Source organism: Corvus moneduloides, chromosome 2 (assembly GCF_009650955.1).
Source record: "Corvus moneduloides isolate bCorMon1 chromosome 2, bCorMon1.pri, whole genome shotgun sequence".
NCBI lineage: Eukaryota > Metazoa > Chordata > Aves > Passeriformes > Corvidae > Corvus > Corvus moneduloides.
The window spans coordinates 44,933,656-45,077,834 of NC_045477.1; the positions used below are offsets into that span (position 1 = coordinate 44,933,656).

Consider the following 144,179-nt stretch of genomic DNA (forward strand, 5'->3'; position numbering starts at 1 on the left):
ATTATATCTGAATATTTAGTAAGACTAGGGCAGGCTGTGGCAATGAGGTACAGGGCTTGGTCAGAGGGTTGTGTTCTGACCAGCCAGCTGTCACCCACACCTGCCCCTTTAATCCCCTTTCCCTTCTATTTTCTCATGCTGGTTCCTCCCCAGTCCATCTTAATCCCTCCCTGTCCCTGCCTTTGATCCTTGCCCTAAACATCCCAGGACAAGCCTTGCACAGTGCTGTAGCCCCCTTGGAACACCTCCTAAGGGGTGTCCATCCCACAGCCTCAGACACTTTTCCCCCACAGCCCCCCATGAGTTCTTGTGGGGTCCCACTAATGCCTTGGTGAGGTTCACCCAGGAACCCTGAGCTGACCACTCTCCTCTGACAGTCCAAGAGAATGGGATGGGGCTCCCTTGGTGCGAGTGGGGGTGATTGGGATCCTGCAACCAGCATTGCCCTTTGATTCCTGTAGGGATCCTCTTGAGTCCAAGCTTCAGTCACCAGTGGGTCACTCTCCACAGGTCACTCTGTCTTCATCAGCCCTTACTGTCAGGGCTCATTGTCTAAACGCTCATCTGGGATGGTGTAGCCTCAGCTGTGCGCACTGGCAGCACATTCCCATCCCTTCCCTCCCTGGCCAGCAGACTACCCAGCCCCCCTGCCCGTGCCAGCCTCCAGGGCAGCAGGGAACCCTGTGGAAACTCTTCCAAGCCAGGGGGAGGAGAAGGAGGAGGAGGAGGAGAGCCTTGCCTTCAATGGTCATATCAGAAATACTGCTGAGCCTGAGAGCAGATTTGTAGCATATTGATGGAAATAGTTTGTGACATGAGAATCAAGTGCAGAGAAATAATTTCTGTTCTGAAAACACCTCTCCCATGCAGGGTCACAGAATGGCTAAATTCTGAAATATTTAACTTAATGCAACTGGCAGCAGCTACCGAGTACTTGTCCTCGAGGAACTGCTGACATTTGCAGTGAAGCCGCAATGAAACCGACAAAATAGGGCCTCTAGCAAAGCTACTATCAAGGAAAAATCATTACAGACTGCATTGTACATATTTATAAAACACAAATGATGTCCAAAACCTTTAGGTCTTGTGTGGCAACCATGCCCTAACAGAAATATTCAACACCTTTAACCAAAGAATCTTCCCCTTTGGGCACCAGTGGGTCAATTAGTTTAGCTTGACAGTGGCCTCAATACAGAGACGTCGGCAACTAATCTTGGGAGCAAGTGAAATCATGCAAGCATGTCTGTGAAAGAGAGAGCTGGCTCCCTTCCCCTGATGTTGATGTGGGTCTCTGCTCAGCCAGCAGACATCATGCTCCAGCGCCTCTTACACTTGGCAGGAGCGAAGGACTCTTCCATGGGGAAGTGGCCTCGCACAAATGCCAAAGGTGAGGCTTGATGCAGCCGCAGCCCCTTGCTCAGCCACTTCCCACATCAGACCCTGGAGAGGGAAAAGCCCCCAGTGCAGCTGGTGCCTTGGGTCTTCCTCCAGATGCGAGTGCTTGAGGATGTCCAGTGGTGTCTGGACTGAGGCTATCTCCTTAGGCATGTTCAGGTATTCTGAACACAGGATATGGGGAGATGCTAAATACTGAGGGAAAATGTGGCATAGTCTCTGCTCCTGATACGTAAGTTTTTTGGGATAATGTGAAGATTGGGTGTAAGACTACAGCTTTTGCTGGTTTCTTAGACATTTTCTGGGTTATTTAAGAAATTGTCATCAATATTCTTGGGCACATGGTGTGACTCTGGGGGATGGTGCTGTGCAGGGCCAAGAATTGGACTCTTGGTTCTTGTGGGTCTCTTCCAACTTAGTATATTCTGTGATCATAATCTGTTCCAAAACAGATTATTTAACAGATTTATTTATTTGTCTGAGTCAGCTGCTCTTAACTAAATGTCTCCAGCTGTGATGAACATTGCTGTCCCTCATCTGGACATGAGCTGCATGTCTTTGATACAAGCCTTCAACACTGTCTCCTGAAGCATTCTCCTGGAGCAAACAGTCTGCTCATGGCTTGGACAGGTGAACTCTTTGCTGAGTGAAAAACTGGCTGGATGTGTGGGCCCAGAGAGTGGAGGGGAATAGAGATAAAGCCAGGTGGTGACCAGTCACAAGTGGTGTTCCCAAGGGATCAGTTTTACAGCCAGCTCTGTTTAATATCTTTATCAATGATCTGGGTGAGGGAATCGAGAGCCCCCTCAGTCAATTCGCAGATGACACCAAGCTGAGTGGGAGTGTTGATCTGCTGGAGGGCAGGAAGGCTCTGCAGAGGGATCTGGACAGGCTGGATCAAAGGGCCAGGGCCAATTGTGTGAGGTTCAACAAGGCCAAGTGCCAGGTCCTGCACTGGGGTCACAACAACCCCAGGCAGTGCTACAGGCTGGGGAGGCAGTGGCTGGAAAGCTGCCTGGTGGAAAAGGACCTGGGGGTGCTGGTCAACAGCAGCTGAACATGATCCAGCTGTGCCCAGGTGGGCACGAAGGCCAATGGCATCCTGGCCTGGATCAGCAGTGGTGTGGCCAGCAGGACCAGGGCAGTGACCGTCCCCCTGTACTCGGCACTGCTGAGGCCACACCTCCAATCCTGTGTTCAGTTCTGGGCCCCTCACTGCCAGAAAGACATTGAGGGGCTGGAGCGTGTCCAGAGAAGGGCACCGGAGCTGGGGAAGGGTCTGGAGCACAAGTCCTGTGAGGAGCAGCTGAGGGAGCTGGGGGTGTTTAGCCTGGAGAAAAGGAGGCTTGGAGAGACCTTATCCCTCTCTACAGCTGCCTGAAAGGAGGCTGTAGCCAGGTGGGGGTTGGCCTCTCCCCTCGAATAAAAATAGGACAAGAGGAAATAGCCTCAAGTTGCACCAGGGGAGTTTTAGACTGGGTGTTAGGAAAACATACGGGGTTGTCCAGCACTGAAACAGGCTGTCCAGGGAAGTGTTGGTGTCACCATCCCTGGAAGTACATAAAAGATGTGTAGATGTAGTGCTTGGTTTAGTGGTGGACTTGATGATCTTAGAGGTCTTTTCCAACCTAAACAATTCTGTGATTCTATGATTCTACATAAATGTGCAAGCCCATGGCAAGAGGTTGAACCAGAGAACTCCTGAGGCCCCTTCCAGCCTGAATTACCCCATTCCCCAGTGCTTTTATGGACAAAAATGAGAGGAAGTTGATAGGCCCAACTCAGTGAGACTGTTTTGGATGTTTTGTAGATGCACAGGCTGATCTACAATACGTGAAGCAAGTCTGTCTGCATGGGTTATGGCAGCCTCACCATGTGTACGTGTGTGATTGCACTTCTGCATGTGGGCCCCAAAAGCAGCAGCCACCTCCCAGTCCCCCATGTCTGGCTGTGCGTGGGTGGACAGCTATGTTTAGGATGGGAGGAAACACCAGCCACCACCCTGACCCAGCAAACCAGGATACTTAGAGAAAAGACAAATGGCGCAAAACAGGCAGCAGAGGAGGCAAATAAATTTGCCAAATGTCATAGAGCACATCAGGAGCAGAGCTGGAAATGAGATGTCAACCACCAGGTCCTGGCACCACATATGTCCCAGAACAAAAAAGGGTGTGAAACAGCAGCTATTAACAGAAATCCAGTGATCTGGAGTTTTGGATAGAGAGACACCTTCAGTTTAAAGGTCATGCTTCATTTCCTGGACCTTTAATCTATTTTGCTTGAACTCTACAAACTTGTTTAAACAAGGATTAGATGGTACATGTCTTCCCACTTCCTGAATTGGGCTATGCTGTGCTGGAGAGATGAAACTTGCAGGGATGAAGCAATAGCATTTATGAGATTGATGAAGAAGAATGGAAAAGTCCCAAAAAACCCCCAAACCAAAACAACCCAACAAACTCAAAAAAACAAGTAATGACATTTCAGGCACAGGGGACCTTTATTAGGGCTCAAAAAATACAAAATCTTTCAATGCAAGCTGAGAACAAATTGCTCTAAATTTACATTATATTAATCTCTGAAGGGAATGATGGTTAGCACTTGTGAAACAGAGGCAGGATGCTCATTAACAAGGAGAACAGTGGGACAGAAAGTCCAAGTAGTGAGGCAATTTGTCAGTTTGTTTCATTTTGTGTCCTTGGCAGCAGTGGATGAGAAGCCACAGCCACTGTTTTTTCCCTAACTCAGTCATCCTTTTATTGTATGGTTTTTCTGGGAGGTTTTGGGGCTTCACGAAAGAAGTAGGCATTTGGGGAACATCTCACCTACCATTTGTCACAGAAACTTGAGCAGCTCCTCCAAGGCAGCCACCCTAGTTTATGGAGACAGGCAGCTGGTGACCCACAGTGAGTGGACATGTGGGGGACGTGCAGCTGCAGCCAGGGCAGAAGAGGGGGCTCAGCACTTGGCGCCACTCCTACTCCACCACCTTCTCACAGAATGTATTGGGTTTGTGTGGCAGGGTTTTGGTAGCATGGGGCTACGAAGAGTGTGTGTGTCAGTGGGTGTGTGTGAAATGCTGCCAGAAGCTTCCCTGTGTCCAACAGAGCCAATGCCAGCCCGCTCCAAGATGGTCCCAGTGCTGGTCACAGCTGAGCCCAGCAGCTGGGATAACAGGGTTAAGAAGGGTGAAAAAATGCACAATGGCAGTTGGAGAGAGGAGTGAAAATGTGAGAGGGAGAGCCCTGCAGACACCCAGGTGGGTGCAGAGGAGGAGCAGGAGGTGCTCCAGGCGCTGGAGCTGAGATTCCTCTGCAGCCCCTGGTGCAGACCATGGTGAGGCAGCTGTGCCCCTGCAGCCCCTGGAGGTCCAGGGGGAGGCAGAGATCCACCTGCAGCCATGGAAGAGCCCATGCCAGAGCCGGGGGATGCTTACTAGAGCGTTCAGAGTTGCATCTGGCACTCTGAAAAGGTGCAGTACAATCCACTTTGGATCTTACCAGCATTTAATTCTTTCACTGAGGCATTGCAGACAGTGATCTTCCCCATTAGCCCTCTTTTTTATGATTGTCACAGACCATGCCTTGTGCAGCAGCAGGGTGTGTATCTTGTAAGACAGAAGTGCATTTCAAATTGTGCTGGGTCTACATCCCGCTTGTTTGCCACACATTTAAAGCTGAAAGCATTCTAGCATTAGCTACAGCTCAAAAGCAGACACATAACTCACTTCACATCGAAGCACACTTTGATACACTCTTTCTTCAGACAGCAGAGATAAATGACTTGTTGGAAGATACCATTTGCAGGACAGAAAATTTATATTGCAGAGACTAGCGATTTTCTAAAGCTTTATTATTGATGCAATGAATCAGTATTTGCTGCTCAATGTAATCTTGGCAGCATGGCAATATGCTTTTTACCATTTTGAAAAGAAATGGAAATGCAGAGTAGCTGTTTTATTTCAAAATAGCATCATGTCAATCAGTCTTTTTCTGTTTGTTTTGAAGGAGGTGTATATGTAGAGCTGTTAGATGACAGGTCTCAAAACGCACACAAAGTATTTACCTTTGGAAGGTGACTTACAGATCAGATTCTGCATACCACTCTTTTCATTAAAATAGCTGAATACAAGAAGGAAGAACAAATTGCAGTCAAATCAGAGCCTGCATACATTATACATTCGAGTATTGTTCTAAGTGCATGATGGTTTACTGCATTACATGGGTCTCCACAAACGCAGCTCTGCTTACAGATACATTTGCAGGATTAGAGCCCAAAATAGTAACTCCTTGATTCTGTATTTTCAAGTAAGGTTATTTATAACTTTGTTAACAGACTTTCCCCCCTCCTCCAAATCTGCTTTATGAATGGATATTCTGTTTCATAAAGAGCTAAAAGCCTGTTGTGCTGATAACACTTGGAAACAGCCGGGTGCACTGGACGCTGTTTACGTGTTTCAGAAATGAGAGTGACTTAGGAGCAGCAGCACCTTTAGGAGAGCAGAGTTAAGCAGAGCAGGACCTGAAACTCCAGTACTGGCCACTATTAACTGCAGTGGGGCAGGGCTCTTGGAAACAGAAAGCTAAGGAATGAATCAATGACATTTCAGAAGCATTGCATGCATGCACACACACACTCAGATGTGTTTAGTGTAGCCATGTCGTTCTTGCTTTCTCTATACCCCTGCTAATAATAAAGAATAAATCTTTCTCTCATTCATTGGTTTACTCCCCTCCTTTCCTTGCTCCCAATCCTAATATGTATTATCCCACGAGGTCTCTCTTCACCTCCATATTGTTGACTGAATCCCATTAGCTGAAAACATCCTCCTACCACTAGATGAAGAGAAAAAGGGTACAAATTCTTGCTTGAGAATTACGAGAATTTACAAAAGTCAACAGGATGATGGCATGCAGTAGGAATGATGCCACCCCAAGTGGAGGAAAAATGCTTCAGTTCTTTCTCACACAGGATTTGCAGTGGCATCATTGGGACTTTTGCTTCAGCAATAGCTTGTAGAACTGACACAAAAAAAATTACACAGAATATAAACTGAATTTATGACATAACAAATAATATTTAATATATAGCATTGAATGCATACACATCAATACCAGTGCCGTAACAACAAAACAGAACTTGTAAAATTAGCAGCAGTTTTTTGCAAGTACAAAAATACACATTTTTTTCAGAACATATATAATAGCAAAATTTAGCAGGATATATTATACAAAGCATTTAGATAATGCATTACTCTAATATATTATATGATGTATGACACAGCGAGACCGAGCGCACCCTCAGCAGGTTTGTAGGTGACAGGTTGCTGAGAGGTGCAGTTGACACAACAGAATGATGGGATGCCACCCACAGGGACCTGGACAAACTCGAGAAGTGGGCCCATGAGAACCTCAGGAGGTTCAACAGGTCTAAGTGCAAGGTGCTGCACCTTGCCCTGGGCCAGGACAATCCCAGATACAGGTACAGACTGGGAGAAGAACTCTTTGAGAGCAGCCATGTGCAGAAGGACTTGTAGTACTGCTGGGGGAGAGGCTGGACATGACCCAGCCATGTGCCCTCACAGCCCAGAAAGCCAGAGGTGTCCTGGGCAGCAGGGCCAGGGAGAGGATTCTGCCCCTCTGCTCTGCTCTGGTGAGACCCCACCTGCAGTGCTGCATCCAGCTCTGGGGTCCCAGCACAGGGAGGACATGGAGCTGTTGGAGCGAATCCAGAGAAGGACCATAAAGAACATTAGAGGAATGGAAAAACTCTTCTGTGAGGGAATGCTGAGAGAGTTGGGATTGTTAAGCCTGGAGAAGAAGAGGCTTCAGGAAGACCTCACTTTGGCCTTCCAGTACCTTAAGGGGGCTTATAAAAAGAAGGGAGATGACTTTTTATATGGGCAGGTAGCGGCAGGACAAGGGGCAAGTTTTTAAACTGAGAGCAGGTTAGATTAGAGATTAGGAAGAAATTCTTTACTCAGAGAGTGGTAAAGCACTAAAACAGGTTGCCCCAAGAAGTTACGGATGCCCCATCCCTGGAATCGTTCAAGGCCAGGTTGAATGGGGCTCTGAGCAACCTGGTCTAGTATCCCTGCCCTGGTAGGGGGGTTGGAAATGGATGATCTTTAAGGTCCTTTCCAACCCAATCCATTCTGTGATTCTATGTTTTAGATGTTGCATAATAAAATTTCTTGTGTTCTGCTTGCAATAATACATAATGCCATTTACAGCAATGTTAAGAAACTATTCACAACTTAAACATGAACAGAACAGCCAACAAAGCACAATAAATGAAACACAGAGTTGCAAGGTGTAAGTTACAAGATTCAGCATTTCCCTTTACATATTTTCGGGCTTACTTTTGCTTTCTTTTGCAGTGTGAAAGAAATAACTACACCTATCGAACATACTGTATAAACATACAGAAAACAACACACTCCCTGGAGGACAATGAAGGTAATATTTATCAGTTCAGAACAGTAGTATAATACCACAGTTATGGAAGCTATGCTGACTTTGCACGCTACATCAAAAGCACAAAGGACTGGGACTCACATCTGCAAGGCTCAACACTCGAGTGGTCAAGGAGAGAGGCCCAGCAGGCAGCCCGCTGCCCTGGCAGGGTCAGGGAACAGGACACTGGCCTTAGCTACCTCCTGGTCCTTTCCAAATTTTCAGGAGATTTCTATTTGCTTGCTTTTCAGCAATTTTTATTATTCTTACAATATTCTTGCAAAGCTTTATATTGGAACATTACTCAGACGGTTTCCTAAAAGAAAGAAAACCTGTGAGTCCAGGGACTGCTCAATTAAATTTGAACAACCTGGATGTTAAACTTAAAATGAACACACATCAACACCAAAGGCATTTTCTTTATGGTGTTTATTTTAAGCATTAAGATTCCTCTGCAAAAAGCTTTGGTCGGTCTCTTCAAACTTTGGATTGCTGTAATGCTTTTCTAGACCTCCTCTTTGATCATGAAGTCTGTCTCTTCCAGTGACTTTCAGAGGCAATGGCTGAAGGTCAGGCTTAATGAAACTGCCATCGACTCCATCAGTAGGTTTCAGGGGTGCTGACCTGGTGCTGGCCCCCACCAAGCCCCCCTCAGCCCCAGTGTCAGTAGGTTGTGGAGATGGTGGCACCTTGGTGGCTGTAAGCAAACAGTCATCAGCCACAGGAGCAGCAGCGTCTTCGTGTGTCTTTAGCAACTGAAAAGTGCTATCGAAAGGGCAGGAGGTTTCACTTAGGGTAAACAGAGCCTGGTCTGAAAACTGGGAGAAAGCACTGTCCAGGGAGCAAATTGATGACACAGATGGAGATGTCCCAGAAGAAGACTGACTAAAAGAGCTAAATCCTGAGCAAAGATTTAATCCTTCAGGCGTTGGAGGCAGAAGACAATGGGACAGGTCTTTCCTTTCAACATTTTGGTTTGTGTTGTCACTTTTACCAACATTAATCCCTACAACCAAGCTCTGATTGCTGAGCTTTTGCCTTTCCACCTGCAATGAGCGGCGTTGGCAGAGACACTCTTCGTCTTCGTGAGAAAGGACAAAGTCACAGCTGGCTTTGCGCGCTGCCTTCTCACGCCCGGCATCGGTGCGCGCGGAACTGCAGGTCTGGAGGCCAACTGCAGGCTCGGAGGAGCGCCGGTGCCTCCTCACAGTCTTGGGAGCATCCGAGGTAGCTGCTGAGGGGAAACCACTGGAGTAGTGAGACTCGTTGGAGTTTTCTTGCGAGGAAAACTTCAGATGCATGTCAGCAGAAATTGCCAACTGCTTCAGTTTGGTTCGGCTTTGGATTTCATCCACCTCTGTCTGCTCCGAATCGCCATCGCTCAGAGTGAAGACAGACTCCCTGCTCCTGTTATCCTGATCACGGGTTTTAATCCAGTCACTGGAGGAAGAGTCAGCTTCATCATTCGCCTCATTTTCCAGGCTGTCATAGGAAGAGTCATTCTGATGGAGAGAAGCAACATCTACAAAGACAAATCAAGTGTTAACACATCAGTGACTGAACCACACTCTTGAAAAGCAGCTTTTTTTTCTTTTTTTCTGGCAAGTATCCTTTACTTTCAGGAGCATTTGCCCTTTAAAGATTCTTCAAGCAGAAATACTAATAATTTCATAAAAAATTACTGTCTTAATTTTGAACTAGAGAAGCTGAAGTGAGTACTAAGCTATAGCTCAGTCAAGAAATACAGGATAATGGCACAAATAAGGGTTAGGGGGTTTTTGTTGTGTTTTTGGTTTGTTTTGGTTTTTTTAAGTGGATAGTAGATAATCCAGCTGTAACCAATAATTTACATACATACATATACTGAGTTGGTAATTTATTTTATTTTTCTTTTCATTATTGGATATTGAAAGCAACATTTAACCTTTCTTTCCTTCTTTCAGACAAATGAAGAAAACAGGGCATACTTCTTACCTCTGCTTTTTGCAGAAAATACAATATTTTTAAGAGCAACACTGTGAAGTTTTAGTCTCAGTTTAAACAGACACCTCATTTGCACTGAGCAGTGTACACCTGGGCCCTATCCTGTATCTGCATTAATTGGAATTACGTTAAATCTCTTTTGCTCTGGCTTAGGCTAAGCTGTCTTATCTCACATTTGCAGCAGACACAGTTCATGCATGGGCAGCCACCACGCCTCAGTGCCTGCCTGAAAACTCATTCAGCTGCTGTAACCTGTCATGGGTCTGAGCTCTCACTGCCAGCACATCCCAGCACAGCAGATCCCATGTGCTTCACTCCTGAGGAGGGGCAGGCCAAATTTCACTGGATTTCACCCAATCTCACTGGAAGCAGAGCACGAGGAGTTTGAAACAGCCACACTGAGTCAGTCAGACATGCCGACACAAGTGCCATTACCACTTTCAGTACAGGCCACCTGTGACAAAATTTATTTTACAAAAATTCTGCTTTAGAAATACTTTAAGGAGAGACACAAAACTCCTTACAAAGTCAAAATCAGAGGGTTGGAGAGAAAAAAAGCATTAATGATAATCTGGAAAGCTCTGTAAACTAGTCTGCCAAACACTTTCAGTTACTAGTTCCACAATTTTTCTGTGCTAGCAGCAAAATCTGGATGCCCCATTGAAACTCTGGAGATCTCTCTCTTTTGGTAGTGAAGAATAGACACTTTCAACCCAAATATAATGGGATGACAGCTGTATTATGACCATTGTTGATCACCGACTTCCTGATATTTTGGGAAAACACAGGCTAATGCAAAAATTCTAGTTTTGAGAGGAAACCTTCTCTAGATTTTTTCTTTTTTTATTTTCTTTGTTTCCCCTCCCTCCTTTTTCAACCATAGTGGTTCAGATGACTTGTGAAAGCATTTTGTGATATGGTCGAGGTCTATGGTAAGCTGAATCAGTGATTATGAGCAATTCTTTGGGCAGAGGAAAGAGAACAGCAGTATCTGGGAACACCACATGAAGAATGAACAGCATGCTTCCATGGAATATACCAATCTTTTGCCTGCCTGAGTTTAGCTGTCTTAAAGGGATCAAAACATCAATCTGTATTACCTGAGCTGTTCTCTCTCTTGCATGTCATCAGTATTTCTCCAAAGAGGGAGGTAATTTCATCTCCAAAAATCCTGCAGCAATTCTCAATGAGGAACTGTACCAGACTAGAAATCTGCAACCAAGCAATGGGAGAGAGATGTCAGATCTTCTATTATTCAACTCAGAGCAAGCTCACCATACAGATGAGGAACAGGAGCACAGTGTCATCCATGAGGGCAGCCAGGAACTTCTCTCTCAGTCTCCTGGGCCCAGATAAAACTGTCCTGGTCTACATCCTTGTGTACATCTTTTCCATTCTACTCTGTCCTGTTCTGAGGTCACCACAACCAGAGATCTTGATGAGAGAGGCATTTTGCTGATACACTGGGCATTGCTTTATGACCTCTCTTCCCTTCTTCCAGACAGAAAATGAGAATGGATTGATGAATGTTGCTGGAGCCCTGACAAGAGGACAAGTCCTGATCTGAAGAGGTACTGACTGTTCTCATGTTTGTAACCAACAGCCTGGTTGAGTGGGATGAAAGTTGGTATGGTTTTCTACTACACCAAAGTGTTTCTTACCTTTTTAATAAATTCACTTTCTATATCAGGAGTGGAGGATACAGGAGGCCAGAGCAGACTAGGTGCAATGCACACAGCCAGATTAAAGGCATTCATCTGGTTCTCTTCAGATCGCATTTCTATTCCATGCAGTACTCCAAAGATGTAACGTAAGAGAAAAACATTAGCTCTGGGGAGATGCTCTATTAACCTGAAAACATATAAAACCAGAATTCTTCACATTAGTGACCACTTTCCATAGATACACACAAGTCAAGATAATGGAAATGCAGCAACAGGGTAACACTGTCCACTAATTAAACCAGGGAGGATGTAAAAGAGGTGTTCTTGTTCAGCTGTTTCCCTCACTGTGTCTCTAAACAGTGTTCTGGAACAGCAGAAAACACTGTAACACAAAATTATGCTCTGCCCAGTAAAATGTATGACATGAAACTGTACTTCATCTAAGTTGCCTGATAATTCACCACTCACTTCCCCAAACACTTCAGTAGTCTGTCCATGCCACCTAGTTGCCTTAAGTATGTGTGTAAATACTCCTGGAGTCAGCTACTGCACAAAGCTCCATTTCCTGTGACACGGACTTTGCCTACTTTCTGTTTGGTATCACCTGCAAGGCTGGAGGCTTCCCTTGTCACTATGCTCCAGCATTTCATTCACAATTCCATCTTGGCTTCAAAATGGTCACTAAAATTTGAGATGAATGAGGGAAAATACGTGAAGAACTGATTTCAGCTTCCCTTTCACCCAGGACTCCAAAGTTCCCCACAGGTAGTTTTGGATCTTGTATCAGACAGAAATTCAGGTTTTGGACATCATATTTACAAATAATACAAGTTGCTTTTGTTCTTTTCATGAAAGGATATTTAATGTATGTATTTACTGGTGTCCACAAAAGGCAGAAAAGCAGGACAAAAGAGAGTCAGAAAATTGTCTCATACAGACAACCACTTAAGTACATATGTAAGCTTCAATGTTCTGTCATACACAAATATATTTTTAGCATCTATTTTAAAAAATTGTAAGTTGAATATTTATGATTCTGCATTCTGGGATATACATTTATAGGAAAAGAATGTAGAGAATATAAGTAACTACCTTTGGATGCTCTTTATCTTCTCTTCATTATTTCCTTGATCCAGCACAGAGACCCACTTATCACACAGCTGGGATGATAAAATACTGCCTGGAATGTTGCGAAGAAAATCCTTATCAAGAGAAAAGAAGAACAAAACACATGAGCAGCTGTTCTGGGGCATGTGAGGGAGCAGGAATAAGATACACAGATACAAGAGGATGTGCCCATGGGACAGCACTCACTGGCAACCATATCATTACACACAGCAACCAAAACCAGAAGAATATCATCTGAGATAGAGACACTTTAGATTATGCTTAAAGTGAATCTTTTCCTGCCTTTCCCTACCCTTTTTTGACAAAACAGAGGTATTTCTATGCTTCATCTGAGTTGCTGAACTAAAAAATCTGCAGTGAGACCAGTTATTTTGATGTTGCATAACGTTTGTCTTTACTTATCGCTTAATTTCATCTGTAGTCCCTGTTTCTTCTCCTTAGCTGACAAGCTCAAATACCTCCAGACCATAAGCACTCCAAGGCATCCCTTCCTTCCCTCCCCTAATCAACGGAGTACCTAAACTAGTCACTGATAGTCTTGCTAGTCCTCTTTCCTAACACAATTGGCAGGGAAACTGTTGCAGTTTAGGAAGAAGACCAAATCCTAGCTTCCCAAAAACCTAGGATGAGGGAAGCTATGATGCTTTTTTTGCACAAGGAACATTGGTTTTGACATGCAAGACTGTAACAAAAGATAATGCATGAAAAAAATAATCCAAATATTGATGGCAACACTATAAACTCACTAGGCTCTGCAGCATAGGGTAATACTGATGTGTAAGGAGATAGGTCTGCAAACATGCCCTTTAGTATTGCATATGCAGAGATAAAGAGAGTAACAGGACCAGGCTGTAGCAGAGACCTCAGGAAAGCTGTCAGCAAAACAAGCTGGCTACTCCTCTTCCTCATCCTAATTCAGTGGTAGCCTCCTTTGGAGATCCTCACAAGGTTAATGTGCCAGCACATTCTTGTTAATTCGGTCCACCAATTCCTCTTTGGGCCCGTTGCTGGAGAAAAGCCCTCCTTGGCTGTGCACAGGATCTGTGCTGCTCTCACCCAAAATGGGAGACAGAAACATTCTTCACATACCTTAAACAAAGATGCTGTCACAAATATGGATTCACAGGCCAGGTCCACTTCAGCACCTGAATCAAGCTTCTCCTTTAGCTCTTTGAAGGTTTTTGCACTTCCAGAGCGTCTGAAAATACCCTTGGTGGAAGGCCCCTCTTGGTAAAGGAGGGAAAGCATGTCCTAAAAAAATTTAAAAGGCAAAAAGGATTTCTCATAAATATATTTTATTGTCCAGTGCCACTAAAATGTAGTTTTGCCATTTTTGCCACAGCTGAAAACCTTTAGTCCTAAAAAACACCAGAAATCAAACACAAGTCAAGGCTCACCCCCCCAGATCACGCCAAACTGCACAGCAAAGCTGTGATCTGGGGCTCTCATTTTGGAAAACATCCCCTCAGAAATACTGTGCTGCCACTGCTAAGCACTAACTTTCTGCATGACCTTCCAGGACCTGTGCAAGTTTCAGCCAAGTCATTTAAATGTGTAAACACTGTGGTGTGGGAAAAGGAGAGTGGTCTATCTAATTCAAAGCTTTGCATCTGACAGTGCCCTCAGCCAGACACTACTTTGCAGACACTACTTTGCAGGAAGCTATGAGACCCTTGCTGCTCATCATTGTGGTCAATATTATCACCAACCAGAGACAGACTTCTGTTCCATTGCTGATGTCTGAAAAAAATGAGATTTTTGTCTAAACTAGAAAGTGCTTTGTTTGTTCATATTTATCTGCACTTCTACAGCAGATCAGAGTCAGGTTTTCACCCTGTTTGCTGCTTGTGAGTGGTATCAGACTCTGCAAGCAGCTCAGGGCTGTCGGCAGGACCAACTCTGGGGCAAGGTGCTCCCGCATGCGAGGTCACTCCAAGGGGGATAAAGCTCAGCTTATGGCTCCCCTGAAGCAAATGAGACTGCACGGGATTAAACAAGTTGGCAGCTTATTATAGGAAAGGGAAAAGAGGCAGATTCCTTCCTAGCTTGTACAATAACAGGAGGGACTGATTTCTTCTGTTACATAAGAGAGGAAAACAAGCAGAAAAGGAAATGCTGAAACTTCTCCTGAGATAATACGTTCATGACATTTGCCAGATGCTTAGCTCTCTGCGGTCTCCTGCGGGCCATCTCTCAGACAAGCAGGTCACCTCTTGCAGGCCCACTCCAAGCAATGTAGAATTTGTCATGTTTATCTCTTCGAAAGGGGAACCACGTGCAGATTATGTGTATGCACACACTGGCCTGAGGACCAAGTTATCAAAAATGATGGCAAGAAAAGGGACACTGGGGGGGTGGTCCTGGGACACTGGCCCATCATCATTAAACTGAATTAGTGAACAGCAATGGCTAAGGAATGGAGTCTGGGAACTTTCCTAGTCTGGGCTGTAAGGTAGGTCTTCCTGCCACACAGCAGTGCATGTAAGTCTAATGGAAGCTATTACTTCTACTTTTATTCTTTAATGTTTCTTTCTCACTCTTGCAGAAGTCCAAGATCAAGAATTCACGTAAGTGAGGATGCTTTGGAGGAGCACCTTCATGGCAGCGGGACTCATGTCAGCATTTTCATTTTCTTTGCAGAAATTTAGAGCCATCAAAACAGGCTGAGTCCCACAGCACAGGATGTTAGCACAAAGCACAAATGCTTTGAAAATATATTTTGAACAAAAATATTCACAAGGTAAAAATGGGAAGCCCCTATTAAACTAACAAACCCAGACAAAATTACAGGAATGAAATTAAGGTGCAAGACAATTCACTGTGGCACTGGCCAAAAGAGAGCCCTTCAGCTGTGAAAGCAAGCTGGAAGCTCTGAAGCAGTTAGCCAGCCAGGCCTGTAGCATTCATCCCCAATATTTTCTTTCTCTTGCAGGTAAATCCCATTCAGTCCCCCAGTATTCTATTCTCCAGAGATGCTGCATGAATTCAGAAGTAAGTTATATTTTGTAGCATAAACACAATGTTTAAAATTCAAAGCATGAATTCTATCAAGCTGTGATTCTATGCTGAGTAACTCTGGGGATTTTTTCAGATAAAAATTTACTAATATTTATGTTTTGGAAAAATTTCTGAAATGCAGCATTGGCTCATCTCTTAAACAGAGAGACTGAGGGATCAGGTGATCATAGTCATACAGAGTCCATCTCTGGAGGGCTTATTTAAATAACCTAAATGATGAAAATGCACACTGCTCCTTCAAAACAAAATAACAACCTTGCATTATTAAAAGACCTGAAAAGTCCTGGTATGATTCACTATTCAGACAGTGATAAAGCTGCATATCAAGCACCGGCTTAAGAGACAAAACATCTCTTCCTATAAACTGGTGTGACCCCACTGATTTCAGTGGGGTTCTGGCAACTTCTTCCAGACAGAAGTTGGGCTGTTAGGACAAAGGGCCCGATCCTGCAGGGCTCATTCCCACTCTGTAAATACTTCATCTGCTGCACTGACAACAGGGCAGCCCTCCAATGACCAAAAATGCCACATATATGCCTTAATTATACCTAGGAATGGGCTCTAGGACCTTTTTCATGTTCCTAGGCTAGTTTTGAGAGCATCCACAGCACCAGAGCTCCCTCAAGAGAGGATGAAAAGATGCTACAGTAGCCTCCCCATTCCCATCTGTTTTTTGCAGTGGTGCTGTCAGACCAAAAATGAGGACTCAGAGTGCTTGCCTGCCCTGGAATGACTTCAAGAAAGGCTCTGAAATTGCCTAGTTAAGGGCAGGTGGAATTTTTATGCATGCGTGGGCTGCCTATATGGGACAGTAGATGGGACATTTATGGATGTGGGGATTTTACAGAGATCTTGGGAGTGGTTTAAAAAGTGTGTGTGAATGCGGCATTTATTTACACTGTGTAAGTGAGGATTAGGAAACCAGCCTTATAGCATGGGCTATAAAGAAGAAATAGCCCAGAGCAGCAGACTGATCACATACATTTCTCAAGCTGTTATTAACTGGGCCTGACCACAGCATATGTTAAAAAACAAAGTTCTTGCTGAGAACCACAAACGAGGTTTCCCTTTGGAAACCTTTCTGGTTTCTTTGCTTGGGTAATTTCAATACCCCATTTACAAACATATCTTCATTTACTACACAGAGAAATTCCACCACTGTAAGACCCAACCCTGAGCCTGGGACTCACCAAGAGGGGTTTGGGCAGGTTGTCATCCTCACAGATGGTTGTTAGTAAGAGGCCAAAGAGCTTCCCAGGAGCAGCAGATGTTGAGGAGAGGGGTGCATTGTCCAAGTGAGTGCCTGGGCCACGCCAAAAAGCCCAATTTATGATAGATCTTTTCCTTTTAAATGACTTTTGGCTTAAGTCTGGGAAAAGAGAAAGGTGTTTATTACGAGAAATGCATTTCAATTCTAGTTCCAGTATTTGGGTTTTGGTGGTTGCTATGGTTTCAAAGGAAAAACTGTCATGAACTCAACCAACTCCTTGCATCCAGCTAAGCCTAATCCACCATGCACATACCTCTGTGTGCGTGTGTGTGTGTGTGTGTGTGTGTGTGTGTGTGTGTGTGTAGAATGTGTTGCCTTACTCATGCCCTGAAGAGGATCACCAGGATCGAGGATCACCAGGATCTGCTCTGCACTGCACTGGGGGAGCAGTGTCAGCACTCACCACCAAGTGCAGGATAGCAAACCTCAGCCTGCTGACTTCACACAGGGCTGGACTCTGCTAAATAACTCATTTTCCACCCACAGGTGCAAAACCATTGCCCTCACCTTGGCATGCTGTCCAGAGGCTTCCTAGTTCTCCTGGAAATGTGGGAGACTCTCCCCACAGCTGACACCAGAAAATCAACTAATGGGGTGAGGCATTTTCTGACCAGGAAAAGCCACTGCCCTTGCCCTCTTCTCCACAGTGCAAGAGTAGCATCAGTGTCCTCACACCAAGCATTTGCTGACCATGGCCCAGGGACGGTGCCTGCCCTTTAATCAGTGCCTTCCAGATGGCATTTCAGCATGCTGCCAGCACACTGATGGGCTCAGTTTGTCTCCATTTTAACATACTTCATGAGATATCGATGGAGCTATACTAACTGAAGCTCCTGTTTGCAGTGTATAGAGAAGGAAATACCGGTATTGGTACGTTAAAAGGGGTTTTTTTATATGACTTTTCTCAACATCGGCCAGTGTGAGGTCTTAACAGCATGGGCTACTGCTAAGGGGAAAAGGAGTGTGGACTGTTTATGACAGAAGTGCTAATGGGGAAAAACTTATTCTGAGATATTTTTTCTTTTCAAGGTGTTTTCAAAGCCAATCAGCACTGATTTAGTTGCTTGCCTATCCCATACACATTTTAATTAGCTGGTTCTTCCAAACATTTTACTTTCTCGTGTTGTGGAGGCCAGAAGCAAGGCTTGCAGAATTAAGGACTGTGGTACAATACCAGATTTTTCTCTCCAATACTTTATTCTTTCCTATACTTTATTAGAATTGGGGTTTTAGCTCAAAGAGTGATTTTCATTATACATCATTCCGTTCCAGATCATGCTCCCTTTGGGAATGGGTGGAAGTCTTTTCATTAGATGCTTACAGGATGAAAAGTTAACAGTTTAACTCAAAATGTGAACATATGAATGTGAAAGCCTGAAGAAAAATTATTTTCATAAAAAATAATGAGGATATAAATTTTAAGCAGTCCAAAAGTTCAAGAAATATAAGTCTGGCTTTACTGTGTGTCTAAGGCTTTACCTGACACATCATGTTTTGGGAGAACAGAACTGTCCTGTAACTTTCAAAATGACTTTTTTTTCCTTTAGATGAGCTGGATATAAGCACCAGAATAAGGTCTACTTCACAAACTAAGGTTTGCCAGTGTTCTAGTGACACAATGGCAAGTACGTACTGGTGGTTTTTTCTGTAAACCCTGTAGATCTCAGTGGAAGCAAAAATCAGGACGCTATTTTGGAGAACAAGGAATAGCAGAAGTGAATAAAAAAAAGGTCTTAAAATTAGGAACTCCTCTTAGTCTCTTACTGATTGTTCCCCTCTTAACAGCCATGTCTCAAACTGAGAATGAGAGCAAAGGGTCATTGTAACTAACTGCAGCTCTCTCCTGGGACAGGAAGGAAATCTTAGCCAGTGTTCTTCAGCAGACCAGGGCAGAAACCAACAGCTGATGGAGGGCAACAAAATGCCCTGCCACTTAAAAACTAACATTCACTGAAAAACAGGAAAACTCATCCTTTTCATACCCCCTTTTTAAGGGGGTTGAGAAGTCTTAAGCTGAAGAGGAGATGAGAAGGGGTGGATGTACACTTTCTTTCCTTGAACCTGTGCAAAGTTATAACACTAGGAGAAGCCCAGGCTCCTCTCAGCCAAGACAGATGCAAATTATTGCTCTGCAGAAGTACTTCCGTAGAAAAACCTCATGGCCTTGCTCTGGTAGATTACCCTAAGCCACAATCAGAAAAAAAGTAATACCAGTTTGTTGGAAAATTTTGGTCAGAGCTCACAGCAGCCACCTCTTCTGCTCATATTTTACATGAAGTGAAAGTCTATTCATAGTTAGTGTCCTAGCCATGGAAATGGCATTTCCTCTCCTTAAAACTAATCAGAAACTTCTAAATAAATCTTCAGCCCTATTTAAGAATGTGCTCGTGAGCATTATTTAATGGCTATGTTTAACTGGTAAGTGGCCATTCCTGTTACATGCGGAAAGGCTACAGCAGAGGCAACAGAAACACTTCACTTCTTCCACAAAGAAAATTCTCCTGTACTTTTTTTAACCATCCTGCCAGGACAGTTGATGCAATTACACCACCACATTTGGTGTCCACACAGCTACTTACTTGACATGAGGGCCAGCTGTCAGTCCTGCCTGCCTGTCAACACCTACACTGCTGTCTAACTGTGGTGCACCCTGGTAGAGCTGGGCAGCTGCTCCTTGCTGCCTCCAGAAGGGACAGCATGTCCAGCACAGAGGGATCCCTGATGCAGGGAAGTGATGGGAGGGAGGACAGCACAGCATGTGGCAGTGAAGTATGGGGTTACAGATACTGCTCTCTGTAAATTCACCCTGTATGTGGTAGTGTGCCCAGTGAGTACCCAACAACAGCAACACAGATTTTGGCTTACTGACCTGAAGATGAGCCCAAAGCCAGATCACAGCCTTGGCTTGCATGCAGGTAATTTTTGCCATTTTCCAAACCCAAAAGAGTTAGGAAAAACGCAACTAACAGTGCTGTATGTGAGATAACCTCCTTTGCAAGCAGTCACACCTACACATCACTTTAACAGGTTTTGTCTGATCAAAGAAGGAAAGGTGGACTATAAGCCTTTCTCCCATTTAGTGCAGTCCCTGTGCATGACCTGCAGGCTGCCCCAAGCTTCTGCTGCCCCAAGCCAGGCTCCCTCCATTCCTGCAGCTTGCACAGCACTGATGATAACACATCTGCATTAGAACTCTACAGGCCTGATTTGCATTTCTATTTTCTTTTGCCAGTCAACATCAGCTGCCAAAGCGGGGCCTGTAAACCTAATTACACCCCTTTGCTAGATTGCCTCATTCTTAAAATATGCCATGAAGTCATATATGATACAAATCACTGGGAAGGGGGTGGATGAATGCATGTGGAAAGGAAATTAATTTATATAAAATGTAATCAATTTCCAGAATAATTTGTAATGGACCCTGCTGTAGCTTCACTGTACTTAATTTCTGAAAACATTACAAATGGATTCTATTCATATTCATATACTGTGGGAGATCTTAGGTATTGGGGAGTGCCCAAGACAACAGTGTGGATGGCTTTTTTTTATGATATGGTCATTAATGTTGAAGTAAGGCAGGGTTCCTAACTGAGCTGAGTATGCTAGCATGTTAAGAACAACAAAAACACACCATGGGATGTGTCCTTGCCCTAAGTCTAATGCCCCAATCCTGTTACGATCTCCTTATTTGTTTTATCATGAGCAGAGCACAGTCATTGACAACAGAGTGAAAAACAGAGAGCAGGTGCTCGTATTTTTGCAGCATCAAGGCCAAAGCCAGAAGAAAATATTACTTTCTTTATTTTACTCAAGAGTACCGAAATAAAGTTCTGTCCGCTCACCTCATCTAGGTACTCAAGTACCTGCCTAGACTTTGCCACTTGAGGGTCCCAGTGAGGCAGGTGTGTAGTTCCAAGTACCTTGCTGAGATAAAGGATGCTGCCAAATGTTGCATGGGAATTCTGTGCCCAAGTCAAGCCTTGACTCTTCAACCGTAAAACCATCCTGCCTTGTTACAGAGCGCAGCAAGGGCTGCAGAGAGAAGCTCAGCTAACAGACGCACAAAAATTGCAGGGGAGAGATTTTGTCTTTCTTTTCTCCTGATTTTAGAACAATCACTTGACAGGCAGCTTGTCAAAATGTAACTTACGAAGATGACACATATACAACAGCACGCTCAAATCAGGGGGAGCTACACTGCAAACTCCCCCGAGTAGCTGGAAGATACACCTGCACGCTCCTCTGTGCTTCCCACTGCACCCCCAGCCTGGCACATTTGCCTTCTGCAGCAGAGCCAGGGAGGTGGCCTGGCTGTGGGGAGAGATGCTGGGGTGAGAGGACAACGTACCGTTCAGCTGCTGGCACGCGGCCACCTGGCTGGGCTTCAGCACAAACTGGCACTGCAGCTCCTGGGGCAGCTGCTCCGTCAAGAAAGGGCCCTGAAGCTGCCTGGGGCAGGCACAGTGCTTTGATCCGTGGGGCATAGCATCACGAATGTGGCTCATTTTAATTCCAAAGGGATATTCATGTCCTGTTCAAAGAGAAATCATAATAATCTCTGTTGGATTGACTGGAGACTTGCAAAACTCCATCTGCCCTGGAGGAAAAGCAGATTTTGCTTGCTGGCCCGCAGCACTTTCTCACTAACCTAAGAATTGTTGCTTTTCTCCATATTTGCACGGGCATAAATCATACTCTGGCAGATAGGGAGTTACTGTGTTTGGTGTAGTTAAACAGATGTAAAAGTAAAATCAGATCTATTACAGCTGTATCACATAAAAGCCTGCCAGAAAAAAATACAAGTGACTATTTCTGAATTCAGTGTTTACTCTTTCTACTGCTTTTATTGTGGCACTGAAAGTTTAGGTACTGATTGCTCATATCATTCTGGAGAGAAATGAGATTTTGGGATCAGTCACGTCAAATTTTTGCTGAGCATGCAAAACCAAAAAAGTCCAGTGTGGAAGTGATCTTCCCCTCCCTTAGCATGTTAAGTGCAACAGCTATCAAATTAGTCAAATGCAACACAATTATGGTTCCTGTCTGAGGCTGAAACAGGAAGGAAACGTTAATCACAGGGCTGATGCAAATGAGCTGTGCTTGGCTTTAACCAGCATCTTTGGGGACTACACTGAGGCAATTCATTTCTGGAGGAGCTTTCAGAAATGCCACCGGAAAGATGCTTTTCAGACTTGTCTAAAGACCTGGCGGATGAAATATATTAAATGTGGATGCAATGCTAAGATGTTTTAGCTAGCTTGCACTTAGACTTGAACACTAAGAGAGTGGAAGAGATGTTATTTGAGATTATAGATAGTATGAGGCTATGGCACAGTCAAACTCTGCTTCTGATGTGCACCTATGATAAAATTTGGCTTTATCTAATAAACCTTTGCATAAGTATCAAGAACAGCATTCCTTTCATGTCAGATTCTTTTTTTCCAAGGATTGCAACTTGAATTTGCAGTGAGAGTCAGTCAACTAGAAAGGTCTTTCCCATTTCTGAATTCTCTGGTTCTATATGTAAAGGCATGGATGTGATTTGATCTGAAGAAGACACACAATAATGGTCAGAAGCCTGAAGTCTGGTATGTTTCAATGGCAAAACAGTTTGCACTCTCTATAAGGTGCACAAGATAAACATTTTATAAATATTAATGTTGTCTGACTCCAGTGAAGCATTTGTAGCTAAGGCTGCTTTGAGAAGAAATGGTAAGATTTACTGGAATTAGATTTGCAGGTGAAAAAAACAGAAAATCCACAAGTTTTTCTTGTTGTAATTATCTGCAAACTCATATAGCACAAGTAATGCTGGGCTTCTACAGGGAAATGTTCTTACTGATGGGAAGGGATTTGTGAATCATGGGCCAAAATCAAATCACTCCATCCAATCACTTCTGAGATTTGTGTTGATTCCTGGTCCTGAAATGTTTTGAAAATCATTTTAGAAAGTGAATAAGCACTAATTTGCTCCTAATCAGAGGGGGGCTGTCAGCCAGAATGAGAAATACAGGATTGGAAAGGACCTCTTGAATCAGTTAATTCGAGTTGTGGAAGGAAAGAACATTTCTCAACACTGTGCTGAGTTTTGCTGAGGAGGGCAGTAAACAATGCTATGGAGGTGTAGGAAGACATGTGGTAAAGCTGGACAACCTCCAGAAGAGGAGGTGACTGGAGAGGACAACTCTGTAGAAAGACTGGGGCTCATGCAGCAAAATTGGGGCAGAAATAAATTAACTTCTTCAAGCTCTTAGTGACACAAGCAGACAGTTGCTTTTCAAAACAAAGGATCAGCATTTCACTGGCTCCCCAAACAGGCAAACTTGCGTGACAGGGAACTAAGAGAAAAAACAGGAAAAATAAAACAAAAGAGGAAACTGAATTTCAGTCTTCTCTTTATTTCTCACTTCCTACAGCAGTAGTAACTGAGTGAATACAAAACAATGTCAACAACTTACCAATAAGAGGGTAAGGAGCATGTTCTCTTCCTGAAATCACCCATAGCTTGTAGTCTTTTTCAGAGCCCTTTAAAACCAAAATTAAGAATAAGGGACAGGTTCACATAAGGTTTCTCACAATATAAGGATAATCTGCACCTTGCCAGCAGGGTCAAAGGAATCCCCTTTACTTTTGCAGTGTCCAAGTCTGCCACCAGCAAAATTCCTGCAGTGTGTCTGTCATGTGCAATGTGGTTTATGTGACCTGGGTTCAGTTCTGAGCAGCAAGAGGTGCTGGAGTCCATCATTTCTGAAGGAAAAGGGGGAGATTTGCCCCAAGTCTCTCCCTCAGACTGGAGTGCCTCCTGGCAGCAGAGGGATGGATGTCAGAGCCCACCTCACCCTGGCAGCACTGAGCAACACCCAGCACAGAGGAGAGGCAGGTCTGATCCCCAGAGGGAGGGCAGCTAAGCAGCACAAGGAGAAGAACCTCCTGCAGAGCCTGTGGCAGACAGCGGGCAGGATGTGTGAGCTAAGGTGACCCTTCAGCTCCCTCCTGAGTACCAGGGTAATCACAAACCCTGGGATGTGCTCTGGCACACAGACACCCCAGGCCTCACATCTGAGAACTCTGCTCCACCCTCTCCCCAGCTTTTTTACATCTCCAGTAAGCAGGACGAGCTCAGGCTCGTGAGCCAACAGCATCCTGTGACTGACACTGGAGTGTAGGGCAGGAGCACCTTTACCTGAGACCTGAGCCCACCCTAATGATGCCAAGGCACGGAAGGCAGCCCCAGGTTCCTGGCACTCAGTGCTGCCCCAAAATCTCGCTGTACGGCTGCTGTCAGCCTTTTTGTGCAGTCCTTACGTGTGGAAGGGTTTGGGACTGATGGATGGTGTTTTAAGACTACTGAGCCCTCTTTAAAATGTACAGCAGAGAGGATAAATTTACATCAAAAGAGACAATTTTCAAAAGACTGGGGAATATGATAATTTTTGGAAAAAGCTGTGAAAACCTCTGATTTAAATCAAATTGAATTAAAACAAATTCTAAATATTGCCTTTAGCAGAAATGTACAATGTTGCAGTTTAATTGAAGACAGAGAGTAGTACTTATTTCAGATACGATGGTGCGACAACAGAAATAAAAGGAATGACATTTAATATAAACCACTCTCAGGACAAAGGAAAATAGAAAGTGGATAAATACACTGCATTGAAAGTGATCTGTTTTACCTTAAGCCCCTTTTCAGTGACATTACTAAATTAGGATAATTAAAAGTCTAGAAGTTTTCTGGCTACAAAAAGTGAACAATACCTCATGACAGCATTTATTAGATCTAAAGTTAAATCCTACCTCCTTTTAAACAGACTTGCCAACTATCCTGCATTATCTGGACCTTCATCCAGTGTTCCTAAGGCTTTTGAGACTCTTCCTACTTGCTGCAGGCACCTGATGTAATGCTGATACACCCAATGAAGCCTTTGCAGTTTGCTCTCTTACTGACAGAGCTTTCTGGCCCATATTAGCACTGCTGTTAAGTCAGCTAGCAGGGGGCAGAAGGAAAATAAATAGGCTTTAGAGACATCTCTGATGCCTCAGGGCAAGCAGCCAGGAGCAAATAAATACAGCTGAAGAGCACAAGAAAGGGTATTTGCTTTTCCTTTCACATACATATATGAAAAGGTTCATTGCTGTGAAGGGGAAGCAGGGGAAGGGAAGAGCCAGTAAGCGCGGTTCCAGGAGGCAGACTGTTCATCTCCGACTGCAAATGCTGTCCTTTATGGCTTTATGAGGCCATTTGTCAGGATAAATGTGACTGTCCCAGAAAAGTCAGCAAGTGTATTTACAAAGCTGGGAAACCCAAGGCCCTTCCTTCTGCCCCACTTGATAATTTGGAACAGATGATCAATGCCATTTTGCACGAGCTAGCTGTCATTTTACCAGAGAAACCACAGAGGAAAAAACCCTGATGTATTAAACCAGAGTGAACTCAGCCAAAGTAATAGCCCCATTAATCACACAATATGTGAAATGTAGTTTTTATAATTGCCATTGAAAAGTCATGGAGCTCCTTTCAAGTGGTTCTCTGTGGACAGAAATAAAAAAACTTGATAGAGCACATAAGGCAGAGCTTCCTTACAGTCAGAACAATCCTACCGGGGGTTGGGTGTTTGATTGATATGCTGGCTACAGCTTAATTTATTCAGTTTGTTTGATTTTATTGCTAATCTTATGATATGCCTCTAATGAAAAAAAGGCTTCCTGCTATAAAGAAGCAGTGAAAAAATGTTTATTACTTGGGCAAATAATTCTGCAGGCAAGATTTTACATTTTTCAGATGGCTTTCATTCTTTTTCCACTTGAAATAAAAATGTAAAGAGGAGGAAAAGGTTGATTGTGATACATACAAAAGAACACAATGCTGAAACTCAACCAGCTCCTCCTCCTGCTAATCTCAAACAAAGTATTCTCTTCAAACACTACCAGTTTCCTGGTTTTTTCTGTACACAAAGTGAGGAAGTGCAAATGACACCCATCAAGTGGGTAAAAATGAAGCACATCACAATAAAGACTTGCAGTTGTAATAGCATTCAGTCTCCTGATTTTTGGTCCAGACCAGGGGAGACAATCTGCAATTAAAATCCTAATTTTAACTCACCTTTTATCCTTTTCACCTTGCAATCCCTCTACCAACTCCAGAGATTCCTTAATTAAATGGACTACTGGATTCTGGGCCAGAGGCCCAGCCCTGGTGTAAATGGGATGTCTGAGCCATAATAAGATGGGTAGACATAAATTGCTGTGCCTGGAAAATGCCAAGCTAGCAGAATAGACCCCTGCACTAAAAGCCTGTATAAAATAGCGATAATGGATGCTGGGGAAGGCAAATTCTGAAGTTACTCCAACTTTTGCTGCGAGTCTCCAGAAGCCCAAGGGAAGCCTAACAGTGGCATTTTGCTCATCATATTTGACTGTTCACACTCAGGGCTGTTGTAAGGAAAGACTTGTCAGATTCCATACAATGAGATCAATACATGCATCAAAACATTTCAAAGAAACCTGTTACCCAAACAGCAGGCTGATAGACCAGTTAATAAGCTGTCATCCAGGAGCTTCTATATGATCATCAGTGTTGGTTGGAGCCACGTTGTGAAACACAGTGAGAGAGCCAGAATTCTTGTCCCTGGCACTGATTCTCTACTACACCTGAGGCACTACCTGGTTTAGAGCAAAGGAAGCCAGCTGAGGCAGTACTTGATCTAGTAGGGATCACTGCATCTATCTGGTACACTACCCTGCATTATCATAAGTTCTGTAAAAACCTTTTTCCAAAACAGTTTCAGGACACTGCTTAAATTGGGTGCATTCAGAACCCACGCAATCACTTAGTTACATTTGCATCTCATGTAACTCCAAAGGTCCATGGGTATTTAGAGTACCTGACTGGGACACTTGAGAGCAGTGCAATCTGGGGACACAGCTGATCATGCATGTTTGCACATTTTGAAACCAACTAACAGGCAGACCAGTAGGCTCCTTGTTCACACTGAAGCATTCAAAAGGAGTTCTATCAAACTCTCACTTCTTGTGTCAAGATATCTCCTTTTAGGCATCAGCAAAAGATATTTAAAAGCAACTTGAAACATGACTGATCCCTTACAGGCATGAGAGGCTTACTCAAAACTTTTAAGGCACTTGATAATCTCCAGAGGTCTATACGTTAACAAGGCACTTCTGCTGCATTTCAACAACTCTGAACTGCTGTGTTAAAGGATTTAATTAATGTTCATATCCTAAGACTTGGAAAAAGTGCAAGGGAAGATCTGATTGTTAAAAGTACAAAAAAAGACTCATTAAAACTGGTGCAAAGACTTACATTAATTCCCAGCTGCTGCAGGGCCATCAGAATTACATCATTTGCTGTATCAACATTGGTTACATTTAGGGTTTTTGACTGTGAACAGAAAAAAGGAGAAGGGGAAAGTGGCATTAAAAGTCTGGATTTGCAAAGAGTATCTGAAGTGCAGTAGCTCTGCATAATTCATTGTTAGAAAAAGTGAGAATATCTTGTTAAAATTTTACTTGATAAATAAATTATATTACATAGATGAAAGTCCAGCTGTCTGATTTGGTTTGATTCCTCTGCTTTGTCACACACTTTCTGTATTTGCTTCTGCTTCCCCAACAGCTCAATCAAAAGAAAGAGTGTTACAATTACTGGGGACATGACTTCGACATTAAAATATGCTAAAAATCGGAACCACTAACTGCACTTTTGAACATTGCATAAGGGAAACATAATGGTTTGATTAATTTACAAGCATGCAAGTTTCCTTTGAAAAAATGAAACATTTCGGGGAGTTTTTTTCAGTGAAGTATCAATTGTTAATTTCTGTCCTTTTCAACTCAAGATCTCTGTGGTAAGAAAGTACTGTACACAGGCTGTTCATTCTCATAACCCTTCCTACATTCTATACAGATTTCTCAAAGCTAGATTTGGCTTAGTACCAGAAGCACTTCCTCTTGGGTAATGTTCCATCCAGTTAAGACACTATCTCTCCAGCATCCTCCAGAATCTGCTGATAGGCAGTTTGGAAAAGCATGGAGCAGCAGAGACACCACTTCTTAACCAGCTACGGCGACCAGCACAAAGTGCCAAGCTTTATGTCAGCCAAAGTGCCACTTTCCACAGGCAGTCTTTCCAGAGTGAGATTTCAGCACCAGCTGCCTGGCACCAGTGTTGCTCCTGTACTGCTGGGCAGTGCTCTGTACCTCAGCTCCATGGGTTGCTCTAATGCTTGCAGCATCACACCCACCCTGGCCTCACTTCCCAGCCAACTCCACACACCAAGCACAAGTCATTAAGCCCTCATTAGAGGTTGGCTTGGCTCTGCCAATAGGACTACACAGCTTTGGATTGCAGCTGGTTCATGGCCAGACTAAAGCCTTGGCAGAACACAGGCAAGCCAACTGCAACAAACCACCCAGGCATACCTGATGGCCCAAAGAAGGGAAGGTAGCAGAGCTGGGATGTAGATGTTTACCGCCAGTCTCAAGACAGTTTGCAATGCCCTGACACCTTGTGTAACATGTCAATTTTATGCTGGCCATAAGATGTTCAGGTGAAACAAACCCCCTGACATCTTGCATTTAAAAAAGATCTGAGCTGTACATTTGTGTAAGTCCCTGACAGTAACAAGCTGTCATGGTAATGAAAGGAAAGTAGTGAGAATACTGTATATCTTGCTTCAGGACAGATCTGAATGCTCATACCATAAAAAATTTAACATTTGCCTGAAGCAATGACATCTGGCTCTCAGGAGTAGGTCAGCACATTTGCATAAGTTTTCCTCTTGGCTAGAATATAGTTTGTGCCTTGTGTTCAGCCTTCCCTACTGTCCAAAAATGAAATAATTCTTGGGCATCTCCAGCTGCTGTAGCACAGGAACCACAGCACCATAAGAACTATGTGCATCACAAAATTTCCATCTGTTCCTCCTCTGTTTTATTACTGATAATATCTAGACTACAGTGTGTCATTCCTAGGACTGTCAGTATCAAGAGACCATATATGGCACGAGAGCTAATTATAGCTAAGGAGAAAAGACATTGAAAAAAACCCCAACAAACCCTGGTACAAGACTGCAACGCCTGAGTGCATGTATGATTTATAGACTTTTACACCAGAGCAGACCTTGATCTGCAGTCCTGCATTTGAACTGTCACAATTATCAGTATTGTTTATTAACTTTTGTATTAGCAACCTGGCAATTCTATCACTGTTTACCTTAATAATGATTTTCTGGGGGAAAAAAAAAAAAAGAAAAAGGCAGACTCCTTTATGCTTACATTTATGCAAATATAGAATTCTAAGTGGAGATTCATTGTTGGGCAAAGACTTACAGTGAAATCTAACTTCTGTGAAAATTTCTTATGCCCTTGCCCATGCTCCTTAGGATTCTGAGCTTGAAATACAGATGTCACAAGCATAGTTAGAAAGAAATGACAAAAAGCAGAGGAAGAATGGATGGATTATCACTGAATGCTAGGGTATCTCTATGGAACTCACCACATATGAGAATTTAGCTTAAATTGGTTAAAAATTATGTAGTCAGAAAGGTACAAATCACCCTATGGATGACCTTCCTTTACCATCTACTCTTTGGCTATAAATTTACCAACATCAATTATTTGATGAATAATATGCTTAAGGCAATTTCAGGGTGTTCTTATATACTGCTTTACTGACTTAAAATCATTATAAACAATAAAACAACTGCAACTTTGCAGAATTTAATGAAGGCAGTTGTGGATTAAGTTTACAAGCAAAAAAACAAAAAAAGGAAACATTGTACTGACATTTCTGGAGATGCTTATGCGTAAATTCTGCTAGAGGTGTTTCTTGGGACTTCACTTAGTTCATGTGCCAGAACCAGTATTTCTTACCAAGCACACTGTCTTCAAAATGGAAATCATGTATTATACACCGGGAAAAAACATTTCAGGGCTGTCTATACCGAGCCTTTTCAAGGGGTTGAATCCTTAAAGGAGATTGCAAACCAAAGGAACCCTCTCAATATCCAAAGGACTTGCAGGTGAATAGCACTCATAGGTGATGTGGATTTAGACCCCTGTTTAGCTCAAGAACACTTACATATGCACAAGTTCCCACATCCTTTGCAATTATCGTCAGAGGAATGCTTTTAGGATTGTCTTTTTCCTTCTCTTCTCTTATTCGACTGACAAAGCAAGTACAAAACAAGTAAATTTTTAACATTGCAAACATAAATAGCAAGATGTAAATTTATACAGCAATCCAGCAGTAACTTGGTAAGAAGGAGATTGTTTGCAGATGTACTGCAGTAGAAACATCTCTGAGGACAAGAAAGCTTCCAGCAGTATCTGGAAGGGATGCTGACTGTGGCCCCCAGTAATGCCCTTTTGTACTGAAGTTTACTGTAGAAAGCAGAGACAGTGAAAACAAAAACTACCCATCATTGTGATGCCTCAGTCTGCACTAAAGACTCCTACAGGAATCAGTTACATCAGTACAGACTAGTTCTAAGGACTGAACAGTGAACTGGAAATCATCGCGGTAAGGATGATTTAAACAACCCAGGTACTCTGAAGAATCAGACAAAGACACAAGCCTCAACCAGAAGACCTGGGTGACCAGAAAACAGAACCATCACTAGTAGTTTTCCATCCAAACACTGAATGAAATAAGACAGCTCTATTAATGCAAACCCTCCCACCTTATCCTCCAGCTTGGGGCATGTTTTTTAAGAACTAAATACAGCCGGCCTTGAGCAGCATATAAGTTAGAGGAGAGGTTCCTCAGCTGGGCTTGATTAAATACTATCAGCGTGGAAAGAGCTCCAGGCTCAACTAGAGCCATAGTGGCAGAGCTCCTGCTGCTGTGTTGAGAAGCAGCAATGTGTGATAGGAATTGCTCCAGCTTTCTGCTGAGCACAGGGAAGCAATTCCCTCCTTGCACAGTGATTTTTGCATGAAAGCAGACAAGATCTTCTGAGGGAGAAGACATGAGATTTTTTATTCTTAATGTCACTTTGAAAGAGCTTATCTATCATGATGGCATAGGCACCACAGCTTGGAAATCACTCGTCTAGACCGGGACTCTTTGCAGTGTCTTTAAAGACCATATAATAAAGTACCTTTGCAAAAAAGACAGCCATGTTTCCTTTTGTTCTGCAGACCTGAAAGAATTAAAGAAAACCAGGACAAATCAGCCACCATTCTAATACCAAAATAATCCTTGTACAAACCACAAATGAATAGACTGTTTCTTGGTTGCAATTTCATAAATACCTACAAAACCTAAAAGGTTTATCCAGATTTGAATGAAAAGTCTGCTTCCCTGTTAAGTCAACTGAAAAGCCTGCCATGGAGATCAAAAGCCCCAGTTATCAGTTTTGCCACAGAAGGTAAAGCCTTACCAGTTAATTCAGTAGGAAATGTGTTGAGTTCTTAAAGTAATGTCCAAATAGAAGAGGAGGGCACTTTAAAAAAAGAGCTTAATTCAAAAGTTTAAAGGTTATTTCCTCAGGTACGCAGACTTATTTCCACTTTCACTATTCTAATTATTTTCTTATTTATTAGTTGTTTTATCAGCACATCACAAAGCACATATCAGCCCATTGAACTTAGTAGGGTTTAACTTTGGACATTTCAAAGCTTATCTCATTTATCTTTATCTCATGTGTATACTTTGAAGGATACAAAGCTGTCCAGTTAAATGTAGCCAATAATATGACAGTTCAAGAAGTCTAACCTAATTTTGCTTCAACTTTCTTGATTTAAATCCTGTCCCAGATGTAACTGCTATTCCCAGTGCTGCTTTTGCAAATGACATTCTTCAAATTTCCAGAGCAGGCATTTGGGGAACTACAAACCTACTCAGTGACACTGCGATGGAAATGCACTTTATAAATGTTACAAATGTGATTCTGATTTGGTTGTTTCAGTTCTGCTGGACAGTCATCTATGGACTCACACATGGCACTTTAGATTTTTCTGTGTACCTCCAGACATAAAAGAATTTCACTTCTGTAAAATCTCTTACTCTTTTTTTGACTGAAGCTATTGCTTTCCTATTCAGCTACTTTCATATATCTATAAAGGATCACATGCTGTCTTTAGATCAAAGCTCCCGTTTATTGGCAAGATTTCAGTTGAAAATCAATAGAAAATTCCATCTTTGTTTCAGGACTATTAAGTGTAAAAAACATAAACAGCACAACCAGCTCAAGAGAGTGCACTTTGTAGACAACATTGTCCTAAGGTATGGACAATGTGACACAGAAATTAAGCCGGTTACTTCAGCTTTTGCTCTCTGTTGATAAAGAAGAAAACGCATTTTCCAAGACCCAGGCAAATTACTGTGGCTAAGCAGCTGGGATTTCAGGGGGATGGTGCCCTCCCTCATCCAAAGTGACGAAAGAGCCCTCCTGCTGCGACTAAAATTATCCTAATCACTGAAATTACCTCTACAGCCCGTATGTATCTTACAGTCAATGCTGCAAAGACAGACCAAAAATTTTTCTCTTTATTAAAATGCAGAGATTCCGCTTTAAGAGGGGTTTTGACATTTTCTCTGGCACAATTAAATCGAAAAGAGAAATAGGACAAGGTCAGTATTTCACTGTTTGTTTCCTGCTATTTCTAATACATGGCCTTCTGTTTAAAGCTGTCTTATGAGACTTTGATCCTTTCATTAGCTTGGCTGTTTAATATTTGTCGTTCATCTTATTAATTAGCCAAGGTGTTTGTCAAGTTATACAAAAAAAGGTAATTTCCACTGAGCAAGTTTGCATCACAGAAAGTGCTTTGCCAAATCACGCATTTTCTCAACTTCTAAAATGGTAAGCGAAATGGAAGATGAGGTATGGAGGGCAACTTGCTCGAAGCAGTAGAAGGAATTGGTTAGAGAATCAGCAAGTTGCTGCTCCCCACAGTCACTGGTGCTGAAATGAATCTATGATAGTCTCGTTACCTGTCAGCCTAAAAACATTTATGTAACTTGTTAAATAAAATATATCTCAATTCTTACCTGAAATTTGCCACACAGTTTGTAGTGGGCCAGCCCAAAACAAAGGACCGGTCTGGGTCTGTGCTGCCTTCACAGACTTCTTCTGTACAAAATGCTGTCCACATCTCACAGAGACGTGCTTGGCACTTAAGTTTGAAATGAGAGTGTGACCTGCAGGCAGAAATTCACAGGTGTGTCACACACATGAAAACACAGATGGCAGATTAAACAACTAGAGGTTTTTTCCTTCAGGCACATGTGAGGCTTGCACTGGAGCTGATAGAAGAAGCACCTCTGCTTCAGTTTAAAAAAAAAAGTTTTATCGGGTTGCATATAAAAACATACCACTTTTTCATTTAAATGGGATCAACAAATCTCTTATTTGTGGGATAAACAGATTGCTTGTGGCATCCCTGGACATCCCCCTTCTCAGGGGAATCTGTCCATGTCTAGAGTCCCCCTCCAAATCTCACCAGGAGGCAAAGATTGCCACTTGTATTTGACTCTTCTTTCAGTGACTTTAATGCCATTGAGGAGTTCACAATACAGTTCTATTGCTTAGCCCCAGGGTCAAAAAATTATGATGAGTTTAAGTAGTGACAACTGGGCCAGAGCAAATGAAGCAAACCTGAACAAAGAACAAGCAGAAAATTGCCATTTGTGTTAACTACTGCACAGGTCACCACACAGCCTTCACAAACTTTCAACATGGTAGGTTTAGGACCACATCACTTGCAGAATAAGCCAGGACCTTGTGCATTCTCAAAATATTTACTCATCTACAAGAAAGATACATAATTTTCCCAGTTTTTAAAAATTTGGCCCTTCCTGTGTTTTATGCTCCTAAACAATTGAGTAAAGCTCAAATGTACAGAATTTCACATTTTAACTTCAACTCTTTTCTTCTAATAGATTTCTCTTTATAAGTCTCCTTCCTTTGTAGGATTAGTGAGTGCTAGTGCTACATGAGAAACAAGTAAAAACTCCCAAAGTCAATCCAGCTCTGTAGCACTGCAACAGCGACTTGCTTCAAGCCTTGCAGACTGAATTACCTGAGCTATGGTTCTCCTGGGCCAAAAGGGAAAGGCTGGAGGAAAAGTGTCCCCTCCCTGAAACCAAAATCATGTCAGCTCACCAGCGTATTGCAAATGGGGATGGGGACAGTGCTGGGCACTATGATTAGTGCTCCATGAATAAACATGCCAGGTAAGCTGTTTCTTAGAGCTTTGGTACACATGGACTACTTTCTCTGAGATTAGTCTCATTTAAAAGATATTTGATTTAGGACAGACTGAACTAATACAGTCTGAAACATGAAAGCACTTGAACCTTGTGGCTTTAAAGAGGACATAGATGAACCTGGCTGGCCTGAGGTTTCCAGCTGACATTGTGCTAACAGCTGTGGTGGGATAGTGCAGCAAATTCAGAGGAAGGTCAAGAAAGAACCATCAGTGCATATCAAACCTAAGACTACATGGTCTCCTGATCAGCTGAACATTTCACCTCTCTTTATTACGTTTTGCTACCCAGTCAAAGAGAAACTTAAAATACAGGAGCACATTTCAACATGCTTGTTAGCAAATCAGTTTATGATGCAACAAGTAAGATCTGTCAAGAATACAAAAATAACTGTATTCTGACTGACCATGGAATGAATTGTGAAAAATGTAGATTTACAAAAAAATACAGCTGTGAATAATAATGTAGATGTTAATAAGTGGATGTCTGGTATGACTCCACCAATCAATCTGTTGACCCTCCCTTTCTCCTCAACTTCTTTTTGCCATTACCCAGTACAGTGAATATTCTACATGCTGTTTCATTTTTTAAACATTTACAGTCCATAAAGCCAGACCCCTACAGTGCCAGTAGCGGGTGTCAGCAGGGTGTTGGCAGAAACACAAGGATGTTCTCCAGTCATGCTTGATGTATATTCTTACCCTGTTTGCCATGCCTGGCCACAGCTTTCAGCTATTATCAGTATTCAAGTGGCCTGGTTTCCAGAGGCGCTGAAACAGTAGCCTCCATTAACATCTAGAGAGCTTGAAGTATAATTTTATCCCTATCTGCCACGTCCTTCATGCAATCCATGTCTTCTCAGCATTTGTGAAACGTAGGTCTTCTATCTAAGTGCCAAAGCATTACCTTTAGAAACTAATATATCATTGCTGACTAAGGAAGCAGCATGACATAACATTTAAAAAATGGGTACAGTAACAATCTAATGAGTATTATACATTTTTTAAGGAAGTCCCCTAGCAAAAGTTACTGTAAATATCAGGCAGATCCCAAAACCACTGAAATGAACAGAAAAATCATGAACACCAATGCTGTATATATTGACACAGCCCAAGTTATGCCACCACTGCAGAGTACACAGAGTTCCTTTTGCTTACAATTGGATACCTTGCAGGCAATAATAAATGGAAGATTAATTTCTTTCTAGATTTGCTAATCTCCTTAACTGAACCCTCTGACAAAAGCATTTATGGATCTACTGTGAGACTGCTACCGTAATTCCATGTATGCACTCAACCCTTAATTTCTATGTCACTTTGGGAAAATACCCTTAAAAGGCTCGTGTATGTACACAGCTGCACATCTCAAAGGAGAAAAAGGAGACCATTTCTCTGTGTCCCCCACACAAAAACTTACGAGACACCTTCATCATTAAACTGACAGATCCTTGAAATGTTTACTCTGCCAAATAAAAACATACACTCTCTGTAAGAAACCTAATCAATATATAAAAAAGAGTATAACATTTTACATAATTAGCTTTGGTTTAGTGAGAAAAACTCTTTCAATCAATACATTTTTGACTTAATCCTCACATAAAGGTAGTGAAGGACAGGGTAGCAGAGGAGCACAGCATGTGAGTATCATTCTTATTTTTTATGAACTGGTATAATGCATCATAGGAAACCATAAGAGTTTGTATTGCAGAAATTATTAGAAAGTAGCAAAAAAATGAACCTACAGGCCCCTTGTCCAAAGCCATAGATGGACCAGTTGTGGAGACAACTCACCCTCGCAAATTTCAATGGGAGCAATGCCAATTTTTTGCCTTTAAGCAGGAGTTCGGTGCTGCACAAGCAGTTTACTCAGCAAGCTCAGAGGACACAAGACACTTGTTCTCTTTAGGAAAAACTTGTACCCATTTGCTGATCATACAAAGCCTGATTGTACATGAGCTCCATTTGTACAGTGACTGGTCACCTGCAGCTGAGCTCACACCCGCACGGGGCCCAGCTGTACCGAAGATACCTTAGGGGTTCACATGCCCAAAACAAAAAAACTACTTAAGACAGAATTATTCACAAGGAATAATTCTGAAGTTAAGTAAGATTCAACCGTATCATTAATTCTGTCCTAGTCTTACTGCTTTGACTCTGTACCTGCTATTAAAAAGTCAATAGCAATCCACAGTCACGGCCACATAGCAATACACACACTCGGGTTTTCCTTCTAGGAATTGGCATTGGCATTTTAGTGTGAGACAGCTTTAAAAATGCTGATTTTTAAGTAGTATTCATTAGTGACAGCTCTGATGCTTTAATTGCTGACAGGGCAGCTGTAGAGAGAACATCCCAATTAGTTCTTCAAAATACATGAAGTAAAATCACTCAAAATACTATTTTTACCATTTCTAGCAAAGACTTGCTCCCCCCCCCACCTTTTTCACATGCAAAAGCACAAATTGTCCTCTAGCACCTTTTTTAAACATTGCATCTCTTCCCCACATTAAATCACATGCTGTAAGAGCTGTTATTACTCCCTGGGGACCAGAGTTTTGTGTGGTTACACCAACTAGTGCTTTCCTATGCAAATAGTCCCGCTGGGACCCAGCCAAACCTGCAGTAATGTGCAGCTCAGCCTGGGTCTGTAACACAGCTTCTGCTCAGCAGGCTGACCAGGGAGGGGGGGCTGTATCCCTCCTGACTGTACTCTTCTACAATTTAGGAGCTGAGCTAGTGGACCATGCCCACTGGAAAGCTAATGGACAGAGTGAGAGACCCCCAAGAGTATGACTCCCCTCACCCACTATCAACGCTCTTTCAGCACAGGTGAGTTTGCCACAGTAAGGAGCTGGTTTTGCCTCACTGACTGTAAGAGCAATCTAGAAACCTAGGTAAGTTACAAATATTTCACTTTACAGCTGAAATTAGGTGAGGTGAATTCCACCCTCAACAAGCAACAAACAAAAATCAACACAGTAACAATGCTGTTTCTGCTACTGCTGGTAGAATACCAAGATTTCCCCTAAATATCCTTATGCTCACCACCCACCCATAGCAGAACATGTTTTGTGTAAAATATCCTCTGTGTTGTCACACCACATCAAGTGAGGGAGTTCAGCTGGGGGGGTTATGTTTACTATGTGTGATTCAAACAGACACAGCTCAGATTTCTACAGAAAACACAGATTTCTTCTGGCTTTTCCCAGAAGCCCCTGAAACAATTGCTTAAGCGAAACAACACATTGGAAAAGCCCAGGACTTCCGCTGAGATTGCCCACCCTGTAAAACCACAACACAGTGCCTAACAGAGAGTGAAGCTACATCAGGATTTTTTATTATTACTTCTCCACAAGCCATAACAACAAGTGAAAGCACCCTCTAAAATTGCCTTAAACCACAAATGCCGCATGAAGCTGGCATGCCAGACACAGCTTGTAAATGTGATTTAATTGTGAATGGTACAGTGAATAATCAGAGCTCAACAGCAAGCCTGATTACACATGAACACTACCCAGACTGCTCAGCATTGCTTCCCCTTCCCCGTGCTCCTTCTGGCACAGGACAACCTACAGAGACAGACATTGCAGTGCCGCCTGCAATCTCTATTTTTATACGGCTGCTCATCCTTGGTGTGTATCAAAGCAGCTTCCAGGTAAGGATTAAGACCTCTAACCCCCCTACAGCACAAGCACTGGTGTTATCCAAACTCCACGGGACTGAAGAGGACCTGTCTAAAACAAGAAGTTGAAGGTAGCACATTGGACACAGTTGAGTGCCAGTGAGTCTTTTGTGACACTGCGCTCCCAAAGTGGAGAAGATGACACAAAACATGAAATATATCAAAGATTATCTGATATTTCCATAAAATTCTGCATCCTGAAATTCCTCTATGGCTATGAGGCTTTCAAAGATGCCTGGAGAGGTGAAAATAAAACGTTTCCTTATGATTTAGGGAAGATTTGCTACTTAAAAAGTATTCTGAAAATCCATTATATGTTCCACTGAAGAAAAGGTCTGCTCTGCAGGAGCAGCGCCTGAGGGGCCATACTCACTTGGACTTGGCAACAACCAGAAGGTCTGTGAAGAGGAAAAGGTGTCGCTCCTGGGTTTGCAGACTCGTCTTCAGCTGCACGTGGCCGTCCAGGATGAACGTTCGGTTGTGGCATATGAAAGACTGCACAAGGGGCCATGCCTCTGGGCTGATGGGGGACAAGCAGCCTTCCCTGCAGAGACATAAAATAAACAGAGTAAAGGAAAGCAAATCAGCTACTCGCCTGGGAGTGAGAACCAGGCAGTGACTTCCCACAGCTGCTGCCAAAAAGTAATTCATTTGACCACATTTCAGTGAAAGGTGAGAGGGACTTACAGGGTAATTCAGCAGTCAGATTCTGACACAAAATCTGTTAGGGACTATCCTCACTGAATTTTTTACAGCCCAAGCTGTAGCATTTGGCATGGGTCGCATTTAGCAAAGGACAATAATTTAGACACAGCCCTCCCCATTTTAGCTATTTGTATTTGCTTCCCTTTGTATTGAAGTCTTAGAGAAAATATTTCATCTCCTGTAGGCTCTCCAAAAAGAGAGAGGACACATATGCATGATGAATAGATAACTGCACAACCACCTCCATCAGAATAGGACTCATACTCAGGGTTAAAAGCCATTTATAGAAATTATTCAGAACCAAGGACAAATATAAGGTGTAACTGAACCTTGCTAGAGACACACCATGCACTAGACGCAACCTGAGAAGGCTGCTCAGCCTTTCTCTCTCCCAGTACACAACCCACAAGCAATGAATTAAGCTCCTGCTGCAGGGTTTGGTTGTGTGGCTGGAGCACAACTATGCTCATCTGACGCTGCTGGGTAATCCAAACCCAACTCTGTGGGGGAAATATCAGGCTTTCTCCTAGAAGACACTTTTCTAAGTGATCTTTTCTAAGGAGGTATTGCAGCCCAAGGTGGAGACATGGTTCTTGCAAACTCTCCTGATCGACCTGTTCTACATAAAGTAGCTGAATAGTTATTGAAGCAGAAATAGGTTTTCTCTAGCATGATGGTCAGCTTACTCACCCAGACAGGATATCCCTACTTTCTGAGCCTTGCTCTAACAAACGACCATTTATATGAAGCCAAATCAAAAGAATGTGAGTGTCTGAGAGGACAACACTCCTTCTTTAGGGTTCCCTGGAAGCTTGTAGCAGGTGAGGCTCTCCCTTGGAAAGCCAGAGGCATGGCCTCAAGTTCTCACACAAAGCTGAGAGAACTGAACCTAGGTCTCCTATACCCTGGTGTACCTTAAATAATGAATTTCTGGATTAAATCCAGGAACCATCAGTATCTTTACTCATGATTTTAAAATCCAACTTTTCAATTACTGGCTTTCCCAAGAGATGCCTCCAAATGCATCATTTCCCTCTGGCCAAATGAATCAGTTCAATTTTTATTCAAATGTATTTACTTATTTTCTTCTTGTTAAAAAAAATTAAGCTAGCACTTGGCAGGATCAGCCTGGCAAGGGCAGGCTGAAGTGAACAGCTTTGCAACTCCCGTTTATTCCTGGTCCCACTGGAATGGATGACAAACACTTTTTTGGGAGAAGAAATGGAGCTTATACAGTGAAAGTCACAAAACAAATGGGAGGGAAATGAAAGAAAACAAGAGCAAGCAGAGGAACCTTCAAAGGTCATACACCTTCTTCTACCTCTCTTAGAGCATGGACGACTCATGACCCTCCCCTCCTGGATACTTGTGGCTGGATTATGCCGGAAATTATTTAGGAAATCCTGACAGCTGGGAGAGAAAGGATAAGCTCTAAGATTGGCCTACATTAGCAGGACACACTTTCACTGATGTGTAAGGAGCTGGCGAGGATCTCTATCTGCTGGGGAGAGCCTTGTTTGGCCTTGGATTCCCCTTTCTGGCTGAGAGTCTTGAGTTTTTAAAAGAATTCCTCAACTTATTTTGTCTTAAACTGTGTCTTAATCTTGTCGTTCATTACCTACCCCTTCAGGTAAGAGAGAAAGAAGAGGAATGACTTGGAGAATGAATAATGCAAACCTAAGTCATTTGATCATTCCTAAGCGGAAGGGGTGTCCAGGAGTGTGGAGGTTAAAGCAGAGGGAGGAGTTTTGTCCAGCATAACAGGGATACACACTGTGTGGCCAGCAACAGGAGCCAGGGGAACAACAAGCACCTCTCCTGTCCTGTCACTCAACTAGAAATTGCCACCTCACCAGTTCATTAACGAGTGCTAGGTAACCGGGACTCCATTTCATTAACTCCCTAGCAGCACTTGGCACAGAGACTTAAACAGAATTCAGGAATGCTGATGAGTCCACCTGTGTGAAAGCCATGCATGGTCTTTACCTCAAAGATTAAATCAGGGATATGGTCACCTGTATTTGAACCCAGTAACAACAATTGTGAAGAAAACCCTTTTCACGTTACGCTGCTGTAATCAAATCGGCAGAAGCATTCTTACAATTACAGGCTCTGGCTTCTGTGTCTCCATATAGGCAATTCTGTTTGATTATTCCTATTTGTACATTTTCTACATCATGATTCATAAGCCCAGGAGCCTCTCAAATTAAACTAAGCAAAATCTTTGTCATGTTGGCACACAAATGAAGGTGCAGTAGATTTAGTAATGCCAGCAGGGTCAAGCAAATTGAACTGCCTTTTGAGCCAGTGCCTTTCAAGCACATCTGTCATCTGAACTCTAATAAGCACCCTTACATATGCTAATATTAGACCTTACCTGATAAGCCTTATTAAAAAAAAAAAAAAGTGCCAATGTTTTCTTCAAAGTGGAAAAAAAATCAAAGCCATTAATTCAGCCAGAATCTTCTAACGCCCCAGGAACAAGGAACATGGAGGAAATTCATGTCAGCAGTGACAAAAAACGTCTTTTGGAAAGCAGGCGTTTGATCCTCTCAATTAATGTTCCATTGTTACAAGACATGAATGAAACCAAAGTGTTGTTACATTGAAGAAAATGCAGATCAGCAATATTCTCAGGCACAGGGATTTATATGAGAGAGGTATTTTTGCAGTTCAGTTTTTAATGGCTCAATGATTTTTCTGGCCATTAGATGGGTCTAATTTTGAAAAAGTGCTAAGTATGTAAATACTGATTCTTTGAAAATTCTTTTCAATAAAATTAGGCAAAACTCAGGTCAACATGGTTTCTGCTACAAATAAAAAATAAAAGTCAGTGATGTAGGGCTCTCTGCCTTCCCTGTGTTTCCCTAAACATCACTTTATGATTTATAATTTAAGACATGTAAAAATCCCACACAGTAACATCCTTCCATTCTGGCAGAAAAAAAGGCTGTCATCAAGCTTTGTTAAGAAGGAACTGTGAACTGATTCCTGAAAGATGGGGTTAGATGGGGATCCTGTAGAGCCAACAATCAGTCATGTTCCACTTTGTGAGGAAGCAAGGCTGACAATGATGTTTTGATGTCATTGCCATTCTAAAACTCTAGTCTTAAGTGGACATTTTTTTTCTAAAAGTACTATTTTGGGGGTCAGAAATTTTCATGTGGGATTTTAACTAAGGAGAACATCTTGTAATTTGAGGATATCTACAGAGATATTCTTGAGCTATTCAGGAAAAGACTAAAATCACTGTGCTGGATGAAATTATTAGAAAGTTAATTGAAGACTTTTCTCTGGGTGTTTCCAGAATATAAATTTTTATACCTCTTATTTTTCAAATTAATCAAAATAGGCATTTTGTGCCTATTCAAAAGACACTATGATTTAAAAAAAACCACTTCAATTTTGTAAGTGAAACATATGAGGGCAAAATCTACAGTAGTCAGCCAAATACTGAAAAACGTATCTCAGCTGCATTCAGTGTGAAAGGAAATGTCAGAGCTCACTTCATTGATCCTGTATTTACCAAAAACCACAGAAACACAAAAAATACTTCTTCCCCCTGAAGAGCTTCCTTGGGGTTTCCAATAAAACCGATACCTGAATGGCATTACCCACTAAATGTTTATTCTTGGTGTTAATGGAGATGTCAGCTTTATTCTCTGTTTGTAGTGAAAACAATGAAAGAAATTATACTTTTTGAAGGAGATCTTAACAGTCCATGTTAAGTGGTTACTAAATCCATGATCCAGATGTCATTTATACCAATAGGAAGCTTCCCCTGATTTCAGTTGATGCTGACTTCAGCCTTTCATTGATTTAGATTAAGCTCTAAGATGCCTCAGGGGAACAACCTGTTCCTAGGTAGCTAAGCTGGAATGAGCTGCTGCAGGTATCTCAGCTACATGACATCCCTCTCACAGACTGCTCATGCTCCATCCTAAACCTCACTCCATTGTTTTGGCTGTTGTTCTCTGCCAGAACTTCTCTTCACTGACGCGCTCTCTGCAGCCACAGAAGTCCACTTCCTTTTATGATGCCGCACCAGTGCTCTCTGCACAACTGATACCTATTGAAATAAAATGCCATTTCTCTTTTTAACCTCTGAAGTCCTTCTAAAGAGGTAGGTGAGAAATTCCCCTTTTCATTACAGAGCAGTGAAATGACAACTATTCAAAAGGCTGAAAGCTGAACCAGCCCAGCCAAGTGTGAGGCTGCACTTGGTCTGTCAAACACGTACGTAATACCTTTCCAAATTCCTCTTACAGCGAACAACCTGGCCTACACTCATTTCACAAATATGTACTGTAGGTATAAATCCTGCATGCCTCCACTGGTGCTGAAGCTCTTTCCAGTTTTCATACAATCAAGCATAGAAACATAGAATATCCTGAGGTGGAAGGGACCCACGAGAATCATTCAACCATAGACCCACAGAATAGCTTGAGTCAGAAGGGACCTTTAAAGGTCATCTAGTCCAACACCCCTGCAATGAGCAGGGACACCTTCCACTACATCAGGCTGCTCAGAGCCCTGACCAACCTGACCTTGAATCTTCCTAGGCATGGGGTATCTTAACACCTCTCAAGGAAACCTTTCTTAGAGGCCACCTTTAGGTACTGGAAGGCTGTTCTAAGGTCTCTCCAGAGCTCTTCTTCAGGCTGAACAGTTCCAATTCTCTCAGCCCTTCCTCTTAGGAGAGATATTCCATCCTAGTAATCTTTCCTCTCCCTGCTCCAATAGGTTCATGTCCTTTCTGTGCTGGAGACCCCAGAACACAGAACTCCAGGTGGGGTCTCACCAGAGTGGAGTTGAGGGAGACAATCCCCTTCGTCGACCACACTGCTTTTGATGCACCCCAGGACACACTGGGCCCTCCTGGCTGCCAGGGCACTGCTGACTCATATTCAACTTGTCATTGATCAGGACCCCCAGATCCCCTTCCCCAGGGCTGCTTTCCAGCCTCTCACTCCCCAGTCAGTCCACACATCCAGGGCTGCCCCATCCCAGGTGCAGAATCCAGCACTTGCCCTTGTTATTAAACTTCATACAGTTGGTGATTGACCATGTCTCTAATTTGCCTAAGTCTCTCTGCAGGGCCTCTCTGCCTTCCAGGGAGTCAACAGCTCCTCCCAATTTGGTGTCATTGGCAAACTGATGTAAGGGTACCTTCGAGTCCTGTGTCCAAGTCATTTATGAAGACATTGAAGAGGATCTGCCTGCATGTGCAGAGCTTGCAGCTTGCAGCATAAATCTAACCTTGTTTTGGCTACAGGCTAGAGAGGCCACCAAGCAGAGCACCTGCTAACCCTCCTCGCAGTGTTCAGAGACAACAGACTGCTTTTGTATATCTCAAAGGCCAGTTTTGGATGGCTCTAAGGAATAAGTAATTTATCTTTTAGGAATAATAAAGCCAATGAACTTTCAACTTCAGCATCTCTCAGTAAAGCATTTACTTTACCATCACTGAGTCACAGCTTTGGGCTAGAGCAGCCCACTGAGAGAAGCAGGAGCTACTCACATCCTTTCAAGGCTAGTGAAAACAGCAGCTATCTGCACCATAAGAAACGTCTACAGTTCAGCCCACATTATGGATTTTTGCCAAAATGGATTATCAGTCAGGGAAAACATGTCATTTGTGACCAGCAGAGATACCCCCAAAAGCAAGCCTGATCTAGCAGGTATGTTCCTCCACTTTCTTAATAGAGCTTATATTGGAAATCAGGTAACAATGCTTGTACTTTTTTTCTGTGCCTCCTACTCAGACCCTTAAGCTCCTAAAAAGTCCTGTGAGAAGGAACTTCAGTGCCAGCTTAATAGATGCTTTCTTGTATTTTTGGTAATGAGGCAGGACCTGCTAACTGGAGCTTGGAAGCCACGATGGTTTACTGCTGGAAATCCTTTAAGACATCAGACATATTACCCATATTGTGTGGCTAGAGGGTGTTTTGCACTCAGGATACTTAACTTAATAAGGTAGTGAGAACAATTCTTTAACTAACCAAAAGCAGAGCTCCAATTTGGTGTGCAAGAGGTCGCCAAATAAGGTGAAATAAGGTGGAACAAAAAACCCAACCAAATCTGTAACTCAGCAGTGAGTACTGACTCACCTTGCAGCGCTCCTTATAGTGCACCAAAGGGCAATGTTAAGATTTCAGGACTTCAACACAAATTGAATTTCATCATAAATGATAATCTGGATGTGACTTGAACTGTATTCTAGCCAACCTGACACAATCACCCCAGACTTTGTCAAAATAATCACACAAAACAGATCAATGCATTCTGTACACTTAAAATGAGGAGTGAAAAACTGAAAGAAAGAAGAGCTTTTCCTGTACACTGAAAACAACTGCCCGTGCTTGGGCCTGAACCCAGGAAAATGGAGATAGTCCTGTTCATGCTCCTGATTAATTCAGTTTCTATCATGCTGGCAGCTTATTAAAGCATATGGCTTGAGGAGTCACTCCTCAGGCTAGAACAGCCAGGAAGAGAAAGGAGGCTACAACTGCTCTACACCCATTTGTGTAGACCTACATCCAAAATTTGTCAGCAAGGGGCTTTGTCTTTGAACAACAGCTGAGGAACAAGCAAAGCCCTGTGTAGGTGCTTAATCACTTCCTCAAACCAGCTGCAGATGGAAAAGGGAAGAAACAGGGAGATACAACACAGTACTGCACAATAACACTATCAATCTGGAGATGTCCTTGTGATGGCTTCTGGCTTGACACAAACTTACAAGCTGTCTATAGATGGAGTAAGGAGCTGAAAACAGGGATGCCAACAGCCATGCCCATTTCCCATTACTTGCTCAGTCCAGCCTGCTCCATCCCCACTGCCTGTTCAGCACAACCATGCAAAGCCCTGCTGGCCTCAGGGATGAGCATTCACAGCTCCCATTGACATGAACAAGGCAACACACAGACAAGGCTCACCCACAAGGAGCAATCTGCAGCTCAGAGCCCTACTTAGACAGGCAGACATATATAGCTACAGATATATATAGAGATAGAGATATAAAATCCTCTGCATTTTTAAAGGTGCTAACTGCTCCTGTCACTGCCTCCGAACCACAACCAGTGCCCTCGGCAAGTCACCCACATGCTCAGGATCTGCCCACTTCAAATCCTCGTGATCCCAAATATGCACTTCATCTACGTTTATACAGCACTTTATTCTAATAAGTAATAATTATACTTGGAGGGTGAAAGAAAGCACAAAAAGTATCAGCTTGGTGGGTAGGAGTGTTTTCCAGGAAGGTGGTAGGTAAGATGTGGGCCAGAACAAAGTTAGTATGCAGTTGTAAACTTACACTGACTATTTATAGAAAGGACTTTAATAAACAAGCATAAAACTCTCTTAATCACATGGGCTGCCAACCCATTTCTGAAAATCTGCTGCCAATTGATCCCTGCTATGCCAAGGGAGCTTCGTTCTGAGGATGCTGGGCATGTTTGCATGTTGTTATCTTTGGTAAATCTTATGCAGTTGAAGCAGCACTTCGTGAAAACAGTGCAGCATTCCAGAAATAGCAAGTCTATTTTCTGCAGCACTCCTTTAAAGTCCCCCAGGCCATCACCGTTTCGGGTACAGTAGCTTTTGTACCATGAAACAAGTGAGATCTGATTGGTTTTTCAAAGAGCTTTAGTTACTAAGTTTTACAATGCCTGATTCTACTTCACAAGTGTTCTTTCTGGTTGCAGCTTCTTTTTTACAAGTCATGTACTTGAACAAATATGGGGCAGTCACCCCTCACCCCTGCATTTTCCCTAATGGACTGTGCCTGGGGATCTCATAGCGAGTCCTCTGACCTGGAGCATGTATCAGCCTCAGTTCACAGCCTCCAGCACAGGGCTGTCCTCACTCTACCCAGGCAAGCAGCTGGACCTGAGAAAATTATACCCAAGATCAAGCAGTGAGTCCCAATAGGGTCACAGAGACTTCAGACCAAAATGTGCTGCAACCCACTCTCCAGCACTGGCAGGGCAAGCACAAGCCTGGACAATGGAAGGAAGATGTATATTAATTGAAATGGGGAGCAAGTTTTACTCAGATAATTACACAAATTTATGTTTTAGGGCAGAAATCAGAACTAAAACTTTTATTTATAAAATTGGATATCACTTCTCTGTTTTTAAAACCCAGCATGCACATTTTAAGGCAATATATATTGAGAAAAATATTCCAACTTAAATTATAATAGGATTCTAAAAATTGTTTTGTATCATCTCTGCATGATGTCAAAACCTTACTAAACATAATAAAAATTACAAAATCCTCACACGTTTCAGGATGGAAGCTTGGCAGCCTAACTGAAAACAAAGCTGCACTTAAGTAATTTTTACATAGCCAAAAGGACAATATTCTCTGCAGAGCAAGCATGGACTACAGCGTGGAGGCTGGAGACAGGAAACACACTTGTGGTCTGGTTTGTTTCCAAGGCTTTTTGTTTTATTTTAACAAACAGCTGCAAGGTGTTTACTCTGAAAATTTAACACAAGGACAAAATTCTCTATTGGTATAAATTAGCACCACACGTTTTGGTCATATTTTGCCTATTTCCACCATAAAAGAATTTAGGGCAAGTTATTTAAATCCTATTGAAAAACTCTTGCAGTGTGGGTGTTCTCCAGTCCTGCTATACAGCTCTGCCAGCAGCCAACAAGTTCAAGGGGTCTTGGTCTAAGGCTCCCTGAGCAAGGGAGAGGTTTGGGAGAGGACACATTCACATGCAGAAGTCAATAAAAGCTCTCTGGCCTTTGGAAGAATCAATCCTCTGTTCACCACTGCAGTTCCCACTCATTTTTACTGACTGACATAGCAGCACCACCTTGAGTTACTCTCTCATCCCAGTTGCACCAGGGAAATGCCATTCCAGGCACTGTCTACCCAAACAGATTTCATTGTTCGGACCAAAAAAAAAAAAAGTCACCAAAAAAAGTGAACTTTGGAGGAAAAAAAGAAAGATAATAAAGAAAAAAATAGGAAAAAAAGTAGGATGAACGAAGGGGAAAGAAAAGGCCAAAACTTAACACTCCAGCTCTACAGTTCTGCACCATCATTGTCTGGGCTTTTTGGAGCTTCTCATGGCTTACAAGAAGCCTGGATGCACAGGCTACCTTTGCTGCTACCAACCAAGCTTCTTCCTACCCGTTCTGAGGTGACATACAGAGGAGCACTCTGGGGTCAGGTTCACCCATGTCCTACTACAAGATCCAGTATTATTTTAGTAGGGTAACTAAAGGATATTTTATAATATACCCTATATAGTAGGATATTTAGTAGGATAACCTGAAGGGATAAGGTTTTTGTCCTACTTTAACTTTTTTGAGAAGCAGTAATTGCAATTAGGAGAATTAATCCCACTTAATCACAACTGGAACATTTAAAAGCCTGGCTCAGCTCCATTGACTTTGACTTACCTCATGGATGAAACGAAGCTTTTATTCAAAAGGGGTTTTCATATATCTTCTTGTAAAGTGTATTACAAGAGTTCAGCACAGGTCATATAACAGCCAGGAATTCTGGGTTACCAAAAATAGCTACGACATTCTGCAGATCTCTACAGAAACAAGTAATTTAAAGCTGATGTGCACATGAGGTAAGAAGACTGGTGTGGACATCTTTAGAAATCCCTTCTGGACCACCATGAATGGCTGTCAGTGAGCCTACATGTTTCTGCCAACTCTAACATCTCCAGCTGTATGTCACACAAGCTTAGACGGGCAAGAGTAAGGCACTTGTGTGACCATGTCCTTTCAACAGGAAATGGCATTTTCTAGTTGACTGCCTGGGTTTACTGACTGTCAGTCACCTCACTCACTTAACGGGTAATACCAGTAGGCTGCTCATGGTCTCTAAAAGTTTCACTGCTCAATAGTCCTTCTCCTTTAGGCTCTGATTTTCCCATTATTGAAGAAGGTATTCGGCTAGGTAAGTTTAGATTAGATGTTAGGAAGAACTCTATACTGTGATGGCGGTTAGGCACTGGAACTGGTTGTCCAGAGAAGTTGCAGATGCCCCATCCCTGGAAGTGTTCAAGGCTAGGTTGGATGGAGAGGATACTGGCTTCAGTTTGTAAGGACCACTTCTCGAAGAGGGATGAACAACATGGGTGCCAACATACACAGGAGTATCACTTCACCTGTCCAGCTGTAACAAGAACAAATCTGGCTTTGCTTTGCCTCCAGGGCTTTAAATTGTATTTTGATACTACTACTGCAGCACAGGAATCCTTTTATCCTTTTACAGTGAAGAGATTATATGCCTGCTGCTGCCAGCTATTGCAAGCATAGTAACCCAGATTCCTTATGGACATGCATGGAGCCACATGCACCTGTTTGCTCTCCCATAACTAACTGCCCACCTATTTATTCAATGAGTTTTTCACATAGCTACTCGGTCAGGTTAGTCAGAAGCTCCTGCTCTGCCAGTGATCTGAGCTGAGGAAAAAAAGCTGTTAGAGGATCGCCCACATCTCTACGCCTTAAGATGACAACTACCTGTTCAGTGCTACCAACAGTTATGCTATACTGGGATGTGCAAAAGCAAAACTCCAGAAGTCTGGTAAGCTCTCTGGGCAGCAGAACAGTGTCTAAAGAACAGAGGTACTTGAGAGGTCAGGAAGCCTCTGAGATGATGTCTTTCTGTCATGGGTTTAGAGTCTTGTTCTTGAGGCTTATTATCCTTTATTGGATCTAGCCCCCAGCACTCAAACACGTAAGAATGGGCACAGAAGATACCTAAACCCAGACTCTTATTCCCATGATATGATTTAAACCCCTCACCAGCAGCTTTGTGCACCACGAGGACACAGCTGGACCAGCAGAAGTAATGCCACATCAGCCTGAAGGAGAGTTCAGCTGGTGTTTAACGCTGGCCCTTGTCAGAGGTGAGGGCACCAGAGGCTGCACATCAGCCTGCACATCATTAGAGCTGTTCTGCTTGTTTACACAAGATAAATGAGCACAAAGCAGTCTGAGCAAGTTGGTCTGTGATTTCCTCAGGTATGCTGCTGCCCAAACTGCTTGGCCAGACTGTCACTTGGCAGAGATTTTATTGTCTAAAATCAGCAATACACAATGGCTGGACAACAGCCGCATTCTGCCAGACCTCAAGGCCTAATCCAAAAAGTCCTTTAAATGGGCTGCAGCCAAGAGCACATGTGGACCCTGAGACATCTGGACAAGCAGAGCCCTTGCACTCATCCTGATGAGCACTGCCCCTCACTGTCTTCATGTTAAAGCTGCCACAACTCTCTCCAAAAGGGAATCGGCTTAAGGCGCTGGTGTTAAAATATTAGTCCTTTATTGTAAAATTAATCCCTTATTTAAACTCCAATCCCTCCAAAACCCTGCTTCCAAGCCTTCCTTCTTGTTACCTCTAGTCCTTTCCTTTTAATAAAAAAGCAGCGTATCTCCGAAAGCCGCAGCTCATTTCGATCTCCAGATGTACAAACATCGCTATAAGCCAGTTTGTAGGTCGTAAATGAAGAACTGACGGGTTTTATCAAAAACAAACATATGCACACATACACTCACACAAAACAAAACAGAAAAAGCACAGCAGAGGGGCAGGATTGCCAATCTCCGAGTTAAAAGGCCATCTGAGGCCTCAGAAAGTTCACCTTGTTAACAGTTAATAAAATTTTATACTCAGCTATTATTATGTAAAAGTAACTTTTTTGTGCAAACACATGGTTTAAGAAAGCAATACTCCAGTGTTATAATTAGCTTTAATCAAGCACGAATTAGATACACTAGAAACTGACAACTTGTAGAATATAATCACAAGTAATTTTAATTATGTGTAGTTACATTAAAAAGGAAGAGCATTAAACACAAAATAGTGATTAAAAAAAATTTACTATTTTTCTACAAATTCATATATGCTTGCCTTACATAGGGAAACATGACATACTGAGAGGAGAAATTCAGGGAAGTTCTCATACAGAGATTCTGCTTAAGCAGAAATTCTGATTGAGCATAAAATGTTAAAACATCAAAACTTTTCATGAAATAAAAAAATCTTGGAAAAAATCCTGATCAGCTGTTTTGAGACTGAATTAAATCTAAGAATTAGACCCAGAAGCAAAGAAACTTTCATTTGCTTTGGTGACTGAATCTCTAGGAATAGGATTTTCCCTCCTTTTTGATGACTAGCTGGAGCCAGCTGGGATGGTACCTGTCCATGTCAACTCCCAGTCTGGTTGTGAGCCTCCCTCATCCCGCTGGCGGCGTGCAGCTGCTCCGGAGGAAACTCCCACTGATCACATGTGGAAGGCACGCATGGAAACCAGCACATGCACACAGCACGGCCTTTGCCCTGCAAACTCCTGGGCGAGGCACAACCTGTCCCACGCCACCCCAGGGCTGTGCCCCATGGCGGGGTGACCCTAAGCCGTGCCCCACGAGCCACCAGCAGTGGCACCATGGGCCGGCCAGGCCATGGCGGCCCTGGACCAGGGTGTCCCTCCTCTGCCTGGCATGGGTGGCCTCTGCCAGGGACAGGCCATCTACAGTCCACACTCCAGCAAATGCCACCATGGTGCCTGGGGGTTGTGCAAGAGCAACACCCACCTCTGCAGGGGCAGACAGGAGAGGAGGAAGGGGAGCCTCTGCATGAGGGCCTCGTCCTGCAGCAGCAGGTAAAAACGGCTGTGGGGCGTGGCCGAGGGGCCTGTGCTCCGTCTCCATCACCTCACCAGCCAAACGCACCTCACAGAGATCACACTGTGAGGCAAAATTATTCACCAACATGGAAATGACTGAAGAATGAGTGAAAATATCACAACTGAAATATCCACCTAACAAGCTGCTTACTTGCAATGAACTTTTATCCCCTTCCTCCCTGCGATGAGTTTTGCCTGAAACACCAACTACTCATCTTCCCTGTGAAAAAGAGACAGTTAAGGCTTTCTGGCAATTTACATTTATTAGAAGTCTCTATTTTTGTCTTCTTCTAGTCACATAGCTTGGATCATCCACATATCTTCTGACTAAAACCCTGAAAACACAATGTCCAAGACTCTGGGAACACTCTGTGTTTGATTCACGCCAAGTGGAATGTATTACTAGATTACACATATGATCTTCGTTATCTAGGCTATTTAGCCTTTGGCACAGGACCCCTAGAAGATGACATGCCAGAATCACTTACTGTGCACTGGAAGAAGGAAGAACAGCCTCTCTGTGAATGGCATTACCTCTATGTAAACAAGGGGAGAAAACACCGTGGAAACTTGTGAAATCTTCTGTTTTTACCTTCCACTTCTTCAGCCATAAAAGTCACATAACAAAATTGGATAGGGGTAACATTTTAGGAACTTCCTTTTCAGGTTCTTTAGGGATTTATTCATAAACTTTCTAAAAAATATCCTTTGGGGTTTGTGGTGGCCGATTGACCTGTGGTACAAGAGATAGAGTTCTTGGTAAGACAGTCTCCGGTGCCAAAGACTTACGGGTTATGGTGAGGGAAAGGAGCCTCTCGCAGGATGCCTTGTTTGGTTATGGTAATATACCTCAGTTCAGCTTCCCCGGTTGGCTCCTGGTGCTAGCCACACCCCTGTACTTAAGCTCGAGCTGTCCTGCGCTCAGGGTCATTTGCCTCTAGACCCCTTCGCAAGTTGTAGCAATAAACTGCTTTCTGTGGAACTCTAAGCAAGGACCCTTCTCAACTCCTTGCCATCGGCTTAATATTACTGGAGCCATCCCTGCGTCTGTGTGCTCATGCACGTGAGCCACAGAGCCATAGGGGACTAAGTAATAGGGGTTTTTAAAACAGCCTGTGCTTCCAGCTTACACCAAAATAACATCATAAACACACTCCATACTGTAAAAAAGAGTTGTTACATTTTCAGTATTTTAACACCTTTAATGTGCAGAGATACAGATCTATAAATGATCTTCCAGACTTAGAAATTGTGAAATTATATTTCTTAGTTTCAGCATGTAAAAATATCACTTTCAAAGATCTGTTGAGGTGTGCAATAGAAAAGGGGAAGCTGCTAGCGACTGCAGCACAGAGTTTGGCTGTCCCTGTCAGAGATGCAAGCAGAAGATTACTAATGCAGAGCAAAAACTTCAATTTTGTCACATGTGAAAATTGTTTTGAGGGACAGCAGAACAAAAGCTGAAAATTTGACTTGCAACAAGTCCTTATTATTCTGTATCAATTATTTGGGATGACAATACCTGATGCTTTAAATCCAGGCATCAGACATTTCTGTTTCAAGCACGTAATTTGTATTGCACTGAACTGTATCATTAAGTTGTGCAGGTTTCACTAAAAGACACCAAGAAAAAGTAAGAGGAAAATTACAACTGTGGAACAAGTCTGGGGACAAATATAACTAACCCAAATCCTTTGCTGATTTCATACACGTTAATGGAGTTAACAGTCGAACTTTTTTTTCTGCACCTGAATATGAGCCAAGAATACCAAAAGCTTACTTTTCCAATACATTTCTACAATAACCTTGCTCAAAATGCTTCTGAAGAGTACATCTGATAATGTGGAAGAGTCTTTACATGGCTATTCATCACAATTTTGTGATGAAAAAGAAGCTGTACAGAAAAAAAGGAAGAGAAACAAGAACATGTGGCAATGGTGATCTGCATATTTTCATCTCATGGATGTAAGGGCCCAAATTCCACTATAGTATCTCTACTATTACTATGTTTCTCTTCTGCCTGCAGGTACAAGTCAAGTGAGGCGTGGATTACAGCACCATTTCCCCTTTGTGCACCACCATGCCATACAGATATCCCCAAATTCCTCTATAGGCCAAATATCATGTAACTTCTTCTATATGATTGACAAGGCAAGGCAAGATTCGTAATGAAAGCTGAATGTTCATTAAACCAAATTATATAGCTGGAGAAAAAGCTGATGAGCTTTTAAGCACGCAAGACTTTCAGACTTACTTCTCTTTCAGGACTGGGTAAGAGGACAACGGCACAAACAAGCACCTGGTTTTTCCAGCTAGATCATCTTGCCTTGCTCACATTCTTGTGTCATCACAGCAACGATAACACTACCATCAAAAAGCCTTAGTCCTCTGAATGCCTAAATAGCCATCTCCAGATGTCACAATGGTTTCTTTGAATAAATAGCATTAATAAACTTTAAAATGCCCCAGAGTAAGTCTGTCCAAAGTGCCACTACGTTTTATAAAAGTGCCCTGTATATAAACCAGGGACACGTGACATATAAAGTGGTATAAAAATACAAACTGACTTGGCTTCTAAGTATTTCCTGCCCTTTTAAACTTTGCACTTGTTCATTAATTTCAACAAATATTGAGGTGAGCCAGCTGCTGAGGTGAGAGTGTTCAAATAAATCGCTCACAGATGTTTGTTAACTTCAGATAGGCGCTTTATTATCTACAATTCATTAATCAACCATTAACAAGTAAGTGTTATGGAGTCCCAGTATTAAGGTTCACTGCCAGAGAAGAGTAATAGATTTTGCAGACTGGCTGTGTCTATAAGAACTAAGAGCAGAGACAGGTCTGAGGTAAAACATTTGGAGGCGATTAGAAAACATAAGAAGTCATTTCATTGCTCTTCAGCTCTCCTTCAGAGAAAGCACTTCACCAGAGTTAAGCATTTACACAACAAAACGAGTGGAAAGATCAAACTCATCCATCAGTTTGGTGATGAAGAGCAATGTGCTTTGCACAGCCAAACAAGGAAGTCAGGCACAGGTGAGAATTGCTGCTCCTGTGAACAATAATAAACACCATCCAAAGTGTCACCCTCTAAACTGAAAGACTCTGAAGCTACAGAATCACCTGCTCTGACTTCAGGGTCCTCGACTTCACCCAATACCTCTCCCAAAGGCCATAGACTTCAGTTCAAAACATAGAAGCAGCTAAATTGTTGCATGCCACAGGCAGAGTACAGACATGACTGAGGCAGCATCCATCCATGTGAAAACAGCATCGTCATGCAGGATAGGCACTGCCTTACTGCAGAACAGGGCAATGCATTCCCCTCTTTGGCCCTCTCCACCACACAGTTTCTGCCAACTGGCCTTACAAAAGAATCCTTTGACACACTAGATTTGGAAATAATTCTCATATGGGCTATACAAGCAAGACACTTTAAAGAAGGCATAAAATTCTGAGGTGAAAATGTATTGTGTATTGCACTGGGTGTCTCTCCAGCTATTTCTGATTTCTGATACTTATGGAGCAGGCAATAAAATAAATTTTAAAAGTATAATTGAAGAAAAATATTAATGTCTGAATACCAGCAGGTAAATGAATTTTGACTTCCTTATTTTTCAACTCTGATTTTTTCACAGAATACTTTCACAGGTTTCTGAAATACTGTGAAATTCTGCATGATGTCAAACAAGGTATTAATTAGATCAAAGACAAAAAACTTTCCAAAGCTCATATACTGATTACTTAATACACCACAGAGTAGGAGAAAATATTCCTTACAAAGCCATACTTTTATTTCCCTCAATAACATTTCTTCGTAAAGAGCAATACACAGCTGGAAGCACTAACAGCCTACCAGATGGTTCACTTCTCGATAAACACGTTTTGTAAGTTTAAAGTCTAATGAACTGTAGTGCAGGGAGAAAAAAGTTATGTATGCAGAGCGGTTCAAATGGCAGGTCAGGGCTGGGGCTGGACAGGGGACTAGCTCCACAGAAACTTCCATTTCTATGGCGGCTTTACATTGCAGAAGGGAGGGAGAGAGGGAGGAAGGATGGCTGATTCTGGCAGAAGACAAGGGCAAAAAAGGCTGAATGCTTAACACCCACATATTCAGCCCCACAAGTGCTAATACCGGACAGGGGAAGGCTGTGATCACCAGATCCTGGCCCACAGCATTGTCCTGAACCAGCAGGTGCTTCCAGAGCCCTGGAGAGCCTGTACCATGCAGCAGGCAATGACAGAAAAAACTTAACCAAAATTAAATTGTGCAATTCTACAACTGCAATCCTGAGTTATGCCAGACAATGTGTAAGTGTCCAAGGCAATGAGCATTCATCCATCTTCTTCTGCCCATTCCATCTCCGCAGCAGGCAATCACAGCCAGTCACAAACTGTTCACAACTGAGCAGCCCAAATGTCACATGCCCGGCTGCAAATTGAAGGGCAGCCCTGCCCACCCAGTCAAGTATGAACAGCTCAGTGTGGCAGCACTGAGGAAACCCCCTCTAGGAGATCAGCTGGTGCCTGGGCTGGTTCTGTTACATCTTTCAGCAGGCTTTATAGCCATGCAGCTACTGAGGAGCCTGAATTGTGTTCAACAACCTGGTGTGGACAATAGTTCAAAAATATTTCAAGTTTTGGGCTGAGAAACTGCAAAACAGTATAGCCAGCAAAACTCACTGACTCACCTTGAGGCCGATCTAGATCTGCTGAGTGCTTTGACAAAGATCAAAGATGGTGCAGACTGGCGTCTTTGGGCCAAACTCTTCATTTTCTGATTGGAAAGAGAAACAAAATGAAATCACGGATGAGATTCGGAACAGTAACTGCATGCATACACAAACTCCAATTTCAGACCATGGGAAAAAGGAGAACTTGTTGCCCTCAGCAACCCTGGAGGGGGAAAATATCACATGGTAAGAAAATCAGGAGCATGACCAGAAAGCCCATATAAGGAAAAGCTGAAAATTAGTGTCTACACACAGATACTTGAGGTACACTGCACAAATGAAATAAACACCTAGAGCTGGTCCTCAACCACTTTTTGTCCCTTAGTAATTTATTGTACTATAATTTATCATATATTCAGGCAGTGGTTTAAATTTCAAGCACTTCATACATTTCTGCGTCAGATCTGACATTCACCGTAAATTAAGGTTTGGATTCTACCCACCCGACCTTACATTCTACATTGGGCTACCCTTTTTAAACAAATCTTTAGCGATGACAGCATTTTCCTTCCCTACTGATCTATCTGGAGCATTATATCTTGCCCCTCAGTAGTCAATGATGACATTTTTTTCATTCCTGATTATGTCTGAGAAAAATAAGATAGTGAGAGGCAGGACAGTTGTTAGCACAGAACTAGGAAGAGAATGAGAAAAAGGAAACACTCAAAGACAGAGAACACCGCAGGGAAAAAAAAAGACAAAGCACAAGGAAGAGATTAAAATGTCAGTAGCTAACAAGGGAAGATGGATTTCCATTCAGTGAACACTACAATAAAAATACTGAGCAAATAAATAGCACCATTTTCCCTAGAGGTAGAAATTTTCAAAAGCACCGACAGGAGACAAAACCACACATTTCCCTGAACTCAAATGTATTCATCACGATGTGTTCACTCTCCCTCGTGCCGCCAGAAGCAGGACTGAGTAGTCCTGGCCCTAACCCTGGAGGGCTGCCTTGAACCGGTTGTGCAGCCTGCTGCCAAAGGTGCATGACCTCTCCTCTCACTGACCCTCCACCAGAAGGGTGACTGTTACCTTATTTAGCTCAAATACTTTTCAGAACAAACTGGTGAACAAAAGAACCGGGGTCAAACTCCTCCTGACACCCTGACAGGACAAAATCCAGTGCTGCAGTGGTACCTTAACACCACCCTGGACACCACTGAGAGCTCACAAACAGGTGAACCTTTGACAGTCATGAAGTCTCTGTTCTCAGCTAATCACAAAGCATGACTCTCTTCCTTCGTACTAAAAATAACCACTTACTACCAGGACAAATATGTTAAGACAGTCAGATCAACTGATTCTTCTGCCAGTGTATGTGCTGGATGTGACACACATTTTGTTTGGGAAGGTGCACAGTGTGCTCCCCTCGGAGAAACTGAACTGTACATATTTTACTTGCTTTTGACAAGTGCATTTCTTCTACTCACTGCAGTCCATCTGTTATTGTGTCATTTTTTTGGTTCTCTCTTTATTGATGTAGAGCATGCTTGTTTGTTTTGTCAGATACTCAGTTACAGCTATTGTGCAATTGTTATAAATTCAACTGTGTAATTTCAATTCACCTTTAAAAATTATCCCCTCCTCCCTATTTTATCAATAACCTTCCCAAGACTAATAAATTAAGTCTGGGAACATTTAGCTGTCTCCCATTGGACTGTAACTGGATAATAACAGATTACTAATAAAAGAGATGCCCATTTTTAATAGTTTTTAAATAAATAAATAAATAAATACAATAAATTGTGCTAGTGAATTAAATCTGTTTGTCTTACTGCTAGCAAATCTGAAAAGCTGTTAGAGGTTTTAAAAGTAGCATACCTGCAGACACAAAGACAAAAAGAGATCTGTGTAACAATGCGCTGTAACATTGCTACAGAATACCAGCCACACATGTCACACAACAGGCAGATTTCAGGAGTTTATATAAAGCATCAACTCCCAGCAGGAAATTTACTGCAATTTACTCATTACTGGGCAGGTGGCTTTTGGGGGGTAAAAACTGGAGCATCTAAGCTTCTGAAAATGCAGTGGAAGTTTGGTTACATTTTCAAAGCAATCTTCAGGTCTGAAAAGAAAGCCACTGCAAAAAAATGCAGCATTTTAAAATCTATGGCAACTACAGCATTTTTTTTTTTCATGCTTGGGGTGGCAGTGCTGAATAGTGCCTGTGCCAGCAAGATTCTCGTCTTGACTTAAATGTCTGAAGACCAAAGTAAAGTCTAGACTACAGCAAGTTTAGTAAGAGTTCAAATAACTAGCAGAGATAATCCTCGTCGGCAGGGATCCCACAGGTCTGTGATGCAGCCTCTCTGAACCTGTTGAGAGCAAGACCTGTTCAAGCAGGCTGCTCTGGGCCACCTCCAGTCCAGGTCTATGTTACCTCCAAGGATGAGATTCCACAGCCTCTCTGGGCAAACTCTTAGCATAGCTACTAAGCAAATCCTAACACAAAAAAAAAATAGCGCCTCAAAACATAAAAAGATCACTGATGAGGAAAGGAAAATTTTCACAGCAATTCTGAAGTGAGTCAGGTCAGCTGTATGCAAATAAACACATTACACAGAGACATTGACTACAGACAGAAAGAGGTGGTTTATTTTCATTTCGCTACATGCAGAGTTTGGGAAGAGAAAATAAGTGACCATCATGACAACTTGAATTGATTTACTTTGAGAAGGGAGAGGATAAATTCACGTTTGGTTAAGCTGGATCCAGTTGCCTGCTATCCTCATTTTTATTGCCTTTATATATGCAAGGATGGCAATGTGGAGAAGAAGAGATACATCCTAAACAGCTGTAGTGAGAGCAGATGTTTGGGAGGAAAAGGAGATGCACTGATCAATTATCTAAGCATGGAACACAGAGAAGCATTTCTCAACATGTGTCCCACATCATTACCTCCCATTTTTTCATGTAAATATTAGAAAAGTCAATACAGAGAGAAATCCTCATACTTGCTGGCTGAGTCACAGCCATGTGAAATGTATCATAAAATCAGTATCTATAATGAGTGTTTACAGTGTTCCAGATGCAAAGATGATAATCTTGTGTCAGTCAGGAAAAAGCAGAGTTATTTCTGTCTTCCTTACATTCAAAAGTCTGAGTTCCTGCCCCCTTCCCAACAATTCAGGTTTTACTTCATACTTTCTGCATTTCTGGTTGTGATTGTCTTGACTGCTTTTCAACAGAAACATAAGGTTTTGCATTTCCAGTTGTTGGACTGGTGGTAGCATCTGGCCAGTTTCTCATCTGGTATAGAAAGTCATAGGCCTGTAGATTGCAAAAGAATGAATTTACACAGATATCGATCAGACCTACAATCTGACACACTGTTTTGTAAACTGTGATGGTAGGCGGTTTATGAGCAGATCAGCCCACCATGCTGAGGACAGAAAGCTTGCAAACCATCACTGAAAATATGCTCATTCCTCTGGAATCAGAATCAGAACCCCTATGGATTACAGTAAACCTTGCACAAGTATCTCACAAGTCATCAGCTAGAGGAAAAAGTATTCCTGGCTGCCAGTATTCAGCGAATTTTGCCTCACAGTTGAAGTAGATGATGATACTATATGAAATTTATATAAATTAATATATTGCCAAGTTACAATGTTGATTTCCACTGTGGAAAAGGTAACACATGATGAGATTAAAAAACCTGGAACTATTACTGCAGTTTATGTATATCACTTTACTATATCACACTTACAAAGAGAATGGCAGTGCATGAATTAAATAAAGAATGTATGAAAAAAAATAATGGTACTGACTATTTATTTTGTGATTACAAGTAACTTAAGTAATGCATATAGAGTGTTTATAATATTTTCAAATATCTAAAGAAGTTAATATCTATGCAGTAAGGGGATACCCTGCTGCAGCTACTGCAAAAGCGCAGGAGGTCACAGTAGGTGGGCTAAGACAGGGACTGTGTGTGGTGATTCCCTGGGAGCGCGCTGCCCACGATGCCAGGTTGTGTTGCCTGACCCATGCAATAGTCAGACACATGCAGGAAGATTCCTCTCCCCCAGCCTCTGACTCACACACCTGAGCTGTGTGCCCTGTGCTCCTTTTATAGCCATCAGAGAGAAAAGGACAATTTAGGGCACAGTTCATCTTATCTGAATAAGTTTTCCTCCACTGACTGTAAAAGAAAACTAAGGTGACCAAGAAAATAGAGTTAATCATCATCAATCCTCTTCTTGCTAAGGACAAGGGAACAGAAAAATATGTGTGTTCAGTAACACAGGGAAAAACTGTCTTCTTGCAGTGGTTTGAGCTTAGGATGAGAAAACAATGTCACTTGATGTCTGTTTAAGAGACTCATACAAAGTAGTCGAAAAATTTATTTAGTTCCTGAGTGACAGGTAAACACAGCAGAAATGCCTCCTCAGCAATGTGCAGATAACCTTGTTAAAGCCTCCTCAGACACTGAAGGATTTCAGGCTCCTGATTTACAGGCTCACTCCAGAAATGGGTCAAGGCTGGGACATCTGCCTGGGTCATTTAACTGGGTGACAGGAATAACCCTCAGATGTGCCAATGCCTCTAGCTGAGGATTGCACTCAAGTGGCTAAGCTCTCCCTTTCACTGCTTTATTTTTCTAATGAAAGGAAGTCTGATTTTAAGAAATGCTACTCTTTAAATGTATTTAAGTTAATAACTGTGAGGGATTTCACCCATGCAAACTCTGCTCTTGTTGTCTGAGCAACAAAACGTATCTGTGGCACACATGCCTGGTTTAGCTAGATACGAACCAAAGCACAGACAACAAATCCTTACCAAAAACTGTGAGGCAAAGTTCAGCTAACTGCCTGAAAATCAAAAAATCACAACAACCCCCAGCAGACAGCAGTTAATTTTCCAGGACAACTGGGCATCACTCTTACCCCTGTATCACTGGGCCACTTACGAGAAGCAATAGATTACTTTTTCCTATATACTATAATCCAGCATTTGTTGGACTTACAGACTAGGGTTGTCAAAAAGTACCAAAAATAACAAGAAACTCTTATACTTTGTTAAAGAAATGGATCTATGCTGACCTATAACATTTTCAAACCCTCATAAACAGGGTGAGAAGATGACTGCATTTGAACTGCTGGCTCAAGCAGCAGAGATGTAGGTCCCACAGAGAGACCATTTACCATTAAGGCAGAGCAGGTGACAAAACTATGTGCTTTTGTTTATGCTGGCAGTATACTTTTACTTACAAGGACTTTCCTAGAAAGAAAGCCATTTTTGGATGGCTAATTGTGGAGAAAACAATTGCAGGGGCACAAGAGAAAAGAGCTATCAACACAGTGGAACTAAAAGCGTATCATCATAGAACAGCAGTTGCTAAAGAACACAGCAAAGACTAAAGGCCATCTCAGAGTAGAAAGAAAAATGGATAAAAGAAACCAAGAGCAAAACATGTTTTATCAGCTACTTCCCGAAGGATACAAATCTTTGGAAGCACTGATATGGATGTCTTCAAAAGATCCCACCCATCTACATCACAAGATGAAGATGTGAAAGATTAGTAAAAACATCACAGAGTAGGGGAACACTGAATATTTGCTTGAGGGCCCTCCGGTGAGTCAGGGCACTGCTCAGATCAGTGACTCTTGTTTGTGGTGGTCTTGTTGAAGCCCAAAGTTTCTTTCCAAGCCTGCCACAAAGCAGGAAGGTTAACACATGGATACAATTCTGGCCCAATTTCTGTACATAAAGACTTTCTCAGGAGCAGTTTACAGACGACAGAAATAGGAGATTCCCCCCATTCCACATCGATACTTCAAGCAACATACAGTAAACAGGCAATAATTTGATATCTGCAGTTCTTGGATATTAGATCCCACATGACCTACGAAGCCCCTCTGTTTCCTACTGCCACCAGGAAGGGCAAACAAAAATCCCAAGACTAGGAAACTCAAGAACTAGAACACACTGTTTTCTGCATAATTTTCCATTTGTCTCATGGACAGACAGAGGAAGGATTGCTAACACTAGCTCATAATTAAAGCAGCATCAGGAGGCACATCACAACAGTAAGTTACCGTAAGCCAGCACAGCCTACCAAGGTGATTTTAACCTAAGGACTCACTTCGCGGGTGATTTCATTAAAATAGGGGCTTTTTCAGTCCTCATCAGAAACAAAATAGCTCCAGGATATGTCAGCAGGATGATAGGAATTGTTCACCATTTCACTAAACAGTTCCAGAAGTCATCCTGGATGTCTGAGATTTCCAGTACTACCAGGCGTGATTTTAGAAACAACCCGCCAGGACCATAGTAAACAGGATGGAATCTTGCAGGAAGAAGAAATCTCTGCTTAAGGAGCTTTATGTTAAAAAAGCATACATGTATGGGGCATGAGATCAAGGTATCAGCAAATATAATGGCAAATACATACTTGATTCATCTTTTCAGAGTAAGACAAGGGGTGAAGATTATGTACGCTTACTCTTCCAATGCTATTAATTTGCTTGAATTTTATCCATTTAATACACTGTTGGGAAACACTGTAACTCCCCTTTCCCTGCCGGTAAACTGTTGCTGCATTTGTGATCAGAATCACAAAGAAACACATTTTTATGGTGATGGAATTGCTGTATTTCAAGTCTCAAACCATAATTGCTACTTTGATTAGTATGCCAAATGGTTAATTTTTGCACACTTTGTGGGTGCAAATATTAAAAATTGCTGAGCCTCCAAAACATTTTAGGCAGTTACTTGTATTCTTCAAGGAGGCAGCAAAAATCCTTGGAGCGACTCCTTGTGCTACCAGATACTGTTTTGTGTAAAATATTCAGGGTTGGTTGGAATCTAGCTCCTCTAAGAAGAGAGAAGTGAAACACCAGGAACTCATAAATATGGTTAAATGACCCAGCTGCTACTGCTGACAGTTACATTGGCACAAAAGACATCTCTGCTGCATTGTTTGTTTTAACAAATTTGTAGAAATAAGCTCTATCAGTATAATCACTTTTACTCATGCTACTTCAGCCTACTTCAGAGTTGCAGCAATTTACTGGTGATTGGTTACAAAGCTAAACAGTCAATACAAAACTTCTCTGTAGGTCAATCACACATAGTCCAGTGACTCCAGTAAGTCCAGTAAAGGAGGGAAACTAGTCCAGAATTTTTTCAAAAGCATTAACTAAAACGCTGCACTTCAATGTCACCTTTTAACAGGGTGTCTTGAGTGCCTTGTAAGCATTTAACAGAGAGAACCTCCCACACACTGTGAAGTAGGTTAGCAGTGCAAATTATTTTGCATGCCAAGAAAAGGCAAAGAAATGTTTCCAGGATATTAGTTTAAATGGTCACACAAAATACGTGAAAAAAGTCCTAGACATTTTCTGTCCCTGCTCTGGTTCTACGGTGTGATCAAGCACGTGATCCTTCAGCTTCGTTTTGACAGGCAGGTGGAAGATGAAGTAGGAGTTCAGAAAACCACAGAACAATGCAGCAAATCTCAGCTAATTTGAGAAAATATAGTCACGATAATAAAAAGGGAAAAAGGTTCAGTGGTCACTTAGCATCACATATTTACGGGTAGTTTTTGCCAGAAAGTAAAACAGTTGATGTTAAATACATATTTGCAACAAAACTGTTTAACTTGACATGCTGTGTCACCAGTATCAAAACGGATTTCTTGCCAACACATTCTTCCATTTCACTGTATGTAACCCATACAAACAATGTAAGCTCCCTGGTACCAAAAAAGACTTTCTGCATTGGGAAAAAATGATGCTTTGGCACTGAGTGGAAGACAAAACAGAGGTATATATAGAGTCCACAGGGACCCAAATAGTAAAAGAAATTTTTGAACTGTCACTGAGATCCAGCTTCAGGCAAAATCAGGAATACTCCTTTCCTGTACACAGATAAAGGTAAGAATCTTCCTCCCCAGAGAGGCATAAAGAGGTGGCATGCTAGTAGTCTCAAGGAAGCACCACGACCGTGGACAAGCAGCTGAGCTGATGGCTGGATGTTCGTGGCTGCCAGTGTTGGCTGTGCATGGTGTGCAAAGCTGCCATATGCTGCACGGCCCAGCCAGGGTCTCAAGCTGCTTCTCCACAGGAGGATCTCCATCTGTACCCCTGCTGCACGTGCCTCCATGGTGAGGAATTCCAAAAGGGCTGCCAAGATCCGTAAAAAGTAATATCTCTGCTCTCTTGTCAGCGTTGGCAAAAACAAGGTCTGCATTCCTTTGACTGTGGGCTCTTTGGAGCAGGAATAGGAAACACAAGTGCTACCATTAATATTTGTCCTCAGAATGCTGAATAATGAAGTAGAACTTGCCCGATAAAAACGTTCATCTTCGCAGTACTTGAACATCTCATTTCAGGTGGGTGCCTAGCATCAGGGCTCTGCCAGGTTGGAAGGTACATGGTATTCTGTCTTCAGCAAAAATGAAATAAATGTTTCATAAAAATCCAAGCTGCGCATTTAGCCGTCTCAAATTAGATCACAGTACTTGGAGAGGGTGAGTATCTACTCCATCATTTTGCCCAGCTGGGCAGCAGGAGGTACTCCACCACCTTGTGTAGGTGTATCACATGCCCACTTCAGAAACCAATCAGGTATGAACTGCAGCAAAGTGTAGTAGAAATCTTGGCCAAACTCTCTCCAGGCAACCATTTCACCACTGAGAGCAGCTGTCATAAGAAGAGGTCCCCAGGGCTGCAGTCAGGCTGGAGCACTATGTGGTTGGTGGGACACAGCACACATGGACACAGCCCATGGAAACACACAGCATCACTTCCCAGCCCAAAGAGACACATCAGCAGGACTTCTCTCTGTGCTGCTGTGCCATGGCCAGCAAAATCCCAGTGGCTGCTTAGCCACAAGACCGGACACAAGCTCAGACTTTACTACCATCCCAAAGTGTCACCAGGTGGGCAGATTTACTAAAGGACACTGTAACCTGGCTAGTCATTCTAATCCTGCCAGCCTATTTGGCAGTCGTCTGAAGTGCACATTAAAGACAAAGCAGTGAATAGATTTAAATGTCATTGTGAAGCAAAATCTGCAAGGCAGCAAGGTACCAGCTCTACTTTGGATAGAAAAACACGACAGCACTTGCTAAACCAAAGAGAAAAAAAGAATTCCTGTTTCATACAGCAGGAAGAATCTGGTTATTACAGCTCGCTTGTTACAGCTAAGTAGAAGGCAGAAACAAGTGCTTGGCTGTATGCAGAAGAGAGCATTTTGCACTTCATTGTGTCAGATGCTGAAAAGCAATTTGAGACATCAAACAGCTTTTTACAACCAGTTTTGAAGATGGGATGAGGCTCTTCTGCTATCGATTGTATACACTTTGCACAAGACGCTTCTCCAGGAAGCTTCTTATATTTCTCTTGCACAAAGCACGTGCGAGAGCAGCCACCGAACACCCTCCTCTCTAGCAAACCCTTCCCTCGCTCTCTACAAGCACACATGCAGCAGATCCCTCTTCGATTCCCTGGATAATCACTCTGCAAATCTCTCCCCAGCTCTCTCTGATACTCACCCAGCAAAACCTTCAGAAATCCATCCAGCAAAACGTCCTTTAGGTTCCCCCACGGAATCCATGCAGCAAACCCCCTTATCGCTCTAGCACATCCACGTAGCAACATCCCCCAGATCACCGGGAAATCCATGCAGCAAAGCCCTCTGACTCCACCGAACAGCACCCAGAAAACCCTTCCCGAGCTTCCCGGGACAGCTGTGCAGCGGCGCTCCTTACCTACCCCGGACATCCAGGCAACAGTCTCCCTGTGCTCCCGGGACACGCGTGCAGCAGCCCCCCTGAGGTCCCCGGGTTATCCACCCGGCAGAAGCCTCTCAGCCACACTGGGCACCGTCGCATTCCCCGCTCTCCGGGTAACGAGCCCTTCCCGCCGACAGCCCCGGCTCCGCCAGCGGCTCCCCCGACCCCGGTTCCGACAGCGGCGTGCAGGACCCAGGGAGATGGCACGGCGGAGCGCCCGATGGGGCCGCGCTGACCTGCGGTGCCCCCCGCGGGAAGCTCCGGGACAGGGGCGCGGGCCGGGGGGCGCTTTCCCGTGTGGTCTGCGGGGGCGGCCTCACCTTCTTGCTGTCGGCGGCGGCGAAGCCCCTGCTCTCGCCGCTCACCGAGGACGAGCGGCCCGGGGCGAGGTGCTCCTGTTGCGGGGACATCACGTCCATACAGCCCCGCGCCGCCGCGCTCTCGCCGCGGGGACACCCGCGCCGCCGCCCGCACCATGGACAGGGCGCGCCGCGCCGCGCCACACCCCCCGCGCGGACACGCCCCGCGCCACGCCCCGGAGGACACGCCCCCGATGGCCGCGCCCCCTCCGCCGGGCCGGGCCCGCTCCGTGCGGGGGGCTCTGCCGGAGGGCGGGGGGAGGTGGTGCGCATGCGCGGCCTCCGGGGGGCGCGGGGGGCGGGGGGCGCCGGTGGGCGGCGGTGCGCGCGCTCCCGTCCCGCGCCTGCGCGCGCTGCGGGGGCGGGGGGCGCGCCGGGGCTGCGGGGAGCCGGAGAGCTCCGGGGGAACGGGGGGGTGCGGCAGGGTTAGGGCGTATTGGAGGGTGACAGTGCTGGGGTGCGTGTTACAGGGTCCCAGAACTGGCGTGGGTATTGTAGGGACAGAGCACTGGGGAGCTGCTGTAGGATCCGAGGAGTGGGGCGGGTGTTGCGCTGCCCCAGAGCTGTGGTCACTCACACGTAGCTGCAGCAGCCAGTTCAGCACGAGACATGCATGGTTCTCCCCAGAGCCCTCCCGCGGGAGGGTCCCCATCTGAGCAGCAAGCAGTGGGTTGGGTGCAGGTGTGGGGGTCTTTGGTGCAGAGGAGAAGCGACCGTGGCATCACAGGCTCCCAGTCTGCTGGGGGAGGCCAAGGGATGCCATCGTGCTCCAGAAAGCCGTGAGCAATAAGGAGGAGGAGCCACTAGTTCTACTAATGGATGGTGCTGGCTCAAGAGCGAATGGTTGTAAGTAGGCTATAAATAAATCTCAGCTGGAGAAGGAAAGAAAGCGTCCTGATCGTACTGATCCTAAGAGGAGGAGGTTGTGGAGGATCCCTGCCAGCCAGGAGCAGAAGGTGTAGCTGTCTGAATGGTGGTGGTTTGATACAGCTGTCATGTTGGTCCATTAGTGTGTACCCTCATTAAACGAGGTGTCTTCAACAGCCAGGGGCTACTTTGGATCAGCCAGGAGGTTCTTTATAACCCTTTCTACACTTTGTGAGGGATATTTTTATCTCCAGCCTTCCTAGCTGTTACAGGCTCTATATGCATTTTCTCCCACGTTGATCAAGAAAGAAGAAGCAGAAAAAGAGATCCTACCATCTCATGTGCAGCTTTTCAAAACTACCGCTTTCCTTCTGCAAGAAGAGTTTTCACATCCCTGTGGTGAATTGGATTGGGAAGAGATGCACCTTTAACAAGGTCACTTTTCATCTGGAGAACCCAGCTGGTTCTCTGGAAGCACAGGTGGATGTGCTGTTTCTGCAACTTGGTGGCTGTGACTCTTGCCATATATGACTAAAATACTAGTAAATGATTAATTTGGTTCCATGTTACATAGCTACCCCTGGATACATTATTTAGGCTCAGCATGTCCATGTAATAATGCTTCAGTGATCTCTTTGTTGAGATTGATGTGGGCATCTGCCCTCTCCTTGTACCCTCATTTCTGCAAGTCAGTGAAATCGTGTAAGTAAGGAAAGATGAAATATTTAAACCTGGAATGCATTATGAGTTCTTCTGCCTCCTCAGAAGCACGGGTTTTGTGGATCTGACTTGACTTTCCTCCCTACTGTATAACTGACCAATAAAAAAAATCGTGGATATCTGTGACCATCAGGAGATAGTTCTGTGCCTGTGTGTCTGATTTCAGAAAGCCCAGCAGGTTGCCCCTGATATCTTTGGGAATGCAGCGGATGGTTAGGGCAGAGGCTTGCATGCAGTGTGTGCGTTAATGTGTCATGAGTTGCACCATGTCCTCTTCGTTGCACTTTTGAGGTCTTTCAGCTGAAGTGTAAAAACCTTGAAATGATGCATTCTTGTTATCTGTACTAATTTACAGACAGATGGCCGTTCATCACTGAGGCAAAATAGCATATAAAAAAGCCTTCTGAATTTTTAAAGCATGAGTCTCTGAAAACCATGATGCCAGCTAATTTCTGCACCTCTGGGCCTTGGCACAGGCCAGGCGTCAGGCCAGCTGCGAGTGCCCATCCCCACACACAGTGCAGACCTTGTGCTGGTGCTCTCACAGCTTCTCCCATCCTTCCACTCTCATCCCTTTGGTCATGTCCCTGTTTCTCCTCTGCCTTCTTGCGAAGGGTTAGCAGCAAGAGGGGAATAAGCAGGGTCATAGACTTTCCCTGACATGGCACCCAGTTCTATAACTCGGGGACAAGCACCCAACCCAGGCAGGTCTTTGAGTTTCTGTGAGAGGGCTAAAAAAAAGATTCATCAGGGTAGAAAGGAAATGTTGAAAATGTCTATTCAAAGCCAAGAACATATTTAGCGATTTGGCAACCTCCTTTCCAAAAACATTTGTAAGTGATATATTCTCAGTGACATTTTGGAAACAGGGCTGTACGTATCTGTTTATTTGAAAAGGAAATGTTGCATAAGCTTTCCGAAATGCTTGCACATGCATAGAGGTATTCTTTTATCTACTACCATGAGCGCATTTCCTACACTCTTCATTGAATACTGACTCTTTCACCTACTCACAGGGGCAAATAGATCAAAATCTTGCCATTTTGTGACAAAGATGGAGGCGCTTTCTTCTCTTTGAAGCACAGATATATTTACATATGCAAACATACAGCCAACATGCTTTTGTTAGCTTCTTTTCTGGAGCCAGTGTTTCTGTACCTTTCCTTAACCTCCTCTGCCAGAAAAGGGGAGAGGAAGTTTAGTGCAGGAGGTGTGAACCAGCAGGAGTGACTGGGAGGGAGCAGGGTTTTACAAGCCTCCCTTCCCTTTGCTGGAGCACAAATGACCAGGAGGAAGCACGCGGAGTATAGTAGCAATTTAGAGGCAGCCTGGAGCACCTTGCCTGATGTGACACGAGCAGGAAGTGGGTCCCCTGCCTTACTGTGATTAATCTCAAAGGGTAAAAATAAATTAACCCACTAAGAACTGCCAAAAATGGGAAACAGGAAAAATAGGTTTTCCCAAAAGACTGTTCAGAGCTTAACCAACAGTTTCTTTCTGGCAGATCACGGCTTTGTTTATTGGTTTTCATTTGGATTTTGAGAGGTCCTTGAAAATTAGGGGCATGATCAAGGCTGGGGACAGGATGCAATTGCAGCCTGTGCAGAATTCCCAGAACTGCTTCTGCCTGATGGTTAACCTGCCTCTGTGAAGAGATTCCTGGTGGGAAAACCACCAGCTCTCCCTCAGTGTTTGGCCAGGGATGCAGAAGATCCCACATGGGCTGGTGTGGGGCCAGGTATGAGGACAGGGCTGTTGCTGCCCAAGCCACCCCAGTCCCTGCCACCCCACAGCACAAAGCAGGCACACTGTGACATTGCCCAGGCTGTGGGGCACCTACTGCGTGCTGCTTCTCATAACACCAATGCTATCAGGGTTTTGACATCAGTCTGGGTATTTCTGGCCCATGTTGGTCTGAACAATGAAAAGACAAGGTGTGTAATTGCAGCAAATCATCCTTAAACTGCACCATCATCACCACCAGCTAAAATCCTGCTTGAGCCCTGCCCCCCCAAAAAAGACATACAGAAAATAACATGCATGTTCATAGAAAGATTTTCTTTCTGTTGCCTTGACCACAGTGTCGTGTAAAGAAAAATACCAGGGAGACGGGGGGAAAATTGGGGCAGAGAAATATACGGGTGTTGTAGGAAAATCACGTTTGTGCACAAGACGGGAGAATTATTCATGGCAAACCCATCCAGGTGGAAATATGACCCCTGTAAATCTGCCACATCAGAGAAACCCACAGTGAACTGTTAGCAAATGCAAGATACACAGGCTGCTGCTACCTCTGGGTTTTATGAGCTTTCCAAGCACATTAGCACTAGCAGACATCCCCTTCCAAGAAAATTATGTTATCTGAGGAACTATGTGAGGCTATAAATGAACAAGCAGTACTTAACTTGCACTAAAACCCCATGGTTCTACCAGATCTGCCCCAAAAGGGTGCATATGCCTGGACACTAATTCTATGAATCTAATGAATCTCACAAGTACCCCATGCAATTAAAGACATGAAGTCTTTGGAAACTCCAGAGGCAGTTATATTTCAGTGAGAGCTGATGCAACAACTTTCTGGTTTAATATCCCAATTCCTAGAATCTTGTGCTGCTCGTGCATTGTGAGCAGCTAGAAATAGGACCATATCCCAGACAGATTGGAGCTACTCAGATGGAGGAAAGCTGAGGTGAAAGGAAAGCTTGGAGAAGGAGAACAGAATGAATGGGATGGATGCTGGAACTCATCACAGGAGCTTTTAGAGGCAGGTATTTACCCTACAGTGTGAATCCTTCTTTGCTCATCTTCACAGTGTTTATTGCTGCTCCTTTCCCAAAATGTTACGGTAAGCTGAGAGCATCCTCCATGCTGTGTGGTCTCAAAGGGTTTGGGTAGAAGGTGGCCCAGGTACCAAGCCCTGCCCTTCTGTTTTGATAGCAAACTGCTAATAAAACTGTTAAATGCTATGTGAGTAGCTGCTAAGTGGAATTCATGAATGTCCTGGGATTCAGGCCACAGCAGTTATTAATGTTTTGTGCAGATAGTGTCATATTAACAGGAAGCACCCCATTCTGTCTCTTCCCAAGCAATAAAGTTTGCAGGGCCTTTTGTGCCAGATGCTCTGCCTCAGAGGCTCCGTAAGGGCTGGGAAACACCTCACTTGGGCCATTCTGCCAAAGCTTGTCAAATAAACAGAGATCTACCCTCTCTCTCTATTCCAGAAATACAGGTGGTCTCATGTGAATGTGGAGTTCAAGTATGCAGCATGTGGTGTGTTTCCAGAAGCAGGGACGAGTGTGCACACTGAATGGGGAGCCCAGCTGACCACTCTGGTGTAGAAACAAGCACAGTTCAGTACAGGGAGAGTCTGAGCACTGGGTGCTCCATATGGGATCACCACTATGGCCCTCTAGAACTATCCTCCCATGGGTACACCTGCTGCCCAGATACGAGGGAGGACTTTTATGTCCCAGCCTTATGGATGAACCAACCGATGATCCTACCAATTCTTAATATCCCCTTCAGCCCTATTACATATGCTCTGTGAAATTCAGTCCAGCACATCAAAGGGAAGTTTGCCTTTGAAGGGCTTCATGCTTCCTGCATGCAAACATTGCTCTGATTTAATTAAGTTTGATTTTATAACCAGTGCAATTAAACCAGTATGATGTTTGGGAGCAAATGGCTGGCATAAGTATCTCAATGTGTGTATGGCCCAATATCAACACCTCCCAGAAGCAAGTGATATTGGAATTTTCCTACCATGCACATTTTCCCTGTTTTTCCTATATCTTACTTCTCATTTTTATGCCTTATTTCTTTTGTTCACACTAATACACTCATAAGATTGTTTATTTTTGGCTTCTCTGCATTGAAGATTTTCTTACTGTCCTTGTCCAGCATTCAGTCTTTCAACTGCAAATTGTGAGGCAAAGTTGAAAGTCAGTAACAGGATATTCATCCAGGAGGACCTCACAGAGGAGCTAAGTATTAGACATGAAAGGATAGCATTTCATTTAAGATAAGGCCTAATCTCTTCCCTTTGTGTGCAACATTTCTGAACTTAATCTGAGCACTTGTGCCTGGAGCCGTTTAACTTTGCTCTCAGGTAGGTGGGTAGTGGTGGAAACACACAGAACTGAAACTGCAGCTTAATCCTGAGTACAAAAGGCAGATGCCATTAAGACAAAGGAGACTGACCTTAGGAAACATCTACTAAGTGTTCAAATATGGGCAGAACACACATCTCTTCAGTATAAGCTTGAGCCTTATTGGATCTCAATGTACCCATCGCACTACCTGAGTCCTGGAAAACCCATGGTCCTCAGCACCCACAGTGATACTCAGCATCAGGGTTTGTTTCTATTCATATCCAACATATTACTGAGAAAAGACATTCTATCACCTAAACTTTGGTGGGGGAAGGTGTTTTCAGATGCTTGTCCCAAAATTACAGTTGAGAAGCATGGTTATCAGCATACAGATCATAAATAACCTGCACTGTTTTTTGTGTTACAGCCAGGTGTTGCCAACAGACTCCCTGGAGCTCCACAAAGCACTGGCCACATAGACAGCCAAATCCCCACTTCAGTGTTTTGAGGCACAGAGTGATAAATTAGGTAACATGAGACAGGTTGGAATACAAGGGACTAGTAAAAATTACACATTCATAACAGAAACGTTTATAGTGACTAGAATGGGAAGTTATTGAGGTTGCACTAAGAATTGAGCATCTTTGTTTCATGTCTGATGAAACTTAAATTTATTGCAAGCAGAAAGTGGAGATGTTGACATTGGCACTTTAGGAAACATTAAGGAAGCTCCCATGAACAGGGGACCCTTTCGAGTGTAACATACACTCATCCATAAAAGTTGTCACGTTATCTTCCTTGCTCTGTATCCATTTCAGGCATCACTTTCTCTGTCTCTCTAATTCACAACCCAGACAGTTTTTACCATGAGTGTGTTAAAGAACCCTGAGGGCCATATTTTTTATCAGTTTGTGTTTTTAACATGCTGATGTATTGTATTGTACTTCTGATCCCACCCTGGATTTACTATTTTCCATTCACCACAGAGGACTCCCTTTTCCTAATAGCTTGTGGGCCTGTCAAGCTGTGAATGACAGGCATTAAAAAAAATGATGGACAAGATTTTTAGTTGTCCTTTCATAATACACTGCAAAATTTTTCCCTGCAAGACTAGGATGCTTTCAAAAGTGATTCAGATGAATAAAAAATGAACTAGACATCCTCCCACTCACTTGGGATCCAAAAGGAAACAGCTCTATTTTTCTTAAAGAGTGTTGAATTACTCCATATAACCTGACGTACATATCTTCAGCCTCTGTAAGCCAAGGTGGGAGCCCAGATTTCACTGCATTCCATTGAGCAGGGTCTTGGTTGTCCTGCCTGTCTCGGCCATAACAGCACCCCTAGCATTTTACAGATTAAATGATCTGTTACACGAGTGTGGCGAGTTGACCCTGGCTGGATGCCAAGTGTTCACCAAAGCCACTCCATTACTCTTCTCCGTCGCTGATGGGCTCTGCCTTGGCCAGTGGTGGGTCTGTCTTGGAGCCGGCTGGCATTGGCTCTGTTGGACATGGGGGAAACTTCTGGCAGTTTCTCACAGAAGCCTCCCCTGTAACTTACACACACACGCACGCACACACGCACACACACACACTACCAAAACCTTGCCACACAAACCAAATACAGTGAGGGCTGAAATTCCTGGATCTTCTGTCTGATATAGACAGTGAGGACTGTTGACCTCCAAATGGAATTTGGGTTTTACTGCAGTGTAAGAGGGTGTAATTTCTAGAAAGGGGAGGCCAGCAGGAGCAAGGCAGAGGAGTGCTCAAAGTCTCTGCCAGGCTCCTACCACAGTCACTCTTGCCTCACAACTGCTACTTAAAGTATCCTAATGTTTTAAGGAAAAAAACAATGGTTTTGGAGTGTACCCAAGCTGTTCCCAACTCCAACACAGTAATTGTGAGAAGCAGACTTAGGAAGGACTTAAGAAGATCGCCGAACCTCATCATCAGGCGGCTTTACCTGCGTCTTTCCTCAATTACTTGTTCTTAGAAATGAGGGGTGATGGGGATGTGTGGCCTCCCTTCTGAGCCTGTCTCTTCACTGTCTCCTCAGCTGGGAACTATTTTCCCTCATGGCTGACTGAAACCGTCTCCTCCTCAGTTAAGCCTATGACAACTTGTCCTAAGCCCAGGGGATATGAACAGAGTTTATTCTTTCCTCGTTAGAGCTACCTTCTACATATTTGGACACTATGTCCCCACAATCCTTATTTCTAGACTAAACAATACCAAATCCTTCAGCTTTCCTTGCAGTCTATGATTCCTGGTCCTCCAATCCATCTTGTTTTCCAAATTCTTTCCATTTTGGTACATTTCCTTTCTAAATCATCATTTCCAAAGCAGGGTATGTTTTGTGTGTAAGATGATGTTCACATGTTTCTCTTCCTTTCACACCCCACTTCCAACCCATATGTTTCCCTGCTTTTTTATTAACTGAAGACAGGTGTAGCTGCAGGGAGAGGTGTGGGGAGAGGTATGGGGAGGTTGGCATCCTTAATGTTTTACAAAAATATTTGTTACTCTCCATGATATGGAAAGCCATTTAACAAAGTAAAATATATTAGTTTTACATTTCCTAAGTGACATTATAACAGTTGAACTCAGAAAATATATACAAAGGTATTAAAATATTTGCATAGCTTAAGTTTAGGTGAGATTCCAGCAGATATTCCTATCACACTTATTTTTCAATATGAAAACTGTGACGCAGCATTTCTCCTGAATCATCAGGATTTGGGCCCTGGTTATCAAGCAAAGCTAAATGGTTATTGCCTTTAAATTAACAGAAAGGTTATTGCTACTGAAGTGCACACATATGGGTGGAAAGCTAAGCTGTAAGAATACTGGGCTTGAATTATTTTAGGATTCAAGTTTGAGAAAAAAAAAAGGGTTGTTACTGTAATCATAGAACCATAGAATGGTTTGGATTGGGAGAGACCTTAAAGGTCTTTCAGTTTCAATGTCTTCACCATAAATCCCAGATCCTTCAAAACAAAAGATTCATAAACTTTGTTAAAAATTAAACTTTTTAGATCACAAAGTAGGAAGAAAAAATCCGAGAAAACGGATGACGCATTTTGGAAGAAAAATTCCTTCAGCTAGCTGGAAGAGTAAAAATGATCATTGCCATGAGTGTAGAGGATTTGGGCCAGAGTAACAGCAGAGAGGACTGGTAGGGGTGGAAGGAGATGGGGAGGAAGAAGAGGCTTGGAGCTGGCACCACGGAGCTCCTGAGTCAAGAAATGCCACATGCAGTGAGAGGGGACACGGAGGTGTCAGGGGTGCCGTGGGCACAGCCCTGGATGCCTGCCCAGCAGCAGCTCGGGCTTTGCTGGGTTGCTGTCCCAGTAATTATTGCCTGTGCACTTGGGCAGAGAGGACAGGACAGCTCAGTGCTACTTTGCCTGGCTCCCCACCCCGGCGAGCAGGGAGCAGCATCACCTTGGCAAAGGAATAACTGGATATTCCTTCAGCCTAAAAATAGAAACATAAATATTGCATGTGCATTAATTGTAGCAGTTACAAGGGTAGAGTGAGAGAAAAAACCCTAATTAATGTGAGGCATTTTCAAATTACTTCACTGAAAGCCATGATTTTTCTTAAAGGAGCATGACTTTTTTTCCTCAGATGCTTTTAAAGGTTGCACTTAGATTATCTAGTTCTGATAGGGGGTTTTCTCTCAAGGGAACTCTCTGACATGGGGTTGGGCAGCAGTGCCACACATTACAACATTTTGCACACACCCTCAATACAGAAACACCTTGTAATTATTTTAATGTAACTGGGATATAAGCTAATGTCATTCCTGAGGAGAAATAAAGCATGTAGCATAGATAATTGCTGTTAGATGCTCCTGGACCATGGGCAACATGGCAAGCCTACCAGCTTCACGTCTTATGTATTTGCAGCTGTCAAAACATAGTTGGCTGTGGGGCTGTGTACTTGGTCATGAAAATAAAAAATAAAACCAACAAAAACCAGCTTAAAATTATTGTCAAGAAGAGTACTGGCATTTATTAAAAAGAAATCTGGAGCAGTTATGACAGGACTATCATTTTGATTCTGCTGCCGTTCAAGGTTCACAGATTAATTTCTGCACTGAAGAGATTTGCTCTTGGCTCAAAGACTTACAGGTCAGTGGAAACTGTTGATCCTGAGAGGCCTGTCAAGAAAAATGAGTGAATTATGGGGTTTGGCCAAGTCTTGTGCTTACTAGGCCACTTTCAGTAACCAAAGCAGCAAAAATTTCCTTTCTATTGAACTGTAATTAAAATGTGCAAAAATGTACAGTCTAGGTTTTGCAGGATTTCCAGAGTTTTGCAATATGACATAATGACACATATTTTTATGTCCTCAGGACAATTCTGTTGGTTTCAAAAGGCTGAGCTGACACTGATGTCACATGATCTGGCTTTGTGCTTTATTTAATGCTTTGCAGTTTTCTTTGGATGCCCTAATTTTACAGTTACCTCACTGGATTGATGAGGAAAAGTAAAAAGCTGCCAGAGGAAGATTGTTTCACCCACAGTCATCAGCAGTCCAGGCTTTTCCTAGCTTACCTTTCCTTCTCCTGCACCAGAATGCAAACCCATTAAAAACAGTCCAGGAAACCTGCACCTCTGTATTCACACTCAAGATGTTCGTAAATCATATTTCTTTAACAGGGGTTTATAATCTGATGTTAATGAAGCCTCTGGGGTAGCTTCTTAGCTACTCTCAGAGTCTAAGAAGGAGCTGGTGCCAGAAAGGAGGTTGATATATGGTTGCAAACCATTAGTGTTATCAGTGGAAACTCTTGGAATTATATCAGTGCAAGAGCTCTCCCGTTCTCTTTAGTTCAGAAGTTTCTAACGGCGGAATAATAAAATCCCACATCGCATCTCATGCACAGTTTACACTGCAGATTCCGGAGCCCTGGCTGCTCCACCACACGGATCCCAAAGCACCACAGCCCTGCTGCTTCCCATCTGCTGCCAGCCCCTCCAGACCGCTCCAGCAGTGTGAAAGGCTCCATATCCCACCTGAAAGATGCCTTTCATTTAAGACCCCTTCCCAGAGCTGCGCCAGTGGGAGGAGGCCGGCGCACAGATGCAGAGCTGTACTACAGCCTTGCAGGGCTTTGCTGGGAAATGTGGTGGCTGCTTTGTGATGTGGTGGCACACGGCATAGGAGCTGCCCCTGTGCCTTCTTAAGTCTGGACCTGAAGGATTAATGTCAGCTCTTTAAGTTGTGACATAAAAATCAGTCTCTTAAACCACAGCCCCTCACACTGTCCAGCAGATTGATGTCATTTGCAGACTCATTAACCTGCTAAATGACAGAGATATTCCAGAATATTGCAGCTGCCTGTCTCTCCCCCTTTCAAACCCTCTGAAAACAGAGAGCTGCTGGGGGTGTTTCACCCCACCAGACAGCCCTGGCCATCCCACAACACCAGCATGCTCCATCTTTGTCTCCCCTTGCATCCATCCCCTCTCCTCTGGGATGGCCACCCTCAGTTTCTCACTATAGACCAAATGGCACTCAGCAAAGAGGATGAGTGGTTTTAGCTCTGCCTCCAGCTGCTGCCTACCCCAACCCAAAAAAAGTATTTCTTCAAGCTCCATGTCTTAGAGACTGCAGGAAATAAGGTGACCTTGACTTGCCAGCCTGTGGCTTTGGCTGCTTTATTGCCTTGCGGGCATATATGGATTGAAGTGTAATTGTCGTAAGAGTGTTAGGTAATGAGCTATGAACATGGCAGTGGGGATAACAAATGATTTGCTTTTCCAGAGAGTCACACCAGAAAGCTAACAATCATCACTGAGAGCTCCTTCTTATACTCGGCTTTGAATACTATGAAGTCTGGCAGTAAAATAAATACCAGGTCAGGGAATAATAATACCCTGCTGCTAAATTAATATTTAAATGACATTATGGGAGGATTTCCATTATAAAACTGGTTTTCTTTCTGGCCTATATATTGATCAATGTGGAGTGAGTATCATTTTGTCTACTAGTTGTTGCTGTTCTCAAGTGGGAATTAATCTGAACCAGGAGCTTTCTTGGCTCACAAGCCACTCAGCTCTCTGCATAAAGCACTGTAATTTTACACAGTCCCTGTAAACTGGAGCATTATATCAGCTGTGGCAAGCATTTTCGTATGATGCTCACCAGTAAAGTCATAATGTTCATTTATGAGTGGGACCATAGTGTTATTGGAGCAGAATACTCCCACAATACTGTAGAAAATTTCACAGGATAGCAATAAATACTGTAGAAAATTTCACAGGATAGCAATAAATTGTAAAATGACAAATGAAGTGCAGCTCAGTAGAACAATCGTGGCTGATATGACGTCACTGGTGTCTTAGCTGCCCTGCATGAGGGATGACAAGGATAGTGATGATAACAAAAACCTCCAAGAACTCTGTGTTTGCCAGATCTCAAAGTTAAAATTTTCTTGCCACAATATCACTTCTCTCTCTTTGCTTTCTACAGTTACCTACAGCAAGGAATATTTTCCCAGGCATAAACCAAATTGTTTTCCCTTGTTTCACCCCCTTTGTTGTTTGTTCATCTTTCTGAATAACTGCTAGCATTAGTCATTTGTTCTCAGTGGTGCTCACATGCTGCCTGTGTCTGGAGGACTTTGAGGCTAGTTGGCAGCAGAAAGCAGGCTGCAGGCCAGAGACTTTGTTCTGGGCTGTACATTGCCCTGATCTGCAGGTTGGCTACCACTGATCCTGGGTGTTAGACCCTGCTTTTCTGCAAAATGAATTGAAGGCCGGTCAGTCATGAGGCTTCTCTAGTAAATGTCTTGTTATGCTCCATAGCTCTGTGTTTGTAGCTTTCCAGCCAGTTTTCAATCCATGGGACAATGTTCATTTCCAGGCCAGTTTTGATTATTATTCTTTGGTGTGAGATAACCTATCATTTGCTTCCCTAAAATCCCAGAATATTTCCTTTACATCATTGCTTTTGTCCAGTAATAGTAAAACTCCATCATAAAATGTAATCATGGCTGTTTGGCAAGATCTTTCATCTAGAAACACATGTGGCTTATTGCACATAATTCCACTGCCCTCTTGATATTTCATGATCATATTTGCAATCTTAATGTTGTATTAATATGGAGGGAAGGGAGGGACACACACACACATTTGCTTCATACCTGACCAATCAATTTTTAAGCATTTACACTTCCTATAATGCAGAGCACATATGCAAGGGATCTATGTTATTTTTCCATGTGGTTTAGGCTGTTTGTTTATTTTGTCATTAGTTCTCAGTGAGAAGGTCATCCTTTCCCCCAGATGTTTATTACTTTCCAAACCAAAAAAGATTTCTCACATAACTTGCATTGCAGACCTAATACTTGTAAAATGCATGAACCATGCCAACACAGTAATGGTTTCAAGAACTTTCTATACACAGAGCTGGTTTACCACCACGCCATGGCTCATCACAATTTAGCAGAGAGTCATAGCTTTTAATTAGTAAACCAAGTCTTGGCCAATTTGAAAACACAATGCATGGGATGTGAGGAAGGGGAATGTGTGAGAGATTTGGGAGAGATTTGATGCACTAGTTTCTCTCAGTATTCCTATTTACTTCCATTTTTTAAGTTATTATCACATATTCCCTACCAAAAGGAAAAGGGTGACAAAACAGGAAACATTTGGATGTTGACACATTGGAAAAGACTAGTCCAAATTTGACAACTCTTTTTCTAACCTTAACCTGTATAACTTTCTAGCCCTTCTTAGATGTATATATATGTCTCTGAAAATGTCGAGTGCATAAGCATGGAGGTTCCTGAGGTTTAAATATATTATCTCTACTCAAGAATTTTCTCTCTGCAGAGTTTTGGATTACTGTGGGTGTACTCAGCTACTTCTGCAGAGGTTATCACTGACTGCAAGGAGAGCAGGCTTCAAAATAAGCTCATCTATACATTATCGAGAACTGACAGGGACAAGTTAATACACTGCAGTTTCAGGTATCTATGAACCTGAGAGTGTATATATGTATATGGCTTTTTGCCTTTGGAAATCTTACAGATATGTTTCCTTGAGGAAATGAAAGATGTATAGTCAGTATATAATGTAAAATTGAACTGGTTGTTTGGGAGGGGGTGGCTCATATTTCTGATATGTCTGAAGTTGAATTTCTTCAAATAGAGTCTCTATTTTTGCCTCAATAGCATGAAAAAGCTGGTGGGACTTGCTAGAGAAATTTATTTTGCTAGCCAAAAGCTGAGCAGGCATCTCTGAGCAGCAGGTGGTAAGGACAAGAGATAGGTTGAATTAAATCACCATAATGAACAGGGTTTGATTTAAGGAGAAATAAATTGTTTTAATGACATCAAATTCCACTTGTGACTTTCTCCTCAGCAGAGACAAGTTGTAACTACTTTATGTTGAGCAAAATATAAATCTTTTGGTCTGGTACTATAATAGCCAAAATGTCAGAGATAATGTCACTTGATTTAGAGTTTGTGGCATCCATTTGACAAGGAGAGGTGGGAACCATGGTGTAGAGCATCGCAGCAATAATCATACCAAACATCAGGACAGAAGCAGTTTGTTTCTCTTCCTCATGGTGGAATTTTTACTATAGACAAGTCCTAAACCAGTATTTTACATCGGTTGCCCTGAGGGCAAGGCAAGAAGCTATTTGCAATTCAGCATTTTTATGAGTTTATAAATAGAAATATTTATATATAGAAATGTTTTCAGCTGAGGCTGCTGCACTTTCTAAGAAGCCAAGTGTCACACTGATCACCATGCCACGTGCCTGGACAGGCAGACTTTGGGCTTGGCTGAGATGTACGGTGAGTCACCTGTGAGAGAGATGCAACTTTACAATATCTCAGGGATGGGGAATTTAGATCCTGTCTCTAAATTAAGTTATCCTCTAGAAAACTGCTGAGTCAGCCTCTAAATTAACTCAAAACTATTTTCTGTTCTGAAATCATAGTGCTCGGATAAATTAGTTCAGCTCACACGGTACAGTCCGAAGCAGCCAAATGGGTGGTGCCCAGCTGAAAATGAAGGGGCAATGCCCAGGGTAGGGGGAGTAATTGGGGATAATCAGGCTCATGTTTGAGGGAAATCTGTCTCACTAAATTCATTATTAAAAACATAAAAAAAATCTCAAACAAGCCAAGGTTTAAAATGTTTCAGATTCTGAACATCACTTTAGTTAAAAAATGCACTAAAATACAGCTTAATTCATGAAATGCAGCTGCATGGGTAGAAGCTGTAAAAATCCATGCACCTTCTGACACATTGTCTTGGCTAGTACTCAGAAAGAATCAATTCATCAAGTATTCTGGTGAAGTATCTCACAAGCATTGCAGTAGACGGGAGCCTCAACTGTCCTTTGCACCTTCCCAGCAGCACCGTGGTCACCATCCCTGGAGACCTGCAGGAGCAGCCCAAACTAGGAATGCTGGGGGTTCTCCCCTTCCCACCTTATGACTCTTGGAGGAAATAATCTTACAAGGTTACAACCAAAACATATTTCTATAAAACTGATACTCTAGAAATTTTTTATTAAATAAGATCGTGACTCAAAAAAAAAGTAAATTCCATGCCCTTCCACAAGTTTTCTACTGCTTAAGCTGGCTTAAGGTGATTATTATTGACAGTTTAGCTTCTCATGTAAAAACAAAGACTTTTGAGGGAGAGTTTCTTTTCTATCTGTTAAATTGTGTATGAAAGGATTTGGAATGAATATGCAAATGAATAGAAAAGAAAATAGGCAGTAATTGTGTGGAAAATAGACAGTAATTGTGTGTAAGCCTAAAGAAATACATATTTTCCAGTTGTTTATGATTGTTGTCATCCATGGGCAAGGTGATTGCAAATGACGTCTCTGTCTGTGCCTGTCTATAGTGAGCTTCCCACTTCCCACCGTCAGAAAAGATGGGAATGCTTCCCTTGTCCTTTCAAGGTGTGACTGCTCCTTAGCACAGTGTGTTCATGCATTGCTCATTTTCCCTCTTTTCATCTGTCAAAACTCAGTATCATGCTATACCAGCTCAGGCTTTCTGGATCAAAAGAGTGGCAGATCGCCAAATTTTTACCTTGATCACCATAAAACAGTAACAACATGTTTCTTTCTCCCATGACATAATGGGAAGGTCTCCTTTAGAGTAAACCAAAGGCACTATAATCTGGCCTGCTTGTCCTAGAGGGTTTGCTTCTATGCATTTCTGGCTCTGCACATTCCTCAGCCCCTCACAAGTACACACATCCACATGCACAAGACATCCAGATGGATTCATTATTCTCCTGTCCATTATTTTCCTGCCTGCTCTGGTTTTGTCCTGGAGTTTTCAGCCAAGGGCTCTGGCTGCCTGTGGGGCAGCATTGCCCCAGTGTGCAAGCCCTCAGCCCACCCTCTCAGTAAGCTTTTGCATGTTCCACCTGCCCAGCCTCTCCGCAGGCAGCTGCAACAGGAGCCAAACAGGTGGTCTCTGTTTCCAGCTGGGAAGAGAGCATGTATCCTGCCCTCCTGCAACTGGAGAGACAGGAGATGTCTGCGGTCATAAAATCCAAACTGTATGATCTTCATAAACCCACACAATTTTATCTCCTCAGGACAGATGAGTCCAGCACATGGGTTGGTACAAGCAGGAGAGCAGCTCAACTGGGAAAGAGCTGCTACAGTCCCCAGTAAGGGTGAGCACCCTGAAAACCAAATCTGGGACTGTGCTTTTCGTGCTGGACTCGCAGGCTGGATGGATGTTGTTATTTACTGCATTGTTTGTGGCCAGAAAGGATCCCTGGCAGTAATGACCGTGACCTCTGCTTTGAAACTGGGTAATTGCCATTTAATCACAGCCCACATGGTGTTGTACTGCAGCTGTAGCAGCTCCAGGGAAGTAGCAAGTCCACATCACTTTCCAAGAAATCATTTCAGTCCTGCTGCCCAGAGCTCGGCTTTGCACAACACATCCAGGCAGCTGGTTTGCATGAAGACCCATCGCCTGGGAGTGTGCCAAAATCCCTCAAATGCCTGTCCCTGAGCTCAAAGGATGCCTGGGAGGGGAACTCTGCCTCTCACTGTGCCTTTGCTGGTGATGGCAGCAGCAGAGAACCAGCCATTGGTTCACAACTCTGCTGCATACCAGGTCACTGCTGGCAAGGGATTTTGTGGCTTGGCCTCTGAAGTCAGGGTTTGTCTAGAAATGTTTCTGAATTATGTGGAGAAGATGGAAGCTATAAACTGCTGAAAGTGAAGACATTTTCAAAAGAGGCCAGATAAGGCAAACCAGTCCTTTTTCTTGTCTCCATTGACATCCACCCCTGCGTTGGCATGTCGAGCAGAGATGAACATTTCCTAAGTAAGATATCATATGTTGATCTGGCTAACAAATTGCTAGAGCCATTCTGTGAAGTGCCTCAGACATTAAATCTGAAATCAATTCCCTTTTCTCACCCTAAATCCTGCTTTTTTACATCCACAGTTAATCATTCCTACTTTTCACATTGTGTGTCATGACATGAGCCCCACCTTGGGAGCGTAAAAAGGTTGCCCCTCACCACTTCCATTCCCTTGGGCCTCTCTTATTACCTGCCTCTGGTGAGAGGCTACCCACACACTGGCACTTTTACATCCCTGCAAATATACCCTGTATTTCTCGATGAAGCTGTCTGCTGACTCAAAAGGCTATCACTTACTGCACACAGCTACTTCTCCATGCAAAGGGTCCAGTTGCTCTGTTGTGCAATCTGTCTGTTCGATCTTCTGACAGAAAAAAATAAAGAGAGACATTTGCTATTTCCTCAGCATGCAAGAGACAATCAGCCCTTCTATGGGGTAATGACCTGACAGAAATAATGTACAGTACCTTCCCTATTCTTAGAATAAAACAGTAGCATGTAACTCCACTCTGAAAATTGTCCCTGCACTGTCTGCACGTGCACTCCCAGAAGTTTTTTGAGATGTTTTCAGTTATAAAAAAGGTGGGAATTATGGCTTCACTCTGGAATTGTATTGCTGGACATCAGCTAATGTTAATAAATCAGAGCAACTAGTGGCATGCTGGACGAGTAATATGTGAAGTTAGGCACCTGGTTTGAAACTCTTTGTCTCATTTAACTTCCAGCGAGTCATCTACTCTGCTGTTTCCTTACAGCTCAAGTTATTGATACTTTGCCCCTTAAAGTGGTCTCCAATGCTGCTTTTTCCAGTTTGTTCTGCCAGGCTGGGCTGGCTCCTGGCGCTGGAGGGCTGGGAGGTGGAGGGCCCATGTTGCAGCATCACCAGGGCTCACACGCTCTGTCCTGTGGGTTTTGTGACCGCAGCCAGGTCCAGCACTGCGGGGCATGAGCTTTGGTGCACCCAGCCTGTGGCCCAGCCAGCCCATGTGGTATCTTCCAGACAGCCCTCGCACACTTCCTCCCCAGTACTTTTCCACTTGCTCACTGATGTGTCTAACCCCTTGTTTCTGAGGTTTGCTAAACATGCAGCCAGTTTCAAGCAAACCACGGAACCCAAACAAAAGAAAACTCATTCCTCATTTCCCTGACCAGACCCAAACAACATCTACAACACTTCCCCAATTTAAACATGTGAGTTTTTCCTGCCAGCCACTGCAAAAAACCCCCCCAAATTATCCTCTCTGGGAAATGGTGGTCAAGCTGAGATACAGCACTGCACATCTCTCTTCATCTCATGCCGCTGCCACCACTCTTGGGTATCTAGACCCTGGATCAGCCCCATGCCCCCTTGGTTATCCAAGGAGTTGCAGCTAAAATCTTTTTGACCTCTTGAGTACATTTTTTACCACTGTGCTCTGGATTTACTATTGATGGGGAGAGCTATTTCTGGTAGGTCGTGTGGCACTGTGACATCTTCTTGAAACTCTCTGTGTGAAAGACACCCACTGCCCTGGTGCACCTGCACGGCCCCTAGGCACTATCTGCTAGAGAGTTCTTGTCATTTGGCCTCAAAAAAATAAACCCACTGTATCCTTTGATTATCTCAGAAGAGTAAATTTCCTTGCTTTTAGGTAGCATATTTTTTTAAATGGGGGTATTCTGCAAATAGATTTGCTACAAGCAAAACAGAAAGCCTCTGAACAGCAATCCCAGCCAACAGCTCATGAAAGTGAAGTGAGTCTAAAGGACTGTGCACAAGTTCACTTTTTTTAGATGTCTGTGGAAATCCACTCCTTCTATGCAATTTCCTTTTTGCTGCATTCCTCAGGATAAGATGGACTGGCAAACCATAGGCTGTTTCTATTCTAGGGTAGCCTGTAAGAAATAACTGTGGGGCTCAGCAAAACAACAGCAGCCTCTGGAGACAGAGAACATCAGCAGTACTGTGCTCCTGTCCCCTTTGCTCTTTCTGTAGGCACTCAGCCCCAAAGAAGCCACTGGCTTTCCTCCTCCTCCATGCAAAACTTCTTTCCTTCTTCTTTCTTTACCCTCACACATTTACTTTTCTCCTCTCTGTTTCTCTCCATCCTGAGGTGCTTTTGCACTGACCAACCTGTCTGGTTTTATTCTCCCATCCTTCCCTCAGGACACTGCTGCTCCAGTGGCTCAGCATCTCTGGCTGTCCCAGAAAGCCACCTTTTCCTTGTCCGACCCTCTGATCACTTTCCACTTGCCTTAGAAAGTGCTTACATCCTGCCCAGCTGCTGAGAGTCCCTCAGCCATATTCCACCATATGGCACCGCTTCCCCCCGCTTTATCTCATGGAAAATATCAAGATAATCAGACCTGCCTTGCTGTAATTCATGTAACCATCTGTCTGGGCTTCCCACTGTTCAAGTGCTCTGATACTCACCCCACTAGCCAGAATATAACCAGGCTTTTACTGTCCAAATTTCTTAATCTAAACAAACATGAAAGGCCAAATTCTGCTCTGGGCTCTGTTTGCACAAATCTCATTTGTGACGTTAAATGGGGCTGTCTGAATCAGTGTGAGCATGGAGTTTGGCCCAGAGTTTTCCAGCTGATTTATGGTGTCCATCTGGCTGCTCTTAATCAAGGACAGCCTGGCCTGAGCACAGTTTTTAAACAACACCGTTATACAGAAAGCTCAGCTATGGCCACAGCCGTGTTTGATACCTGGAATGATGACGCAGCTCTGTCCCTCCTGCGTCACTTTTCTCTGTCTCCTGAGCTTTCAGACACTGCCTGTCTGCTCAAGCAGGACCCTGCCTTAAGTAAACCCTCTGAAATGGGGATGATGAACTTCTGAAGAAAGCTTGGCTGTGGCCAATTTTACTGCTACTGGGACTGCTTCTGTAAGGCACACTTCAGCATGGGTTATCACAGGTGTCTTCAGCAATGGCGAAGAAGCTGGGAGATAAACTGGTTGTCTCCCAGTTCTGCTTAATACCCAAGGTATTGGTTACCCAGTTAGCAGGACCTTGAGCAGACCTGGTCTCCCAAAATGTGTGGTGCAGCATCAGTGCTCCTGACAACCCTTTCCCCAAAGGCATCAGCCATGCAGAGCTTCAGTCCTCTGCCCCAGGAACCATTGCTGCAATGGGGTCCAGCTCCTATGATGTAGTGCTGCTGGTACCACATGGCATCATCTTCCCTGGGGAGTCCAGCTCTCCCTGGGATCCATCTCCTGGCCCTGTCTGGATAGCTGCTGAGAGAGTCCAGCCTTAGCTTGCAGGAGGTGTTCAACTGAGATGTGGAGTGGGATGGAGGTGGAAACATCCTTTGTACCCAAAGAAATGGGGCGTGTCATACACACACCCCGGTGTGTATGACAGCAGTGTACCTGAATCAGACCCTTTCCAGTAATTTTAGGAATGAAGAATTTAAATCCTCCAGAAAGCAACTCTTAAAAAAATCACGTTGTGTGGCCTGCTTTTCCCGCTAGGCTGTCCACCTTGCACCAACAGCACACAGTCAGTCCAATTTCTGGTGGAAACGTCCTAAAACTGAAAAAGAGAAGTTTTGAAACTGAAATCTGTGTATTTTCTTCATATTAAAAATAAATTACTCCTATGGTTCCTTATAGTCTTTGCAACATGCCCAACATCTGCAACATTTTAAGACCACTGTTCTTGAAACCCAGTGAACATCAGAGAATCTCAGCTTGCCTTTAAGAATTAAAAGAGCTCCTATTCCTTGATTTTTCAGAAAAAAATCCTTATGTCGAAACAAAGGAGTCTGCAGTGTAGAGGTCAAAAAGTCAAAAAGCAAATAGAAGTGATGTAAGCTGTTAATTTTAAAATCTCAAAATTTCTGAATGCCAGGAATTGGTGACACAAGATTTCCATACAGACAATTAAGTGAGTCTTCTAATCAGTCAGCATGATTGAAAGTCTTTTGGATCCTACCCACAGGATTTGTTATTTTTATAACTCTTGGCTCGTTTAAGTTATTTTTTAAATTATTCTATCTCATTACAGTTTGATGTTAATTAGCATATAGCTGAAAAAAGAAAATGTGTTAAATCTGAAAACCAGGAAGAAGCAGAGAAAAAAAAAGCCCTAAGTTTCCAAAAGCAATGCCATTACAGCCATGTTTCCTAATCATTTCATGCAGAAATTCATCTGAAAGTGGTGTCAAGAGCCTACACTTTCACCTTTTTGCCTCAAGCCAAGAAGGTTTCAGAACTTCTCAAAGAGGGCTGCGGCTCAGGTATGTTCTAAGTGACCCATTATAACCAATTTGTCAAAGACTCTGAAAAAGCAGAGGATCTGGAGCTGTGTAGGGTCATTCTGCAGGGCCTCCCCATGTTCCAGCACTTCAGCACTGCCTGGCCTGGCCATGCAAGTGGCAAAGCTCTTGGGCATCACTGGGAGGAAGATTTATCTGTTTGGCGAATTGAAACCCAGGACTTAAATATCTTTATTTCAAACAATAGGGGATCTCAGGGAGAAAATGTGAAAGCAAAGGGGGAAAACTCAGTCCTGCTGTGTGTGCAAGCAGGAGCCTGTGCTCCCGCAGAAGCAGACTGACCCCTCTGCTAATCAGCTTCTCCTTTTTGGGTTCAGTCTGAATCTGATGTAAACTGATACCCAGTTCCTTAGGACAGAAACGAGAATGCTAGAAGGCACCTCAACCCTGCATTTGCATCCTTTGCCATCCTCCCAGGCTAGACCATCCTCCCCCTTCACTGTTTTCTGAGTGTCTTCCTCAAGAGAACTGGCACAAAAAAAAAAAAAAAAAGGCGCACAATAATAAAGATAACTGCTTAAAATTTTCCTCATTAATTATTTCGCCATTTCTCTGCCCTTAAGACACCTTTTCATTCCTTTCAGCATTTTCTTGCCTATTCTATGCCATGCTTTCTGACCTTGCAAATCATTCTGTTGTGCAGTGCGGTATTAAATGCACCCCTGACAGCTGGATGAACTGCGCCCCCTTGTCCCTTAATCCAGTAAGCAAATTCATCAGGTCTGACCCACATCACTCCCTGGGGAGTATTTCACATGAGAGCTTCTCACGAGGCTGGAAAACAGAAGTGTGCAGCTCAAAAGCTTTACTAAAGACAGTAACATTCTTCAGTCATCATCCATAAACCAGTCCTGCTCTCCAGCATGAAGTGAGAGTAAAAGTAATGTCAGTGAGGTGACACATGAGTGGTTCTGGCAAGAATGGGAAGGCATTCGACTCTGCCACTTAAAATGCAAGATTATATTTGGTTTTAACGTTCTCACACCTGGAGAGGCTCCCGTCTTCCCTGTGAGCTAAAGCCTCACACAGCACAGCTGGTGAGGCAGGGTGCTGTGTCCAGAGCTGAGCTGGCTGCAGCCGTCCAACCATTCAAACCAGAAGGTGTGAAAGCAGAGGGCTGGAAAGCGCCTTGGGACATCACACAATCCAAACCCCACACTGAGACAGGCTGCAAGACATCCAGACTCTCCCTGACGGATGTTTCTCTGACCTTGTCTTAAAAAATTTTTAATTATCCTTCTAATTAGAAAGTTGTAAAATTAAATGTCTCTGGCTGCAAAATTTAGCTGACTACCACTTGTGTGCCAGTCTGTTCCCAGGGAGGTAATGTATCAATGGATAAGAGGAGTTCTGAGAGCTCATTGGTATTTTAAAACGGTTCGGGGTCAAAATCCAGGCCGAAGTAAGTATTTCATTACTGCCCTACTAGTGACACTGTTATTGACACAGTCACATTTTTTGGAGGACAAGAATAGGTGGGAAAACAAATGAGCATCTCAGAGCATGAAGGTGAGCAGTGCTGCTCTCCTCATCTCTCCCCATGGGCCCTGGAGAGGAGCATGCTTTTCTAGTTTGCCCTGGGCATGTCCCTTATATATTCTATGCTCATGACTATTCAATGTGATGTACCTGTAGAGAAAGAAAAAAATGTGAATTTTAAGTAGCAAAATTCAGCTTTTTATCCATTTTCCTCCACAACATGTGATGACTAAACTGTTACAAAACACAAAACATTTCCATTTTTTTCCCATTTTTTCCATTTGTTTCCCTGATTTTTCTGACAGTCTCTGTTCTCATTCCTGCCCCTTGCAAACCAAGGAGTTGGCTCGGGAATTTCACTACAGGTTCCCTCTCTAACCTCAAAGTATTTCCAAGTTGTCTTCTCCACTTTCTCCCACTTTTTTTCACATGTGAATGCCAAAACTCCTATTCATGTGCAAGGGTAGCTATTGGCCTCTGCCCTGAGAGAAGCTCGACCAGAAATTGGTAGTTTCACCAAGCTCTATTAATGGAAATATTAAATAGTATGTCAGATGGAGCAGGTTTCAAACTCCTACAAGACACTAACATGGTCTAATGTCTCCTTGGAAACACTGCAGCGTGGGGGTTTGGCAGAGCGTGGCGGTGATACTACAGATTGTACAGTGTGGGACTACTATAGCTGCTGGCCACTGCAGCTGTGCATCCAGTCCTTCAAGGCTTTCTATACCCTGCCTGCTAAAGACACCTATGCAGCGACCGATTTCCAAAGCTAAAAACTGTGATCCACATTTCCGGTTTCTCTAGACTCAAGCAGCAAGGGCACAAAAGGCACTAATTCCTGAATTATGCAAGTGTTCAGAAGGGTTTCAGCACATTCTGATGTATTTCACTAGACACCTATAGAGACTGTCATGGAATGGAAGCTAAAAATGTCTTTTGATGAATCGTGACCCACATTTAATATTTAACTTGAATAAACTGTCTTTCTAGTACCAGAGATACTTATGGGGAATTTTGTGCTTAGACACTAAAGAAAAGCTCTACTTTCTGGTTGCCTTGGCATGAATAACCCATTTTTATCATATTTCCTTTTTAATTTTAGGTAAAGCCACAGATGCATTTGTACACAGCAAAATGAGATAATCTGAGAGAAATATGTCAGGACAGATTGCAAAAAGAGGTGATATTTAGAGTGGATGAAGCAACCCACAGTATGAGATGCTGGTAACTTAGGCTGCTGTGTACCAGATTATATTAAAAAAAAAAAAAAAAAGAGAGAGACAAAGCAAGGCTTTTTTCTCCTTCTTTCTGAAGGCAAGGCTCAGGAATTAACCTGGGACCTGATGTTCCCCCTTCTCACTCCTGCCCCACTGCAGCAAGCAAAGGTTTTTCAGAAAGCTGCTGCTCTGTACAGAAACTGCTGAAGCAGGTGTAGATCCACAGAGACAATAAATGTGCAGCAAATTGGCCCAGAACAGGGCTTTTTGGAAGCAGGTGAAAGCTTTCCTTTGGTGGTGGGGAGCCTGCACTCTCTGGGACATAGGGACTGCCTCCAGTGAGAGATCATCTGGGCTAGGCTGTCACTCACGCGATGCTGGGTGCAAACGCTGCACAGAGGCTCTTGGAGCAAGATGTTCTCTGTGCAGCAAAACCCCACCTGAGGAGCTCCAGCAGGGCCTGCACAGGCTCAGGGTGGCATGCAGGGGTTCTGCATCACCATGCAGCCTGCAATTGCAACATGCTCTGCTGTTTGCCAGCCACGGTCCTGCTTCTGCACAGATACATGCATCCTTAATCCTCTCATAGAATCATAGAATGGGTTGGGTTGGAAGGGACCTTAAAGATCGTCTAATTCCAACCCTCCTATCATGGGCAGGGACACCTTCCACTAGACCAGGCTGCTCAGAGCCTCATCCAACCTGGCCTTGAACACTTTCAGGAATGGGTCATCTGCAACTTCTCTGGGCAACCTGTGCCTCACTACCCTCACAGTAATGAATTTCTTCCTAATATCAAATCTAAACCTACTCCCTTTCACTTTGAAGCCATTTCCTCCTTTCCTGTCACTACATGCTCTTGTAAATAGTCTCTCTCCATCTTTCTTGTAGGCCCCCTTTAGGTACTGGAAGGCTGCAATTAGGTGTCCCAGAGCCTTCTCTATTCCAGGCTGAACAACCCCAGTTCTTTCAGCCTTTCATCACAGGAGAGGTGCTCCATCTATCTAATTATCTTGGTGGCCTATGCATGATGAGCAATTCCCTTGGTTTTGTATGCATAGGATTAATTTGCATGTGGTTCTCTGTAGGAATGAGTCTTCTGTGTCATTATTATTGACATAAACATGTGCTCAGCATCAACATAAAGCTGTTCCAGCCACAACCACTGAAATACAGCCACTCTGTCCTCACTTGTTGCTAGTCTATTTCAGAACAGGTTAAAAAGGAAAATAAATCACTGTGCACAGAAGCGGCTAAAACTGGAAAGAGTGGGAAAGTTAGCCGTGTATCACATTTTCCTGTTTATTGGTCCTGGAGAGGCTAGAGAGCTTATGATACTCAGTAGCACAGGTGACAGCAAGGGCAGGAGAGTCTGTGTGGCAGTATCTTTCTGGTCTAACACATACACGCAGAGGCTATTTATTTCTACATATTGTTAATGTGATTCTTCAGAATGAAAGCACTGAAGAATGATAGCTTCTGTTCCTGCAGGGTGGAACAGGTCAGTAAAAAGGGAAGACATATGACCTTGGTGCTAACCATATCCTAATAAAATCCTGTATTTAGGGGTGAATTTCATCCACCCAGCACAGCAGTGCAAACTTCCCAACCATAGTATCCTCCAGAGCTGCTTGACCCTGACCTGGAGAATTCCACCTCTGGGGCTGAGAAACAGGATAGTATTCTGGTTTTCAACTCCCTTTTGCTGTAGTGAAATATTTCCAGTAAAAATAGGAGCTGTTCAATGTGTGGCTCAAACATTTGCTGAATGAATGACAGCAGCACTGGGACTTTGCAGTTTAGAAAAATTCCTTGTTCGCCCTTATGCGATGTGTGAGATCATGGAAAGACAGAGCAATTCACCTTCTGCCTGCCAAACACCCAATCACCATTTAAAATTTTTACAGCACCCCTTGGTGAATATATATTAGCACCATTTAACTACTTGCAGATATTTTTCAGAGAAAGCAAATTAGAAGTGTGAAAAACAAGAGATAAACAGGACAGCCATCTTAGCAAGAGGAAGCCACAAAAGGAGCACAAGCGAGTCCTGGGAAACAATTCTCCTCAAATGGGCAAAGAAGTACGTTTTTAGGTAAGTACATGTTCACTTATTATGTAATGCTACCACTGCTTAAAGAAACGTGAATGTTTTTGGGGCAACGGGAGAGAACATTTTCCTGGTTAATCTGCATGCTGTTAGATAAGTCCTCAAGTGTCTCTTGCCATTGATAACAGGGTCAAACAAGTGCAGCCGAGTCCATCCTTTTGGCTGCTTGAGTCACCTTCCCAGGAGGAGAAGCGGGCAGAAGTAGGGGATGGAGAAGCTCTGTGTGGCAGCTTTGCAGGTTCATGTGCAGGAGATGACACCGGGACAATGGAGGAGCTGTGAACACGGCTCTGGAGGTTGGTGGCTCGAGTCCAGCATCACGGGCGGCTGCGCGGAGAAAGCAGGGAAGTACCGCTGCAATTATGTGGATCAGCTGGCCAGGCACACGTACAGCCCTGCTCCACGGGCTGGGAAAAGTGCCCACACGCTAATGAGTACAGAGACATGGCAATTAGCTTGTAAGTGCTTTGGATTAGGACCATCTGTGCCATGCTCATAGAATACCTGCTGCCACGGGCCCTCAGCCCGCCTGGCTGAAATGCTCCTGCAGGACAAACACCCAGGGCAAGGAGCTCACACTTTTCCTGGTATCATGGCATGTCTTCTTAGACAAAGCAGGGAAAACAATTATTTTTCAAAAGAACATTGTGTTATTACAACTCTGAACATTTTAAGCAGTTAGAACTGCTCTCAACAAGTCAGTCCTGAACTCAGTAACACTATCCAGCCAAAGAGCACAGCAGAAACATATGCAGGTTTTTGGATGGGAGGGGAGAAGATGGACTGAAGACAATTCTGTGGAAGATTCAAGTGCATTTCCAGGAAAAGATAAATGATTCATCACACTTATAATAGTGGTTATAGCCCTAACTGCAAAAGCAGCAGCCCAGCACAACCAGTCAGATTAATTAAGAAGGAGCAGAATCACATCAATTCTGAAAATCAGAGAGGAGAAGAGTTCTGGTGAAATATCTTTAAGGAACATTCTGAAACTTTCCAGCATACAATCACCAAATCAGAATTCAGAGCTCCAAACCTGCCTAAAAGAACAACCAGGAGAGACATCCTGAAAACCATGGGAGTCCAGTCCAGCACTAGGGGAGCTGCTCATGCCCTCTGTTCCCAAGATTAAGTGTTCTATTCATTGTACCTTATAGTCTAACAGCTTATGGTAGAAAATATTCCAAAATTTAAAAAAAAAAGAGTTTCTGGGAAAAAGTTCATCTACTTGGGGTTTTTTCGTAAGACAGCCCATGCTTTATGGGAAAAGGACATGTGCAACTAGTTTTCAATCTGTCAGGAAAAAATGCTATCTACTATCTGCCAAATTTATTTGACTATTCAACCTATCAGTAATGAAATGGCAGGGATTTTGAGACATAGTAAGACAGAGTCTGGCATGGTGTGTGGTGCATCTGGGGATATACACTATAAGGTTAGCTGTGTTAACATGGATGTGCTGCAGCATCAGCAGTGGCACCTGGCATTGTACCATCCTATGTAAGCACTGCAGGATTTTCTCTTCTCAAATCCAGCTGTGCTTTTAAAATCCAATGTAAATTAGGAAAATCATGCAATTGCTGTATATGATATATCTAACTATGCTTTAGGATCAATTTTATGCAGAGGTACTGGTTATTACTGATCTTGCTGGGTAAGTCCTTGGTTTCAATGAAATCTTGAATAAAGCTCCTAGAAACTTTGGTGAAGCTAAGGCTTAATGCCTTTTCTACCGAGCTTCAAGTCTCATTTCTGAGCACAGAGCAGAATCTAAGAAAGGTCCAATGATTTAGGTCATACTTGGTTCTCCAATATTTCCCTGCACTCAGTTCCCTACCTTGTGAGAGATTTTTCAGTGTCTTGTGATGATACAGAATCTCTGTCCCCATTTCTTAAATGAGGTCGATGCTTCCTCACCAAAACAGACAAGTGTGTGGAGGATGGCATGGAGATCAGGCACACAATGGCAGCAGGACAAAGAACTCTAGGTCCAGGCTGAATCCAGAAGAGCTCTCAAAGAGGACTGACAAAATCCCACATGCAATGAAACCACTGCAAGCAGAGGGAGTGGGTAGCACCCCAGAGTGGGTCCTTTCCTGCAGGTTCTTCTGAGCTGTAATGGAACTCACGGAGGGAAGGGGCAGTGATCTTATGGTAGGAACTCTGCTGGGTTGTCTCCTGCTCCCTTCCAGAGCACGATTCCTTGCACAGCACACACCTTGCTGATGAACCTCGTTCAGTCCCCAAGGACACATCTCCTAATGTCTGTAGCAGAGACATGTGTCATTTTAAACAGTGGAATGATACCAAATATTGTCAAGAGTATCAAACCCTACAACCAATGTGTACTGCAATAGCTCAATTCCATCTCCTCACAGAGACGTGGTCTGTGTACATGACTCTCAGCTGTGAATGTCTTGTCGGAGCCTGTGACAGGGAAGCCATGTCACATTTGGCCAATGTTTTCTTTCCAGGACTGATCTATGGTTTGAAACATGGAGTCTCCCAGGATATAGGGGGTCAGGCAGATTTTGGTTACCCAAGCAACTCACATGTTATGATTCCTAAACAACTGAGATGTTGGAAGGCTGAGGACACTTGAGGGAAATGATTATGGAAAACAGAAACAGTTTTCCAGCCATACAGTAACACTGCGGTAAGGTCTGCATATTGACATGTTTTCAACTCCTCATCATTTTCTGCATGGCCAACAGATTACCAAATATCAGACCAGACATTTTATTTTCCTGTTTTCCCTTATGAAATTCAGACACCAGTAAAAGAAGAACCTGCTTGGGAAGAGTACAAGGGATAGGCTAGGTGGCCATGCCCTGCACCCTGCAGTGGCACAGTGCCCCTCAGGTGTGCTGCCTGCAGTCAGCCCCTCACAGCTTCAAATTGTCTCACTGGGCTCAAGGAGCTGTGAAACACCAGCCAAGATCGTAAAATAGGATGATGAAGATTACTGAAGGTCAGGGCATCAGATCTTGATGCGCTACCAGTCAGCATTGCTCCAGGGACACAGAAACAGCAGCTCAGTTCACTGGACACCAATGATAACTGTTTGCAGACCATCCTCATCATCACATTTTAAAATTTTATTTATATTTGCCTGGAAAAACTGTTCTAACTGGCAAAGTGATGTGCTTGGATCTCACACAGAGAGGCTGATTTCCAGTCTCTGGTGATGAACAGTTTCCACTGCAAATCAGCGCCTGTAACCCCAATAACCTTCATTTAGCTTCACAGCTCCTGACCTGAATCAGTCAGTCAGTCATTTAATTTGAGGCTCATGAGTAATTAGGTAGGTAGCTCATGTTAATCAGCCATTTGTTAACTGTCAAAATGCCCCCCACTGCATGCAAGACTGTGTTTCTCTAGCACAAGGTGTCCTGGCAAGGAGGAGCACAACTAGGAGCTGGTCAGCCAGAGCAGTGGGCTTGTGTCAGCTCCTGTCATATAATTCAGCTTTGGCAAATTTAGTCCAAATTCTCTTTTTCCTCTCTACCTGCCCTGAACTGTGCTTGCAAAGGTTAGCTGGCACTCACAGCATATAGCATTAACAGAAATGCTGCCAGTTACTTGAGATACCCTGTCAAAATATTTTCAAGGCAGGTACAAGTTTTTCTTTTGCAAGTACAACATGAGTCATGTCTAAAGTCAGCCCCAAAGTAACAGCCACTGTGATAAGCAGGATAAATCAAATCAATTGGTTTGACTCACATTTCTTATTCATCAGCTTTGCAGTGATTTGTCTTTTCTGACAGCAGGCTACTTGCCTGTACACCTTTCAAAGGCAAATTCAGAGAGAAATGCAGACAGAGGTCTGCTAAGCAGCCCTATGCAGAAGCAGAAGGAGTAAGAGTCACAGGACATAAGAAAATGGCATAAATGTCATAGAGCGTAATACAAATGATCCTACCTAGCTGACCTCTGACCATGGGTGGGTAAAGAAACCATTGTACTGAGCAGACACCACTCAGCTCTGAATATTCAGCCCATTGCCGTGTGCCAGCTGACGAGTGAAGCTAAGGGATTGCAAGCCCCTTCGGATAAAAAAGGACCATAACACTCACCCTTTGCAGCAGTCCCAGATACCTAGTGACCAAAACCAAAACAATACAAAAGCTTTCCGATTCAGACAAATAATCACAATTTGAAGTGTGGCTGCCTCTTGGCTACCAAAAATACAGATAACTGAATCTGAAAGTTGCCCAGGAGTCTTCATCCAGCTCTGGAGCTAAGCAACATACTGATTTTGGAATAGTACAAGCCAACTGAAATTTGAAAATTAGCATGAAAGCTTAAATTCCTTTTGATTAATTTTTCTTGGTGATGAATTCATCTTTAACTTAGGATATTAATTCATAATTTTCTGCAACATTAACCAAATGACAGGATTTCAAAATCATGGTTCTTCCTTGAGTAGTTCATTCTGAATTAAAATACTCACCCCTCTGTACAGCTGGTTCCCTATCCTTAAATGGAGGTCAATGTTGAAGTTAAGTCAAGGGAAGAAGCAAGGACTATCATATTTGTAATTAATTTATCATCTGTAAGGAACATCCATACTCTGGAGCTTTAAGTTCACAACTGTTTTGGAAACTGCTCTTTCTAGGCAACATGCCATCACTGAGAGAACTCTTGTACCAGGAGTTCCTCATCATTCATTTCACTGATGAGATGTTTTGGGATGAATCATGCGCTGCTAGAGTTCATTTTGAGGTTTGTCTTGTACGCATCCCAGTGTGAAACATCCAGTTCTACCATGAAAAATTAGTCTGGTGCCCTGAGACATGGAGGTGACAAGCAGATACATCCCTTGATGATGAAAGAATGGAAATCTTGTAAGCTATGTAGTTGGCATCATCATTTTTGAGAAGACTTTACACCTGGAAAACAACTGATAAATCTATTAAGCCCCAGGTACACTATTTCCCCTACAGGGATCAGTGGCAATGCACCACTAGACCAATATCTTTTACTTTTAAACCCCTTTTTATTAAAAGAAAACAAGCAAAACCAGCTAATAAACATTCTGTAATTCAGAAGAATTATGCCTGTTAGTATGTTGATCTCCAGGAACAGGAGAGGCCAGTTTCTGTTGCTGGCTAAAGAACATGACCCATCCCCAAGATGAAGATTTCATTAGTATCTCTTACCTCAAACTAACATGTTTTTAAATTGTTCTATCTGAAAACAGAAAGGCAGACTGCCCTGTATTTCAGGCAGAGATGTCCAAAGAAGGGCTCACTGCATGCTTGTGTCATCCTCTGGGAGAAAATCTTGTGTGAAAAACCGACCAGAGAGGTTGTACATGCCCTGTCCCTGGAAACTTTGAAGGTGAGGTTGGATGGGGCTCTGAGCAACATGACCTACTGGAAGATGTTCCTGCTCATTGCAGATGGATTGGACTAGCTGACCTTAAAATGTTCCTTCCAAACCAAATTATTCTATGATTAAAACCAGATATTGAAGCAGGTATGAATAAGTTAAATCTTTGATAGTGGGAGGTGGGTCCCTTCAAGCAGTGACAATCCAACATCACATGTATTTCTAGAGACTTGTGTATTTTTTTAAGAACCTAGTAGCAGCTTAAAAAAAATAAGCCGTTAATAAGTGAGGCTTGCAGCCTTTTCCCACTGGTGTTAATTGGTCAGGCAGTCCATGGACCGGTATGTAATGGAATAATTTGGGGGGGAAAAGCACATTTTCCATACTAAGTATGTGTGATGTCGTCACTGCCAAATGGAAATATTACAAGTATTGCAGTAAATTTTGCCACAGACAGAAGTGGACTTTATTTCTACTAGCACCCATCATGCTGTGCCACCAAGCTGTATGTATGCTTAAGTATAAAACCTGTTTATAGCCCAGCAGTCCTTCCTCCTCCATGTTCCCCTCTCTCACAGCGAGGAACAGACTGCGATGGGGCCAGAGGGCCAGACTGTCCCTCTTGTCACAGGTTGCACTGACTCAGCCAGAGCATGAAGCCGCAGCCTCACCCTGTGCCTCGATTTTCACAGAGACACCCTCTGTTTCCGTGGAAATACACAGCCTCGCTGAGCAGAGACTGCGTGTGTGCGTGTGTCTGTATGGAGGGGCAGACTGACGGTGTTCCTTAGCACGGTAACGGTGTTTATACACGGGATAAGGAATTGCCAACTTCCCAGTGACAGTGTGCAGACACCATCCTAAGCAAGATGTGGCCTAAGAAACAAATGCTGGAAAGTGCTCATGAGAGAGAGTAACAAAACAGTAGGTGAACAGAACCACTATGGCATAGGATATGTCTTATTATTTCTTACATTTCTCTGGTTGCTTCATCTCATCATGTGCAATCATAAAAGGCCCTGCTCCTCCCACTTGAGTTAATCAACATGTGCACTGACTGTGAGTAGAACTCAGGATAAACAGACACTCTAAAATATGTCCATATTAACTTCTGTAATCCTCCCTGTGCTTGTTAAAGGTGATAGCAATTTAATATGTATTATTCTCTTCTATTTAATATTTTTATTTATATACCACTTCAGTTTCAGTTTCTGTCTGTTCTACCAGCAGAGAGGTGAAAAGACAGCAATTCTGCCCTTCACTTTGGAAGAAAAAGGATAGAAGCCAGAAGTCTGGGAGAATAGCAAAAAGCCGTATTTATAAAAAAGTCACCTCCTTTCTCTTGATTTGTACTAAATAGATTTATTAGAAACACAAGTGAGGACTCACAAGGGCACTGTCAATTTAAAAATTACTGCATCTCTGCCTGTAAAGTACTTACTGCCCTTTGCTGCAAATAAAGCTCTAGCTCAATATAAATGAAAACAAAGCAAAGGTAAAAGTCTCTTATTTTTCTTCCCCCACCCCAGTTTGTGCATTCACACAGCCCTCTCTATCTCTTTGCAGCAATCTGTTGTCTCTTTGTATCTACAATGATTCTCCCTCTTCAGAGGTTTGTTGTACAGTTGCAGAAGAGGGGAAAAGATTTTCATTAAAAAAAAAAAAATAGGCATCAGGTGGTGGGAAGAAGACGGAGACCCTTCCCGCATTTGTAAGCCACCTGAATGCAGATTGAAAGGTAAAACATAAATGAAAAGAGCTTAATTTTTTCTTGCTACGATTTCTAGTAGTGAGTTCATTGCTTGTTGTTTGTTGCTGTGCACCTCAATCCCTTATTTTTATTAATGGCTCCTGAACGTGCGTTTCTAGAAAGGAAGAGGGTCTGTAGGGGTAGGGCAGAAGTACACCCAGGGCCAGGGGCCATGCAGGCTGCCCTGTGCCCTGCTCCCAGCCCCAGCTCTCCAAACAGCGTGGATCTGCTGCCCAGCCATGGGTTGGCTCTAAGCATCGTAAAACTTATGAATAGCAGGTTCTCATTCCTGCCTTCTGGTGTTTGACCCTCTGTGGGTCACATTTCCAGATAATCGTTGCGGTTGGAAATCTGCTGTTCATGAGAAGTGAAATGAAAATCGCCATTCTCCTGGCCACAGTCGAGCCGGAGATGGCACATCCCAGCCCAGGCCACCACAGCCACCTCTCATGCCCGCAGTGTTCCTGGCTGAGGGATCTTCTGCTGTGTGCTACAGCCCTTTCTGGCAACTAGCCCCGGGGAAACTTGTGTAGTGGGCAATGCCAGGAGGATTGACCCCACCACGGCTTCCCCTGCAGCCCCACAATACAGCTGGGTGCCCTATTTATTTAATTCTCCAGACAAGCACATCCCTCAAAACCACATAAAGGTCCTGTCCAAGCAGAGTCAGGATTCATACAGGAGTCTCCTGCCCACCACTGCAGAATCAGGTACCACCATTCCTTGTCCTATAACCGTACAGAGAGACAGCAGAAGTGTCTGCAAAATTCCAGCAAGATCATTCATGATGAAATCAAACATTTTTTCTGGCATTAAATTTTCGCTCAAACTTTTCCTATCTCCACCCCCATCTGACATCCAAGCTGTTGGAAACACACCACCTACCTGGTGTGAGGATGTTGGGCTGCAGAGGCTGTGCAACTTTGTTCATTGGAAAGCTTTTCTGCCTTCCCCTTTGGCGACAAAACCAACGTGGGAGTGCCATGGCTGTGACAGCTCTGCCAGGTCTCTGCAGCGAGGTCCCCAGCTGGAGCACCCTGCCTCTTAGAGTGGGCACACACACGTTCTCCATACCTCTCCTTGGAACAACTAGGGGAGTCATTCCCTTCCACAGCTTGCAGCAGAAGATCAATGGAGGTCTTTCAGGAGCAAAGAAAACCCCAATTCATCCTCTCTCCCCCAGGCACTCTGCTCTATTTGTCTTCTCTGAGTTTGGGGGAACAGTCATCCGCAAGTATAAAAATCAGGGAACAGTTATTACTGCAGCATATTGCTTCCAGCATACAGGTTATATCACAAATGCTGGAAGAGCCCTGTCTGGGCCCTCAGGAGCAATTTTGAAGTGTCTTATAATAGGTATGTTTTCCAAATCTTCTGTAAGCTTAGCTTCCAGTTATGCTGTAAGATTTGTCTGAATTCAAATCATTTTTACATTCAGGAAAAAAAAGGCAAATATTTGTTGAACCCATAATAAATTCAGGATGGATGGATACTAAGAGCAGAATAGTCTATTCTTAGAAATATGTAAATAGGATTTAAATAGAGTTTCTCACAAAGGTTGTGCAGGGAGATAATGGGAGGATTACATTTCTAATGTACCCAGCTATTTTGAATTCTGGATGAGTTCTTTCTCTGAAAATTAATTTTTTTCCCAATGCTACCAAAAAAAACCCCATAAAAAATTGGTGAATTGTATTTTAATCAAATTCTAGGTTTATTCAGGTTAGTTTTAAAATATCTAGAAGCTGCTTTGGAAGGAGGTTGCACTAGAGTCTGATTCAACAAAACCAAACCACAATTTCCAGCTTGTGCATCAGTTTTCTGGGGTCTTGGCAAGGCAAACATGAAGCCCCATTCTCTTCCAGCAAGTACCACAAGTGGTACTTTTTAGGACAATTCCTCCATGTTCTGAAGGATGCTCTAGGGAAGAGGTAGCAAACAGGGGCTTTCACACACTTCCATATGTATTAGCAGGTCAGCAGAGTGATGCTGAGCAGCAGTGCACTCCTATGGGATTTTGAGCCACATGACTTCTGTTCCTGCTAATGGCTCCTTGGCCTTTGTCCCCTCCTGTGGCCTTTGTGTTGGATGCACACACCCATCCCAGTGCTCTGATGCAAAAAGGTCTCTCTTACAGCCTCCCAAGCTAATCTGCAAGCACTGTAGAGTCAGCTCCTCGTGGGTTATCCAAAATGGACTGTATGTACACTCCCCATATTGCTTAAAAGCCTTTTATGAAGCAGTACACTCCGGGGAGCATTGCTGGCCAGCTATCCACAACTCATTTCTTTTGCCCCACCAGCCTGAATATTTATGAGGTGGCATGTGATTTGATGGTACTGGTTCCACATGTAATGATGATGTCATGTGTTTTAGATTTAAAATGCCAGTTTCATTTTGTAGTGCATAATAATTTGTTTCTTTGGCAGTCCATAAAGAATTGCACTGCGTCTTGGCATGCCTGGCTGCAACGATGTGGAAGGGGAAGCAGGAGGACTTAATGTGCACAAGGGGTTGTACCAAGAGTGGTACAGTTCATGTTTTCTGCCAAAAACATCATTTGACATCAAGATCTGTCTATGCATGCCTGGAACACTTGCTGCTCCAAGTACTTTGCCAGCAATGACGAACAAAGCCCTGCAGTATCTGGGCAATGCATATTTGGTGTTAAGTCCCACCCAGCAAGGTCTGATGTAAAGATGGGAAAGTGAGGCAAAGCATCCTGCTAAGGTTACAAAACCCATGTGCGAGAGGCAATCTATCTTGCACAGCTCCCACAGCTTCACTAGAACCATCCTTCCTCTCCCAGATACAGGCATCATCAGATTTCAGGCACCTTAAACACTCGTCTGGTTAGAAGCAGCCCACACCTTCAAGCCTCTATTCAATTTTTTTCCTGAAATTAGAGCCTTGTGCATAATCTATCAAACCTCCTACCTAGTTTTAAACCAGTTTCCAGTACAGGACAAGAGGGGTACATTTGGGAAACAGATGCTCAAAGAAAGAAACAAGTTGGATAAAGAAAAAGGAAACCAATCTTTTTTTTCTTTTTGGCCTAAAACACTGATGGACAGACGTTATACCTCTAACGGAATAATAACAGGAACCAGCAAGGCATGCAATACCCATGGCAGTAAATAAGAGCATTGCCATCGGATATACACACATGTATGAAATTTCGTGTGCTTTTACACAGGAAACAAAGTCCTTCCAGTAACTTCTGCTGCTCACAGAGGTGTCTGTGCCATGCTAGAGCTTCCCAAACAGTGGGATGAATGCTGCTTGCCCGGCGATGGGTTCTAGCACAGTCCCACAGGCATTTCTCCATCGCTGCACCAGAGGAATTATTTCTGAAAGAGCTGTAACTTCATAGTGCTGTAAGCGAATTCATTCAAAGGCGGATCACACTCTGACCAGGTCAGGGTAAAGAGCACCCTGCTAGTGCACTGCTAGCAATATATATGCTGGACCTACAGCAGGTGGGTCTCAATTCTCTCCTCTCTTTGCTGCCTTTTCTGCCTGCATAAAATAATTTATCCTTGTGAAAGCACACCCTGCCTGCACAGGCTGTGTATGAATTGTCATTTCTATCTCAGCTGCATCAGTCTGGGGCAAGACTTTCCTACGTAGCTGTGCTGGCAGGGACAAGCTGTGCCTGAAGGTGGCATCTGCTATTTACTGGCATCTACTCGGCGTAGTGGTGTAAGTGCACTACACTGCACTATAATGGTGTATTTTATTATTACATTTACACGAATACAGCTGTACCCAGATTACAGCTCCTGCTGATCTCCTAATAGCTCATCCTAGCCTTCATGTCTGAATCAGCAAGAAAAACTGTGCAGATAAAGTCTAAGGAAAAGTTGTGAGAGAAAAATGAAACACCCTGAGAACGGGCAAGAAGAAGAGGAATTCTTAAAGGAATTGTTTGCACAACCTCGTTACTGAAATAAACCCATCACTCCCAGTGCATTCCCATGGATGTGGGTGCTTGGTGGGATGTCTCATGGAGGCATGCAGCTATCACTGCTGCCTGCAGACAGGAGCAGCTTCCCTAGGGACAGGCAGGATGGGGCAGCCATCCCAAAGCTCCCACTGGGCTGCTCCCCATCGAGGAGTGTGTGGGTGCATGGCAGGGTTTGACCCCAGACTCATGGGACACTCTGCAACCAGTTCTGCATCATGGGCTGACAAAGCCAGTGGGACCCTGCATGAGCTGCACAAAGGGCTCCATAAACCCTGAGCTTCCTTGCTGGTAAGGTTGCCCTCTGCCAGTGGTAAAGAGCTGCTTGCTGCTAATCTACAAGGTCAAGAGCTTTGCAAGCAGAGGCCTGGTGAAAAATCACAGTGTAACAGGTCAAGCCAGTGACAGCGTATTGCTCTCTATTGTGAATTCAATTTCCTATTCCTCTCTATGCCTTGCTTTGCTCTCTGGCCTGAAGGGGCTTCTACTGGGGCAAGTTAAGGCAAAGCTAATACCATCTTCACATGGATGGACATAGTTGGAGAAGACAAGCCTTGAAGAAACCAGCATTTTCTTTAGGGCTGGCACAGCAAAAGAATCCAATACAGGTCCAGAGCAACTGTTCTGGGTGCAGTCTGGCTATGCTGATCTGTCAGTTAGAAAAAAGTATCTGGGAGAGCAGAAGGTGTCACCAGACAAAAGATTGGAAGACCCCAGCCCCATTTCAGCTCCAAGGGAAGGGTGGTCTGTCCACATTTCTTTTCTTGATTTCTATCTGTAGGTCTAATAAAAGATACTGTCTCTTCCAATATATCCTGCCCTGCACTCTGAGGCTCTCCTGGTAATTTTTTTCTCAGCCAGAGCACTCTAATACCAGGGTGTAATAAGCACAGCACACATGCCTTGGCAGGTTGACTAGATAAGGTTATATACAGTATGACAGAGTTTTTAAATTATTACTGACCTGGCCAAAAGCTCAGTAAGAACTGAACATCTTGTTCTCGTGACATATTGAACCTCTTCTCCAGACCAGAGAACTCTGAATAAATTTCAGCAGGCTGCAATCACTTAGATGCACTTTGGACTCTCCATTCTGCCACTGCTCTTTAGAAGAGCCCCAGGGGAATGCATTTGTGATACAATGACTTCAGATTTCCCCTGTCAGAAATCATTTATCAAAACAGGGAAGGGAAAGATCTCCATCACCCAACAAGGGAGGTGTCAAGCTCACCACAGGGTGGTCAGGACACAACCAACATGCATGCACATGTTAGTGAACCGCAAGAAAAAGGTGCTTTGCAAATATGATTGCCATTCAAAAATACCTAAAGAATTAGTGTAGAAACTTCAGCATACAGCCTGCTTTGGTTTCCAAGTGATGGGAGGAATTGTGTTATGGCTGTGCTATGTTAGTCTTGCTCAAGCTCCTGATATATTTTGCAAAATTTCGGACTTCTATTATTTTAAACTAAACATCTCCAGCCAGCAGTTACTCCTTTGGAGATGAGCCTTGAGTCATTGAAGTGCACGTGACCTGCCTGTAGACATCTGTGAATCCTGCACAGCCTGGAGAAACAGCTGTGACTGGTACAACTTCAGAACAAGAAGTAAGGAGAGTATCATTCCAAAAGTGTGGAAAAGAAACATGGTGTCACTGTTGGCAGAGAGACTCAAAGAACAATAAATAATTTGGCTTGGTTTTTTGTTTTTTTGTTTTCCTGTTAACAGCATAAATGTGATCTGGTGCAATTTAAGGGAAGAGTTAAACTGAAGACACTACAGCACCTTACATCTCAAATCATGTTTCCAGTTCTGCAATTATTAATAAAATCAAACACACTTATTTACTTAAATGGACATATTTATTACCCACAGCTGCCATGGCACCAGTGGAGAAGAAAGATACATTCGTAATCTTAGACACTGTTTTCTGGATGCCGTGAGGTATCAGTTACATCAAACAAGCAGCTGCAAAACCCATCTCCTCTGTGACCTTAGGAACCAGTAGGCATCAGGAGAGAGTGGTGCAGGGCATAATTTTGGGTGTGCTTATGCTTTCAAAGAAAGATGTGAAGGAAGAATGTTTGAAGAAATATGTCAACTATCAGGACTTAAACATTAGGTGAACCCCAGCTCCAGAAAACCGGTGGGTTAGGTTAAATTCAGTAAGTTCTCCACATGCCCCAGCACAGCCTATCAGTAAAACAGGCTTCCTGAGTTGGACAGAGGCAGCAGCTCCTTTCCTTTGAATCTGGCTACAGAGGTTGCCTGCAGCATTCAGCCAGGGCAAGCCGCCGGTCATCGTGGTTTCATCAACAGCTGGAAACAGTTTGTACACAGGAGATTCATCACCCCTTTGCTGTGACAGCATATCATAAAATGTGAAGTTGAAAGGAATGTAATCTCACATCTCATCAAAGAGAAGAAATTTGTTGTGTGTTGGTTTTTCCTTTTTATTTTCAAAGACAAAAAGAAAGATTATCCCTTAAAAACTTTTTAACCCAAACCAACCTCAAGTGGGAAAGTCTGATGCTCTATTTATGGCTCAGTACCTTTGTGTGACCATGCTTAAAACTTTTGCAGTGATTGTTGTCTTGGAACCTCTCATTCTCAGCTTACTGTAAATATTAACTCTTTAAGGCTTGAAGTATTTTTATCTGAGCTAAACACATCAAGGGTCATTTGCCTCATCGAATGTGAACTGACAAGAAGTTAGTTTCCTCTTTAGCAAAGGCAACTTTAAGACAATTAATTAACTAATGTGAAGATAATGAATTTAAATATAAATTTCCAAGCTAACCATCTAGCACTGGAGGGAATGAGGCATTTCCCAAGAGCAAACTCCTCTCTGTTTCACGTGGGTGGGTTGTGTGGGGGACCTGCAGCACCATCCCCATTATAGCAGGGCAAGAGGCATGAAACGTGTATTTCGGATTGCTAAGGATGAGACACCTTCACTAGACTGAGCCTCTGATGCTTAGGCCCATTTTACATCACCCTTTCATGCAAAGATTTTTGAACAGGTTGCTGCCTCCCCCTGCCCCCCACTGCTGTCACAGCTGAGTGTCCTTCATGTGAAATTAAGCATGAAAGGTGGGCAGACCTCATGGAGTCCTTGACATATCTCCAGGATACGTTCTCTGGATGGGATCCCTCTTTTGGCCATAGTTATTTGCTGTGTCATTATTCCAGAGAGGGATTTTTCTGACGGGGCACTGGAACAAACATTTGTATGGTAAGGAAGGTGCTGCAGCTTTTTCCTAAAGGCAGAAAGACTTTTAATTAATTTAATCTCCTTTTAAAATGTACACTGCAGTCTGATCCCTTAGAATAAAATTGCTGTCTCCTGCTCCCCTGGGGGCAGCTGGAGAACCATGCTCAGGACATCTCTCACATCTAAGGGTCTTCATTTCTCATGCTAAGTGAGAACAATATTGTAATCAAGCATTTCTTCACGAAAAAATAGCTCTGTTTTGAACATGGCTGTGCCCTCTCTGCTCCAGAAGGCCCTGAGGTCCCTCCCCAGGACACTTGCTTTACCTTACGAGTGAGGGTGGAGAGTGCAGGCAGGGCTGGAGGTACAGATGTGTGTGTCCCCAGCCCTGATGGAGAGGAGAGGCACACCATGCTGACAAAGCATCACCACTTGTGACTGAATTACCAGCCCACGATTTATGACCACACTGAATTTAGTGCTACCCATATCACTGAAATAAAACCCATGAAAGAGAATTGCAGCTTGAGTCAGTGGCCGTAAATCAACCAATCCCCAAGCCTCCAGGACATCAGAGGATGAGAAATGCATGCACTTGTAAGCACTCCTAGACTCACACAGAGGGCTCCTTGGAAAGCAGATCTGCATTTCCTTTGATTTGTCCCATTAATAATAAATACAGTACAATACATATACATCTCCATTTTTGCTTTGTTAAAAATGCCATGTCTCCACTCTCTCCCCTATTCCCTGGTCTCTCCTCCTCTATTCATAACATTTATTTTTTTAAATGCTCCTAGCATTTCAGTTTCGTATTAATAGGAAGTAATTTTTACCCCCCTGTTGCAAATTGTCTCAGATTAAAATGAAATACATGACACTGCTCAGATGTAGCTACATCAGGAAAGAAATCTCACAAAGGCTGAAAAGAAGAATTTTCCCTTATGGGTTAGACTAGGAAACTTAGATTTTCGTAACTGGAGTGCCAACAGTTAGACCCTTAAATTCACACTAATTTCACAATTCATACCAACAGTACTTAAATTGGTTTTCTGGGATGCTTAGTAACAGGTCAAAAAGCTCAAAAGGAGCTTTTCTGGGTCACATATTCAGATGTTTAAATATGGACTCAGACGTTTGGGTTTAGGTACCTGTCTTTCCCATGTCAGGAGTGTGTCACTGCTAGCTACCAGCTGCATGGGTGGTTGATTCCAAACCAGCAGTGGTTCTGGGACCCCAAGTCACCATTCCAAGGGAGTATCACACACAAGTATCACTTGTCAGGATGTGCAGTGTACGTCACCTCCCCAGTGCCCTCTCACTTTAGTCTTTCATTCAGCTCCCATCTAAAAATTAAGATCCTTTTCCCATTCCTGCAGTGGTGTCACTTTCTGGGGAGTGGGCTGAGGAGATGTTGCAGACCCAGGTCACTGCCCCCAGCCCCACGAGCTCAAGGCCAGGCTGCTTCTCCCATCCCTTTTATAGACTGGTGCCTCTGGGCGTCCCTCTGGGATGCACCCACAGCTCCAGCTGCTGAGTTAAAAATACTCCCCTGCCCCTCATTATTGACCCCTGCAGGTCAAGGCAGGACTTTGATCTGAACAGAAAGTCATTTCCAGGGATATGGTTACATGAAACACATTCTATAAAGGGTTCTCGCCATCAGACTTTCTCTTTGCTCAGTAAGTTTTAATGGCATGTGCGTGACGAGGGCACTGTGGGAACAAAGCAAGCCGGTAGGAGGACCCTGTCTGATTTAATAAACCTAAAAATCATAACCAAAATGGGGCCATTCCTTGGCTTCTTCCTTGGCTGTTTTCTGGTGAGAACACACCTACCTTGGTGTTTGTTTTCTCTCAAAGCAGCTTATGCTTACCCAGCACACAAAAAATGTGTTGTCTGGGACAATATCTCTGCTCCTGGAGTGCTGGTCATGTTGTAGAACAGGAGGAACTAGCTTGGCATTTTGGCAACCACCTGTCCCTGTGGGCTCTGGGTGGAGGATTCTGCTGGGTGCCCAAGTTGTCCTTTGTTCAACGGGGAGGACGCGTTTGTGACCAACTGTGGGTGACTTCATCACCTCCAGTCTGCTTCTGTGTGTCAGTTTATATTAGACAAAAATATGATAGGCTATCTTTTAGTAATTATTGTATCAGTGAGTTTTTTTACCAAGCATGTTAATGAAACAAGAAAATGAAAGATTTTTAAAACAGCTTAGGTAAAGTTTATGTAGTTATTAGAGTTCGAATTTTGTTTCTTTTGGGCAGGTTCCTTAGGGCTTTATGTCACTTGCTTAGGTCAGTTCTGGGTGAGAGTTTTGCCTCAGGCGTTTGGTTTCAAGCCTGTTCTTCCAGTGGTGGCAGCTGTGGGTGTGCCAAAGATCTTGGGAATTTCTTATTTGGCGGGGGGGGGAGTGTGCTTGTAGCTTTTTCTGCCATTCAAGCAGCTTAGGTTTTATATTTTCTTGATTCTTTTTGGAACAGGTTGGGGAATTGAGGAGGTACAATCAGTTTGCATAGAAAAAGTTGCATCAACTGATACTGCTGGTCATCACCAGCACCAAGCTGTGGTTCATCTCAGCCAGAGGATTTGCTGCACAGACTTCAGTGGCTAGGGCTGATTATACCCGGGGAAGAAATAAAGACATCCTAGCTTGTTCCACCAACACAGCTGTAAATCTGAATGCTTCTGTCTGGGCCCAAGCTGCCATCGAGAATCAAATAAAGCAGCCCTGACACACGTGCAAGTAGGACAAAATATCTTTAAAGCCAAGACCAGCAATTAGGTTCCCAATGCCCATCACTTGTTGTGCGCTGAGGGTTTGAAGGCCACCAGGGGAGTTCCTCCATGCCTCACTGCTTGTACTTGCACTGGTCAAGTACTGGCCACACCACAAGTGAGCACATCACCCCGGGTCACCCCGAAGGCTCCCTGCCTTACACTTCACAGTCAGCTGTCTATGGGCAGGGTTCGAATCCCTCAGGCTGCAGGGTCACTAAATATAGACTGCGTATTTTGGAGGAACGTGATGTGCCCTGGGATGCAGGAGGGATAGTGGCATTTTGCCCTCTGATTTCTGAAGTCCTAACCAGGAAAATATTTTTCCAAGTGGAATCCTCTAGTGAATTAACTTTATGCTTAATTACAGGGTGACATGGGGTCATGCTTTTTGGCAAATTTACTGTGCTTTTAAAATAACCTATCATCACAATACTGACAGATTGAAAGAAAAAAAAAGGAAAAAAAAAAAACCAGGGTCTGTCAATGGCCTGCCATTGTTAACATCCCAAGGGGCAGGACTTGGGGAGAACAAGCTTGTAAAATGCTACAGAAGTCAAGAGGTTTTGGTTTGTGTCATCAGGAAGATGATAATATGGCGAACACACAACCAGCAGTCCCTCCTCCAGGACCTGTGTGTCTCCAGCTCACAGGCCCCAGCAGAAGCAAAGAGGAGACAGGAATCAGGACTGATACCTTTTTCCCTAAGCAAAAGAAGAGTCCCTGATAACATGGAAATGCAAAAATCAAATGGTACATGGAGCTTCCAAGACTGATGCCTGTCTCAGAGTCAGGAGATATAAACATCCTCTTATTTCATTGCAGTTTCCACATGCAGAAATAATATGCTTATTGAGGCTGATGTCAACAAAAATGATTTCAGGTAACTCCATGAGGCTGCGTGTGAAGAATGACATTTCCCATCAAGAATAAAAGCATGAGAATCTGCTCCTAAATTAATGTGCCATGCAAATGAGCTGGAAGTCATCAAGACTGTGAAAGAGCCTACCAGTCTGGAGATGGAAGCCCTGACCAGCAAGACATACAGGCAGCCCAGCTCAGCACTCTGCTCACAGCTGAGGTACAAGAAAGTGCTGCTTCCTACTACTTATGGGGTTTATTATCAAAATATTCCTTGTATTTGCTGGGAAAAGTTAGATAACTCCCTGCCTTTTGCAGTAAGGTTGCCCTTGCCCAAAGTCATCTCAGAGGCATCATCAGAGTCACCTACATTTAAGCACTTAATTTGGACACCTGAAATTAGGTGTTTAATCAGTTTAGACTTCCCTACCTGTCTTTGACATTGGTGGGCAGCCAGAGTGGGAACAGTTCCTAGGGGTGTCCCAGCAGATCCATGGATGCCTTTTTCAGGTTTTGAGGAAGGTCTATCCTGTATCTCTCTCTCCCTGGAGCACACCTGTGTCTCACAACTTTTAGGGCTGAACTGATCCCAGCCATGAGGCTAAGTAGTACTGTACTGGCAAGGTCCAGAAAATTCTGTCCCTATCATAAGCTGTTTCTTACCTGTCCCAGTTCATGAAGCAACACCTGAGTTGTTCCAAACTGGAGTACATATTCTTTAAAGGCACCTTCTGCTTTTTATTTTGTTAGCAGCCTGCTACCAGGCTGCCTGCTGAGGATATCTGAAACACACGGCTGTGGTCTTCAGGTACATGTCATTTACAAGGCACATTGTCCTTGCCTCCAGAGAACATCTTGGTAACTCCTGTGCACTCGGGAGCCTTTGTGCCCGTGTCACACCAGGACATGGGACCGCAGGACATAAACAACAGCTACTGCAGAGCCTGCACAGATTCCTTACAATATGTGTAACGGCAACAGGTGACATTTAAACAGTACACTTAAGTACTTTTCTAGTCCCCATTAGGGTTTCGTAGCTCTCCTTTATTTAAAGAATAAATTTCTGACACTTAAAAGAAGGTAAACAACTGTGTTTGAAAGCTTTAACATAAAACAGCCTTGACTCTGCTCTTTCTCTTGAGAAAATTGTTCAAATCAATATTAAAATGTCTCTGTTTAGAATATGGAAATGTTTGGATTAATCATTATATTTACTTTCTAAAAATGGATGCAAAGCACAAAACAGGATCCAAATATACAAACATGTGGAAAATGCACATGTACACAAAAGCAGCTAAGAAACAATAGAGGATGTAATAAATGTTTGGAAAGAAGTTAGTATCAGGGTCACCCAGGAAAGAATACCCTCCAAAATACAGAACTTCGGCCACTTTAGCTAATATGGCACTACCAGCACAGGCTAGTGCATGTTAAAAACACAAGTGAAATCAAGAGGACTGAAATAGTTATGAATCCCCTTGGATCCATTACAAATCCTGAAAAATGTAGTAATTTCTTATACCCTTGTTTTGCTAAGTAAGGGGACAGCTCCTGGGTGATTAATAGGGCTGATGATTTGGGACAGAAACTATTTTGCCTGTGTGATTTTCCCTGGTATTCCTGTGTTCCTTACTGTGTGCTTGGAGCCTGCAGGGAGGAGGTGGGTATTCCATCATTTTGTGCAGGAGGTATGCGGTTATGTTTGTGCAGGAGCTATGTTAGCAATAGCTCCCTGGATATTTATCTCCGCCTCTTAAAAACTGCTCCAGCCTCATCCTTATGGCTGTGTGCTGGAACCTGCACAAGTGCACCTCAGACAATCTTTTGGATACAAGCTATACTGACCAGATTTTTAATCTGTTGGCAGGTATTGTTTAACGTCCCTTTCAGTTAATGCTGGATAGAAAAGAACTCCTTATCACTACATGGTGCTAAATATAATCTAAATGCAGCCCACGAGAGTTTATTAACCATGTGCACCCTGTCTGAGTTGTTACTGATCTTGTGTTCCAGATGTCTAGCACTGCACTGAGGTGGTCTCCAAAGTGTTTTTAAGTTTAAGATGGATGACAGGACCACTCAGGTGGGAAGGGAGGGCATCCTCCTTGTTATCCTCACTGGACACCAATCCCTCACTGGTCTCTTCTGCTCCTCTTGTTGTTTTCCTCGCTGCTTATATCTTCACTTCTATAACCTCCCTACTTTACCATTGAATGTTCTTCCAGTTGTGAGAGCCAGCTGTGTGCCCAGCTGGGGCTTCTAACTTGCAGTGAATGGACAAACCCTCCTGAAGAAGGTGCCTATGAGTCTCCCCCAGTCAGCAGTGAGAAATAGGTGGATTCAAGGGATGCTTTACTGTTTTTTGCCAACAGTCAGGTGTCTAAATTAGGTAGATCAACTTCTATCCTTCTGTGTTTATTCTCTTTCTCCTCCTTTCTACACCACATGGCTTTTTTAACCTACTTCTGTAGATTCCTGATGTGTTTGTGGCATAATGATTTTAGGACCACATGGTAACATGGGTTTTCCTACCACATGGTAACTTGGTTTTAACTTCCAAATATTGCTCACATTTGTCTGTGTCACTTTTCCTTACAGTCAATTTTTCTCATAAATATTTTCAGCTTTGGGAAATTCATCCTTTTTGAAAGCTGATTGTCCCTTCTGCTTTGGCCAGGGTGCAATAGGAAACTGAGACTGTGTTCAGCTGTTGCTCAAATAGAAGGATGCATTGGGTTACCTGGTGGTCCAGAGTCCAGGTGCTGTCCAGCCTGATGGATTAGAGCCTTGCACCATGGCACCCAGCACAAAGGTCCCCAGGAAATTCGTATCTGCAGCAGACAGACTCTTAGACACCCTTGAACATCACAGAGTTAATGCACTCCTTCATCCAGACACTTAATTATTTCCATTTTGCAAGTCAGGCTGCATATGTTTAGTTTTGGTGATTTGTCAATTTAATTTTGGAGCCGAGGGCAGGAGGCAGGGCGGTGACAGCTGAGAGCAAGCTGGCACAGGCCCCAGCAGTGCAGAAGTGTTGCTGCAGCAGCAGAGAGGGAGGGTTGCAGAGAAGGAGGGCTGCTCCCCAGCTCTCCGGCACGTTCCGGGTGTGCACCCCCAGTGTGAGAACAGGCTTTGTGGTTGCATTCACACTGTTGTGCTAATGTTAAGCAGGCTTGACATCAGTACAAAATGTCCCTGCAATATGGGATTTTTCAAGCTGTACCAGAGCTAGATCCATATTTCCAAAGTCTGTTTTCAAAGTCACTCTCTGAATTCAAGGGCAAATCGGGTGATCTGGTTGTGTCAGACACGTGTAAAGCCAATGGACTGAGTGCATGTGTCTTCCCTTCACAAGTTAGTTATCCCAGCTGCTGAGGAAAAAAGAGACTGAGCTGAATACAAAGCAGAAATAGTCCTTCCTATTGTGTTACTTCTTTTTGTCCATTAGTGACAACAAACACCATGTAAAACTCCATAGGAGCCGGTGTCACCCCACTCAGGTGGGGAGAGAAAAGTAAATACAGGGTGTTTTTCAAGAAATGGGAATTGCCTTTAAAACAAAGCAGGATTGACAGCTCCATGTAGCATACTCGGAGCATTCTGATGGCAGCATTTGCCAAGGGAAGCCCAACAAACCCCTAACAATTTCTACACTGCTGAGAAGATGGAGACAGGCAATATCACCAGTGAAATCATCAGCACTCCAACTGATGAACTATAGAAACCATCTCGTAGAGTATCTTCCTGTTAAAATCTTGAAGCTTTTTTTCCTCTTTGCTGGAAGAACTCTTGCTTCACCCACCACCCACTAAAAGCAAGGTTACAGTAGGTTACCTAGATGAGTTTTGAACCCTCCCAAGGATGGAGATCTCACTGTTTCTCTCAGACTCTGTTCTGACCTTTATCCTCCTTCAGAAGATTTTCTCCTTATGCAGGAGAAATTACCTGTTTTGCTACTTGTCTCCATTGGCTCTTGCCTTTCTCTGTTCACCTTCAAGAAAAGTCCGGCTCCATCTTTTCTGCAACCCCCATTAGGTACCAAACAATGCATCTCGGTCCCCCTTGCGCTTCTCTTCCGGGGGCTGAACAAGCCCAGCTCCCCCAGCCTCTCCTCACAGCCCCTTCTGGACTCACTCATGTGTCCATGTCTCACTTATACTGAGGAGCCCAGAAATGGATCCAGCACTCCAGATGTGTCACACCAGCACTGAGTAGAGGGAAAGGATCACCTCTCTTGACCTGCTGGCAATACTTTGCCTTATTCAGCCCAGGATGCTGTTGGACTTAATTGCTGCAAAGACAAAGTGATGGCTCATGTTCAGTTTTTTGACCCCAGGATCCCCAGGTCCTCCTCTGCAAACTGCTTTCCAGCCAGTGCACCCCCAGCCTGCACTGTGATAGAGAGTTATTTCCTTCCAGCTACTTTCCATTTGTCTTTACTGAATTTTATGAGGGCTCTGCCACTCCATGTCTCCGGGCTGTTGAGATCTATCTGAAATCTCCAGCAACTCCCTCTTGACCACAGAGTTTTCACCGCAGAAAGCAACCAGTTTGGCCAGACACAATTTGCTCTTGGTAAGTCCAGTGGGGCTGGATCCCCACCACCTTCTTTTCCCTCAGATGATAATTATGGCTTCCAGGAGGATTTACTCTATTATCTCCCCAGGAGCTGTAGCAAGGCTGACCAGCTTGCAGCTTCCTCCCTGCCCTTCCTGAAGATGGGAGTAATGTCTGCCTTTTTCCAGTCTGTTTCTGGCTCTGTCCATCTCGTGAAGCCTATAGCCACTGTGCTGTGCTCTCTTTTTCTAAGGACTCAGCTCTGCTGAAAATAATCATGTCCTTGTGCTCTTAGAGGGCATCAGTGACATCTGCTACAGTACAATCAGCCACACACCACAGGGGCGGGGTGGATGTTGTGTTGTGATTTTGTTTCTAATTCATTTTGCTTTGCCAAGGGAAGAACTGTCCTAGGGGTAAAATCAGCTGTCATGAATTTATTTGCTGTCTTTCTGGGACGGAGCATCCACTGCTTTTCTTTAGGAGCAGCTATGCTCAGACTCTCAGTCCACCTCCAGCAATCTTTGTAGTCACAGTTTTCACACTGACAAAGCTGTCACTTCAGGCACCAACTTTCTCTCCCAGTTTAGAATGGTTTCAAACTTTGAGAGAACTGCACCTGCATGTGTAAATATGAGACATATTTTGTTTCACAATTAAAAACCCCCAAATTTACCCTTTTAGGTATTAAAGCAGAACTAGATCCTGGTAGAAACTGCTCTGAAGTGTTAGAACTGGGATTGCCCCCAATGTGCTGGCCACAAACATGACTTGTCAGCAGGAGGTGTTACCAGCTGTAGTTGACACATAGAGCTGCAAGTATCTCCCACAGCCGGAGTCTCCCTGTAAGGGATGAACATCTGGATCTGTAACAGGTATCCTGTCCCATCACCTCTCACCCATGGCATCCACAGAGACAGTGGAGAGCATGTCCACTTCTGGGCTGGTCCCAAGTCATTGGCCATGGGGCATGGGGACAGCCTCCAGAAAACCCTCTCACTTTGTTACCACATTACAAATTGGTTGTGTGGTCACATCCAGGGGTAGTGGCCAACAGCTCAATTTCCAGATGAAAACTGGAGACAAGTGGTGTCCCTCGGGGGTCTGTATTGGAACCTGCCTGTATAATGTCTTCATCAATGACATAGACAGTGGGATCAAGCAAGTTTTCAGACAATGCCAAGCTGAGTGGCATGGCTGACACACCTGGATGCCATCCAGAGGGATCTGGACAAGCTCAAGAAGTGGGTCCATAAGAACCTTGTGAGATTTAACAAGGCCAAGTTCAAAGTGCTGCACCTGGGTCCGGGCAAGCCCCAGTATCAATATAGGATGGATGGGGGATGAAGAGATTGAGCAGCTCTGCCAAGAAGGATGCTCCATGTATTTGCTTGCTGGGAAGATTTCTACCACAATAGATGCTGGACAACTTACGGGAGAGAGAAAATTCCCTGCTCCAAAAATTTTCCAAGCAAGTGAAAGCTATGAAGCCCCTTAATCTTCTTACATCCTGTGATGCTTTTTAAGGGCTATTCAAAGCCCACAGGCAAGAAGCTGATTTTTATCTGAGGAGCTGGTACAACCAAGCTGGCTGGATGACAGGAGCATTCTCTGGCCTTGTGAGCTTCAGGAGAAAATAGCTTTTCCCACCAGCCCTGTCAATCATCTGCCCAGTCCTGCTGTGATATGAGGCAGTACATGCAGATCCATCTTTGTAGAGCCAGAAAAATCATTGCTCATTTCCCTGCTGACATTTCGGGATGTGACACCTTCGCAGGGTGGATCATGCTGGGGTTTCATGCGGAGCTGCAGGAGGTGCTTTGTTTCAGCCAAGGCACCATCTAAGCAGAGTAACAAGCTCAGCCTCCAGCAGGGCTGGCCAAGGCCTTAATCAGCCATTTATCCAGCTTATTAAAGCATCTGTGAGTAGCAGCAGATTTGCTGGATCTCCCCCATGTGAGCAATGTGCATTTCCCAAGTCCCTGAGAGCTTGGCAGCTGCCTCAGGGCTCCCCTGCACAGGGCAAACCAGAGAGCTGGTACAGAGTGTGTGCACCATCTTGGTAGCACATAAACAGTGTTTTAAGGTGAAGCACAATACACAAGGCTTGTTCTGGCACACAGCTGTGCCAAAACAGTCTGAGGCTGGGAACACCGGATGTAGGGAGTGAGAGAAGGGGGTCTAGGACATTAATTTAAGTGGAGAAATCTAGCCTACATGGAGATTGACTTAGCAAAATCTGTCTGCTTGTTTGCATTCCCCTGATATTTCCTGTCCTTCTTCAAGCACAGGGTAAATTAGTCATTCAGATTCTATGAGTTATTTGAGCAAGACGGAAAAATAAATGACAGCTCACCTCCTTCTATGAAGTTGAGCTATTTGAGAAGCAGTGCTGTTGGTGTCTGACATAAGCCTTGCCATGAGAAATGATGGAGGAGGAGAGAAGGAGATGTTATCAACCAAAATGGAAAAATTCCTAAGCTCATCGCACTGGAGTTTTCCAGGGGTATCTCAGGTCTTCCAGCATGTGAAGAATGGATGAGCCTCACCAACTGAAAACAGAAACTACGTCACACATAAATCCAGCAGCAAGATCTTTATTTTGGGCAACCCTTCTTTGTAAACCCTGTGATCAACAGCAAAAATGCTTCTAAGCACAAACCCTCTGGATAAATGAGAAGAATGGGAAAAAAGCCATCAAGTAGATAGTTTAACAGGGTGATAATAACTTGAAAGGAACTATTTCACTATCTGTCTTCTCAACTACAGCAAAAGGAGGGCTTGGACCAGAAGCTGTAAATAGTTGCGCATTACTCAGATTTGATCCAGGCTGTACAAGCCTCTCTGGACATTTGCCCCAAGTAAGTTCCCTCTGAGACCCCTCAGTACGCCTCAGAGACCAAAGGCATCAGTGGCATGGCACAGCAGGGCATGACAGCATCCCTCTGCAGACACCTCCCAAAATACATTGATGCTGTGCTCACTGCTGCTGAGGCGACAGGAGTTTGTGCAAACAGATGCTGTAATCCAGCACAACGCAAATATTGGCAGAAGCTCGGAGAACTTCTTCATGTTTTTTTATCATGAACTGTATTGAAACCTTTCCCAGCAGCTCCTGACAGCTCCAGGTGGAATAGCCAGTGTGAGGTGGGTGGGTCAATGGTCTTGTACTTGTGTGGACAACCCTCCACCTCCTCAGTCTGACATCTTCTAGCTGAGATCCTCCTCAAGGAGTGCTGGATGAGCATATACCAGGTGCTTATCAGAAGCCACCAAACATTGTTGGGGACAGCTTTAGTGTCACAAGTTAGTACCATGCCAGGGTGTGCCCTGGGTGTACCCACCATGGGTGTTCAGGTCTTCTCCCCAGCACCTTTGTTTTAGTGTATGTACAGCTCTATCAATCCACCTTGGGAATGACATTCTGGAGTGTTTAGTTAAGAAATGTGCTTGCCTGGGAAATACAAGTGCCATTCATCATGCCAGCCACAACTGTGTCATTGACAGTATCCTTCCTTCTTGCTGTGATTAGGTACCCCAGTCATGTCCTTTTCCACATTTCTGAGTTTTCTGAGGCAGGGAATATCTTCTTACATGGCTTACATATCCTCTTGCATAGACCTCCCAAGTCTCCTTCATGCAAAAATAATGAGTAATAATCTTTTTTAAACTATAGGCAGACTTTGACTGCAAAGCCGGTCAGAAAAAAGGAGGAGTGCTCCTTTTGTGGGAGCAGCTTGCTTTCTCTCACCTGTCAGAAGAAAACTGCATTTCACTCACCCACATTTTGTTTGACACAGGATTATCGGATTTTGCCTTGCCTTTATTTTCCTGCTATACCATTTGCTTCAGAATCTGACAGAACTCTTTCAGGATAAGAATGCTTTCAGATGTAGAAAACAAAATCTGTACACTTTTAAAAAAGTAGTTTTAAGTGTCTCTTCCCCTGCCAACATATTTTTAATAGTGTAGCAAAAACTTATTCCAAATATGCTCATCATATCATCATTGCAAATCTTGTGCAGTCAAACAACTGGCAGCTGTTGAGCCAACTGTTTCACATTTCAGAAAAAAAACAAACCCCAAAATTTGTTTATAAAAGAAAATGTCCAGTCAGACATTCTCCCCTTTCTGTTCCACAGATGGCTGTTTAAATAAAACCTCCTTGCAATACTCATCAATGGAGTCCTCTCTGCTCTGCTCAAGGTTTAATTACAACTTTGTCAGAAGTGAGGCATAGTAAATAACAACACATGGTGGATCTGGGTACTGGGTTTTTTTAAGAGACTAATTTCAAGCTCTTGCATTCTGTCAGTAAATCCTGCACTCATTTCCCTTCTTCCTCCTAGGTCTCCGTGTCCCTCCCACAGGCAGGCCGTAGCTGCCCCAGGATGCTTGACAGAAAGCCGGGTCAGGTCCTGCTGTGCCGCTGCCACCGGCCTTGGGCATCACTGACCAAGGACCCCGGGCACCCTGGCACTCATCTCCACACAGCTTCCTGATCTCCAGGATCTTCCCCCACTTACAGGAGCTTTCCTCTAATGTTCTTCTTTCCAAGATCACATCTTGACAGGGACCCTTCTATTCTGGGGCCCACTCTTCTCTCCAGAACCCCAAGCCCCTGGTTTTCCCAACTAAACATCCATGTGCAGAAGTCCTGCATGTGATCAGCCTCCTACCTTGTAGCTCTGTCTCAGGACTCTTTATTAACTGGAATATCCAGGTCGTGCTACTTTTCTTCAACTCTTGTGTTATCAAAGTTTGCAAAAGGATCATCCCAATCACAGCCAGCAAGTAATAAGTTTCTGCTTCAGTACTCAAAAGTTCATTTTTGGACAGTCACTTGTTCACGCATACATACCCAATGATCTGCTGCCTGTTAGTGTTCATAGTTCAATATATTTTTTCATCTACAGCAACTTTCAACAGCATGTTCTTCCAGAGAATGGAAATTAGCTACAATTACATTTGTTCACTTGAATTTCACTCCCTCTGATGAGATTGCTCATCCCAACTATTGACATTTTCTATGGATGATATGCACATTGATACGTCAAGTACCGATGTAAGCAAGTTGCTTTTTTCTGTGCTAGAAAAGATGTTACACAAGTTTCCATTCCAATGTTAATCTACAGCAGATTGTATGAGGAGATGGTTGAAGCTCTACACTGAAGGAAAATGCATGGAAAAGATGTAGGAAAAAACACGGGTTTATGCTTTTGACATATCATCCAAAAGCATCAATCTGTATGAACTTCTTCAGTGCAAGTTTTTAACTTGAGCACAGTTCAGGAGTGCTGAGATGTTGCAGTGCTCAGTTTGGTTTAGCAAGCTGCAGCTCTCCTGGAGAGCACAGCGGGGCTGCTTAGGGCAGGGCAGCCATTCTGCCCTACCGTAGTCCTTTTGGACAGCCCATAGCTCCTGCTCCGCCTAGCTGGGCTCTGCAACACAGTGAAAGCAAAGGAAGCAGAGGAGGGACCCTCATGGAGGGTTTTATTTTTGCATCTTGTCCAGGCCGTTTCCTGAGGCAGAGAGACCTGGGGATCAGGACCCAGGGGGGTTTTCTTAGATCGCAGGGGCGGTACATGGGCGGAGTTGGGGTACAGGAACCCATAGGGAGGGCCCGAGGGAGCGGCCAGGGCTAGGGGCAAGGGAAAGTGGTGGGGGGGAACAATGTGAAAGGCATTTAATAAGTAAATCAGTGGGAAATACAACACCACACTGAGACATTTAAGACAACTTGAGAGAAGATTCTGCAGTTGATGCAAGAGGTAAGGACCTCCTACTACAGCACCTGTAGGACCTCCTACTACAGCACCTGTAAGAAACGGAAGCTGTTAGTGATGCTTGTCTGAGAGAGGCTCAGCTTTCATCACCTGTCTCTGGTAGTAGTTTGGAAATAACATCCATCTCTCAGGTCAAAGGCAAACACCAGGCAGAAGCCAGAGAAACCAGTGATGGCTCTAATGAGGACAGTTTAAAGGCTGGGGTGAAAGTCAAGAAACTGGAGAACACTTGGCCTGCCAGATATTGGGTGCAGGACTTGATTGTCAGGCAGCTACTGAGAAAAGCTGGCAGCCTGTGCTATCCAAATGAAGGAACAATTTTCATTTGTTAAATTCAGCTGGTTTCCCAGCAGTTGAATACTTTCCCACTCCCCCAGTGTGAGGTTGGTTCCCAGTCTTTCAGGGATGCCTGTTGCACACAGTCCTAAGGATCCTGTTCCTCTGCCAAACTGCTTGTTCAGCTTTGCTGTGGCTGCTACACTGCATGCTCAGACACATGCTAAGACCCAGCATGATGGCACTGGTGAAGCGTGTTCATAAAAACAAAGAAATTCATTAGAGGATAGAGAGGTGTGAGAACAGCAATCCCCTCATGGGGTTTAAAAGAGGACCTGACTGATCAGCAGCATCAGCTAAGCCTTTACAACTTCAGGACCAAGGCAGAGACAGCGTCAGCATCTCCCAGACCAAAAGACAAAATGTAAGATGTTAACCTTTTGTGAGACAAATACGTGCTGGATCTTCTTGCTATCTCTTGTGCATATAAACAGACATAGAGTCATCTCTGGTTCTGTTAGGCCATCAATGGTTTTTTGCCAGGCAGGCTTGTGAATGATTAGAGGAATGTTCAGCCAATGCCTTTTTTTCTCCACATTCCAGTCTTTTCCAAACACAGCACCTCAGTGCACAACACTAAGGCACAGTGTCTGCCCTGGACATCCAACCAGTAATGCCGGTCCTGATATCTCTGTGGAGCAATATACAGGGTGGGAGTGCAGCGTGCTTCCATGCACTGGAAGATGTGGATGTGGTCCTGTGTGCTAGAGCAAGGAGCAAAAACATCCAGGGTTTGACATTTAAAAAAAAGAATATCCTCTGGGCTTGACCTGTAGGCATCTGGTCCTAATTCTGCCCTGACATGTTCCTGCTATGCAAAGAACTACGTCTGGCACAGGAGCAGCAGCTGACTGCCCGCTACTGCATCCAGCCCCATTGCAAGCATGGAAGCTGATACCTTCTCTATTAATGGGGGTGTTTCAGTTGGAACAGTCCTGGTATCCCAAATTAAATTATTTACGTAAGCACTAGAAAAGAGAGAAGGCTGGGACATGATTCCTTGCAACAAGAAGTAAACTCAACCTGGTCATTCAAAGCTGAGAGCCACGAGACAAGACAAGGAATGTGTATTCCTTCTGCTAAGGGAAAACTGGAGGTAAACAAGCAATGTCCTAAGAAATTGAAGCATTTGTTTCTACCTTCTTAGATTTTGTGGGTTTTAATAAGTAATAATAGAAATAAAAAGAGAAGAATGAGAGGTAAAGGAAATACATGGATGAAATTTGTAACATAGTAAGGCTGGTGTTTTGGTGTGCACATGTCAAATATGGTTGAAAATTATTTTGATTTAATAACATTTTATACTTCAAGTACAATTCAGATGGAAACATTCACAAACTTCTGTAGTGATTCAGGTGAGAAATAGTTTTTTATGACTGCAGAAAGATTTAAGTTTTATTACTTTCTTAATGAACTAGAGCATATGTCACACAAATTCTCACATACATCATCCTGTCCATGGGGAAAAATCAGAACTTTGAATTTCTACCAGAGAAACTTCTAGGAGAAATTAGAGGCTAAAATTTTTCCAGCTGTCTTTGCAATTCTTCTGTTCATTGAGGTTTGAAACCTTCTAAAAAAGTTACAGTCTAGCCAAGGTCAGTTTGTAACAAAGCATGTTATGTTTGACCTGTGCAGTGCACATTGCAAAGGACTCATTGCATTTTATATTAGTCTTCCCCACAAACCATGTGAAAGTGAAAGTGTGCCCTTAATTTTGGTTCTCTTGATGTATGCTTACAGTGATCTGTTTACAACAGTACATTTCTTCATTTGCATGAAGAACAAGTTTTAAGGGCATATAAGGGTAGGAAACACAAATTTTAGGCTAAAAATAATTGCTGTTGTATGTGAAACGTTTCACATGACTTTAAGGGCAGTTCCTTGTGTTTAATCCTGGTTTACATGTTCATAGATGGAAATTACCTTGGGTCTGTGGTTAGAAGAGGGTTGTCAAGTAGGATCCTTACAGTCAAAAGGTGTTGCTAAATGAAGAGATGGTCCTAGAAAAACAATATTTTTCTTATCTTTACCTTTCTTTTGTGTTTGTATTCACAAGATTTAGATATTTTGTAACTGTTCTTTTTCAGCTTGTCTTTGTCCTGCTCATCATCTATTCATTGGTCCATCCGTCTATCTATCCATCCATTCACACAACCTCCCAAAAAAAGGATTCCCTTCACCATGCCAGCACTTTTCTCTTTGCAAAATAAGGTCTGTAGGTAGGAACAACCTGCAGGGTGTCAAAGTTCTCTCTCCCTCTGCCTGTTCCTACTTTCATTGACACACCTTCAGTTTCTTGACGGATGAAGCTTCAGAATGGCCAAGACTAGGAAACCTGGGGCTAGTCTTCTCAGAGAAACATAGAGCCTGAGCCCTACAGAAATTCAGAGGGGCCAGTTACCCCTACCCTCAGGGAGGACACTGCACAGTGACCACTTCCACTTGGTTAGGCAGCCTGGTTTGCGTCTGAGTGCCTGGGAACATGCTCAGGCTGTCCACCCCATTAAATTGTTAGCACAATCCCAGCATCATTTTGGAGCAGAACAGCTAACCCACCCCAACCTGCCGCTGGACACAGCTCAGAGCCAGCACTGGGCATGCCCCATGTGCCAGAACAGACACAGCCCCTGGGCTCAGAGGACAGCCTGTCTGCTCCATGGCTACTCCTGTAGGAGAGGCTGCCATTGTGAGGAGGCACCAAAGGAACATCTGGAGGTTTAGGAGCAATGCAGACTGACAGGAGATATGGATCCTCTTCAGGGAATGCTGATGGCACATGTTAAAGAAGAGGAACATGGGAGCAATGTTTGTGTTTCAGGCCTGGCTGCTGGAGAGTTCAATGCTGAAAATACAGGCCTCAGCAGCTGAGTGGCTGTGGCTTGTTCAAACCTGACAGCATGGCACGTAACTTTCTAAGAGAGGAGCCTGCACCTGCATGTTACAGTGCAGATACTGCAACACACCTATCAGTCAACGAGGCCCGTGGAAAAGAAATATATAAGGACCGATTCTTGCTAGATGTTTCAGAGATGTTTATTTCTCCAGCTGCATAGCCGGAGCTCTGCCAAGGAACTGCTCAATCACGGGACCCGAGGGTCCTTGCCCGCGCAGCGGAACAGAAAACAACCAATGGGGAACGAGGCTGACCAGGGGCAGGGAAACCCCATGTCTCCCCCCGGGGCCCCTCTCCCAGGGCTACATGGCAGGGGGAAGGACCCCAACATTTCACCCGTTTATTTTTAACAAAAGAGATTTAAAACTTAACATTGAAAACAACTGGATAAACATAACAAGAACAGTTTCAAAACAAAGCAAGCCACCCTCCTGAGTCTAAATGTCCAAACAGATTCTCTGGAACATCTTAAGGCTGACAGAAAGGAGACAGAACTCTCTGGGCATGTGTTGTGGGGAAACTGAGGCAGGAGAGGGTTTGTTCCATTTGTACCTGTTGGAACTCTAAACAACAATAATTAATTTCTTCCCTCCCCCTCCTCATTCCCTCCTCAGCATTGGAAAGGGATTTTTGGGGAAACAATTGGCAAAGGCATGGTTTTGTGAGGGAAACCATGGGTGAAAAAACGGATTGGGAATACACTGGGGGTAATAGGATGTAGGATAAAAGGGAAAGGTGGGATTAGGAAAGGGAGACTGTAGGGAGGGCTTATAATGGAGATATTGTCTAACATGACTACGATTTTTTGCGTATATATTGCCTTTTACAGAAACACCATCAGGCCCAGTGACCTCTGCTGCTCGTAACCCTTTTCTACCTTGCACAATTTTGAACTCTACCACTTCCCCATCTCCTAAACTTGGGATGTATTTTTCAGGGTTATTCTTTTTAATAGCAGTTCCATGAATGAATATGTCTTCTTGGTTGTCACATCTCGTTATAAAACCATAATTTTGTTTAACATTATACCATTTTACTATTCGTAAAACCTTAGCTACGGTGATTTTTCCTTTTTCCGAGTGGCTGCTGTTTTCTGTCTTGCTGCGTTCCTGGTTTCGCTTTCGTTTTCGCTCACTCCTGCATTGGAGCCGTCGGGGCTGCTCGTGCCTGCACGCTCTTCCCAGGGTCACATTCAGGGCAGCGTGGGCCGGGTGGGGCCGCGCCACTCAGGTCCCCGTGCGCCGTCTCCTCTGCTCTCAGCTGCACTGCTGCTGCCTGGCGCCGCACCCACGTCTCGACCAGGCCCCCAAGTGGTGGCCCCCCCCCGGCACCCTGGTCCAGCGCGCGTTTCGGCTGGGTGCGGCTCCTCTCCACAGCCATCACCGCCAGCCGCCGCCTGCACGCCGCTCCTCTCATGGGGCTCGCTCCACCACACTCTGTACGGGGCCAGGTGGGCTCCCGCCGCACCTTGCGCCACTGCCGACACTGCAGCTCACGTCACTCTGCCCACGCAGGGGAACTGCCTCGCTGCTGCTTGGAGAGCGCTCGGTCCACGTGGTCTGGGTCGCATGGTCCGTGAGGCAGGCTTCCCTTCGCCAGGACACAGCTGACGTTGCTCAACAGTCTTGGTAATTAAATAATATTCACAAAAATATTCTTCCATCGGCATATATTTTGACTCAAAAATTAACTGTGTCCAAACGGTCTTCCAAAAGTCTTTGAAAAGAATCACATCCCAAGAAACATAGAAAAAGTTCTTAAACAACCATGCCAGAAAGTGTTTCAGTTCCTTTTGAGCTTGAATTAAGCTAAAATTTACGAATCGTTGTTCAAGAATCTTTTCAAGTTTAAGATAGATGTCCATATGCAGCTCAGAGAGCCTAGAGTCTTTCCACGGTTCCTCCGTCATCCAGAGAGAATATCCAAACCAGGGCGAGAAGAGAGAAATCTAGAGTGATTTTTACTCACAAATTTTCTGTCCTTAGGGATCAGTGTCTTGCCAGCATTTCTCTACCATTTGTTACAGCGCAGATACTGCAACACACCTATCAGTCAACGAGGCCCGTGGAAAAGAAATATATAAGACTGATTCTTGATAGATGTTTCAGAGATGTTTATTTCTCCAGCTGCATGGCCGGGGCTCTGCCAAGGAACTGCTCAACCACGGGACCCGAGGGTCCTTGCCCGCGCAGCGGAACACAAAACAACCAATGGGGAATGAGGCTGACCAGGGGCTAGGGAAACCCCATGTCTCCCCCCGGGGCCCCTCTCCCAGGATTACAGGGGGAAGGGCCCAACACCTGCACACCTTGCTTGGAGCTTGGGGGAAGTGGGTTTGTTCCTGTTCCATTTAATCAGTGTTCAAATGCATGGTGGGAGCAGCAAGCACCAGGCACAGCCAGCCCTTGGTATCCCAGGCTGTGCAGTACTGTTGGAGTCAGTGAACCTGACTGGCTGGGTCACTTGTTCATTGATTTTCTTTAGGGAAAGGTAATTTACAAAATGAGAAAAGCATTCCAAAGTGAGTGCTTATTTTGCAGTCACCACCACAGGCTGAAGCTCCAGACACAGTGCTATGCCAGGACCTGACAATGCAATAGTAGGAGTCATAAAAATAGCACAAAAGCATGAACTAATCTGCTCTCAGACCTCTTTTTTTAATGATTAATTAATTCCTGATAATGTGTTTCTCACCTCCATTCCACTATTTCTGAGCTGTCTTGTTATGCAATAAAATGTTGTTTCCTTTGGCTATTTGCTGTAAAAATGACTCTAAAAAACAGATTGTGAATGAAGAACAATATGTGCCAGTTCTGTCAAAAAAAGGAGACTCAGCTCACAGTTTGGCAGAGTCACAGGACTGTGCCAAGAAGGGGGCCAAGCCCAAAATAGACCCTGGTCTGGAAAAATGTGTGGTGGTATCTCTGGGCCAGGCAGCTTAAGCATCTCTTTCTGCTTGCAGACCATCTGCTTGCCTTAAACCTGCCGTGTTCCCATTTGTATGTGTTTGCAGGGACGGAAGGAAGGAAGAAAGGAAGGAAGGAAGGAAGGAAGGAAGGAAGGAAGGAAGGAAGGAAGGAAGGAAGGAAGGAAGGAAGGAAGGAAGGAAGGAAGGAAGGAATAGTTTCTGCAGTAGCACAGTGCTATTTCAGGTGTTACAGAGAAAGCCTTCCCTCTTCATCATCATCAAACAAATGTTCTCTTGCATCTTCCCATTCTTCCTCAAATTCCCTCTGATGACCTCTCACACAGCACATGCAGAGAACACCCTTCCCTCTCCCTTCCCTGTATCTTTAAACTCTTACAGACTTGTCCTCCCATGCCTCTTCCAGTTCTTTCCTGATACCCTAAACTACTGTGTTTGCCAACATGACATGGTTGAGGCTGCCCACCTCCAGGATCTCCAGTGAGCTTCACATTCTTTTTCTCACCTTGGTGAGCCTTCAGCATATTTATGATTCCTCTGTGTATGCTTTGATGGCTCTGGGCTCTTTTGCAGCTCCTCTCATCTCTCGGAACAAATCTTTATGTTGGACTTCAATTACGTCATTCATCCTCCTGCAGCATACACAAAAGGGTTGTCTCTGTACTGGACAATGAAGGCAAGGCCAGCTGACCCAGAGTGACCTAAAGGTAGATCTGTTAGCCTCCAAAACTGTGGCCATTTGAAAACTACTCTAGATAAATAGCTAGGGCTAATACAGACAGGCAAATTGCTGTGCTCAGGGATGTTCCCTGTCCCATTTCATTTCCGAGGAGACATATAGCCAGTCATGCCCTTCCCCAGCTCCCCATTATTTCCCATGGCAGACTCACATTCTCATGTCTTCCAACTCCCTCTCGTCTTCATGCTTTTGTCTCCAAAGCATTCTATCTTCATGTGAACTACTCTGTTTTCCATTGTACATCTTCTTCCAAGTGGTATTCTCCTGTCTCCATTTACCAGGCCTCTACTATCCTCTAATTTAGCATTTCTTCATGAATATTTATGGCACTGCTCCAAGCATAGTCTTTAGCATGTTCTCCTGCCTGCTGCACAGGCATAGACGTGGGCACAGATGCCTGCATTTGTGAGAAGCTCAGTGGGAACATTGAAAAGGTGCAAGCTCTGAAAGTTTGGAGAAGGCCTGCACACTACAAGCTTTTCTGGTCAACAGCTTCATCTTTATTTATTGAAAATTCAAGGCATTTTCTGCTGCTCTTCTGTTGCAGGGATGAACCTTGCCTTGGGCATGATCTGCTTTTAAATTTTCAGTTGTATGTGAACATGGCTGGCCCAGCAGTCAGTGCTCCCACAGAGATGGCTGTGCCCTTGTTGCACGTCATGCCGATGTTTCAGTGACACAACTGCAAGCGTCTGTCACTGGTGAACCCATCACACAGCCTTGCAAACCAGGCACGACCTTCACACTGACCTCCTCTGCTCCACATAGCAATGAGGCATTACCCTACAGAGCAGCTTAGCATCAAACGGATAAACCACACCTGAGTTTTAAGGGCTTCCTTGCAAAAGGGAATTTTCAATTTCATCTGCTACAGACAAAAATAAAGTGCTAGAGCCCCAGGCAGTCTGCAGTGGCTCCCCACGAGCCGCAGAGCATGTCACCAGGCCCAGTAATATGTCTCACACCGGTGCTCTCCTGGCTGCAAGACCTGCTGCTTCCCCTTGCAGTGGCAGTGGCACTGTGATTCCTAACAGTTTATTCAAGGTATTCAATAAAAACTCCACAACACCCAGACTGGGCCTTTTCTAAATGAATTGTTATTCCAACCAAAAACATTGAACAAGACACAGTATCTAAAGATGGTTGTTAGAAGAATATGTGTTTCCTTACAGAGTTTAATTTCTCTTTAATAAAAAAGACAGGGCACAGTGAAAAAGAAGGCTGACATTTTAATTTTATTGTCTACCATAATCCCAACATAGATTGGAAGAGAAGTAAATGGCAGTGGCAAAATTATTACAGAATAATGAAAATAACTTTAAAAATTACTATATTTGGACAAAGTTCTAAGGTAGAAACCAACAAAAGCAGCACTACCCCATTTTTAAAAATTTGGTTTATGCAATGGTATGAAAAAAATTTGTATCATCTGTAACACTCCACTCTTCATCCCACTTGAAACCTACGGTTCCGAAGTCTGTGGGTAGTGGGGCTTGGAATTGGGCTCATCTTGAGGGGACTTTCCAAATATTTCACTGGTTTTACTTACTCAAGCAATGTTGTCATTTGTGATGCAGTTTTTGACTTCTGGGATTTCTACCATTCTTCTTCTGGGTTAATGTCCTTGCACAGCCACCTTGGCTGATGACAAAGTTCATGGCTAATTCATTATAGTTATTCAGCCATTTCTAGTGAATTAGTGTTATGGATGGGCCACAAACTGCTGATGTCCACACATGAAACTGTCAAGGAACAGCTACATTCCCTTGTGAACTCAAATAGCTGAAATAACTGTGGCTTCTGTGGCACAACTCTCTAAACCAAAATGGCATGTTAATGAAGAAGTGTCACTGGCCGTTTTCCCTGAAGGTTTATGTCAATGTGAAAAAAAGCTGGAAGATTATAGAGCCCAGAATAAGCTGAAAGGGAGACCTCTAGAGAAGAGGCGCTGAGAGATGATTGACAGACACTTGAAACTAAGAGCAAATGAAACTAATGGCTAATTGCTATTTGATTTCCCTCTGTTCAAAAAACAGAGCTTCATTAGTCTCAATAAGTAAACAGAATGATTCAACAGTAAAACCTCTTGGTGGGATAATTTTGTCCTCTTAGCAGAAATAACCTTTAACAGACCAGAGTTGGTCTAAACATTTGTGTCATAAGGGGGATCATGTTGGTTAGCACTATTATCTAAACACACTTCACAACTGCCCAAATTCACTGGTCCTTTCACAGGTCATTATTTCACAGAAGACTGGGTGAAGCACCCAATTTCTATGCAGAAACCACCATCTCAACCATCACCACCCTGGGAGCAAACCCAGAACCTGCAACCAGAGCTGATATCTGTGCTTTGTACTTGGAAATTATAGCAGGCTGATTTTTTTTGGAACTAGGGTCCCTGGAAAAATCTTGCATTGTGATGGAGTTCATTGAGTGGGCTTTGTTTTGAGGGCAGTCAGTGAAAAATGAAAATGCCCACATGGGAATTTGTTTGGCATGTGTCTTTGGAGGATTTAAGAGTAAAGTATTCACAGTCATATCCCAGAGTGGGAGACCTGCATTGATTTTTTTCATCTCCTCATCCATTTAATCGATCAAAATTCATAGCTGCGCAACATTCTTCAGGTTACATTTCACTTTCTTTGTTCACCTTATGGCCCTCTTGACACTGTGCAAGCTCTTTCTGAGCACAGTAATAATTAAATACAAACACCATCTATTTTATTGCAGCCTATATTTATTTCACAACCTCAGAGAATTGCTGGAGAAATTATTGCTAACAGATATGACTGCAGAGATCATCCCTGGGGCACCTTTCCAAGCACGGCTCCTCAGAAGGTTCCCGTTAACCACCTGCCGATCAGGACCAGGTCTGGAACACATCACCACTCCTATCACTTTTTAAACTTGTTCTTTTTGTTCTATATAACTTGTTTTTAATAAGGCACAAAGTTACTTGGTTTATGTTCCTAGGGGCTGCCAAAGATTTCAGCAAATAAGGAGGGGGAAGTTGATTTTAGCCCAAGGCAATCTCTCTATAACCCCCTCCCCAAACAAGCTTGCTGACAGCCCCCTCCAGGAAGATTTATGTTTTCTTAAATGAAATTAAGAAAAAGCTTATGATGTGAAATGAAGGGCAGTATGGTCCTCCCACACCCATTCTTTCCTTCCCTCTCAGGCTGTCGAGCACTGGAGAGGAGTGACAGGTACACCGGCTACCAGCGATGGGACAGCGGTCACCCAGGGAAATCACCGTGGGGACTCACTCCTCTGGTATAGATACCTCCTCCACTATTTGGTTTCCTCTTGTTCAGTATTTCTGAAGAAATAGTTTTGAACAGCAAAAATCTGCTCTTGTATCTTAGCCAAAGTTGTCCAGCATTTATATGACCCAGCATCCAAGTGCTGATAGGGAAGACACGGAATTTTGAGGATGATTGATCATCCCCAAATAAACCTTCCCATTTAATTGCCTTCCCTAACTAAATCAAGTGCTGTGGATGCTGCATTTCAACAAAAGCACAAGATGGGCTCTCAAGGCCACTGCTTAGACAGGGTAAACCTGTCCCACTGCAACCAGTCTCTGGGTACCTCCCTGGGAGGGAAGTCTCACCTGTGGTTAAGCTGTCCTCAGTGGCCTCACCGTTCTCCCTGGACAGTATTACTGCACAGGAAACCTCTGAGCAAACATCTGTCTTTGGTAGTTCTTCAGTGTCAATTCACTGAGATTACATTCACCAAGGAAACAAAAAAAATCACAGGAAGAGTAAATACTGGAAAAGACAAGCTAATTCCAGAGTTGCCCGAAGTAACTGGAGCAACAGCAGTAATGGTTGAAAATCTTGGGTGCAGCAGGTAAAGCCCTTTATTTGGAGCAGTTGTCAGAAAACAGAAAGAGGGATGAACATGACCCAGCAGGACAGCCACTGCATTGTTTTATTTTAAAGACAATGTTTATTTTAACAATTTGTGATTAGCACCATTGCAGTTACAATGGAATATTTTCTCTAACAGCTGTGGCAGAAATCTAGGAAAGAAAGGAAACATGGGTAGAGAAAAGGAGCTCCTGAAGTAGAAGTTTGTTTCCCACTGTGAATGTATAAAATATTGTACACTAGCATATTGTTATTGTAATTTTTGCAGACTATTTTGTCTCTTCTCTGACTTCTCTGAGTGCTCTTCTTTGCCACTGAGGGAATTATTGTGCTAATAAAAAAGCTTGCCATTCTTGGTGGAGTCCTTGAGTAGAAGATTTCTGTTTCTAATTGTTTTCTTATTGTTGGCTTTGAACTCCACATCTTTTGTGCTGATGTGTGCCTTGAAAGCCCTTCTCAGGGAATATAGTATTACTAATGTGAGATGTTGATCAGCCCCCATGGCAGGATGTTTATGTACAGAGGAATGTTTTGATCTGTGGCTATAGCTTGAGTCTGGGTCTTGCCTGGGTTAATTTGGATGCTGTTTTCTTTGATTCTGACAGACTTCCTTCATTGTTTCTTGGGTTTACTCCATAGGTTTCATGTCTTTGATTTATCAATGGCCAGAGAATCATATTTTTTCCCATTTTTACAGATTGTATGGTAAGTGCTATGTTGTCAGCAGTTTCTATTTAATATGTAGAGAGTTTTAAATTTATGAGCAGCATTATTACCCTTGCTCTGTTGAATTATTAGCAGATTCCTCTGAATTTGGTGTGTTTATATAGTATTTGTAACTTTTGATTAAGTACAGTGCAGTCCTAGAGACATGTGCAGTACTTACATTTGAGTGTTATCAAGCAACCTCCCATGATTTTTGTATCTGTGATAGTCACAGGGGACTGTGAGGTGCTGGCTCAAAAGCAAACTTGCTGCTGGACTACCTGGAAAAAAAAAGGAAAAAAAAGATAAATTATTCCAGATTTGCCATGCTGGCTGAAATCCATGGTTGGGCTGGTCTGATCCAGTCTCCCTCATCCGGCACCAGCTGAGAGCTACAGAGGAAAACTGAAACAAATAAACTAAAAAAATCTGAGAGATATGTAGGCAATTTACAGTGTGATTCACAAGATCAGAGCACTCTTTGCTGACTTACAGGGATGGCTTGGGGTACACAACTGTTATCACCTTCATTAAACCTCTAGGGCAGAAGATTGAAAGGAGTTCAAGTGAGGTGTGTGGCAGTTTGAGGGGGGTTGACACAATGCTGGGAGGAGATGTGGCATTCCTCTCCTTGGCAGAGGAGAGGAGGAAGGGCTGGAAAAGGCCCACTTGGGCAGCGCTTGTGGCTTGGCATGTACCTGGACATGCTACTGTCAGAGGTGATTCTCCAAGCTGGAGTAAATTATCACTTTGGTGACGAAGAATGTACCATGAGAATTGCTACTACCGCTGGTCTCAGAAAAGGACCAGGTGAAAGCTATTCAGAATACTCATCTTGCTCATCCTGGACATGCAGGAGGATAAAGGATGAGATTCAGGATAGCACTTTAGTACCTTCTCCTCAAGCAAGGCTGTAAAGAGTGATCAGAAAAACCTGGCCTATGTCCCTGGGACCTGCCCCTCTGCTGAATGCCCTATTGACAAGTTAATTTCTCATGTGCCCCTGACTGTGGAGGATGGCCCACTAAGGTGATTACTGCCCAGCAATCTGATCTCTCTTGAGAAGAGTTCTCAATTCACTTTCCCATAAGCTTAGGAGGACCTAGAATTCACATCCTTTTCATCTCACTGTCCTGATTCCCCAGGTCCTTCCTTCCCCTCATCTCTTACAAAATCTCCCCTCCATTTATGTTGGACCAGCAAAAGCACAATTGTTTTAGGGACACTTATAAGATCCTTCTTGTAAGATCTTTGTGGGGGGAGAGGGGTGCCCAAAGTGGAGTACACTGTCTTAGTGCAGAAAGGGCTCTGATTGTGGGTTTAAATGATTGAATAATTTTGTCAAAGGAACCAGTTCTGTGGTTACTCCACATCGCTGGAGTAACCACAACCACTCATTTCTGACTCTCTCCACAATGTTCAGTGCCTGGCAAGAGCAGCTCTACACACTTGTCACAAGGATCTCAGCAGCTCGAAGTCAGAATCTGCCTCCAAACATCTAAGAAGAGAATTTGAACCATCAGGGACTTGTCATGGTCCCCTGAGTCTCGGTTCTGTGAGCTGCTCTGAAATGATACAGAACCAAACAGGGTGTGGAGATCTTCAGTTAGCATTTCTGGAGCATCTATAAGCATCAGTAGGCTCTCATAAAACCCTCGTGAAGATGAATGGTCCCAGAAGGTTCTTCATCACAATTCCCATCCCAAAGACAGACTCCATCCTTTATATCAGCAGTGGAGCAACTCCTTTTGAATATGAGCTAATGGTGGGGGGTTTTTCACAGAATATTTGAAGCTCTTGTAAGTTGTCTTTATGCCAGTGCTGATAGAGTGATCGTACAAATGGCCTCTGTTGCTGTGAAGATAAGCCAGGCTCTGCAGTAATGCTGTTGCTGCACATTCTAATCCAGCAAACCACCTCCAGCTCTCTCAACTTCCAAAATAGGAGCTGTCAAACAGTTTTCTGTTCTGTCAATATTTTAGGAGTCTTCTGGACAAGAGGAGTGTCTCCTAAATGTATTCCAACATTTTCTAACTTCCTACTGGTTTTCTAAGAATTTTTACCTGGTCTCCCAACAGTAAATTGAGGTTTATAGCAATGAAGCACCTAATTTTGATGGAATGCCTTCATTCCATTTTCTTTCTCTTCTCCATCATTAAGGCATCCCAGACAAAGAGCCATAAAGATAGCATTTGCAATGTACTGTTTTCTAATATCAATTTGGTAATCCTCAGATCAAGACATTAAAAGAAAAATAATTATAACATATAAATAAATTTAGCATATTCAAAGGCACATGTTTACTGGCTGTAAATCCATCTGGCCCTACATTGCCCAGCAAATATATATGTGCAACAATTCACACTCAGAAACAGACACAGAGACACAGTGGAAGAACTTAGATCAAGCCACGAGCTTGCATTTTTCTCTAGAGGAAAATCACTCTAGTTAGAGGTTTCCAGCAGAACTGAATGATACAATCCATGCTGAGCTGGGAAGACAGGGAAGTCCCTCTGTGAACAACTTTCATATGTTAGTGCTACACATACAGCAGTGAAAGTGCAAATAACATCTGGTTCTCAACACTGTTACATCAAGGGGCATCACCCAGCCATTAGTCCAGGTGTTAATCCCTCTTCCAGTAGAAATCAGAGAACACCTGGAATGGGAGAAGTCCTTTGGGAACAACAAATGGGAAAAACAGCTTTAACTTCAAAATGTGTTTTAAGGCAAGATTTTCAAATGTACCTAATGTACATTTGAAGTTTCAAGCAAGTACCAACCATGAAATTTAAAACACTCAGTAGGTAAATTTGTAGGAGGTGAGTGCCAGGTCAGCTTTGGGATTTGTACAGATGAAGACATATGATGCCTTGAAGAGTACCCATTGAGGTGGATAGGATGGAAGGAGGGAGAGGGAGTCAAACAGGTTGCTAAGGCAGGACCTGCTGGCTCATGGCCAGCAGCAGAGTTCCAGGTGGTGAAAGCAATTTCTCTGGGTTACACTTGGACAATACATTTTCCACTCACAAGCCTGATCTCCACACATACTCCCACAAGCTGCCTGGCAGCAATCTGCCCCAGGGGTGCCTGGGATAGAGGAGTACCAGGCTGGAGTAGAGCACAGGCTTCACAGAACACAGCAGAGATGAAGCCAAGATGGGGAAGGAAGGGACATAGTGAGATAAAGCCAAACATCCTCTTCAGATGGATTTCATTTTCTTGTCAGGACAAAGTCCTGGTAGAGAAAAGTTTTGTTCAACACAAAAGACTGAAGGATATTTTACTCTATGGGCTGTGTGCCGCCTGTAATCCCAGCTGATGTTTTATGATGCCAGCATGTGGTCTACATTGCCATTTTCATTCAGGGCTTCAGGTGTTAGACTTGTACCTGAGGAGTAGTTAGATTTACCCCAGATTTACCCCATTTTTGCTTGTGTTCATTTATATGAGATTGGCCTGCCTCCTTTCATTAAAAAATAAACTCCCCTCCTCATAGCCTTCAGTTCTTGGGTGAAATTAGAAACACAGGGATTTTTAACAAGCTATATTTCTTTTTCAGAATTCTAACTTTTTCTAGGGAAAAAGACCACAACAACGGCAATAGAAGAAGCTATTTCAGGAGCACTGACACCTGGCCACTATCTATGGTCCTTTCTCATCCTACTTCCCCATCATCTGCTATCAATTCCTAATCTAGATGAGCAATGTCAAAGGGTAAATACCTGTCTTTCCCCTTTAGTACTTTTTTTGAACCCGTTGTCTATAAATCTGCTTCATTCCTACTTGAATCTGCTCTGGTTAAGCAGCTCTGCAACCTCCTGGGACAACTAAGTAGTAAAAAAATGACTACTCATTTAGAATCATAAATTCATCTAAGATGGATAAGACATTCAAGATCATTGCATCCTGCCAGCACTGCCACTAAACCATGTCCCCAAGTGCCACACCTACACGTCTTTTAGACCTCTAGGGTTTAAAGTCTAGGTGGACTCCACCACTTCCCTGGGCAACCTCTTCCAGGGCTTGACAACCCTTTCCATGAAGAAATTTTTCCTACCTTGTAAAAAAATACTTTCTGTTTTGAAAAATCTTGATATTTAGAATTTGGAAAGTTATCACTAGGAGTTATGGTTTGTTTCCAGTCTTTCAACCAGCTTTCAGTCCAAAAAGGACCTATTTCCAGTCTCATAGCAACATAACTTCTTTCACAACATTCAGTGTGGAACTTTATCATAAGCTTTTTGCAAATCCACACTTGCTATATCCAAATAGGAACATATCCTTTATCCACATGCTCCCTTTAGCACCCTCCCAGAGTACCATTGGGTATTCCTCTCTTCACAGAGGCTCTGTTGAGTTTCCCCAAAAGATAATGCTAACCCATGTGTTCAACGATCCTGTCCTGCATTAGAGTTTGCTACCTTACCAGGGCTGGAAGTCAGAGTCACTGACTGACTGGGCCTCTTTTGGAGCCCTTTTGTGGATAGAAGTTCCACTGAAAATCCACAAGGTCTCTAGCACAGCAGCTGTTTGTAATGACAATTCACACACCTTGACCCACAGTCCCTTAATTGTGCATAGGAGCTCTTCAGCACTCCCAAATCAATGTCATCCCAATCTCACTACTTGATAGGATGTCGTTTTCTTGTTTAGACTGCTACATTCTCTCTTCATCTCAACCTGATCTAGCTCTGCTCACCTATTTGCAAAGAATCTGCTCATGGTCTTCTGTGTTAAGACTGATGTAAAAAATTGACTGATCTTTGCTGCTCTGGCTTCATCATCTGTAAATGACCTTTTGACATGTTGGCCATCAAGTGCTCCTACTAGTTTCCTGACTGTATTCCTGCTTTTCAGCTTTTTCTTATCCCCATTTTCCAGGCACACTTATTTCTTCTGTAGCTCTCTTATTTTTCTGTTTACATTTGAACTGGCACCTTTTATGGGTTCTCCGTTACCTCTTTTGGGTAATTTCTTCCAGTCTTTCCCCTTTCCTAGCTTTCTTTCTGATTCTGTTGGGCCATACTCAGTTTTTGTTGCATGACTTTCTTATGTTTTTGCAGGTAGGTTTAGGAGTACAGACCACATGCAGGATGGGCTGTCCATTTGTTTTTTAATAATTGTGTTACCTTCTCAAGGTCCCACACCTTTTATATGGTGCTATATCCTCACTGAACAACTCCACATCCTCCGTCCTGCTCCTTGACTCATGGGGGCCTGTGCAGAGCAACACACTCACCTGGGAGTGTTGCTGCACAGAAAACTGAGACAGGCACAATTGCTTGAACACTTCCACCTGAAGCCTGTGAAATTCTGAGAATTTTTGATTGTTTTCTTTCCTAAAATGAGCTTTTGTGTCTATTTCAGGTACACCTACAGTAAAAACAATTACAAATCTTACAAACCAGACCACTGAAAAATTAGAAAGACTACAAGATGAGTTATTCCATTTTTCCTTGGCCCTCCTCAGCACTTTGTTCTAGGAAGGTGACTTCATCGGTCGAAAGAAAAATTGATTTTCCATATGTGTGAACGATAATGAGGATTTTTTTCTTCTCTTGTTAATACTCTCTAGCTGTGTGACTTTTCCTATTGCAAATATACACAGGTATTAAAAGAGGTATCATGATGTATGCTTATAGTTTTAACATTCTAAGGATTTTTTTTCACTGCACTTTAGAAATACAGTTACGGTGCTTGATTTGTTGCTTGCATTGCTGTGCAATCAGAAAAGAATTGCTGGAAAAGGTTGGTATGATAAGGAAACTGAACTCAAAAATTATGTATGGTTTACAGGCAAGATTCAATGAAGAGTCTGATTAGTTCATGATTTATTTTATACTTTTACAGGCAAATGAATTCAAAGTATTTAGAGAGTGTTTTGTGCCCCAGAGGTCCTGTTAGGACTTAATATGGGTCTTCTACTTGATGAAAAAGTCCTAAAGAAATAAGTGATATATTACAACTGCAAGTGAAGGAATGCTGCATGATGTAAACAAGTTATCAGTAAAACTGAACTAGCATTGCTTGCCTAATAAATTAATTTTTGGCACATATTTCACAGACATTAATTTTAATGTCTATTTCCTCTGTTTTTATTTCCTCGTGATACAGTTTTATGATTGTGACTTCAACAAGGATCTCTATTGACTGTTACCCACAATTGTCTGGCTCCAGTCTCTAACGTGTCAAAATTAAGCCTGTGCCTGAATGTGGGAAGAATAAAGGAATAAGCCAGACCACTTTGTGAAAAGTTGTACAAAGAAACAGGCATGACTTTTTACCTGGGCAGAATTGTAAGAGAACACTATTTCAATTCGAACCCCAGAAGTGAGGTCGAGTGGACCTAACTTCAGATTAGATATTAAAAGATTGGGGAAAAAAAACCCAAAACAAACAGGTTCAGGTTTAGATTACACATTAGAAAAAAAATTCACTGTGAGGGTGATTAGGCATTGGAATAAGTTCCTCAGGGAGATGGTGGGCTGGAGGGAGGGTGGTCTCTGGAAGTGTCCAAGAGGTGTCTGGATGTGGCTTAGGCATGATCATGGTGGTGCTGTGTTGATGGTTGGACTAAAGGATTCCAACCTTGATGATCCTGTAATTCTGTAACTTGAGCCATGTCGTTCAGCCATCAGCCTTGTGAGTCAGTCAGGAGCAACAGGCAAAACAGGCAGGGTGATTCACCCTCCAAAGGTGCCCATTTCTGTCCCACGACTATGAAAGGGAGCTCACATAATGAACTACAGATCCAGCCAACTCTCAGACTTCCAGCTTTACTTGAAATGGATTCCACACAGAAGTCATCTGCAGTGCACATATACACACTGGCACAGTTTGCATCATGAGGAAACAATCTTATGCCACAGAGACGACAAAACTACCCAGGCCCCATGAATCACATGGTGTAGAGCAGGACTGGGTTTTTGTATCCCGCAGTAGTGTCTTGGCAGGTGGAGAGATGGATATATGCTGGTGGGCCGCTGGAAAATACAGAGCTGCCCCGGTCACATCTGGCCTTAACCACAGGGTTTGAATAGCACATGGAGTGTGCAACAGAGCTGGGGGAGAAATCAGCATCTCCAAATAAAACCCATAAGCAGAGGCCGGACGTGGTGTCAGATGCCTCCGTTTTCCTTTCCCATTTCAGTTTTTTTCCTCAGATGTTGTAAAGTTTCTCAGTGCTGCCAGCTAGAGTATGCCAAAAAATCCTAATTTTGTTAAAAGAAAATGTCTTTATTTGTGCCAAGTAAACTGCATTTTCAGCAGCACTGAAGAACTTGGCCTTAGGACCAAATGATGAAAATACCTTCTTCTTCTTACCACATCTCTCCAAGTTCTAGCAAATCATTTCAGGACTCCAAAGGTTTCTATGTTCGAGGATGACTGATATAGAAATGCTAATTAACACATACATTTAAAACAATTCTTTTCAGTCCTCTTTGAAATTACAGCAGAATTATATTCTTTCCAAAGACAACTCTGGACTACAATTTATTTTTTTATAACATATAGCATAAAGAAACTATACATTTAAGAAGATAATCAGGCTTAGTTGTACAAAACTTACAGACTTTTAAAAGGATTGCTATAAAAAAATTTAGTACTTGAATGAAAGAAATTTGGTGGTCTGCCTATCTTTCTGAACAAAAGGCAATCTTAAAATTTTGCTCATCAGTGGGGTTCACAGTAATGCAGCCAGGTCATGTATGTCAGTTGTAATCTACAACCAATGCATTTTGTTTCATCAGGCTCCATTCTCCAGGATGTTCTAGAGGCATCTGCTGAGACTGTGCTTCAGCATCACCCTAACCTGCAAGGCCCCAAGCAGTATCTGCCTGATGCAGAATCAATATGCGCGTGCACAGAATGCTTCTACATCACAAACACCTCAAAATTTCATAGTGTTTATGATGCCTGAGAAGTCATACCGCAATCCAGGACGTCAATAAATCCTCTGCAGTAAAACCACTGGATTAGACTTGTTGCACTTTTTGACCAATTTTGGGCCCCAGTTAAAGAAGGATGTTGCAAAACTGCTGCTAAGATGATCAAGGAGCCAGAACTTACAAGCTACAGAGCAAGTTGAGGACTTTGGGCTTGCTTTGTCTGGCTAAGAGGGGTCTAATAGCCCCCTTTGAAAACGCGGTTTTCAAATGCAATTTTTGGTAGTGGCAGATGTCTAAACGAGATAAGGGCACAGATGGTAGCTTAGCAAGGTCAGGCTGAACTTTAGGAAAAATTCATCCACCTTGAGGGTAATACAAAACCGGAACTAGATAACAGGAGATTGGAAATCCCCATCTTTGGAGTTGTACCAGATTTTGCTAGACAAAGCCACAGGCAACTCGATCTAGTGTTGTTGATAGCACCACTTTGAGTGGGAGGATGGGAGTGGAAACCTCCCAGGGTCCCTTCCCACCAGTATGTCTACAAGCTTGCAAAATCAACTGCACAACCTGTATGATACTGCTCCATCTCCTTTCAGCCTGGGGGCTCAGGGTCAAGGCTGCAGGGCAGCAGTGCTCTGCTTGCACCTGGGGCTGTCTTCATCCCTGTTCTAAGCCTCTTTGGCTTGCAAGGGCCATCACTCAAATCACTCCCAAGACTAGCACTCAATCCTTACCTCCTGTGAGTGTCTTTGGCAGCATAGGAAAGGTCTGCATGAGTTTACATATGGGCAAACTCATGGCAAGGATCTGCTGCAGTCTCCTGGCAGTTGCTGGCTTTGCTGCCATGGAGATCTGACTGTCCCCATTGCTCTTCCTATGACTGTCTCACAAACAATACATTTGGGATGAGGTGTCAGGTTGGGATTTTAGCTTTTATTTGGAGAGGGCTTGAAATACTGGAGTTTCAACCATGCACAGAAACCACCTGCCATCCATACTTTATAATTTGGTTTTACTCACCAAAGCATTTTCAGCCCAGACAAGTTTCTCCAGGGAACCTCAATCCTGAAGCAAATTACGAAAAAAAAATGTATGTCTCCCAATATTTTCTAGCCAGGTCTGCTAGTTAGTAAGCATGCTGGCATCTGGAATCTTGCAGGATTTATGATTGCACATTATCTCCACAAGCTCCAGTGAGAACAGTGACCATAAATCCCTTCATGCAATTAATATACCTCAGTGTGCTATCTGCAGTTCAGCACGCTCAGCAGAGCACTGAAGGAAGATGAACATTAGAAGTATTGCTTTCCACTCATCACTGGCAAATTACCATAAAGAACTACCCTTACAGCAACAACAACCAAAGCAGATGATTAAGTATTTGCCTGGAGACACATATACAGTCTGATTATTTAGCTTAGTTATATCAGAAAAGTGGTAAGTCAAAAGTATTGTCTCAACTACAGCTGCTATGAGATTTCCCTTTCTTACTATAAAGATTTTTACAAGTTTGAATTATTTTCTCTAATATGTTTTAATAATTTTGAACAAAATATGCAAAGATAAATACAAGTCTCTTTTAGCATTTAAAGTTGATTGTATTTGTTTTACACAGGGAGCTGGAATCCTGACTACATTCCAGTTAAATATTTAACTTCTGTCTACTTAAAATTTACTCTAAAGACAGATCTGCTGAATGTATCCATCTTCCTTCCCTGATCTGTTGTTTCCCCATGCTGCAACCATCTCAGAGGCAGCTGAATTTCCTTCCAACTGCAAAACTGTCCAAGAACACTTCACACAGAACTTGTCAGAAACATAGAGGGTATGAAACAGGCTCCTGTTTTGACAGGCAGCACTGATAGCAATAGATGCAGGTAAAAATACCCTGAGATTTGCTGTTTCAAGGTCTTATTTTCAGTTGCTGATGATTTTGTCCAACTTTTTTTCACCCTTGAATCTTTCTATCCTTTGTTGACTTTCTTTGGAAACTTCCAGCCAAAACATGACTTTCAAAAAGAGGCTGAGGAACTGTCCTCCCCTTGTATATTAAAATGTTTCACATTGCAGCTTCAGCAGTCTCCTATGCTGCAGCATACCCCTGAGGTTTGGAAAGGTGGTTACCCTGTGCTGTGACTGAAAAAACTCCCACAGCTGATGGAGTCAGGGACCTCAGAAAAACACCATCCACTCTGGCAGAATTTAAAGCTAAATTCTCCAAAGCTCCAGATTTGCTGTAAGTGATGTTGCCAGAGCAGGACCTCTGTGGTCACCCCAGCACCCACCATAGGCCAGTCTGCCATGGCAGCCACTCAAAAACAGGGAATGAACTACACCTTTTCTACCACAGCTGGAGTACAGCTCAGGCACCCAGCTCTCCTCACTGGGCTCCTGGCCTAAAACCTGGGGTGACACCTGGGGCTCCTCTCCTTCCAGGGCCAGGCTCCTCCTGCAGGAAGGTCAACAGCAGATTCCTACCTCCAACCTCTAAGGCACATGGCTTCACTCACTGGTAAATTGTGCCAGACACTGCGCCACAGGAGGGAATTTCTGCTCTTCGTGATTTTGTGAGAATACACAAACTAAAGTGTGAGTTGAAATAATAGAATATAAAATTCTATTTTGTTTAGCTTCTCATTATTTAAAGTAAGTAAATACTGCATCATAATGTGCAAACAGAATGGGCTGCAGATAGCTCAAATAACTTTTATTCTAAAGTTTCCTAATTTCCCAGTGATTAACCTTGCAATCTTAATTTCTTCTTAACAGCCCTCCTGGTATAGGGTTCTTTAAGGGACATAATGACGATGACAGTATAAGTGTCCATAATTATGGGAACCTTTTAATCCCGCGCTTTTTCTGCATGTGTTGGAGCATGTTAAAATAAAGAGAACATCTACTGTATGACCTTTCTTCTGTCACTCCCCATCATCATCACATGGTCACTGAAGAAAGAGGAACATTTGAGGCCCATCCACAGGTCAGAATATTTGAGAGGCAACATCTGAGATCCCAGGGGAAAACTGAACACATAACCAGCTGAAGGCAAGGAGGCAATACCCTGTTTTGTCCCTCCATTCCTCTAGCTCACCTATCCCAAAAAAGAAATCTTAGCATTTCTCCTATACATCACAAGGACAAACTCACAGACTACTACCAGCTTTCCCTGGGCTGTCACCCAGCAGTAACAGCGGAAAAAATGAACTAGCAAATCTGAAGCAACTGATGGTTTGATTTAGTAAATGAACTGGGAGGGGGGAATTCCTCTAAAAACTCAGATGCCATTAAAAAAAAAAGCCCAGATCCATTTGATTTGAATTATGTATTTTGTTCAACCTGGAACATGTTTCTTTGCTTTGGTTTGGGTAATTTTTAATGAACTTAGAGGCACAGACCTTGTAGAGCAATGAGGAGATGGAAAGGCCTGGGTGTAGCATTAGCTTCAAATCAAACCTCATCCCTAGTGCCGTGTTCCAAGCTGGGTCTGACTTACTGCCTACCACTTTCCCTGGGGACCTTGAGAAACTCTCTTTCTACTCCTGCAAGTCTTCCACTTTGCGTACAAAATAGTCAATTTGTTGGATTAGCCAAGTGAGTACTCTAAATATGAGACTATCTCTCACACAGTGGATATTTAATAGTCTGGTAAAATACTGACCAAACTCTCAGGGTAACATAGCTTTCTACAGTAGCTGGGGCTCTAAAATACTTTTTGAAATGTTGGAATCATTGGTTGAAACTCTAGTTCCAAAAAGGGCAGCAAAGGATCTCGCGGTGTGTAAAAGGCTAAGTGTAGCTAAAGGTAATGAGCAGAATCTCCAGCGTGGTTTGCACATGGAGGTTGGATGTCCTTACAATACCTGCATTAGCTGAACCTATTCCTGGAGAGAATTTAGCAGCACTTGTCTAGGCATCCCCTACAGAGCAGAGTAAGGCAGTCTAAAGGCTCTAAATCCCTCTTCCTGTCAGTAAAGGGCTGGATGGGCTCATGCCATAAAACTGAAATAACACCAGCCTGAATGAGATACAAAGTCTACATGGAGAATCAAAAGAGAGTGTTGGATACCTGTCCTACAAGGCAGGCCCTCGAGGCCCCCAAAGATTCTAGATGCTGCAGGCAAGCCTTTTGACCTCTGGACATGGGTCACGAGCGGCTGAAGGTACTACACCCTTCGTAGTCACCAGGACATTGCTGCTCACAGTAAGGAGGGAGGACTCAGCTTGTGTTTATAGCTGGGACACTGCTGTCCTCAGCTCGGCATGCTGGTACGGAAGGGGTTGGGCTACCATGTGAGCTGTCATGCCAGAGGCGTAGACAAGTGCCATTTCCATAAGAGGGGCTGGAAACACCAGCAAGACAGCAGGGTAGAGAGTAT

General features: G+C 43.5%; 1 protein-coding gene and 1 long non-coding RNA gene across 5 annotated transcripts; one reads left to right on the forward strand and one right to left on the reverse strand.

Moving 5' to 3' along the window:
• Positions 1 to 6,443: 6,443 nt before the first annotated feature.
• ARHGAP20 (Rho GTPase activating protein 20) lies at positions 6,444 to 66,173 on the reverse strand. Of its 4 annotated transcripts, none has more exons than XM_032099341.1 (15): positions 66,001 to 66,173; positions 55,891 to 55,976; positions 38,198 to 38,368; positions 32,926 to 33,075; positions 31,031 to 31,072; positions 30,010 to 30,094; positions 27,232 to 27,309; positions 23,372 to 23,438; positions 21,262 to 21,444; positions 16,834 to 17,012; positions 13,715 to 13,876; positions 12,590 to 12,699; positions 11,495 to 11,684; positions 10,934 to 11,045; positions 6,444 to 9,372 (listed from the first exon to the last, which is right to left on the reverse strand). In XM_032099341.1, exons 1-15 carry the CDS (start codon positions 66,097 to 66,099, stop codon positions 8,285 to 8,287), a joined length of 2,802 nt encoding a protein of 933 aa, XP_031955232.1. In that variant the 5' UTR covers positions 66,100 to 66,173; the 3' UTR covers positions 6,444 to 8,284. The 4 variants fall into 4 exon arrangements, with proteins under 4 accessions (XP_031955232.1, XP_031955234.1, XP_031955233.1 ...); XM_032099343.1 differs by lacking the exon at positions 66,001 to 66,173 and adding an exon at positions 65,917 to 65,995; XM_032099342.1 differs by lacking the exon at positions 66,001 to 66,173 and adding an exon at positions 65,661 to 65,684.
• Positions 13,871 to 21,730, forward strand: LOC116439602. The gene is made up of 2 exons (XR_004238203.1): positions 13,871 to 15,616; positions 17,400 to 21,730. It is a non-coding gene; the product is annotated as an uncharacterized LOC116439602 (long non-coding RNA).
• Positions 66,174 to 144,179: the final 78,006 nt, after the last annotated feature.

Bases quoted from the DNA above. Each gene is read 5' to 3' on its own strand.
- ARHGAP20 (XM_032099341.1), bottom strand. From the start codon at position 66,099: ATGGACGTGATGTCCCCGCAACAGGAGCACCTCGCCCCGGGCCGCTCG. The intron at 38,369-55,890 runs GTGAGTCAGTGA...ATGTCTCTGCAG, and splicing joins AGATCTAGATCGGCCTCAAG to GGAAGGCTGCTTGTCCCCCA. The intron at 31,073-32,925 runs GTAAGAATTGAG...TAATTCTTTCAG, and splicing joins AACTGTGTGGCAAATTTCAG to GTCTGCAGAACAAAAGGAAA.